Source organism: Plodia interpunctella, chromosome 14 (assembly GCF_027563975.2).
Source record: "Plodia interpunctella isolate USDA-ARS_2022_Savannah chromosome 14, ilPloInte3.2, whole genome shotgun sequence".
Lineage (NCBI taxonomy): Eukaryota > Metazoa > Arthropoda > Insecta > Lepidoptera > Pyralidae > Plodia > Plodia interpunctella.
The window spans coordinates 2,193,218-2,315,113 of NC_071307.1; the positions used below are offsets into that span (position 1 = coordinate 2,193,218).

General features: G+C 34.3%; 6 protein-coding genes and 1 non-coding gene across 7 annotated transcripts; 3 read left to right on the forward strand and 4 right to left on the reverse strand.

The window, feature by feature from the left end:
- The first annotated feature begins 9,337 nt into the window (after positions 1–9,337).
- On the forward strand, positions 9,338–28,876 carry net. Its single transcript, XM_053754809.1, has 2 exons — positions 9,338–9,610; positions 26,414–28,876. The coding sequence occupies exons 1-2, from the start codon at positions 9,562–9,564 to the stop codon at positions 27,151–27,153; spliced, it is 789 nt and encodes a 262-aa protein (XP_053610784.1). The 5' UTR covers positions 9,338–9,561; the 3' UTR covers positions 27,154–28,876.
- Positions 21,491–24,214, reverse strand: LOC128675406 (uncharacterized). Its single transcript, XM_053754808.2, has 2 exons — positions 24,003–24,214; positions 21,491–23,731 (listed from the first exon to the last, which is right to left on the reverse strand). Exon 2 carries the CDS (start codon positions 23,722–23,724, stop codon positions 21,817–21,819), a length of 1,908 nt encoding a protein of 635 aa, XP_053610783.1. The 5' UTR covers positions 23,725–23,731; positions 24,003–24,214; the 3' UTR covers positions 21,491–21,816.
- A 1,728-nt stretch (positions 28,877–30,604) lies between the features above and the next one.
- LOC128675410 (uncharacterized protein) lies at positions 30,605–31,342 on the reverse strand. The gene is made up of 2 exons (XM_053754811.1): positions 31,017–31,342; positions 30,605–30,805 (listed from the first exon to the last, which is right to left on the reverse strand). Exons 1-2 carry the CDS (start codon positions 31,340–31,342, stop codon positions 30,670–30,672), a joined length of 462 nt encoding a protein of 153 aa, XP_053610786.1. The 3' UTR covers positions 30,605–30,669.
- On the reverse strand, positions 31,116–34,182 carry Tfb5 (Transcription factor B5). The gene is made up of 2 exons (XM_053754813.2): positions 34,040–34,182; positions 31,116–31,537 (listed from the first exon to the last, which is right to left on the reverse strand). The coding sequence occupies exons 1-2, from the start codon at positions 34,072–34,074 to the stop codon at positions 31,351–31,353; spliced, it is 222 nt and encodes a 73-aa protein (XP_053610788.1). The 5' UTR covers positions 34,075–34,182; the 3' UTR covers positions 31,116–31,350.
- Positions 31,508–33,436, forward strand: LOC128675409 (meiotic nuclear division protein 1 homolog). Its single transcript, XM_053754810.1, has 5 exons — positions 31,508–31,634; positions 31,893–32,029; positions 32,256–32,361; positions 32,722–32,868; positions 33,299–33,436. Exons 1-5 carry the CDS (start codon positions 31,545–31,547, stop codon positions 33,434–33,436), a joined length of 618 nt encoding a protein of 205 aa, XP_053610785.1. The 5' UTR covers positions 31,508–31,544.
- Positions 34,183–34,969: 787 nt separating the features above from the next.
- On the reverse strand, positions 34,970–120,616 carry LOC128675514 (neuropeptide CCHamide-1 receptor-like). The gene is made up of 9 exons (XM_053754972.1): positions 120,357–120,616; positions 74,857–75,050; positions 65,564–65,790; positions 46,863–46,993; positions 45,167–45,355; positions 44,624–44,727; positions 44,090–44,227; positions 37,843–37,959; positions 34,970–36,784 (listed from the first exon to the last, which is right to left on the reverse strand). The coding sequence occupies exons 2-9, from the start codon at positions 75,039–75,041 to the stop codon at positions 36,724–36,726; spliced, it is 1,152 nt and encodes a 383-aa protein (XP_053610947.1). The 5' UTR covers positions 75,042–75,050; positions 120,357–120,616; the 3' UTR covers positions 34,970–36,723.
- LOC128675691 (U5 spliceosomal RNA) lies at positions 37,365–37,480 on the forward strand. The gene has a single exon (XR_008405325.1). It is a non-coding gene; the product is annotated as a U5 spliceosomal RNA (small nuclear RNA).
- Positions 120,617–121,896: the final 1,280 nt, after the last annotated feature.

The window sequence follows — 121,896 nt, forward strand, 5'->3', positions numbered from 1 at the left end:
ACACATATAACCTAGGAGGCAGCTGATAGGCATCAATAGAATTCTCAATGAGGGTTGAAGTCAAGCAGGCGTCTAGTTGTCACAGCGTAATCTAAAAAAAAAATTAGGTTATTTTTTATGTTGACCCCGTACTTCGCGAAATTATTATTATTAACTTGAGTAAATAAACAAAGAAAGAGAAAGACCGGCAAACTGGCAAATTAATGGACAGAAGACCATTTAAATACAAGTTGAATATGAGCATCACCATGGCGATTAACATCCAACCATTATAAATAATGAATGAGATTCATACACAGCCATACGTCTCAAGCATCAGGTGCAACTTGGAAACATTACTTGAGGAGAGGAAATAAATAGACAAAGTCCAGGCTATCAACGTGTTTGTGTTTCACTCTTAATTACAAATAATTACTGGAATCCTGTTAATCAGAGAATAACCGATGCTTAGTGTCTCACGCAGTAGCACGTCTCGATTTGAGATTGAGAATACCAAAATTATCAAAATTAGCCAGCAGACGGTTATATAACTGGGTATCTGTTGAAGTATACTGCTGATCTATGCTAAAGGACGTCTCATACTAGTCTATTTACGGCTAACAAATGACACAGACGATATAATTACTGTACGAAGACATTCCTCAGGCGCCGGCTAAATAAAGCAGTATAGCTTTAGGTTTATGACATTAGTCTACTAGTCTTGGTCTAGAAGTTAAGATCTTAGTAAAGATTGGTATCAGAGGACCAAGTTAAGTTGACGCAGACTTAGTCTAATGATCTGGTAAAGGATAGCGTTGTGGCGCCGGCGTCAAACCCTTGTCAAACTGCATCTGATTCATTGTTACCTCGGAAACAATTGCAATACAGGGAACACTTGCTAATTCTTGCTATAAAGTCAGGTATTGAACGGGGACGAAGATTTTTTCAATGCCACAGGTTGCGTCGTTCGACGGTCGTTTAATTAAGAGAAAAACTAAGTACAAGTTCTAGAAAATCCTGTCAATTATTGCCTACAAGATTTTGATTCAAATTTATTTTATTAACTCTCTTGTGTGGAGAAGGAAATACACAATTATCATTAATCTTTGTGTAGTATGTTAATTCCTAATCATTTTGTTCTATCTCTTGCTATTATACACCCTTTTTATGCATATATACATCCTCCATGTCTTTTGTGTTCATTTTGTATTCCTAAAATATAATATATCCATTTTTGTTACATGTTGTCTATACTTCCTAACATCCTTTTAAATCCCCCCTTTTGAATGCTACTGCTCCCCTGCTCCACTTTAATATTTCTACCTGGATATCAGAAACATTACCCACCATCATGTCCTATAATATGCAGGAGCAAGGGCATAAGCTTTTAATAATAAGTAGCGGGCGGCTGATCGAACCCCTTTTGCTCCAATATCAACAAGGGTAGTTTTGAAATTATTACCTGAGATAACAATGACATTTTTAATTGATATCAGATCCACCTGAGAGCAATTTGGACGATAAAGCAGTTCCAATCGGATGGGAATCACACCTTTCATGTAAAAAGTTAAATGCACCGACCTTCGCACGGCTAGAATAATGGCCGCCGTAGAGTTGGTGAGATGGAGAGGCGGCTTATACTGTCTAAATAATTCTAAATATAAATCTATTGTCAAAATTTTTTCAATAATTCTTAAAAAGTTATTTTAGAAACGACTTAAAAATCAAAGAGGTTTTTTAAAATATTTCACCATTTGCTGTCGTTGAATGAACAGGATATGATGTTATCCAGGACTGTTATCCTAGATGTGTCTAATGATATATATAAACGTGAGAATTACTATCAAGTCGTGTTTTTTAGCTGACAAGTATCTTAGTAGCCATTCACAGAATAGATAAATCTAGTTCGATTGTTATAAGTATATATACTAACGAAACTTGGCACCCACGAATTTTAGCACAAACCTTTTATTTAATGTGAACCTATCTGATATTTCAACGTTCGATTTTCGCCATTTTTTATTGAAAAGATAAAATATGTAAAAATACGTTCCTGTCTAAACATTGTCAAGTCTACATTGCACAAGCCCAGAGGGATTGGCTCGCAGGTGTGTGGACAAAAAACGAAAGGATTCGCCGCAGGTGCCGGATCAGGTGGACGATTTGGGTTACAGGTTCGAACCCGGCCAGTATCTACCGTGACGGATTCTTTGAAAAATAATTGTAATCCTATTATTCACTTTTTTAGTTACGAAATTAGGTCAAGTGCAATGATTTTTTGTTTTTTGCAATGAGTACGAGTATATGTACTTTAAAATTATGATTATAACCTACATCAAAATTTATGAATTCGTATATTTTTTGCAGTGTACAAAAAAAAAAGCTTTTTTTATATTATTAGTATTGTGTGCATGAATAAATAGAACAAAGAATCCAAAAGAATAAGTAAAAGGCTTGGAAGGATTTTTTGGAAGAATGTTGGTTATATAACCAACATATAAAAAGATTTTATAGTTCCTTGAATTCAGCATTTTAATTTTATGAAATGTATTTAATGAAAAGTATCACTTGAGGCTGGTTTCGTAAAAAAAATTAATTCATTAAATATATAACTTGCTCTGTGAATAATCAAAATTAATCCACTGCTGTCAATCACACCCAGCACCACAAATTTGGCGAGCCTGTCCATCCAAAGCGGAAAATAAATTAAAAAAAATCGGTCAAGCATGAGTCGGACACGCGCACGAAGGGTTCCAGGGCACGAAGGGAAGGGGGTATGGAACCCTTCTACTATCGGCAAAAAATCATATTGTATTGACTAAATTCATTCAAAAATTTCAACTATCCATGAGAAGTACAGTCTGGTTACAGACGTAGAAATAGACGGACGGACAGCGGAGTCTTAATAATACGGTCCCGTTTTACCGTTCGGGCACGTAACCCTAAAAGTGATAAAATAAAAAAGAACCTAAAAGTGAAAAAAAAAGAGATGCCGGCGTCGCCGGCGCAGTCACAAGTGTAGGGTCGGACAGGTAGCTTCGTCCGAGAACAATGCACAATCAGACACACCAATCTTATTATATGTAGTTCATATACAGCTGACTAAACTCACATTTGACATGTTTTGAACAGTGAACCAGCTAAGTTGTTAAAATAATCTTTTGTTTACTTATTTCTTGTGTTATACCTGTATAAATATAGTTCATATTGTAGTACAAGTAGATATAATACAATACACTTTATTACCCTAATAAATAAAAGCAAGAAAGAAGGCTTACGTTTAATATTGAACATATTATAATACTTAACATCACTCATATCCACGAAAAAGAGTTTGTGACATAGATTGACAAAGGAATGTCTCAGCTTCTGCTATTCCCAATAACGTCATATCGTTGTACGCAGAATAAGTACATTTATTATTATATTATTAAGATAATAAAATAACTAAGTCTAACCTTCGAATAGTAGTTTAATTAATTCTGTGAGTATTAACTGTCTTAGCTAGTAATAAAAGTGAATGCGTTGAAAACACTGTAAATGAAAATTAAAAAGTAAATAAAATTGCAAATGAAATTTACGCAAAATGCAAAAAATGCGACGCTCCGTTAATTGCCAGAATCGTGCCCATTACAGCCACTGATACGCCTCCATACGTAGCACACACATCTGGGAGCAATGAAGCATATACAGCACTCTAAAATGTCCTAAGTCGCTAACTGAAACAAGCAAATATAGAAATTAAAGCTCAAGAAATAAAGTATAATTTCATTCAGCATAGTCGCGAATACCCAAGTCGGCGAACACCTGTTTCAACCACAGCATTTATTCCAAAATCAAATCGATCAAATTTAGATTTTAAATCAAACGCAACAAAGTCAATTTTCAATTGATAACATAAACTGCAGCATTCCTGATTCTTAGGGATGTTCGCATAAATTATCGACGTTTCTACTCTCTTCTAAACAGCCGGGATAAGTGCGTCTCTGTCTCAACACTTGTTTTTATTTTTTGTTTCAGTTGGTCGAGTGCTTCGTAAAACAAGCGCCTGTCTTTTTGCAAATCGTATTTGTTATTACAACTATTTTAATAATATATTATAACTAACATGTAGGTTCTATTACAACGCTTACATGTGGCATATCTCCAGCTCAGGTTTAAAACCTAAAAGTTAGCCAGACAGGACGGGTAACGGGAAACAACATTTTAATAAAGCAGAAGCAAATAGGTACCTATCGAAAGTACAAAAGTAGTAGAAAGTAGAAATTTTAAGAATAAAATATATTTTGACGTTAAATAATAGACAAATAATAGACAGTTGAACTGAATGTTAACGAAACATGTTTATAGTCTTTAAATAGTTACCTCACTGAAAAATATGTTTTCCAAAATATATTTTGAACTAACATACAATTACATATAATTAATCGAATATAGCACATCTTTTAGATACAATATGCTATATGGTACGGGTTTAACTGTTGCTGTAAATGTGTTTAAAATATGCTAGATTTCGTGAAAATTTGTACTCTCCTTTGTACGTTAACAGAAATCTAGATGATGATGAATTATGATGGCGCTAACTTGATTTTTAGTATCAATTTTGACTTTGGTTTATGATGGGTATCCTAAAACTTTCATAATTTCAGTACTATAACCAGTACATTTATTTAATACTCAATGGTTTAATAAAATATTAACTAGTAGCTCATCATTAAAAAGAACATAGATTTTAATCGTAGTTATAAGATGAGATTATTTAAAGTAATTTATTTTAAACGATTCTACCTTCCCTCAATAAATCACGACTGTACATATGTGAGAAACTTTTCAATCTTTCGACTACCATGAATATTAAGCAGTTACAAGTAAGAGCAATTTGCTTAGAAATGAGTTACTGGTAGTTCATTTGCTGAGTCAAATACCAGTTGATCGACGCCAGGTCACGGGGCTAGTTCATAATACACGAGGTGTCGGCGACCAGTCGGCGCCATGGCGGTAAACGCGGCGCCTTCTGTCCTGCCAACTACCTCACTAAAACACACAAAAGTAATCTTTACCACAAGCTTTAATAGAGCTCGCAATCCTCTAAATATTACGCCATCAGCTGAGATTCCCATCCTCAATCAGAAATCAACTTTAACGTCGATACTTTAAAGTTAATTTTTATTATAAATCTCAGAATGTATTGAATTCATTCGTCGATTTTGAATTCCGAGCGCCAAGTAAAGGAAAGCGTTTTTTTAAGGAAGCAAGCTTATGTCTTAATGTTATTAATATGGCTTATGTAACGGTGATACAATTGACGCCTGGACTATTCTAGCGTTTCGGTAAAACAAGCACTTTTGATTAATCTCTGAACTGGAATGAGGACAGACTAATTTTCAGATTGTCACTTGTACAAATATCATATGAATGCACTTTGGCTAAAGAGAACGCGGTTATATTTGGAGCCACTTGCTCGCCAGGTGGCCGTACTGACGTTGTAATACCGTTGACTCGTAACATCCGATGTATAAATGGCACAAAGCGATCAAGTGTGAAAATCATACTAATCGTAGTAGCGTTGTCCCCATATCCAATGTCTTCGAAGACTTGTTTCGCTTTCTTAAATATCATGTGTTTAATACAAATTTTGAGTTTTTTCTTAAATACAATTTTTGAGTTCACCTTTTTTGATCTTTCACTTTATTTGATCCTTAGAAATACAAGTTTTTGGCTCAAAATAAACAAGTTTTTGGGGTTCTGACAACAGAACTTCATTCAACATCACACGTGCAGGCCACGCCAGTTCATCAAACAGCAAAAACGCGTTAACCAAAACGCGACAAGATTCACGCCATACCCTGGCCTGGCAAGGTGTCAAAAGCTTTACCTGACCGCCTTGCACCCACGCAGGCTATCCACCACCGAATGTTGACCGTCTTACCGTCATTCTGTTTGTTGAGGGAATTATCCTTTCACACCTTAATTCCGGCCCGCTACTCAAATTATTGTTTAAACACCACACGCTCACGTTTCGGAATTGACAAGTCGACTTCGAAAAAGAAAAAATGAGGCATTCTTGGGCTCATTAAAACGATAACGCCAATCAACGTTAAGAGATACCTGACATGCGCCAAACAGATCTCGATGCAGTAATTACTTGATATAATATTGTGACCCTTGTTTGAGTACATAAAAATTATGGCAAAACCAGTATAAACTGCTGGAGGCAAAAGTCGGTTGTTTTGCGGCTCGTTCCCAGAAATGGAGGAAATGTATTCGCAAGAAGCGACGAAACAGGATTTTGTATCGACATCGCCAAATCTGGACGCGTTAAATGATAAAGAGGACGCCGCGCCCTGTCGCTATCCCTCCATCGAGGGAGATAAAAATACATGAATATTTGGGAATTTTCGAAAGCATGTTTTTATGAACACTCGTACTGGTTCAGGTGAGTTGAGATATAAAAATATTAATAACCTTACATAAAAGGTACGATGTTTGATTAATTATAATCAAGCCATAATAACATTTTAGATAAAAGTAATTATACTTTTATCTAAAATGTTATTATGGCAGAGACTAATTCTGAAGAAAAATTGCTCTAGAAGTGATATTCGATTACGTGGGGACGTCGACAATCTCGGGCGATATTCCATGTTCTAACACCTACTGCATCATGATGATAAAGCGATAGTTTATCTGTCGATGACTTGCCTGATGTCTTCATGTAGAAAAATGCTGATAGATAACTATCTGTTTCTGTTTAACATGAGGCTATCCTTAGCTAAAACGCCAGCGCTGTGTTGTACTTTTTAATTATGACATTCTTATACATAGGCTGCTATTTATGTATCCGGAATAACAAAATTAAACAAACATATATTATTACATATGGTTTTATTGTTTCTCGAAGTATTCTCCGCTATGATCTATGCACTTCTGCATACGATGAAACCAATTTTCAAAGCACTTTTTCCATTCTGATTGAGGTATGTCCAAAACGTGTGTTTTGAACGCATCAACGGCCTCTTCGCGGCTCGAAAAACGTTGACCACGTAATTTATTTTTAATGTTTGGAAATAAATAAAAATCATTGGGTGCCAGGTCGGGGCTGTACGGCGGATGACCCGTCAATTCAATCTTTTGACCCTCCAAAAAATTATTTGTTTCAGCCGACTTGTGGCAGCTAGCATTGTCGTGATGAAGTATGATTCTGCGTTGTGGGTTGTTCTTTCGTATTTTTTCAAAGACTTCTGGCAAACAAATGGTGGTGTACCATTCAGAATTAACAGTCCTACTATTCTCTAGTGGCACTGTAGCTACATGTCCGTTGATACCAAAAAAACAAGCGACCATTTGCTTTAAAGTGCTTCTCGCACGAACAACTTTTGTTGGATTCGGTTCATCTTGAAAGACCCACACCGTTGACTGCTGTTTAGTTTCAGGATCATAAGCATAGATCCAGGTTTCGTCACCTGTGTAGATATTATAAACAGCTTTTGACGTGCCACGGTTGTATTTTTTTATCATTTTCTTACACCAGTCGACACGAGCCTGTTTTTGATCTACGCTCAAGTTGTGCGGAATCCAACGCGAACAAATTTTTTTAACAATTAAATGTTCGTGTAATATCGCGTGTATACTCGTCATACTAATGCCCAGAGACGCCTCTATCTCGCGGTATGTAACATGACGATCTTGCATTACTAATTGTCGCACAGCATCAATATTTTGTTGTACCACTACCGATTTAGGACGACCCTCCTTAATTTCATCCGTGAGCATAGACCGTCCACGTTGAAATTCCTTAAACCAATAATACACAGTGGTTTTCGATGGTGCTTCATCTCCAAAAGTTAAAATCAGTTGTTCGATGCACTGTTTTTGAGTTAATCCACGCCGAAAATCATAATAAATCATCGCGCGAAAATGTTCACGAGTTAAATCCATGGCAATGAAGACAAGCTATTTTCAAAATTGGCGCCAATTGAAAAAAACAAATGACAGGGACATGAAAAATATTTATTCTCTAGCCGAAGAGTTCTATTTTCAAATGTTGTAATTACTTTTTAAATATTCTAGAATTATTGGCCAGTTCCGGATACATAAATAGCAGCCCTCGTATTATGTCATATAAGTAACTGCAGTGTTGTGTCTAAAATTAGTGATTTGTACAATATTACTTGTTCTTATATTGTCTTATTGTTATTACTAATCATCCTCCCTACTCATCAACATCATTCGATTATTTTATTAATGTATATCGGAAGATTTATTGTTTTAAAACGTTATATATAAACAATGGTTGAACTGTTGTCATCTGTAAGTAAAGAAGTAAAATATTCATTATCAATTGTTAAGGAATATTCTAGATCTTAATCTTCTTCCCAATCTACAAACAGTATAAATAATACACAAATTATAACGTGTTTTCTAAAATACCCCCATATCGATAAATATTAAAAATTAAGTTGGTACAATGCTAATCGCTGAGAGTGGTTGAAGTGGTGGTGAATAAAGCTATCGTCCATTTCATTGATTAATGTGATCTACGCAGCAACTAGAAGTAAGTAGTGTGTGACCCGACGAAACCTGAATGCTCTACCATTGATGTCACCTATTCATTAAAAGCACAATCAAGCACGATGCGTACGCGACTGCACGAGATGCGTGAGTCACACATCCACATGTGCATTTGGAAATAGCAAGTTGAACAAATGTCCAGATACAACGCGGCCACGATGCCGCGCCGCGAGAATGCGACCGGCTGCCGCTAGTGATGGGAAACATCGATATTTTATTATAAAGGACTTCTGATATACCAGAATAATAAGAGTGTAATTTACCAGATTAAGGGTCTGTTTCACCGTCTGCTAATGATTCTGTATGTAACAAATCGAATAGATCGCGTTAAAAATTATGCTTTACAAATGTTGGATAAGGGTGCAGGCTAATCACATTTTATCAGCGTCTAGTGGAAAGATTCATTCCGATCATTTAAAACTGGATTTTCCATTATCAGATTGATTTAAAAAGCAAGCCACGAAATATCAAATAAAGTCTATTTCTAAAAACGAGATTAGATCTAGTCCAATAACTAGATTTAACAAAAATCAACAAACCTGCATGTATTAAAAAAACAATAACAAACCAAAATCAAAGATATGGCTAAGCTGGAGACCGAACGTACAATTTGTACATAACGGTATGCCAGGGCCATAAGCAAAAAATTTTTGCCAACCTAAAAGGGACAAACAATTAACTTACGATAAAATTCCAATCATATCATATCAGGCGCATCTCTAAGGGCGAGACCATGCTGGCGCCGGGCTTTTTACCCCGTCTTCTAGCCGAGCCAAGTTTGCGATGCGTTTTGTTCCGTGGTTCCGATCGTCAGTCGCATGCAACCAAACGCAGAGAGCGCGCGTCGAGGGATGTGCGTGCCCAACACAACTATTCCGATACGCGTTCGAAATTTCAAAATTGTTATGTGTTTTTTTTTAAATTAAAGTGTCTTACGTGCCAGTTGCCTTGGATAGTGCGTTAATTTTTAAGGATTTTTATAAATTTGGATCTGAAGGATATTCATCTGAGATGTCATCTTTCATTTCCACTTCCGCGGAGAGCCAGCCCGAAGTCAAAGGTTGGTACTTCCGGTTTAACTTTTATTGCTTTTTTAAAATAACGGATTTATTTAATGCTAGGTCCCTGTTCTGGTCATTGTCGTTGATTTATATTCTTTTATAACTTTATTTTGTTGATTCTACAATTATTAGTTTTTGTTCACTAACATACCTATACACATAAATGGCAAATCAAGTATACTTTTATATCGACAACAGATTTTTGAACTTGAAATTAATTTCGATGAAGCTGTCAATATTTCATAATTTTCATCCGATTTAAAAATGTAGAGTATGTGACAATAAAAAATTAACTGGTGTCAAGAGACGTGAGAGGCCTTATCAATATTAATTCGATTAATTCGGAGGGTAAACCGTTTACCTTCAACAGATAAAGTATAATCATAAAATTACTAATTTTACATAATCCACCTCTATAATACCTACTAATCTAAATTTTTACCAAGAATTTTATTTAGACTGTTGGTTCCCCTAAAGATTTATTTGAGTACAAAATAATGTTGTTGAAGAGGATATCGCAAAAAATAAAAACAATGTTTGTTTATCCGTTCCTTACAACAATGCTTGTGCAATGTTTGTGATTTATCGACATTTGTCTTATGTTATCATTCCTGAAATGTAATTTACATTTGTGTCGTAATAAATAATAATATTATGCAATGTTTATACTGAAATCGAAAGTAAGACTCAGTGTACTCATTCGAATAACTATAAGATTTCTATAACACCTAGGATTTTTTCCATCAGAGGATCAATCAACATATTCAAGTAGGTAGATACATCTACAGAACTATTTCAAATCGTACATAATGTTTTGATTGTTTAACATTTTTATCTATAGAATGAAAAAAAGATAAACAAAATGTGAAACTGATTTTTTTCTACTTATATAATTTACTTTGAAGCCAAAAAGTAAATTGCAAACATGTCTCAAAAAATTAGTTTTAATACGTCACGTTTGTTCTTTAAATGAAAATCTTTCAGATATTTTTAATACATTTAATTTTCTTATTTCTATAGGTGGTATAGGGTTCTTGTTTGTTTGTAATATCGACATAAGTACAAAGAACATATGTAAAAAGTACATATACGAGAGCGTAATACTCTAGTCATGATAAACTTTTTTAAATGTAATCAAATTAGAATTAGGGCCTCTTTCAACGTTTGCTGATAAAATATCGGATAATCTATATGTAACATATTGTGTTTTAAAACTCTTGGATAGGACTAATAGGCCAGACACAATCACAACCGGTAGATTCTTCTAATCTGTCAGATTAACAAGTCTAGTATCCAAGTTGCATTCTAATGATTTAATATCTATCACTATGTTACCTCCCACGTCTGAACATACTTAAACAACTGTGACAGCTCTATCTATCTATTCCCTAAAGGGCGTAAACCCATCAATAATTAAAACAAAATCCAAGCGCTAAAAACAAAAGGGGTAGTTGAAAAACGGACAAAACACTGCACATGTTCGGGGGTCGCACCCTAGTAGACAAGTGGATATTATAACAAATTTCCCATTCGTACAATTCAAAGGAATATAGTTCTTATTTCGTTCGTTATAGAAGCTAACGACCACATACGGTCAGCGACAAGATTTGTTTGTTTGTTCACATGTGCACCGCGACAGATTCTGATGGTTGCCGCATGCGTAGGTTCTTTATAGATGTCGATTTTAATTTGAAATTCGAAGGAATTATATTCCATGGTTTTCTCCATATTTTTTTATCGACATTTTTTTCGATATTTAGTCTACAAAGCGACACTAAGTATTTCTTTTTTTGTGTTTTAGATCAAGCTGTTTATTGCACTTATTTTAAGAATGTATTGATTAAATGAGTAAAACGTAAAAGTAAATGAGTAAAAATACAGCACAAAATTAGTGACGAAAATATTTACATTGAAATGTTGTAAACAAGTACCTAGTTCGATTATTATAATATTTGACACAATTGTATATCGAAGCTGGGACTTGGTACCGAAGCTAGCAAATATCTTATGCCCAGAAATAAAAAATAATACAGCTTTTGATTTATGTAGAACATAGGTACATCGAATACACACATCATACATAAAATAGGACAATTTAAGATGACATAATATCTACCCACAACACCAAACTGCACAGACTAGAGAAGGATAATTTAATTTAACAAAACTGATTAAAAATAAATTAAATTATTTTAAGAATGTATTGATTAAATGTCATTCAGATTTAGACTTTTTCAAAGTAACATACTTACTTTTGTATATTACTTCCATTATGTGTCAGAAAAACATAAGAAATGTTTTTAATGATGTAAGATACAATAAATAAAATTCAACACAATGGCCTCCGGAAGCAAAATTACAACATAAGATTTTTTATTAAAACTGCATGTTAAACAAATAAAAAAAAAAACAATAGTCCGATGATAAAATGAGTCGTTTTGCCACATGTCAAACCCGTGACGTCAGAACCCGTTTGGGGACCAGATGTGGGGACCAGATGTGATCTGTGGTATCTTTACGCGTTTGTTTGACATCTGTATCTGTACAGATTATAGCAGACTACTGTTGAAGAGGTCTAATTTGATGAGAAGTTGAAAAATATTTAGCAGGTTTAAACATCGTACTTATTCGCCTTTACAGGTTAATATTTCATTTCAGTCGCAACTGCCATTTCTATTTTATTACTCTATGTTAACTCTTTGATCAATTAACCTACCTACTTATAAAAGCTACAGACGTGAAAACTACTTCTTTCTAAAAAACTATTTGTTTTGTTTAGTGCGGGTTATAAATTTCGCTTACGTTTTTTTTTTTTTCATTCGGTTGGGTGCTCAATGTTTTAATATTCATTTGGATATAATACACACACTTTATAGTTTATTATTAACATTACACTGCTAATCTTCACAATAGCCAAATATCTTCATATTTGGCTAAATAATTTGCCAAAACCATGTTCAAAAAATAGTCATATAATGCCAATATTATATTATATGAGTCTGTTCACGGATACAAAAATACCTGCTTATTCGGTGGCAACAAAAAATGTGTTTACGACAGATTCTAAATAATGGTGGGGTTTTCCAGTGCGCAGGCGCGCCCGACGAAGAGATAATGTAAGGCTTAGACAAAAACAGCTCGTCCTGTCGCATCGGTTAAAAAATGAACCGGATTCTATCTTGACATTTTATGTTAAGGTTTATTAGAAAATTAATCAAAAAAATATTCATGTAATCGAACCTAAATGGTTGAAAAGACTGAAAATCTGGAACTTACTTCCATAATTTTAAAAATTAGACATGACATGCTTGATGAAATTTGAAGTAGTCAATACCATGGTATATATGCACCGGTGCACAGTTATTTTAATTTATATTCCAATAAAGGTATATTTTGTATCCTAAATACTATAAAAGAAATTCGTGCATTAAATACCTCAAATAGTGTAAACAAATACATTCTAAATGGTATGTTAAAATTTTCGACTATACTTAATTTAATTTTATCTAGACACATTAAGTATTTAAGAGAGCAGACTTGAAATGTCTATTTGGTGCAAGGCACGTGAAAGGTAGCACGTGGAAAATCCTATTTCAAAATAGTCGTAAAACACAATAACGTGTTGTTGTGAAAAAAACATTAGTCACATGTATTCGGTTTTGGAGGAAATTATTAACAGTAAGAACACTTAACGGATCAATCTGTTTAACACAAAATGTTGATTATAGAAATCTAATCAATATAAAAATATCGATACTACTTCAGGATATGAATCACTACATCACTATAAATTATATGTTTTGAGACTTTTGGCTGTCTGTTTCATGTTCTCATGTTCTCTGGACATATTCGGGACTAAAGTGCTAAAAAGCCCAGGGTCAGCGTCAAATATAAATAGGAGTTACGCAGCTCCAAATATTTCTAAAAGTTATTCAAAAACTGATCAGAGCTGGCTCAAACAATATTCCACAATGTGTACTCAACTGCCAACCTAATATTAAAAAAGTTTTTTTTTAATTTGCATTTGTAATGAAAACAATAAGCATATCTGTTTTGATTATATTTTCCCATAGATATGGGCTTGACCTCCTGTTAATAAAGACGAAGTCGCGGGCGGGCGTTAGTTTTCATATAAAACAAAAGCCCATTATACTACATATTCGATTTGTCCAATTTGCACCAGATGTCAGTTCTATTGAATGGCGTTATATTGTCATGAGTGACATACGGCTCACAGATGTGGAGTTGTGGACACCAATCGCCAACGTGACGCGACGCGATGCATTATTGAACTAATGACACCATGTGTATTGTAAAATGCTCATATAAAATGCCCCCGCGAAGATGTTCGTATACATGTAACATCGAACGTTTTCAAAAGTAATTTCGAGTTGACTATTTAATACCGTCTCTCTTATATGGAGCCTATATAGAGCCCATATAGAAGGTAAATTTACGGATGCTATGTGGCACAGTTTATTTTATTTCTGAATAAATGATTTGAATTTGATTTATAAGACTAACTGTACATACCATGGAAACATATTTGTACATGTATGTATCTAGAAAATTTATAATATGAAAAACAAATCATCGAAATTACGAAAATGTATTTGTATTCCTATTAAAACTCGTAAAATGTCTTTTGTCTTTAATTATTTAAACATTATAAATCATTTTGTCTATTTATTTACATCTAAAACTCAGAATAGCAGCGATTCTCAGTGGAAGGAAAAGGTTAAACTTTCCTTCGAAGGGTTAATTTTTGCATAAATATTAATATTAAAGGGATGGCGTAGGGAAGCCAAAAATTCGTCGAAAGACACAAAGGGAGGAAGCGATCGGGTGGGCTGACAAAAAAGCATCCGTGCGTCTTGACGTGGACTTCGGATACAAAAAAAATGTACAACAAAAAAGTCGACTACAGAAAACATATAAGTAGCAAAAGCAGGAAAAATGGCATTGATTTTACTCTGGTATAGACTCTCACACACCCACGTCACTGAAATAGTGACGTCACACCATATAAGTTTCATGTTATGGTTTTCACGTGATGGCCAAGTTGATCTATTTATTTAAAACGTAAAAGATTTTTCATATCGATTATGATAATAACTTAGACAGAAGGTTCCTTAAGTAGGGACTAAATAAATTAACCGACTTGGTATTACATGGATCTTTTACGGTAACGGATCTTTTTACGGTAGAAAAACTGAGCTGCGAGACTTTGTTTTTTTACAGCATGTTTTTGATGGCATATTATTTTACCAATATTATTATACCTATATTATATAACCATATTATTATTGAAATTGAAAGAATTTTTCGTTATTACTCCACCTTCTTTTATGCTAACAATATTTTTCCTAGACCGCAAAGCCTGTGCTAAGTACACTCGTGAAACGCGCGAAACATGCGCAAGCGCAAATAAAGTGCAACAAGCAATAACATCGCATAGATTTCCGCAGGAAATTACGTTTTTATCGGGTGTGTTAGTTTGGTAAACCATTTTCGCAATTGTTTTATGACATAGTACACTGTACTACGGCTAATAGATTCAACATTGCTGTAGTTTTAATGGCCTTCACATTTTTGGCGAAATATGTAATTTTAGATATTTTTAAGCCATGTCAACAGTTTGATGAGAAGATGTAATTATTACACTTAAGATTTTTAGCATGTATTTAGAATATAATAGTAATGAATATACTAATTACGACAACGACTCTTTAAGTCTTAGATAACATAAATTTATCATCGAAAATAAAAAAAATATATCAAGGAAAATGTTCTTTGACCGTTTAAATTCCAGATTAAAATGTTCCCGAATCAGTTTCAGTATTGCATTATATTACATACCTCATTTAAAAAGTTGTTGTCTTCGATAAGTATACGTTTCTCATAAGTACATTTACTTATAGATTAAGCATAACTTGAAAAATAAAAAACTCGATGTTATGGCGATGTTTATGATTGTTTGGCATTCGTCCGCAGTCATCCACATTCCTACAGCCACATTTGCATAAATTCGCTAACAAACTACTGAATTCGATATCACTTCAAGATAAATTACTCGATTCGCCGGCGCCACTATGTTTACCTGTTTGTTGACTATATCCGGAAGGCATTACTGGTACTCATTTGAGTAAAAATACAGTACAAAATTAAAGACGAAAATATTTACATTGAAATGTTGTAAACAAGTACCTAGTTCGATTATTATAATATTTGACACAATTGTATATCGAAGCTGGGACTTGGTACCGAAGCTAGCAAATATCTTATGCCCAGAGATAAAAAATAATACAGCTTTTGATTTATGTAGAACATAGGTACATCGAATACACACAGTGAATACATCGGACATAAAATAGGACAATTTAAGATGACATAATATCTACCCACAACATTAAACTGCACAGACTAGAGAAGGATAATTTAATTTAACAAAACTTTTTAAAAATAAATTAAATATGGAATCGAAAAAAAAAATATTTAATTTAAAGCCAGTATCAGCCAGTAGCTGTATGGCTGAATGCAATGCAAGATGAACTTTTTAACGTGATTTATCAAGCGACGATTTGGCGCCAACGCGAGGTCGCCTCTGCGGCCAATGGCGCCGGCCGATCGGATTCTGGTGGGTTGTTTGATTCGCCATTTTTGAAGGAATTTCTACTAAATATAGTAAAACCGGTTGCATACTAAATTGCCGCCAAAATGTCATGGTTCCGTGTCCGATTATATCTGATAGGTACTAGAAGTAATTATTACTAGCGTGAAATATTTTTTTAACAAGTTCTATTTAGTCTGTTAACTGAATTTTCAAAGATGTCAGAACTTACAAAAATATTCTACAGATTATTATTTTAGGTACCTACTAAAATACTAACTAACATTTGATTGAATGGAGCCAAAAGTGCTTTTCACCCTTACTGAATATTGGGTAGTTAGATACAAGAAATACCTATTATTATGCAAACATGAACTGTATGAATATCAGCATTAAACCGACAGACGCTGTCAATATACGACAGTAGGTCTATATTAAAGTTTTATTCTATTTCCATTCGTTTGTTCTGGGGCATAAAGAGGATAAGTACAGTTGTGCACGTAAAAAACAGAATTTTAACATCTGTGACAAAACAAAACAATTTATTTAAAAAAAAAACGAAAAAAGAAAATGTTGTCAAATCATTAGAATTTGAAGAAGATTTATGTGCATTTCAAATTTAAATAAGCTCCTTTTGGCTCCTTTGATAAATGACCACATCTGTATTTCTTGAAAGACTGTACGAATGAGCGTCCCCCACTGTATAATAAAGATCATTTCGGTCTGAAATCCATTCTATGTCTAGACTTTATTCAAATACAGGCCATTGGAGATGCGTAACTAATGGCATGTGACAATGTGTCAACCAAGTGCAATTTTTCTCGTTTAGCCAGGTGGTTAAATCCATTATACATCGGAAAATATACATAACGAATGCGAACATGGATGCTTCCCAGTGGCCAGTCGCTAAGTGTGGCTCCTGAATCGCTAATGCTTCTAGATGTCAGTCGGTAACTATTTTTGTCTTTAGTACTTACTAGCGGGGCGTCATTTATGTATATGTATATAATAAACCTTCGGTAATAAATTTGTCTAGATGACAGTGACAACTGCATCAAAATCCGTTGAGAAAGCTTAGAAGCAGATGCGAAAGGCGATTTTGTTTTTATACTATGTAGTGATGATTTCACATACATACTTGTATAACCTACATACTTATTAAATTTATTTATTTTTAAATTTCTAAACCTATTATTGGCACATGAATAATATTATCTGCATGTACATATGTTTTAATTTAAGCTGTTGGTTTTGTAACAATAAATAAAATAAAAATATTTTAGTTTTCGGAAAAGTTTCCCAAGGGAAACTCACTGTAGCGAAGCCGCGCTCAAAAGCTATGTATTAAAGACCAGTAGTTTCAGTTCAGCACGTGAGCGGCCAGGTGTAGGACTGTTGAGTCTACCGTGAACGAAACAATCATTGTTATGACTCCTGGAGACAGAGTTCACTTGTTTGATCAGTTGGCAGTGTTGTGTTAACACCCTGCTCTATATTGATCTTTGTTAACAGACGGTGCGTTGTCTATGAGGTAATTGGACTGGATTTTCATGGTGTAGTGTGAAATTGAAATTGGTATGTGTTTCGGTGAGTATTTGTACGAGTTATTAAATTGTATTCGGGATTGAGACACCCATTTATGCACTTTTTCTTCTTGCTCTTCGATTTCTAAATCTCTTAACCGTAGAACTACCTGGAGTATATCTTTCATTTACTGAGGTGATAGGGCGCCCCGTGTTAACTAAAATTGATCCTAAAGAATAAAAACAAAAGTAGTTTTTGAGTGATATAGAAACCTTTTTATATCAAGTTATAATAAGAATAAAAGTCAGGTTTATATTAAGACAAAACATTAATTTTGGCATACTTGAACATGTAGTTCCAAATGCAGTTTATTTATTAAAAAAAAAATCATTGAATAAAACCATAATCATAATTCGTTTATCCATAATCTGCGTGTGTACTAATCTAGTGAGGTCGGTACAATTGAGAAATAGTAATCATATTAAAAAAATATAGTACCTATATATAACAAATTGATCAAGAAGTACATAATTCTCAGAATATAAGTTGAACAGTTGGTGAAGTGTAAATAAGTTAGTAGCGGCGACGACGGCGTGGCGCCCGCCTCGACGGAGCCAGCTCCTGGCCTCAGCCAGGATTGTACGACTTTCATAAGCGTACAGCAATGACGTCATTGCAGGAGCCAGTGTTTGGAAACTGATAACAATTCCAGTCAAAAAACTTTTCAATTTCATCTTAAAAACTTTCGGTCATTTTTAAATTTCGAACACAATTCTTATTGTTAAGTTGTAGTTTATTTCAGAGTAAGAAAGAATTATTTACTAGTTAATTATTTACCACGTACCTATTATAATTTAAATCAGTCCGAATTTGTTAAAAATTTTTTAAGCAAATTTCCAGAGAAGAAACAGGATTTGTGTCTACATAAAGACAAAACTAAAAAAATAGTCTCATATGTATGTTTTCTTTTTACTTGAGCAAATGTCAGCTACAAATCTGACACTAATAAATGCGACAGTTTAGAAAAGTAATAGGTCAGCGGATAGTGTTCCGACTCGTAGGCGCGAGACCTCAAAGTATGGCCATTACAGATATGACATTTCCTGCAATACGTATTCTTACATGCGGTTAGCTAAAGATGACAATAAAGGGCGTAAAATTGTAAAAATTTTGATTTCGGTAAATGTCATGCATTGAAATTAGTACGTGATGGTAGGTCTGAATACTGTATGAAATAGCACTACTTTTCTCACACTATACAGTTATATAAGTAACACAATAACATTGAATTTCTATGAATATTGAAATTAGGGTTTTTAACAAATTATGTAATGAGAACTAGTGACTATTCTATTATAGGCACTCGATTTTAGTACTACTGGAAGTATTATACAATCTGTTGTGTGTTGTCTTTGGTCAATAGTTTGACATATCCGGACAGTTGTCAAATTCCAATGACTGATAATAGATACGAATATACGTAAACCTTCCTCAGGAATCACACTATGTATTCCAGAAAACCGCATGAAAATCCGTGTAAGTAATAGTTTCTGAGTTTATAGCGAACGGACAGTCAGACAGACGCGGCAGAGTACTTTGTTATATAATATGTTAGGATAAGGATATTGAAATATCAGAGGCCCTTACGTACTGTAATTATTTTGTAGGAGCAGGCAGGTCGGCGCCGCAGTAATGTTTGTTCGGAGAAAGTCGTAACAAAATCACGACTTCTCATACATTAAGCTTAAGAGACCGTGCGAATATGTAACCGCCAACACCACTATACTACCGATCATTTTTTATTCTACAACTGACCGCTCATCATTTTCTCATTTCTGTGTTGTCACGTAAGTGAAATTCCCATAATTACTGACCCTCAATCAAAGGTAAATCACTTGGATTTGAGCTGTACTGGATTTTCTGAACTGTCATATGACTCAATACTATGAGCAAAACAAAGTGACATAACTTTTCAAAAACAAAAAAAAAAAACATACTCGTCCGTGGAAATTCTATTTGTAAAGTTTAAAAACTGCGATATTAAAGAGCATTGAGTTATAAAAAAAAACACATTTAAATTTCGAATCTGGCCAGAATGAGCTCAAGAATCAGATGTAACAAACAAAAGTAGCATTAAAAAATACGATCCATTTAAAAAGGGCGTCTTTTTGTGGAGGATGCATTCGGTTTCTGTGAAACTTGGCGCCAGATTTGTATCTTCTTGGCCCAGAGTGCTTTATCTGGTGGTAGGATCGACACATTAACGATGAGAGGTCGCGGCGCCCTTTAGGCAAAAGATTACTAAGACTGGACTTTTTACAAAATGTCCATTTGTAACTAATAAGGTCTGAAATGGGAAATTTGGAAATGTCCTCTTTTTAATCCTTTTGGAGTCTTTGTTTTAACGCGTCAACGTGAAACGCCGTAATGAGCAACTTCGTCTTTTGAATGTCGATTGCATTGTGGCTTGTGATATATTATTCTTGTTGGAGTTTCTATAACGCAATCATTAATCAAACGATTCAATCGACACGTCTAGTTAATACCATACTCTATCTCAATGGTTTTCAAAGTTTTTAACACACAACTATTAGAAAAGATACCCGTATATTTTCACTTATTAAGTATTAATAAATGTTTATGCACAAATATTCTTCATTTTATACATATAAATATTTATTTTATATGAATTTATTTGTGTATAAACAGTTTATTGTTACTATATATAATATTTAGATGAAGTACTTTCTTATAAAGGTTGTGTGTCATTTTTAAACTTTAAGCTTAGTTTGTTTTTCGTTCTGTCAATGTCAAGGCAAAAAATGTAGTTCTCCAAAAATCTGTTTTCTTCACTTTGCTTTAACTTTTTTATGAACAAAGGGTTAAAGAATTAGATATAATGTTTTGTAATCCCTTTCGAATACCACATTAGAGCAATTAAAACTTCAATCTATCTTCGTGGGTGGAGCCGTCTAAACGGCCTGATAGTTATGTACGTATAAAAACACCTGCGGTGTGAGAACCTTGCTCGCAAACCCGCTGGATAGCCATACCACACCATACAAACTCCATTTTACTACTAAGACAATTCTACTATAACCTTATGGAAAAACCATAAAGCTCAAAATCGATTGTAACTGACGAAAACAAATGCCTTTTAGAAGGAACGCCTTCGCGGCGCCGCTGCTATTCGATTATGAGCCATAAACTAATTCCGGTAGCAAAGCCATTACCAAACGTACTATTATCTATATTGGACACTAGTATTGCTTTGCTTGTTTTTGGATGGAAATGTTTGGTGTTCTTATGTTGGCATTATGTTAGCACGAGCAATACGAGCATCTTCGATAAACAAAATATCCCCTAGCCATGGTGCACACAATGCTTTTTTAAATATCAGTAAACGAGTAAGCGGCTCACCTGATGGTAAGTGGCCACCGCCGCCCAGGAACAATAGCAATAGCAGGGAGGGAATAACATGAGCGTTGCCGGCCTTTCAAGAAGTCGAATACTTTTTTCTTTAATTTCCTAATGTCGTATCGGATGCTATAAAAATTTTGTCAATGTGAGTGTCAAAATAAGCTGTTTTCATCAAACGCTAGTTCTACACTCTGGCGTGCTAAAATGGCAGGAATAATCCTTAAAAAGTAGCATACGGCTACTTTTTAAATTATTATTATGTTTAACTTAATAAGTGTAAGTATATAAGGTAAGGTCACCAAATAAGGCCTACCTTATTTTTTTTATTTCTTAACTAGCAGGTTTATAATAAAAACGCACTGGTTATTTGAAAAACTTATATTTATTGATTAAACTTTGTAATAAATGAAACAAAATTGCTTTAAAAACGAAAATCACACTTTTGTGAATATAAATATCTAAAAAGTCACTTTGGCCTTATTGGGAACCCTGTGTCTTAATAAAGCCTTATTAAAAACAAGTGAGCATTCAACTTCTTAATTAGTACAAAATATTATCAATACTTGTATTAAATCTAATGAGATCCTATTAATTACTTTTGGTCATTTTAGATCAGACTTAACGAGTTTCTCATCATGTAAAAGTACTTAATTAATCAGCCTTTTTCAACTTTTTTTTTAAACAATCTCCAGAACAGTAAAATATTTTATCAGTTGATGTGAGTCCAACACACAGCTCATGATACCAAACGCCACAAGTAAGACATTGTCGCATATCATCAACTCGATCTTCTTTACAAGCTGGACAGTACCAAGAAGATTTCTTATCGTGACGTTTTGGTTTTGATCCCGTAAGCTTATCTGCTGTCAAAGAAGCGGTCCTCGTTGCAGCGACTGCAGGTTGTGCAGATGTACGGCCAGTGACTGACGTTGATTTTGGTGTCTTTGTGTCAATCATTATCATTGAAGAAGTGCCCGGAACAGCTTCTGCTCTTGACGATGGTACAGTAGTCTGTGGTGTGGAATTCGTAGCTTTGTCACCAAACAAATCTTTTGTTACCTCTTGAGCCCTGTAATTCAGAGACTTCTTGCGTGGAGCAGTCGCTTTAACTTTAAACTTAGGAGTTGGTAAAAATTCATGAATCTCACACGTGGTGGATTGATTGTCTATCTTATGTGGAGTTTCAGCATTCAGGTTGTTTTTAAAGAGCAAGGACAGTGGCAAATTCTCAGTATCTGTGCCTGAGCCATCTGAATCTTCCACATTTGCAGTTGAAATCTCTTGTTCTCCCGTTTGTCTTGCTTCATCGGATAAGACAGCCATATTCTCACTGTTTGTAGGTATTGGAAGTTCTGACAACGCAGAGGGCGCAAACGCCTCTTCAGGTACAGCATCTGGGTTATATGGATACAACCCTGTAGCGCGAAACCCATTCGAGATATTGGTAATAGTCATACATTTCGGCCATACTTGTGAGAGAATGACATTGAAGCTTGTCTTGTTAACGGTTCGTTCCGGATGCTGACTGACGTATTTAATCAACTCTTGGTCCCAATGGTGCTCAAAAGAACGATAAACGGATTTATCCATGGGCTGTAATTCGTGAGTGGTATTTGACGGAAGACAATATAAAGTGATGCCACATTTCTCAGCTTCCTCGACAATAGTAAAGTCCAAGTGGCATTTTGCACCATCAAATATAAGGAGACATGGCCCTGATGTTCTGTATTTATTCAAATGATTAATAAACTCTATGAATGTTTCTGTTGTCATACTTCCTTTTGGCGTCATCTTCACCAGAGACCCTGGTGGTAAATTATCTTGGTATTCTGGCTTTAGTCGCTTGCCTTTAAATAGTATCATTGGCGGAATAGCCGATCCTATAGCATTTCCGCAGCCTACCACAGTCACACTTTCAGCATGCTCATTCGCTATTTGATGAACTCTCTTTCTCCCTTTGGCTGTCAGAACTTCCTGCTGATGGTGCAAAGATATGCGACAATTTTTCTCATCAATGTTGTAAATGCTTTCAGGTTTATGTTCCATTCCAAGTTTAACCAGCACGCTTTTGTATTTGGAAAAGTGATCTCTAACAATATCTTTATTCAGTTTTTGAGCACGAGCTGGATTCATCATCTGTGCTTTACGACGTGCTAATTCAGGGTGTCGTTTGAGGAATAATCTCAACCATTTTTTCCCCGCTGCATTTTTGGCATCATTGAAAGTGTTTGGAATTTTCTTAATTTTACAGAATGAGAAAGCCTGTACGCGCAACATTTTTGAAGTCATCGGTACTCCAACATCAGCCAAACGAATTATTCTTCTGACAAGTCCAGCTTCTTGTTCTGTAGTCAATATAGCCGACCGACCTAGTTTTCGTGTAGTCGAACCACTCTTTAGATGGTTGCGTAGGGTTCTTCTTGGGATGTTGTATCTAGCTGCAGCAGCATATGTAGATAATATACCCCTTTCTACCATTTTTACAGCGTTTTCCATCTGTTGCGAGGTCCACTGAGCCCTTTTTTTCTTTGTGGTAGTAGCTGGTGATTCGTTTTCCATGATGTTACTGAAAACAAGGGTTTACTATTGTACTGTGATACTTTTCTAATTGACATAAAACAGTTTCCTAATAAGGCCTGTACCTGTACCGTAATAAGGCCTATACATTTTTTTTATAGGCTTTATTAGGGCATAACATATGGTATAATAAAAAAATAATTATACGGAATACACCCATATTACAACTTTTTGACTTATGTGAGGAGATGGCTTAACTTATAATTAACCTATAGACAAAACACAGCACACCGTGTACGATTAAAAATAGAAATACTTACTGTTTACTCTTCCAGAATTTTATAAAAACAAGCGTGCGCTCCGCGTCGTGGTTGTTTTCGACTGCAGGTTCCAACACGCTCGCGGCACGGCCCCTTGCTGTGCTTGTATGCGTTAGTTAATGTACATGCACACTTCTACAAACGTTTGGCGGTCATTTGAAATCGAAAAGCGGGAAATTTAAAAACTAGGCCTTTTTTGGACATAGGCTTTATTTGGGTCACCCACCTTACCTAATCTAGAATATCTGTCTGAAGGTGTTAGGTTATTGGTTATGGCCATTAAAATATTAACGTTATTTCTCTAATTTATGACCCAGTTCCGCTTGCTTCATTAATTTTAGTATTTCCGGAACTTTTTGTAAATCTTCTAATTATAAAATTGATATCGTGTTAATTAATTATGTGTAATGTAATTTTAAATAACGTATTTAATACTTATTAGAAAAATATGGAGTACCTGGGTTTCAGTCACTCTTCAGAATTCTATTTAGTTAATAAACTACAAACGAATAATAGAAACTATAGAAAAAGTAAATAATGTCACTTGGTCTGATATTTCATAGTTAAATAAAATAAAAATTGCGCTTTCGATGTGTTGCTTACCATCTCAAATCTACATAGAAGCGATACATAAAAGTTTTGTATTGTCTTTTGTAACCAAAGTAGACGTAGGGAAACTGCAATAAAAAAAAATCTATTTGTTTTTATGATGATTACTATTATTTATTTCCTTTTACCAAAAGTTCATAGAATAACACATAATAAAATTTAGTTGACGAATTACGTACGCTAAAAAACACCAGCTTCACACAAAATGGTTTTTCTGCTTTTATTTTGTGTGAAAAAAAAGGCCTCGGAGAAGACCGTAGTACAGGCCGCCAAGTACATAGTTCCTTCAATGTTAGATTTGATACTCGAAACGTCTCGAAATTCCAATATTCATTTATACTTATATTATTTGTATCAAAGAGTTTAAGTTAAAAAAAGCAAGAATGCGGTCCACAGGCCGCTGGGTAAAGTAATGTGATTAAATAATAATCACAACTCTGACCATATGGACGCAAACCTGTTTTGTACAACATACGCATACCGGCGGTTTGTAAGCCACACCAGGCGACACATCCGCTGAGATATATCTCGGGATAAGTCAGAAGGTTTAGTATTTGACAATTTTCAAATAATAATATAAAATTACAGCTATTTGTATAGAATTTAGTGAGGATGCTATCGGGTTTTGACCTGGCCAAACCTTAATTTTTTCATTTTTAATTAATTTCCTCTTACAATTTGCAATCTATACATACGGTTACGATTCCATAATACTTACAACATACAGGCTTTGTAGTAGTTTAGTTAGTATACTATTAGGTGTTTATTTAGATAGATCATTGTAATTGTATTCAATAAAAAATCCTTCATTTCCACTACTACGTTACACTATTTAGTGAAAAAGTTTATGCAGCTTCGATTTATTATTTTTACTTAGGTACCTAATACCAAAGAGAACATTACTTAATACCTGACGTGCTTAACATAATCATAAACAGTGAAGTCTCAAGAACAATAGGTACCTGGTGTGTAGTGCACTCGTGACGTCACGCGCAGGCGCCGGCGCCAGAGACGCCGACCAACCTTGTCCTCGGCTGTAAACCTGATCAATTTCTAAATTCAAATAAATATTTAAATTGTTTGTTCCAAATTCGAGTTAGATTGGTAGGTTTAAGGCAAAACCCAAATTAATAAATATTATTACTTATTTTTTCTTTTGATTTGGAATGAATTCGATATTTTAACGATCTTATAAATATAATGCGGATTACATCTTTTATCTTACCATTATAACATTTAGTATTTTTAAAATCTCAGTTGTGAATTTCCGAAATACACAGAATTTTCAGTTAATAAATTTGATACGCTGCCTGTACATTATAGTTTATGGTCTACTTCAATTTCAAAATAACTAGATTCGCGCACCATCTGTGTCCAACAGCGTGGGCTAGACATACGCCCGGTCTTGGCAAACGATCCGGCATAAATGGTCTTTTTCAAAATACCCAGTCTAGGTCCATTCGGTTTCAATAGGGCTGAAACTGGTCGCTTTGAAACTTGAAATCGCCTTATTCCTTTTGTAAACGCATAATATCATATCCAAGTCATGTCTGAGCCTAGACCATAACAAGCCGGCTTCGTTTGTGCCTCTGTCTGTTACCTTTTTGTCGTCTTATGGCTTCCGTGTGCCCATATTGAGTCACGAATTAACTGCATCTCACTAGGATGTCGGTGTTATATCACTGCTACAAATAGAAGGTTCATTAAAGTATAACGGAGAGATTTTTTACACTATAATATTAACGCGTTCGTAGTTGAACAGTTTGCACAAAAACTAAATTAGAACTTTCTTTTTTTTACAGATCGTATTCTAGAGAGAGATGCAGGCTTCGTGTCCGGTGGAGAGGATGACGACTCCTGTTCGGGTCCAGCGCATTCCGATGACTCGGGAGTGCGTTTGGACTCCCGGGCCGAGAGCGACCGGCCCAAGCGAGACCGGACCCCGGCCAGACTGCAGCCGCCCAAGAAGAGGATACGACTTTGCTCTAGAGAAGACCTCGCCAGCCCCGAGAGCGATGCCCCCGTCAGCCCTTTCAGACCGTGGTCCTTCACAGAGGAACCACAAAGAGAACCCCTCTCCTTAGTCAAGAAAACCAGTGAAACTACCCTTTTAAGACAAAGGAGAAGACCATTAGAACCACCACCACCTATCCCACCTCCGCTAGTGCTTGAATCCAGACCGGGACCACCCAGAGTACCTCCCCACCCTGCAGTAGTCGAACCTTACACCGAGAAACCTAAACCTAGAGAACAAAGGAACTACAAAAACATGACAAGAGAAAGGAGGATCGAAGCAAACGCAAGAGAAAGGACTAGGGTTCACACGATAAGCGCGGCCTTCGACACCCTTCGAAGATCAGTTCCTGCATATAGTCATAATCAGAAACTATCCAAATTATCGGTTTTACGGATAGCGTGTGCGTACATTGCTGCGTTATCAGCGGCGATAGACCCAGAGGCTGATTTGTCGACGGCGGTGGAATCAGTGACGCAGACGATACACACGGAAGGGAAGCTTCGAAAGAAGAAGGACGATCCTTGAAGGAGTGCCAATGGAAGGCGTCCACTCGTTGTGTTGTGACTCCGAGAATCGGAAGAGAATCTTCAAATGCAGAGTCTGCTATGACAGCACTTATCAAGATTAGACGGACAACGAAGCAAAAGTTCGAATGCTTTAAACCAAATCTTTATCATCATTAAAATATTGTGATGAAATCAAAAGCGACTAGAAATAATTTATTTGAATATTTCTAAGTAATAGCGGTGCTTTTAATGCATTTGTTTTTTTTAATCCGTTTGTCTGTCATAATAGGCCTAACCGTAGTCAAAGCCGTCCTACGAAGCCTGAACGTCATTTGTGGTAGTACAAAAACGACAATAATATGGATGTAACTGAATATTGTATTTAATTAGAATTATAAATTGATTTGAGGCATGACATGACTGATTTTGTGAGTCGTTACAAAAATGTTCCTGATGTAATATAGTTTTTGGATCTCGCAATTATATTAAAAGACATTTATGATTTTAATTATGTTAGGGATAGTAGTATCAAACTTCAATCATTAAAAAAAAACAATAGTAATGTGAACATTCGGTTTAAAAGATTGGTATCAAAATTGAAACCCTAGGTTATTAAGGGTTAATTTCGCATGACATTTAAAATTTACATCTTTGACAAAACAGTGACGTATATGATTTTTAATTAAATTCATTTTGTTTTGCACATACTTAAGTATAATTTCAGTGACTTAATATCACTATTGATTTCAAGTTTGCAGAACTTAACAAATGTTAATTAACAGCGAAAATGCTATGATGCTACTTCCCTCTACATTGATGTGGCCTGTATTAAAATTGATCTGAGGAGGCTGCCATGAAACATAAAACACGTAGCACGTAATTGCGTCCAGACGTTCTCTCTTTTTACGCGTACATGATATGGGAAAAAAGCAGCACGTAACGTCAGCAACGCGTATGTGTTCGTATGTTTCGTTGTAGGCCATTCTATATTAGGTTTCACGACACTAAGAATAAGACACAAATAATGTTAACCATTCCTTCAATCCAGTATTAAGGAGACATCATTCGACGACGAATCTAAAATATTTTGGCTTTAATGATAAGTATATTTATTGCAATCGAGTCAGTAATTTTAAGTGAACTGTATGAAATATAATGTAATAATGCATTTTATGTAAATATTTAGAATTTAAGGACTGTGTGTAAATAAAATTTTTATTTCTGTTATTATAAGTCGAAACCCTGTATAAATACAGAAAAAATGTATTTTAGATCATCAGTTTTTTCAAAAGAATTCCCATGACAAGTCGAAGCTCTGCGTCAAAGACAACAAGAAACGCCATATTTTTCATGCAACAAGCCTGTAATTTCTAGACACACATTTAATTTAAATGTGAATAAGCAGCCTTAGCATTGTGATAAAAATAAATGTAAATAAACATATTAACAAGGAGACATTGTTGAAGTAAGCGTTGATTGTACCAGTCAACTTTGACGTTAACTTAACCTGCGCGCCACAGTCGTTTAGACAAAAAGGGGCTTTACGTTTTCCTACGCAGGTTGCAACCGAACTTAAAACTTAAACAATAATGTTTTAATCTTGTTATATCTTGTGTCTTCAATAGTCTGTGAAAATCAAAAATGTTACGCTAAGAAGTCAACGACTTTCTGTAAAAAGGAATACTGTTTAAAAAAATATAATAAAATATTGAAAGAATAAATGATGAAAAGTACATAAATTATTTCTTTAGTTTAATTTTATCACCAAAGTACCTAGTTACAATTATTGATACCTATATGATAACAATGATCAGAAAGAAAAAAGTAACTGACAGAGATCTACCTACATACATACCAGCTTACTTTAGGCTAAAGTATATGTTATCTTTTGTATATATTTTCGCTTGAAGTGTGCTTTAACTTTTTTATGAATATTGGGGATAGTACATAAGTACACGTAGGACGGCAATCATATTTTAAGCAGACTTGCACAAGTAAGTACCTATTTACACAAAACACACGAAAAAAATATCTTAGTAATAATCATCGAATTCATATGCATTTTTCACAACTCTTGCAATAATCGACAATCTAAAATAATCAATTAAAATAATGTCCGAAGCCATTTCCATTTAAGGCGACTTAATAACAGTGGTTTTAACCTTTTCAATATTACCAATTGCGATCCCAATTTAGAGACAGGCCCCATTCCGTTGTTTTCTATAGGTTTCGACCATTGACGAGCGGTGACGTACGTCGAAACACTACCTATACAATTTCTACGTTTCTCCGTCGACGCAACAGAGGATGACGGCAGTGCGCATAGATTGTAAGTATTAAATACACAATTAGATTTATTCCACGTCTTATTTTCTTCACGAGGTTGACAGAATCTTAGGAAGAGGTAGTTAAATATTTAATCCGAGATCTAGGATCAAATTATAAAGTTAGTCTTGCGTTTGCTACTGTTTCATATTAAATTAGACCTACTGGACAGATTTTTATAAGTTTTTTTGGGATTACGGTAGTTACAATAATAAGTACTTAGGGCATTTTTTGTCCCCGAAATCTAAACAGGAGTGAAGTCCCAAAGTTAAGAGTAATAAATTCTCTTTTTTTCTTCGAAGGTTATTTAACAATAGCCAGAATTGTTCCCGGATGGCGGATGCAGGAAGTGGTTTTGACATCTGTTTTGGCTACAATGGGGTCGTTATCACCCCAGCTGCTACAGATAACATAGCACGTGCCTCTATGTCAATACTCCACCACTATGACTGCCCTTTAGCCCCTGGATGTAAGGGGGATTTTTATTAACTGATAGCGGTTGGCTTCTGAACTTTCCTTTGTGCAAACGGTTTAAAGATGTTTGCTAGGTCAGAAATAATTTGAGCATATAAATTGAGGTGTTATGTTATATAAAATGTAATAACGGACGCTCATTTGGTTTCATCATATAGTTTTGTATTTTTATTGATATAGTTTATCAACAGTAGATAATCATAGGTAATATTCGATAATGTATCAAGAATTTGGTATCTAGTAGGTATGATACTCAAAAATATCTGTTATAATAAATTCCCTTCGTTTTTGATGCCAGCTCCACAGTCCACACTGTAACCGAACTCAGACACATGCCGAATGCGTGAACATTACGTAGTTAGTATGAGTGCTTTTATTTACAGTAATGTATACCAAATCCGCTAAAGTTTGGCAAACGACGTTTGTTCTTACATTATTATTTGTTCGACAACAGAGTGTGGAGCCGGCATGAGATGGTTTAATATATATATCACGTCATCTAGTGACATATGAATGCACTAGAGTAAAATGGACCAAAGTATGACGGCCTCTAGTGTCAAGTGGAGGTACTAAACAGCGCCATCTACCATCAAGTAGTAAACATACATTTCCAGTTCATATGTTCATCGCTCTAAATGGCGGGAAGTGTTTGAAAGTGCAAATCAAACATATTATTTTGCTGGATTTGACTTTATTCGAAGTTTTCAAGTAAGTAAATTATTAAACTGAATTAAATTCATGCAGTCCATTTTAAACACCGTGTATCCAAATGAGTACCTAGACATCTAACGCTACAATATCTCGCTCCACAAGGTATGCATGTATAATTCGAGGGAAATCCACAAACAGCACAAAAATGTCGATCGGGAAATCTGAAACACAGAGAAAATATGAATATACATGCACATAGACTGGTTAAATACATAAACTCAAGTTAACTGTCAAGATTTAATTGAAAATTTTATGAAGTATCATTTGTTTAACTATATACCAAATCTTACACACTTTTACATCCTTATGTCCATAAACCACAATAAATAAATAAAAGCGAATTACAAACAAATAACACTAAAGCTGAATTACCTTGATGGTGGTGCCTGAGCTGACAAATAATTCGGAGGATCAGGTCTAAAACTGGCATCCTCCTCTACAAGTTGCGCAAATGTTTTCCTAAATCTCATCTTGTAATACTCTGCACTCTTCGCCTTCTTCTTCCTCGTTGGTTTTTCATTAGAATCTGCAAACTTGGGGACTTTTTTTGACATGACAAGATCTGCATGTGGGTCATCATGGAAGTTGTCTTGTTCCAAGGCTTCAACAGCCTTTCTGGCGCGTCTTTTTCTTGCTGCATCATCAAGGACCCTTCTCTTCTCCGCTTCTTTCACCCTTCCAGACTCCCTTGCTGACATTTTTGTGATTACAATCCTTTATCATGAACTGGAATACTTAATTGGTCCATTAAATCATCCACTCTTGCTTGTAAGGTTTCTACTATATCTGCTTGTATGAATAGATGTGTATCATCCAGGTCTTGCAGGATAAATTTTCTGCCGAGGGCATTCGTCTCGTCCAGGTGGAGAAGGAACTGTTTCATCGCCGGATCACTGGAAAATGTCCAAGAAACGAGGGCTTAGTGCTGATGAGAAGAAAACCAGGATGCTCGAGATTTTTCATCAGAGCAAGGATTTCTTTCAATTAAAGGTACAGCTAAACTTTCTTGTTAGTGATTTTATATATTATGTATTTATATTTAAAGTTGAGATATAGTTCTTGGAGAAATAGAATAACAAATATGTTGAATTGTATATTATGTATTTATATTTAAAGTTGAGATATAGTTCTTGCAGAAATATAATAACAAATCTATTTTCAACAGAAAGTCATCATAATATTTAAATAATATAACTAGTAAAGTAAATAATATGGGATTACTTGTTTGTTTAATAAAATTATAAACAGGAATTAGAGAAGATAGCACCTAAAGAAAAAGGTATAACAATGCAATCAGTGAAAGAGGTAGTACAGAGCCTAGTGGATGACCATCTGGTTGATTCTGAGAAAATTGGAACTTCAATATATTTTTGGTCATTTCCAAGGTAAGCTGTTTTACTATAAGTACATGTAATTGTTTCATAAATAAATATATTTGGTTTAGTCTGTTAGAATAATATTGTCAACTTCTAGAAATAATTGAATACTTTTGAATTAGAATTGAATTAGTCCTTCAGTCAAATTAGTGGTAAAAATACATAAAATGCTATCTACTACTATAGCACAGGCTTAAAAAATAATGAGTAAGTTTGTATTTTATTCTGGTTACAGCAAAGCTATAACCGCCAAGAAACGAAAACTGAATGAACTACAGAATGAGCTGGACGATTGCAATAAGAAGCTGAAAAGGACTGAAGATGCTATTGCTACTGAATCTGTATGTGAAATAACTATATAAGTAGTATAAAACAAAGTCGCTTCCAGCTGTCTGTACCTATGTATGCTTAGATTTTTAAAATTACGCAACAGATTTTGATGCAGGGTTTTTTATTAGGTTGAAGTTCAAGATGAAGTTTTAGGTGTATAATTTATTATTATGATTTTACCCAAACTGTGAAAGTTTAGGGTGTATGGTTAGTTACAATTAACACATTTGAAGACGAAAGAGGGCATATATCTAAAATCGATTCTTTATTATTATATTTTTGATTATGGAATAATCTCTTCTGTTAAAGTCACCAACAACGTGACTATACCATCAAATTGTTAGTTTATCATTAATGTATCCTATTTAAAGGTCGGGCGTGAGAACAATGCAGACAGGGCTGCCACTTTAGCTGAGCTGGATGAGGTTGTGAAACAAGAGGAAAGTCTCAAGAAAGAGCTCCAAAAGTACAGGGATTGTGACCCCGAGTACATCTCTCAGTTGAAGATTGATACAGAGGTATTTTGGCTTGACTTTACTGATTACTAGCTGTGCTTTGAGGCTTCATTCCTGTTGGAATTTTGGTATAAAAGTATGTTATGGCCTAGAAGGCCCTAGTCAAGACAGCCACAGCTACTGGTGGTTGCAACCTTCAGATATGATGTACTACTTTCACTAGAACCCATCCCATAGTTTTTGTGTTATAAAGTAAAAAATACTTTTACAATATTTTAATTAAGGTACTTAAATATAATTCATTTTAACATATGACTGGTAAGTCATATGTTAAAATATATTAGTATGGATAAAATCTTATTTCAAAATTGTTGGTATAAATATTACAACAAGTTTAGCTACCCCATGATTGTTCAAGACTAAGCCCAAGTGAATAAGTTGTTTGTTTGTGCTATTACAAATAAATAGGAATTTATAATGTTAACTTTTTCAGAACCTGAAAATGGCAATAAACAGGTGGACCGAGAATATTTACATCCTAAAATCCTATATCAAGAATAATTTTCAAATGGACAATAATGTGATTGACCAAAGCTTTGGAATACCTCAGGATTTGGATTACATTGAATAATACCAAAGCTCCATAATAAATGAAATTGGAGAATTCTAAACTTCTTTGTGTTAGTCTGTTTTTACTATTTATTTGGGTATGTTAATTGACAACGTCACAGCTTATAGAATTTCTAACCTATTATAATTCTTAGTAATAATCACAGTCTTTCTCAACCTCATCAAGGCTAAATCATCGTTTGGCTAAACAATGGAGCCATAAAATTAAAAAGTGAAGTGAAGTGAATGTCGCAGCTTAAATTATATTCATAGTCGTATTCTTTATGGCTGAGAGCCGTGGTCGTTACGTCAAAAACACACAACAACTTTCTTGGCATTAGTAATGGAGTGGTTTGCCATTGCCTTCTCCATTTCATAGAGAAGTGTGTTTCAACCAGTGTGTAGGTTTCCTCACGATGTTTTCCTTCACCGTGCAAAGAAAGTGGTGGTCGATGAAAACTACTAGGTATAACGAGTCAGATTGGTATACAATACACCGACTGGTGGCACGAGTAGGATTCGAACCTGGGGCCTTTTAATCCACCATCTATATTTTAAATTATAAAGTAAGTTAAATAAAATTGCACCATGCTTGCATTGTTGGAGGTAAATTAAAGTTGTTTACCATTCGACGAGCACTCCTTTCATAACATTCACCATGTTGCATTATTGTACTGTACGATGTTGTCTTGATAATTCGATACTCAGAATGTACGTTTGATGCTACTTAATCTTAGAACGTAGAATAAAACTGGAATCCGTAATATATAATTGCGTTGCAAACAAAGCGAGCGTATATTACTTCGTGCTATACTACATTCGAAACGAAGGAAATCAATCATTCATTCAATCAATGACATGTAACACGTCTTGCTTGTCTAAGTATGACATTGACAACTCTCTGAAAACTGAACAGCAAAACAATGTTGCCAGCTAATATATTTTGATGTGTTACCACACTAATGTTAGATGGCAGTAAAAAATATATGCTCTAGATAAAAAATACCTATTCATTCAGTTCTTAATTCTGTGGATTCCATTTAAAAAAATATAAAAGAAAACTGAACCATCGTAAAAACTAAAATTATAATACAACAACAATTAATTAAAAAGTCATCAGAAGATATATATTCTCTATATGTATAAGTATATATGTTTATTTCTAATTTTATAAGGGCTTTCGAAAACTCATCAAAATAAAAATTTGCCATCTACCCTATTCTTATCGTATCGTATAGTGTGTACAGTTGAAGGGTGTGTTCGTTTACACCATTTTTTTTTCATTATATATAGAATGTTTTTTCATTATATATATAAAGTACTCTGTGGTTTACACTTCACACTTTGAAGACCGAACCTGCTTTACAAAAACGGAAGAAAATTCTTCTATACCTTCCAGATACCTATTCGAGTATATTACACATACCTGGATATACTAGGGTAACTAATACATATTTAGTTACTCTGAGTAGGATACTTTTCCAAAATTCCTATCGCGTCGCGCAGGCAATGTGAAATAATAAAAGGTCATTTAATTCGAATTCATTTACTCGAAGTCACATTACATTACATACCTATGTAATTTATTTATTTTCTTTAATTAGGCTTAGATTACATAAAGCAGTATAGAAATTAGGCTTAGAAAGGATAGGATAATTACTTACGATAGACATTTTGATTAACTTTTCCCAAATACTAAATAAGATACTACTTAAATTTACAAAAATAAATACATATGTATTTTATTTCCATTAGTATAACGTGAAAATAATATTATTTTAATCACATTCAATATAATTTAAATTAAAATATCAGTAGTGAGGAACAGATTTAATTATCTTAAATTAATTTAGGTATTTAATTGTAATTGATTCTGTATTTATTCACATCTTAAAGAGATTGCTCCCGTCTATACTTATGTAGACAATTTTTTTACTGAATTGTAAGTTATTCAATTTTAACTCGTTTTTCTACCAAATATTAGTCGCTAAAATCTTTTATTATTATTTACAAAACATAATAACATCACCACAATGTTTCATATAAGTTTTCAATATTTACAATAACCAATTTTATAACAATAGAGTACTTGTTACGCTTATATCATTAGTTTGGTACAATATTTTAATTGTAATTTCTTGTGTTTATTTACAATAATATTAATCAATTAATTCCTAAAAAAGTTAAAGAATAAAAGTATGTTTGGTCTCGTTCTGTCAATGTATATTGTAAAGTGCGACAGTGACAAAACATACTTTAGCTTAAATTATACTTTAACATTTTTATAAATATCAGGGTAGATCTAACGTAGATCTAGTTTTAAAATCTGACATTCCACGTGCAAAGGTTATTTTGTATGCGTTTTTATTTTCCATCTGAATAGTTTAGTGAGTGAGTAGCAGTTTATAGAAATATGCGTACAAAATGTAAGTACCTAACTAAAAATTGTGGAACGTCAAATATTTTCTAATTTCATCATCAACCATTAATTGTACCCATTGCAGGAGCACTGGCACTGGCCTAGTATTAATACACTTAAATTTTTAATAATTATTAACTTAATAAGTATATTCCAAATGAACGATAAACCAAACAAAAGCGATCCCATTCCGATATAATAATGTTCAACAAATGGCTGTCATTAATATGGCTATTGTATGTAGGGTGAAACAATAATCAAAGTGAAAGTGACAGCCCTGCAACTTAGCATGCAACAGTAGCTGCATTGAAGTTATCAAAGTTCAGTTATGTACGATTAAGTTAAAATTGAAAAAAATAGGCAATTTGCAATTAATTTGACCAATAATTCACAAGAAAATAAATAACTCTTCCAATCAATTAGACCTACCTACTTACTATAAAGCTATGTCCACAATTCCACAACGAGCCATCTTATTATTTCTATCAGTTTTAACAGATAGTTGACTCTGTATGGATATACCTACATAGCATAAAAGGGAAAGGTCTGAATAATCCATAGTGTCACATTAAAATATTCATAAAAAACGAGGCTGTAAACTTTTGAATTTGAGAAATTAGGAATCGTTCATTATTGACACGTCTAATAAAAAGTTCACAACCAGTTTAACTACAATGGAACGCACTCGTATTATCCGGCGGTAGGAAGAAACTCTCAGTGCTGCTAACGTCCTTATCCAGGTTAGTTTCCTTAATATTATTGACGCCATTTTCTCGCTCACAACATTTCGGGAACGGCGCCATGTGATTAGTTTTGTAGAGGGCGCCCTTGCTGTAGTTTTCTTTAGAGCGCTCGAGGTTATTGTTGGCCATGTGGCCGGAGCCCCTTCCTCAGAGCTTCGAAGACCCGTTGTTTAGAAGTCTGATGCTGCTGTCGCGGCCGACGCTTGTTCTGTAAAGATATCGACTAATTGTAAACTAAAAATTGAACAGTGCATTATTATGTTTTCAAGAAAATCAATTTGACAAATTAGTCTTTAATTTAGGCTACTTGACTGGTTATAAAAAAACTGGGCATAATTAGGTTATCTAATAAATGAATACAATAATTAAATGTCTGTTTAATTGGTCAGTTTTATTAATTAAGTACGGGATTTAGAATATTATCGTTCTCATTAGAATTAATTATATTATATATTAGATTGTATCTGATTTGACTAGTTGGGGATATAAAGCTAAACAATGTGTTCCAATTAGGCCCTCACGTTCATTGAATGGCCAATCATACCTAAACAACATATACGTGGAGTATGTTCAAATGATTTGTCCAAGTTAAATGTTATTTTTATCTCTTTCGCATGTAAAATATAAGATGGTATGTGAAATAGCGTTCTAATAATAGGTCTAAAAGTGCAGTGAAATTGTTGCCATGTTATATCACTAGATGGCGCTGTTGTGTTTACTTAAATGCTGTATCGCGCTATAGAGATTTTTATGCGATGAGTGGGGTCAAATGAACGTCATATCCACGCTATCTCTGGTTTCCCTTCAACACGCATAAATCTTTCGCCTTTTACTAAAGATTTCCGTGGAGGGGAACACTCAAATGAGTCTTAATTATTTTTGACGGCTTTGCTTCGGCAAAGCCACGTAAATTCTTGAGAATTGAATAAGCAGTTATTTTATCATTCAAAAAGCATAAAATGTTGAATCCATGTTTTTAACGTGTCCTGTCGTGTCATATGAAATGCAGAAGTCAATTGAATGACAAACCTTATTACTGCCTAAAGAGTAATATTGTTTATTACATCACTATATAGTAGAAAACAGTCGCTTCCTGCTGTCGGTCTAACCCGATGTATGTATAAATCTTTAAAACTACGCAACAGATTTTGATGCGGATTTTTTAAATAGATAGAGCGATTCAAAAGTGTATAGGAAATAATTTATCCGGAACGGGCCATGATCCTCACTTCCTCGACTTGAATACGACTATAACAAGATGCTTACGTTCTAGGCACCATGCTAATGTTAGTTTTTCTGCAGCTGGAATTAAGTCGCCGCGATGTGGATATGGACAGAGATCCTCTGTTGGCATGAGTAGATCCGCCTCGGCATAGCAGGTACCTGAAACGAAATCATGAGGGTACATATACCACAGAATATATAAGAACATTACATGGAATGTCTCATCTGCTTCAATGTAATGTTATTATCTATAACATAGACCACAGATATGAGAACATCAATGTAATGTTCTCATTTCGAAGCTTTATTTGTTGTTTAATTTTCATTTACCTTCATACCTAGATTAATTAATTAATATAATAATATAGTAATGAGATATAATTGTATGTAAATATGTACGTTTTCCCTGAAATATTAATTTACCCTTACTATTTGTGGGATAATCTAAGATTAATGAAAATAAATTGGACAGTCTGTATCCGCGTAATAAAAATAAAAATAAATTACACGTGGATCTTCTGCGGTAGATTTCATGAAGTACTTTATTTTTTTCCGGATAGAATGAGTAAAAAAAGCCGCAGTAACCTGAATAAATAAACTCGTAAATAGTATAATGTTTGAAACCGCAGAACGTTTTTGAAATAAAATAAATATGTTTGCTAAAATTAGACTGTGACACTACCTCCTTAGGTATGGTGGTACCATGGATAAAAAAAAGTACCTACTTCGTATATGAAATTAACAAATTAGTATTGTTTTATCGTCCGGAAATATAATTCAAAATGTTGTAAATTGTAACCTCTGTTGTGAGTATAAATACTCTTTTCTTATTCTCTTAAGAAAAAAATAAATAATAAAGAAAAAAATTTTGTCTGAGCTACAAGACGTTATCAGCACGAACGTAAAGGAAATTTATAAATATTTATTTTCAATTACGTGACATTATAAATAGAAGAAGAATGTCACGTGAAAGTGGAGATGCTATGAGCACAGCGAAGTCTACTTCGTTTCTGCCATCCCTTTGTTTGAAAAACAAAGATGGGTATCCCATCTGGAAGTTCAAAATGAGAAACTATTTAATGCATGAGGATTTGTGGGTGACAATAGATGGATATCCGACGGGTGACCAGACCCCTGCCTCAGCGAAAGCAAGAAATGATTCAAAAGCTTTAGCAAAGATTTGCTTAACAGTAGACGGTGCAGCTGTCACTCACGTCAGATGTGCGAAAACTGCTGCCGAAGCGTGGAATTCCTTGCAGAAAGCTTATGAAGATAAGGGAATGGGACGAAGATTAGCTCTAGAACGGAAACTGTACAGATTAAATCTATCAGACTTTAGTAATTTGGAACTGTACATTAATGCAGTAATGTCAACTGCTCAGGATCTGGCGGATATTGATAAAGTCATAGAGGACACGTCGATAGCAGCTATTCTTTTAGGGGGTCTCACGCCAAAATACGAACCCCTCATTATGGCTCTCGAAAATAGTAATGTCGAAGTTACAACTGACTTAGTGAAGACAAAACTGTTGAATGAAATGTCAAAGGATGCAGCTACCTCTGTAGACTCCGTATTTCATGCCAAGAAGGTGAAGCCTAAGTCTAAGAAAAAGGAAGTTATATGTTACGACTGCAAAGTACCTGGACATAAACGGCCAGACTGTCCGATGAGAAATAAGAAGATAAAAAGCAATGCGGTGAATATTAGTGACACCACATTTACAGCCCTCAACTCTACTTCTAATTACTCAATTACGGACAAATGGTATGTAGATTCAGGATGTTCTAGACATATGACCTCTAGACGTAACTGGTTTACAAATTTAAAGATCTTGGATAATTGTAGTGTTACTGTCGCAAATGGAGAACAGATCAAATGCTGTGGCATTGGAGATATTTCCATAAAAACACCTGGAAACATGGTCAATCGGATCAGTGATGTTGCTTTTGTACCAGACTTAAAAGCAAATTTACTTTCTGTGAAAAAGGCTATTGATAAAGGTTTTACTTGTGTTTTTGATAATAATGGATGTACTTTTTATAAATCTAAAACTTTTCGTTTTACAGGTGATTCTGTTATTCATGCGTCGCCCTGTGGTGGACTATACGTTTTAGATGGCATGGTAAATGTTCCCAAAAATTTGGCAGACAATAATTTAACACAAGATGTACACTCTGACTGTCAGAATACGAGTAGTTTTAAACTCTGGCACAAGAGGTTAGGACACTTGTGTCGCATAGGCATGAACCAACTGAAGAATCACGAGGTAGGCGTAAAGTTTACATTAGTAGATAAAAATAGTTGCATCGCTTGCGTGGAAGGAAAACAGGCTAGAAAACCTTTCAAGAAAGTAGCTAAGAATAGAGCTACTTCTCCTCTGGACTTGGTACATATGGACCTTTTAGGTCCTGTGTCTACCACCTCTTTTCAAGGAAATAGGTATATGTTAACAATAGTAGATGATTATACTAGAAAGGTATTTGTGTTTTTCACTTCTTCCAAGACTGAGGTTAAAAATAAGTTTATGTTATTTCAAACCTTTGCTGAAAATCAATTAGATAAGAAAATTAAAGCTGTTAGGACGGACGGTGGTAAGGAGTTCGTGAATAAGGAGTTTGTTGATTACCTTGCTTCGAAAGGTATACAAATTCAAACATCGGCTCCATATAGCCCTCAAGAACTTGGCGTAGCTGAACGAACACATCGCTCAATAACTGAAAAGGCGAGGACGTTGTTAGCTGAGAGCTCACTACCTAAAGTATACTGGGAAGATGCTTTCCAAGTGGCCGTTTACTTGAAAAATAGGTCCCCTCATCGAGCCTTAGGTGGACAAATTCCCTATGACAAATGGTGTGGTCATAAAAGTGATTTAACTCATCTAAGAGTATTTGGATGTAGAGCACTTGTCCACATTCCACCGTGTCAAAGGAAGAAACTAGACGTAAAGGCAAAGGAAGCTATATTTGTTGGTTATTCTGAAAATCCCAATACTTATATCTTTAGGGATCCAGCTAACCCACGAAAAGTGATTACGTCCAGAGATGCAAATTTTTTCGAAGATTGCTTTACAGGGTTGAAGCAGAGGCAAGCTGACACTGTGCTGGAACCTACCGAATCCATATTACTTTTTGAGGAAAAGGAAGCTGAGCGTGAAGACTGCCAATTCTTTGATTGTGTCGAAAGTACCGAACCTACGGCTGGCCCATCTTCAGGAATAAATCTAGAAAGCGCTGAAGAGTCAGAAACTTTGAAAGAGCAGCAGAGACTTTCTAGTGCTAATGAAGAGTCAGCAACATTGGAGCAAGAAGAGTTAATCTCTGAGCAGCGGTACCCGTCACGAAATAGGAAACCACCTGATTTCTTATCCTACAATGTATCATCGGTTGATACTAATGAACCTGTGACATATTATGAAGCTACTCAATCGGATGACGCCAATAAATGGCATCATGCAATGGCTGATGAGTATGAATCTTTAATTAAACTTCACACGTGGGATTTAGTCGATAGGCCTAATCAAAGGGTAATACCATGTAAATGGGTTTATAAGATCAAGAAGGATTCTCATGGAAATATCACAAAGTACAAAGCTAGACTGGTCGTTAAAGGTTTTCATCAAGTAAAAGGTGTAAACTATGACGAAACGTTTGCGCCAGTAATTCGTCATTCTTCTCTCCGCACCTTATTTGCATTAGCTGCGGAAATGGGATTGAGGATGAAGCATTTAGACGTGGATACAGCATTCCTAAACGGAGATCTCGAAGAGGAGGTTTTTATGGAACAACCTCTTGGTTTCTTAGAAGAAGGTAAAGAAAACAAGGTTTGTTTGTTGAGAAAATCTCTTTACGGCCTTAAACAGGCACCACGAGCATGGAACAAAAAGTTAAACGACACACTTGTAAAAATTGGTTTTATAGGAACTCCTTCAGAACCATGCGTGTTCAAAAAACTTTTTGGACAAGAAGTCGTCATTCTTGGTATATTTGTTGATGATATTATAGTTTTTTATGATTCAGAATTGACATTTGACATTGTCAAGAAAGATCTATCAAGATATTTTTCACTAAAAGATCTCGGATTTTTAAAATATTACTTAGGATTAGAAGTTAAATATGAGTCCGAGGGTATAAAAATTAATCAAAGCCATTACATATCATCCCTTCTTGAAAAATTTAATATGAGCCAGTGTAAAGCAGTAGATACTCCATTAGTAAAGAAGGACATGAAACAGAGAACTGACGATAATATTGGTGAGTCTTATCCATATCAAAATCTAATAGGTTGCCTTATGTTTTTGATGGTCAACTCACGACCTGACATAGCGTATGCTACAAGTTATTTAAGTCAGTTCAATACATGTTATACTAAAGAACACTGGATTGCTGCAAAGAGGGTCCTACAGTACCTGAAGGGTACTATAAATCATTCTTTGATCTATAGAAAAACTGGAAAGCCATTAAAAGGATTCTGTGATGCTGACTGGGCGAACTGTCCAATCGACAGAAAATCTTATACTGGGTACATTTTTCAGTTAAGTGGAAGTCCTGTATCCTGGGAGTCGAAGAAGCAACCTACAGTTGCCCTTTCATCGACCGAAGCAGAATACATGGCACTAACGTCAGCTACAAAGGAAGCATGTTATTTACGCCGTTTTATATATGAAATAACAGGTAAATATTCTTCAGTTGTCCTCAGTTCTGACAGTCAGAGTGCCATGAATTTAGTTAAGAACCCCGTACACCACAACAGGACGAAACATATAGACACTAAATTTCATTTTATTAGAGAAAAGGTGTCTAATAATATTGTAAATTTAAACTACATCAAAAGTAGTGAATTGGCTGCAGATGTCCTTACAAAGCCCTTAGGGCCTATTGCACACAAACGGTGCATAGTCTGGTTAGGACTTGGAAGTTAATTATTATTATTTATTTTTTGTATACAACTTCGATTAAGTGAGGGTGTTGTAAATTGTAACCTCTGTTGTGAGTATAAATACTCTTTTCTTATTCTCTTAAGAAAAAAATAAATAATAAAGAAAAAAATTTTGTCTGAGCTACAAGACAAAATACAGAAAATTTCTCGCAGGATTATGTAGCTATATATCAAAATTGTAAATCGAAGCATTTTTATACATTTTAATATGGATAAGGAAGTCGCACCACGTGGCCAGAGTGATGATATGAGTAAGACGAATAAAAATGTTTGATTTTTCTGTGGTCTGTGGTATTCATGGCTGTATGGGCTTCTCCCTTTGCCTTTCCATATGGATAAACTAAACTAAAATAGGTTTGTGGCATTGTTATGATACGTGGCAGATACCTATATGACAGACAGAAGAGACAAGTTACAAGAGAACTGAAAGTTCACATTTAAATAAAAACACATTATTCATGGGCCCGCGTCCTTAGTCCTTCCACAGTTTTATTTTAGTTAGATGTGGTCCAGGGTCACCCCGCATGAAATAGTGATCCTGATGCCCTAAAGTCTAGCCAAACAACGATTCCATTAAAGTTTTCCACTTCACTCGCTGTATTTGTTGTCCTGACCACTAGCCAATTGTTACATTCATTCTACCCACTTAATGAATGTGCGTCACTCCATGGATTTAATAAGTACTTCGTAGTACCTACTAATTCCATGGCATCATTTTTCTTATCAAATAATAGTTGAAAGAAAGAAATAAAAATTTTATTTGCATAAAGACATTTGCATATTACATATAGTTGGGGGAGAATTTTAGAGTAGATTCGAAATCACTCTTTCTCTTTCTCATCAGACCGTTTTCTCGGTCTAGCCTTATTACAAATCAGTATTACCTATTTTTAAACTTAGACCTACTTTTTAATGACCCATGTAGCTTCTTGTAGAGGCTGGCTGATACAATACAAAGACAGGGTTGACGCAGTATGAACATCAGAAGCTTTGCTACAGCAATTAGATCCTTAATAATGCTACTTCACATTTTTGATTAGCATTACCTACCTATTAAGCGTTTTCTGAAGATATCGCTGGTACAAGACAAGAAATTGATTGATTTATTCCTATAATATACATTAGGGTTGACAATCCAAAATTTACTTCAGGAATTTGATCTTTATTACTAAAAAATTAATTCACATTTTTGTTTAACATTACCTATCGTTTTCTGAAGATATCGCTGGGACAAGACAAGGCATTGATTGATTTGTTCCTATATTATACATTAGGGTTGACAAACCAAGATTTACTTCAGGAATTAGATCTTTATTAATAAAGAAATTAATCCACATTTTTGTTTAACATTACCTATTGAAGTGCTTCCTAAAGATACCGCTGGTACAATACAGGGCGATAGGGTTGACGCAGCTGTTGAGGAAGGACAAACAGAAGCCCACAATGCGGAGTCCGTGCCACCACCCATTATAGTCTTCTTCCGCTGTGGGACTGAAAAAAATTTAAAAGCTTGCTTTTAGAGTACTTCGCACCAGGGTGACATTCTCAACCGTCTCCCGTAGGAATTTTAGGATAAAAAGTAATCATTAACTTATATTTACACGTTATTCCAAAATACCCACGCGACCTGAGCTCCAACTAGACGTTTAATAAGGAAGTGAGCAATGAGGACATACTTATTAATGACTAGATGTTGCTCGGGGATTCGCTCCTGTGGGCATTTTGAAATAAAATATAGCCTATAGCAATCTTGCATAATGTACCTTTCTAATGGTGAAAGAATTTTTGGAATCGGTTCGGTAGTTTCGAAGATTAACCCGCCTCAAACATTAAAAACTCATAAACACGTACATCTTTACAATATCAGTATAGATGAAAAATACTAACCAGTAGTAGAACCACATCATGAAGACGTGTGAGGGCAGGAAGCACGCAGCGAACACGAGCACGAACGCTAGTACTGTCAGCGCCACTTTCCTTCTGGCCCTCATCTGGATTTAAAAAATTAGGATACGGTTCATAAAATTAAACAAATTGTAAAAAGATTCGAATCCTACTCGTGCCACTAGATGGCGGTTGATAGCTGTAGATAAATGTCAGATGACTTACCAAAATTTAACATAGGCTACCAGTCATTAACAGTAAGACACTCGATAAGAAAGAAGTGCGTATATTATGGCATTTTTTAACAAGAACTTCATTATAGCTTTGTAGGTACATATTCACTTTATCTAATAAATACAATATATTTCCAGGGAGGGGCTACTTATAGAACAGGTTCCTACAGGAATCTATTTCAGGAACTAGTCTCCTTACAAGGGTGAATAGTCATCATTTATTTGTCTAGTTGTTAAAAATCTACCTATAAGACCACTCTTGTAATGAGAAAATAAACGTTTATTTTATTTTCTATTGTTTTCTAGAAGATACCTGTCGTTGGGTCCCCTGCATTTCCCCTGGCATGTTTTGCGTGCTGAGCACCAGATGGCGCGCCATCAAGACATAGAATAGCGCGATCACAGCCAGCGGAAGTGAGTAGTATACCAGGAACCTTATCAGAACCATCGTGGGCGGGTACTTCTCCCCCCAGTCCACTGGGTAAGGGTAGCAGACTAGAAACTGTAACAAAAAAGTATACAACATTAGACAAAGTAAAAACTTGATAAAAGTTCGCTTTGGTTACACAGTGAAACAATTTTATTTAGGGCTTAGTGCGGGTTTGCATTTCACTTCTCATTATCGAATCGATTCGAAGTGATTGGTTAATCACATGGCAGTGTGATTGTCGTTGCGTCAAAATGGTGCAATGTTATTGGTTCGCAGGGTTTCACTTCGAATGGTGGGATATAAAGACCAAAACCCGTACTTAGCCTTCAGGTTTTGTTCGTTCTGTCGTTGGCATTAAAACGGAGAGTAATTGGCAAAGTTTTACTGAGAGTGTGCATTTTCATACACACAACAACTACTTTCGTCGTAAATTGGATTGCAACGGTGTATGCAAACTCGCATACGATGTTGACGTTTATTTGAAGACTAACAAAAGTACCAGAACCGTTAGCAAACATCCTACAAAATATAATTTTCATATTACCTACATATTGTAACGTATGAAATTGCAGCTGTCCTTCGCCCGGAAAAATATGGTAAAAAAATCAAAATTGGTTTATAGTCAAGCCCCATTGCTCAGTTGCGCTCCGTAATTTTGACGTCCGTGGACACACAACGGAGAATAACACTGAAATTGAATGAAGTTTCCACGTATACATACCTGGAAACTTCATACAATCTCTGTGTTGTTGGTGTTGTCGTCAACACACATCAGTGTCAAAATAGAAAATAACGCAGTTACGTGCTGCGCCGCTGCATCGGAGCAAGACTGAGCAATATGGTTATGGCTCTTAGTTGTAAAAGGTGTTTTAATATTGCAGCAACAGAAATCTGTGAAAATTTCAACTGTCTATCACGGTTCACCAGAAAAAACCTGGTGACAGACGGACAGACAAACGGATAGTGGAGTTTTTAGTAATAAGGTTCTGTTTTGTTTGCTAAAATCATATGGAACACTAAAATCAACGCGAGGAAATCTGCACAGCGTTCAAGCTGACTGTTTAGTACACCAGTGTGGAATAGGTATTACAGAAGACTAGCTGCGCTGCGGCGCTTTGCTCCCTTAACAATTTTAGGATAAAAAGTGCCCTATGTGTTATGCCAGGTATATACTACCCGTGCGCCGCTGTCCCTATCCTCTGCGGCCGAAATAAGACGGAGAGCCGCTGCCTCCGGTCTGCTTCCAGACTGAAAGGCATGCGGCTCACCTGGTTGGTGCCGCATGGCAACGCCGGGGGTCGTCGTGGTAGAATGTACGCGATCCCATGGCGCCCTCACTAACGGCATGTGCGGAAACGCCGCAGGGGGGTTTAGTGGGTAGTCCGGGCACTCGGCCCGGGAGTCCCACACTCAGTGCGTAAATGCATTCCCCCCTGCGTAAACAAAAAAAAATAAAAAAAAAGGTATATACCACCCGTGTACCAAAAGAGTAACAACATACACACATTCATCCTCACAAACTCTAGCATTTATAAATAGGATAGAATATTTATAGGATTATTTTATCTAACAAACATACCTGCGTGGTAGGGTTGACGACAAAGGTCCGCACGTATGAGCCCATGTAAGCAGGCGTGGCCAGTATACCGGCCAGTATCCAGATGCCGATAGCTGTCGCCACAGTGAGTCGGGTGGCGCGCTTGCTGCCTCCTGAAAAATAAAATTCTTATCATCTAAACTTCAAGATACATACAGGATAACATCGTGAGGACACTGTGCGCTGGTTGACAGTTTAGTGTGTCTAGATTTACTCGCCACTAGATGCGGTAGGTAGTCGTAGAAGTCATGTTGTAAAATCTGACGAAACAGAAGAGCCTTTGAGAAGAATTCTCAATTTATAGATCTTACTCCAGCTCCACACTGTCGCCGAAATCAGACACATGCCGACCTGAATGCGTGAACATTGCGTAGTTAGTATGAGTGGTTTTATTTACCGCAATGAAAAATCAACAATGCGTATACTGAATCCACCAAAGTTTGACGAACTGTTTGGCGATAGTGTGGTTGGCATTATGTATTTTACATTTAAATGGCGGCAGAAGCATCTGGCACATTGTACTATGTCTTGTTTTTACTTCCAGATGCAAGTCGTATCAAAGTTACATGTCGATATCTAGTATCGACTTCGTATCGACTTTTAAATAATCGTGGCTGTGTAACCAATTGCTTCACCTATTTTCTTGTACTTTCGGTAAACTAATCGAATAAGTAGCTCGCAGTATCAACTAATCGATTTATTGTGTTTGTAATAGATTAATGGATGTTTGAACTTTGAGTATTTGAGTGTTTGGGTATTGGGGCTAGTAAAGACTTATGTTTGATTTGCAGTGGAGTACGCAAATCAAACCAGTCGGTAGATGTTTGTGTTATTAATTTCATCCGACCTATATATAGTTACAATTCGATTATTTTGGTTAAAATGTCCTTTTTGGCATCTTGTAACTCTATTTTAAAGCAGTTATCTTCAACCGATTGTGCTGAAATTTTGTACGCAAGTTTCAAATTGAAATTCAAAATTCTTTATTCAGTTTAGGATGATGATGAAGTGATGTATACTTATTGACGTTAAAAAAATTACTTAAACTAAGTCTACTGCCGCAGGTGAAGAAGAAGCGGCGCAACAAACTTCACCGCAGCCATTTCTCCAAGGACATTAACAACTATAAGTCTTATGTTTAGTTTAGATAACAATGCATTATTATCATAAGCATGACAAGATGGAGCACCCAGTATTTCCGACAATAGTAAAAGCTTGTGCTAAATATCAGTTTTGTAAAAAATTCTAGCTATTTGTGGAGTTTACTAATAATATAATCCACTTAAAGTGGGATAAGGGTATGCGGATAATGAGATACGAGATATAATCCGCCATATTGATTTTATAATAACGTCATGTATCGTATTTTATGTAACGAATCTAATGATACTCACACATCATTATCTGATATGACATTTAAGGAAAATAGTGGAATAAAACTCATAAACAAACATGAAACCTGAAAATATAAAGCTCCTTTTTTGGGCAGTTGTGTATAAAGTTGTGAAAAACTAGTGATATAACTTATACACTGCCAAAACACTTACAAGAAGGTAAATATAATAAATTTGACGCTAAAAAGATCATACGCGTAAGATTTCCGAAGAAAATAAAGGCACTCTTTGAAATATATCAGATTACACATTTTCAGTGAAGCCCGGAGAAGTCCGGAAATTTCTAATACTCTTTTGATATTAGCCGAAAATTAGTTCGGAATGATGTCGCTCTTATCGAAGGAAAATGTGATTCCGTGCAGTTTCTTTATTATGAGTGTTTACACGACTGCTGAAAGGAGGGTTATTGGTTCTTGTATCTTCAAAATAAAGGAAACGAAAAAGAAAAAGGCATGTTATTATTTTTTTAGTTTTTGTCTACGTTTCAGGTAGATTGTTTCTTGGAATATTTAAATATCACAGCTAGCTAAACCCTTTATAAACACAACACTTGTCGGGGCAAAACTACGGACCGCAAAAGAAGATAAAATTGTGATGGCATGCGAAAGAGGGGATATGACAACCAAGGTTGAAAAAATTCGTGCTATTTGGAGAAGGCGTAAGAACGCGGTCTCTTTCTAGCTGAAGAAACAAATGGAAACGCGTTCAGATAAGAGAAAAATGTACGAACAGTAGATCTATGATAGGATAACATTAAATTACTACCCCATTACTATCGGGATCCTCAAAGATCAAGCGTTAACTTTATCGTGTTTATCAGAATGTAGTCAACACGTGATTCAAGTCATTGCATTTTAACCTTTACTACCACAGCATAAGATCCATATAATAAACGAGTATCAATAGGAGGCTTTCAAAGCAAAGCTACAATTAACTGTTTATCTGTGAAGTGTGAGCGTGTCTCACGTATCCTTCTAAACTTTGAACCTTAATTAGGTTTGATGCCGTCATTTAGACAAAATGGCTATACTTTGCGTTTTTCAAAAAGGTTTCCGCATGCACTAGGTTTCCTTTTTGCTCTTGAGCACTCCACATTCAGTACAGATACAGACTTTTTATACTACATATAGTATAAAAAAGTCGCTTCCCGCTGTCTGTCCGGTCCTATGCTTGCTTAGGATTTTACTAAGGATTTTGATGCGGGTTTTTTGAATAGATAAAGTTATTCAAGAGCAAGGTTTTGGTGTTTAATTTACACTTATTTATATTCTTATTTAAATTATTTACTCAAGCGAAGCCGGGATGGATTGCTAGTTTACAATTACAATAAGGAACAATTACAATAAGGAAGAGGCGAAGCGGTGGTAGCGTAATGGTTAAGAGATGCCTTTGGATCGAAAGGTCCCAGGTTCGAATCCAACTCGTGCCACATTAGTTTATATACCAATCTCAATATAAATTGTGTAGGTATGTTGGTTATTTTATTCGCACTTTGCCAGTTTATTTTCATTTCAAATCACCAGTTCAATCATCCACCATCAGACAGATTTCGTTATTGCAACGTAAAACACTCAAGCACAATAAATATTTATCTTTTGTAGAGTGAAATTCTCGGATTTACGTTCCGAATTCATTGATTGTACGTATTGTAACTTGAGTGAACTCAATATATTCTTCGCATTTTTTCACGTGTTTGAAGCCATTTTATTGAATGAATAATCTTTGTTGTATAGTACACCTTTTAATCAAAAAGGACTGATGGAAATCGGCGGGAAATCCACATTAGGTATGGGGGAATTGATTATATTACGAAGTAGTATTTTATAAAAATCATATCTCTTATATCTATTATATTTCTCTTCGCTACATGCTTTTGTTGTCGTCAGAGCGAGATCTTATTGCATTCAATGCGTGACAAAAAAATCATGTACGTGCAGTAAATCGTTGCGGAGTTTCCTCGGTGGTAGTCGATTTTGGTTGCACGGCCATAAACTATTATAAGCATTGTCATGGAAACTGATGCGTAAGCACCTACTCTCTCTTTTAACTCATTCAAACTTGCCGGAAAATTGCGTTGGTTTTTAAAAAGCTACCCTGTATTGTATAGTGAACAAAGGAATTATCTTTGGCCGCACTTCATAATAGTAAATAAAAATGAACTGAAAAAATGAACTGAACCAATAAAATGAAAATACCAAGTAATAAAAATGTTTTATACATTTTAAACTGTATCGCCGCATTAAACTATACGACTATTATTTAGAAATGTGTCAAAACATCAAATATTGTTTTTGTTCTCTTAGGGTGGGTTGCACAAGTCACTTTGAATTTTAACCTGCGCCTTACCAGCGTTTAGAGAACACGGGGTACTTTGCGTTCCTGCGCAGGTTAAAGTTAACGTCGAAGGTTAAGGTTAGAGTTTACTGACGCAACCCACTCTTAACAATTCTCTGTCGCTTCAAAGTTTTAGTGATGTTTTTGTTATTTATTCTATTTTAAACATAAATTATAAGCTCCGTTGAACTAGACATTTTCACAAAGCTTTTGATTTTTAGCGATCTTTTTTATACAGATGGTTTTAGTCTTGTTTTTTGTCATAAAGACCGCGTAAAATTGCAGAAGACGAGTGTTTTGTGGAAATGACATAAATCGAGTATTTTATAAAAGCATTTAAGTGTAATGGTAGGGTCGCACTTATCACGAATCTTATCGCTATAAGCTGTGCGACGCGCGTGGGTTTACGACCGGGCGTAAACTGGGGGTAAACGATCTGCCCGGCGTAAAACTATCTCTGTGCTTAGTGGCTAATTGCGAATTGTTGCGTATCCTTTTGATTTCACAGCAAGCAAACAAGATTTCATGGGAGCGCGGCAAAACATAACGACAAATTATGAATGAATGAAATTCCAACCAAAGTAATGAAAATCATATCTCTGCTTGAGAGAAAACCATATCTCTCTCTGATTTCATCACTATTGATCCGAACACACATCCGATCTTAACCACAAAGTTGTTAAATCAACAGCTTGCACCGAACTGCAGATAACTGTGCATAACAATAAATAATGTTATGACTTGGCAATTGGCCGAATTATATGTGCAGTCAACAGCATTAACCTACCAAAATTCATTGTAAACTCGCCGTTATTACCGCGCCATAAAGGTTCATGCAGGGTAACTTAATGTGCTGTTGACTGTACACGAAGATAATCGAAATGGATTGGCAATCTCTGACTACTATTAATCAGCTTCATTGAATTAACTTTGTGAGATGATCCATACTTATATTGTAAATGTGAATGTGTTTGTTTATTTATCCTATTTTCAAGTCAAAACGGAGCATTGGGTTCAGGTAATTTTTGGTGTAGAGATTTTTGCAGAGCTAAAAAATTAAATACGATACGTTTTGCGGGCAACATGTTGGTCGAAATAATTTAGCTTTTAAACAAAGGTACAGGAATTTCTACAATACCGAATATAAAAATTTGATAGAATTTAACTTGTCCTCTTTAATATCGTCGCAAAAAAATTACACTTACCTAACTTAAGCATTATATTTAAGTTATTTTTGGATGTATACATATAATTTTTATGTAATTCTGAAATTCCACGAATAGAAAATTAGGATGCTGAAATTTTGCGCAACTTTTATCAAGCCATAATCCGATATCTAAGGATTTCTATATTAGCAGCAGAGATCTAGGATAAATATAGGTACATAATATTTAATAAGAACTATACCGTAAGTGCCTACAATACTACGTATAGCAAATATACTTTTCTTGATGTCTGAATTTCGTTTATTTTTTCAAGAAAGTCGTGCAAAATGTTGTATTTGCTGGTTGAATGGGAAATTCGGTAACGTTGAGACTACTGTGTGAATATAAGAGTGAGCGATTGTGTAAAGGTAACACGTAACTTCAGTATTTACTAAGATGAAAAGGTATCTATCAATCTAGTATTTTCTAAGTATTTACGTTTACAAATGTTAACAATAGATAAATAATGTTCATCTTACAGCAAAAAATGTTTATATATTATAAAGTTAAACAGGGAAAAAATAACAGTTATTCGATAAAATTATTGTGATTGTGGAAAACTAATACCGGTGCTAGGAGTACAGTATAATGAACATGTGTTACGGGTCACCAGCAGGTCTACCATCAACTTATACGGAACAATATTCAAATGCAGTATAGTTTAATTATGGAACTTGAATCGCATTGGTATTAAAAATCAACTTGATGGTATGAATTTGCGATGCAGGTCAGTTTAGGCCCTGTACTGGATCGCATTAAGAGATGATAACAAGCTCTCAGGACCCACCGTTCTCATCAATATTAACACAAGTAAATCGTTAAAAAAGGCATAGAACATACCATTCGTTTAAAATTCTCAGGTTAATTATTTAAGCTGACTTCACGACGTGTAACAGGAAACTCATGGCCGGATAAGAGAGACAGAGGGAGATAGTTAGATTATGAAACATAACCATAGAGTAAAGATTACGAGGTGAGCTGAGACATTATGAACGCGGTATGCGGATGCTTACAATTAATTAAAATTTGATGGAGCTTAACAGAACTCGAGAAAGGTTTAATGAACTCATTGGTAAAATAATACATTGTGGTGTTTGGGATCATATGATCTTCGCTTTATAAAATGCCAGATATAATTAATATACACTGTCGGAAATTTTAATTTTTTATCATTTACAACTATTATTAGTATTATTTATTGCAACCCATAAAATTCTTTGAAAATAGGTTCGACCACGACATAAAGTTCCATGCAAGGTGACTTGATACGGGTAGAATATGATCTAGAATACAAAATAGACTTTTATCTGGAATTCGTCACAGGCAAGCATAGGATTGGCGACCAGCTTTTGCATTTTGAACTTGCAAATATTTAACCACATCGCCCCGAACTTTTGGAACGTAAAATTCGGATATATTCCTCAAGACCTACTTTCTACCTTTCATTCTAAATCACAGACGGTTCGCGGTTAAATCTTATTGTCTCTTGCAAGATTTTCGGCAAGTTATCAGTTTTTCGTTTTACATTATCCTATGTTTACTTTGACTCAGATTTCATGTCTAATTAATAATGTATACAACTATACATATAATGTAATCTATATATAATATATATATATATAACTCTTGCATTACTGAGTGACTGACTGACAGACAACTCACAGCCGAAACTACTGGGCGTAGGAAGCTGAAATTTGGTGTGTAGGTTCCTAGGACAGTATAGGGGATCAAGAAGGAATTTCCTGAAATTTCCACGTGAAACGGAGTTTTACTCACATACGAAGTTGTGGGCAAAACCTAGTAATATAATAAAACTCTGTACATGTAGGAGATATTAAAAAGTATTAATTATCAAAAGTGTTTATGGGACTAATAGAAGCCAATGTTTGTTCACACATCACTCAAAAACTACTAGATAGAAATTGATGCGAATTTTACAGTTATATAGCAAAAGGGATAACTTAAAATCTGGTATAGGTTTCATGGTGATACGTTGCTCAGAACTCGAAATATTGACAAAAATAATTTATGAGCGGACGCACACAATGACTAACTAGTATTGTTTTGATTGTTACAATAATAAAATTATTATTGTTTTTGTTTTTTATCGTTTGCATAATCTACTTTCAAATTGGGATCGACCAAACTGCCGCGTGTCAGCCAAAATAATTATTTGTTTTTCTCACGAAGAAAACAAAGAATAACTGGCAAAGTACATATACGCATACAATAGAAAGGTTCCGTATTTATTTTATTACATAAGTAAGAACTTAACTAAGAACACATGAGTGCCATAAGAAAATCTCCTCGTACTACATCCATGGAAAATTATGAAGTACCTACTTGGTCCTATTCTGAGGCGTGTAATTGTAGCGGCGTGTTAATGAGTATTTTAATGTAATTTTCTTTTTCACAAGATTCATAGGGAATGTGGAGATATTTTTCAGTAAAGGTTCGACAACATTTTACATCAGAACCCTAAAAAGTAAAGGGCGCGAGTGACTTCAGCTGCGATGCACCGCTTCCAAAGAAAATAAATGCGCTGAATAAAGTTGATCCAACAACATACTACAACTTTATTGCTGTATAAACGGTTTATAGCAGCTATATCCTATTTAAATTGGGCTGACCTCCATAAAACCTATAGTTTGATTTTATTCACATATAAAATATAACCTTAGCGTATATCACGTTAGGTTTTCACCGCGGTTTTGCTCGAACATAGATTTCGAATTGTACATATCCATCGTATTCTATTTATTTGTATTTAAATCTGTATGAGTTTATTTCACAAACTTGAGAATTACGAAGATTTTACTTTATGCTCTAGATGCTTAAAATCTAATCTTACACGGCTTAAATCCAATTATAATTTCGGGGGGAGTGGTGCAGGAATGGCCCCTTTAAAAACAACTATTTTGTGTCCCTACGAACATAGTTTCTGAGTACTACTAACACAATGAACTTGAAATAAAAATTATTCATTCATTCATAATGTCAAATTTTAGGAGCTTGTGAAGTGAAAAAATATTTTTTTTATTAAAAGAGGAGAATGTGTCAATTAGTTACTTAATTATATTGAAACAAAGGGATTCCAAACAGCGCGGTCATTTATATTTGTCATAGATTTGGGCCAAACAGTATTGCTAAATCTAAATTTGAAATGGGTCGTATCTGAAAATCGCATAGTTGCAGTTCGGTAGGGTTGAACATATTTATTTTTGAATAATTTAGTTTTGCCTCAAAATACCAAATCCATTCAATACAGTTTTGGGTGAATTCGTTTAAAAGCTAAGGATATTAGAATGCACGCAGTTATGTTATTTACATACAGAGATAGGCCTGAATATAATGTGTTTACTGTCAAATATACCATCTTAACAATTTCATATATTCGCTTCCATTACGATAAGTGCACTACTTATTGCTCAGTCGCGCTTTAAGTCCGTCGTTTTGACGTCCGTCGACAGACTACGTAGAAACTGTATGGAGTTTCGACGTACGTCAACGCACGTCAGTGTCATAACCTGTGGAAAATAACGGAGCACAACAGAACTATAACGTGCTACGTCGACGCGATGGGATATGGCTCCAAGTGGTATTCAATTCAGTTAAAAGTGACAGTGAATTCTCCGTTTACCCCGTATGGGATCAAAACGTAATAATCTACCAATATTTTTTCTTATTATTCTACTTTCTAAATATATTAGGACAAATCACACAGATTGAGCTAGCCCCAAAGTAAGTTCGAGTCTTGTGTTACGGGATACTAACTCAGCGATACTATATTTTATACCAAATACATATATAGATAAACAACCAAGACCCGGGTCAATCAGAAAAATATCATTTTCCATCATGACCCGACCGGGGATCGTACCCGGGACCTCTCGGTTCAGAGGCAAGCACTTTACCATTGCGGTCGTCGGTTTATCATTTCCAGATTAAAACTAAGCGACGTTACAAAGCAAACGAAAAAAAATTGGATTCATTTCGCTTATTATTTCTCTAAATCCGTCGTGTATTTCTCAAAAAAATTACATATTTTATGCTTACCTCATATGCTTTATGCTCTCAAGTAATGATATTATTTTAAAACGTTGAACGTAAAAAGGCTGAATGTAAAGCGAGTTAGAGAAGTTATTTGGTGAGTGGTGATCTTAAAAAAACCGTAAATATTTTTCTTTTTTAACCCCTGACGACAGAAGGAGGGGATTTATAAGATTAACATGTCCGTGGCATCGTAGCAGCCACACGGCTGGACCGATTTATGTGTTTGTTATAAAATATGGTATCGTTGAGTTAGTATCCGATAACACAAGTCTCGAACTTACTTAGGGGCTAGCTCAATCTATGTGATTTGTTTAAGATTTGTTCTTATAGTCTTGGCAACAATTAAAGGTTATTTACATTAGAAATTAATAATTACCTTACTAATTGTAAGTATGCCCACCCACAAATGCTGCCCTATATATATCTATACCTACTGAACTAAACATATAGGAAGTTGTCTGTTTAGTTCGAAACAGACAATGAATTGTTATTTCAACGCCAATAAAATCTCAAAATAATCTCAAACTGAACCAGATGTCCGGCGTTCGCACGTGTAAACAGAAACTGTATCGATAAGTATCGAGTTCTTTCGATCAAGAAAATAGAATAAAAATGTCGATTTGATAAACATCACATCTACAAGTTTGCTTTCTTTGGCGCCGAATCAAATTCGCGCCGCCGCGTCATCTTTTGATCTCCAGACAACGTGCTGCCCTCTACAATGTTCTATTTTTGAAATTGCTTTTTGATTATTCAATGATTCAACGCCATGTTTCGAAAAATCTCAAAACGTGTAAGATTAATAATTTGAAAGAAGTTCATACTACATAAAATTTAATTCTGAATCGGTGTGTTTTATATACAACTAGCTGCGCCCCGGGGTTTCGCTAATGTGATAATTCCGGGATAAAATTACACTATGTGTTATTCCAGCATATATTCTACCCGTGTATCAAATTTCATAACAATCCGTCAAGTAGATTTTGCGTGAAAGAGTAACAAACATACATACTTACACACTGCTCTCCAATTCATAATATTAGTAGCAGGTATATATTGACTACTGCTAGACAAATGATTAAAGTGGCCTTATTTATTACTACCTTTTGCCTGCGGCTTCGCCCGCGTAATTTCCCATGGGAGCAGTTATTTTTCCGGGATGTAAGGTATTATGTTCTTCTCCGTACTTTAAACTATATGTATGCAAGATTTCAAAAATAATGATTGAGTAGATAGAGCGTGAGGTAACAAACAAACTTACTTTCGCATTTATAATATTAGTTAGTTATAGTAAGGATTGCAGAATATCAACGAAGAAAGGTTTAGATTAAAATACATTCAAATTATATAATTATATACTCCTGTTGACGAGAAATTGCAAGGCATAATTTATTAAAATATACGCATGCTCGTCTCCGAAACGACTCTTTAAAATTATTTACATCACAATAAACTCACTTTGTGATTTATGGAGCCGTTGGGATTCCAGAGATCGGCCATTTTGGCTTTTAGCGTCTTTAGCGTGCATTGGATGTGATTATCTTTTGAGTTTTATAGTAAGCTTTTGCCGGCGACTATGTCCGCGTAAATTTCGTACAGTTATTTTTCCGGTATGAAACGTACTTATCTCTTTCTCCATACTTTAAACTATGTATGCAAAGTATTGAAGACTAGATGTTGCCCGGGGCTTCGCTCCTATGGGAATTTTGAGATAAAATATAGCCTTGGTGAAAGAATTTTTGAAATCGGTTCGGTATAGTTTCGGAGATTACCCGCCTCAAACATACAAACTCACAAACGCTTACCTCTTTATAAATAGTATAGATTGGTCGAGTAGATAGATCGTGAAGGGATAACAAACAAACTTAAATACTTTCGCATTTTTAATATTAGTTCAGAAACTTAGGATTAGGGTTCGGCCATACATAATTTATTAATAAATATATATATGATACATATACTAAGGGACATATAGCCTTGGCAGCTTATATAAAGGCAACTATTATGCCTCAGTAGTATAGTTGAAAGGCGGGAAAACTTTTTATCACAATATTATGCCGCAGAAAAACAAAAAGAGAAGAAACTTTCGAGACATAAATCCTGCTTAAATCAATTTCCTTTCGCAGGCTGTGGCATCGCAAAGATCAAACAACATTTGTTTTGTAAGAAAATTTTGTTTTCCTTGAGAATAACTTAGGTTTCAGATATCTTAGCTGGAAATTTTTGAAAAAAAGACATTATTTACAATTGTCCAAATAATTTTATGTCACGAATTTATTCTTAGTATACCTATATCCGGAAATAAGAATACATATTTCGAATTAACTTAGTTTTCCTTGAAGAAATGTAAATTAATTAACTTAAATTAATTAACGTGAATTCAACAAATTGGTATACAATATTATTATTCATCCAACATCTATATGATCTATGAAAAAATGTATATCTAAAATTAAATTGAAGGTAAATAATTTTACCTTGAATTTAATTTTAATTTTAGAATTTTAGATTTAATTTTAGAAATTACATGAGGCCGATGATAACATTACAAGGCCGTAAAAGTACTTTTAGGTTATACTTTTAGGCTAATTTCACAAATAATGACTTCCATTCAAGCAGTAGGTGTTGCATATGCCTTATTTTATGATTTTGAGCGTCGTGAAAGTCTGTTTTTATGAAAAAATATATATATTATTGTGCCTACATTCATATATGTCATTGAGTGTGTGAGAATGTTTGTCACTCAATCATTTTTGATGTTTTGAAGTTTTTTTGTCATTTTCTGTTTGGTCTTAAGGTTTTTCTGGCAAAGAATGCCTTAACTATATATGTTAACAACACTTAGCACGAACCTTTTTTATTTAATGTTGCTGACGACCTTGCAGTTGCCGTGGTCGCAGCCAGATTGTTGAAATGTCAGCAAAATTAAAAGGTTCGTGCTAAGTCCCATTAATATAATATATGTAGATATGTGTTCAAAGCGCGAAAGTTTAGAAAAAACTCCACATATTCATATCATTCAAAATTATGCAATAAATAGTAAATAAACAAAGGCATTGAAAACACGGGTAGAATATAATCTGAAATAGCACATAAGATACTTTTATTTTTATTCCCTAAAAGTCAATAATAATCGGCAAATAGGACAAGTCCTTGGGGTCATAATAAAGTCTAATCAGATCCGTACCACCCCTGAGACACGTAACATAACTAAGTTTAACTTACAACATGTAAACTAGATAGAACCTCTTAAATTGACAACTGGATAGATATATAGACGCTTTGTTTTACTGGTTTGATGCCTCTTTGAAGACTATCACTATGATAGAATCATCTTTTCAAGTGTATATACCTGCCACTAGATGGCGGTAAATAGTCGTAAAAGTCATGTCAAATGCCTTGAATAAAATAAGACACCAGTGTTAGCAATAACACACTTGATATTATGATCTTTTCAAGATACAAGAAAAAAAATATTTGGCGATATTTGGACTTGCCAAAACACACGGGGCGTTTTGTTAATCGTATCTTTTCATGACTTCGTCGTCATGAAATGAACATTCTCATATAGTTTGAGCTCTAATAAATCAACGGTATATAAATTTGGCTTGAAAAGTAGCAATGAGTTCATTTAATATATTCTATCATACTTAAAATTGCATATTTTTTACAATTTTCATACCTTGCTTGGCGAAAAAAAAAGGGGTGATAAAAAGAATGTAAGGGTACATTCTTTTTTATTATACAAAGTAGGCAAATAGACATGCGGTACATCTGACGGTTAAGTGGTCACCGCGCCCTCAATACCAGACGTGCGTCGCCAACTTTGTGGCCTATAGCGGGTCTTTTGTTATGTACTTATATATTTTTACAAAAAATTCTTAACATAGATGGGGTGGGAACAGGCGAAAACGGAATCCAGGATAACTTTGTTGTCAGTCTGTTCGACCGTCAGCAACCTTTTTCTTAAGAACGCGCAGAGGTATCTAAGTCTCACCATATATCTACCTTAAAGCAGCCTATGTCGTAATATATACTAAATAACAGGTATTAAACGAAATAAAAAAGGTATGTGCGCGTTTAAAACTTGTTGTTTAGTATATAATTATGCAATGTGAAATTTTAAAAGTAGTTAACTCCTGAAGGTTTCGCCTATATCTGTGCGAAATTTTGATCAAAATTGGCCCAGTAGTTTTTGAGCTTATTCATTACAAACAAAAATACAAATTATTCCTTAAAATATCTATGACGCACTAAAATTTTAAATAAGAAAATACACTTAGTTAAGTACATTATATTAATAAAAAGATTTTTTAAATGCAATTATTTAAAAAAAAGTTTTGATGCTATAAATAATAAACTAATTATATTCTCGAAGTCAATTGAAATGTGGAACACAAAGTTGGGGCAAGTCACGAGGCACAGACAGCATAGAATTCGCTCAATAGCAGAGTGCAATATCCGAGCTACACTACAGAACCACGTGGGCCAAGTAATAAGATTTATTTCTTTTTTTGAAGTGAAAACATCTTTAGCGGCGTTGTGTGCACTTTTTATGATGGTAAAAATATGTTAAACTCGCGTCAGGACTCTTGACTTGACGATCGAAAATTCATAAATGCACAACGTAAATATTCAAGTTTTCACTTTTGCCGGCACTCCTGGAGTGTAAGCCGTTTTTTTTTTTAAATAGTGTTGACATACCTTGTACTATACACCCACAGTGAATCAGATCTCAAGAAAAAATACTAAACGCATTTGTAAAAAATTGTTACATCCTCTGATGGGAAACCGTATACCTATGCGGTTATGTATGTCGCAGTATTTATATCTAGGTACTAATATTATTAATGCAAATGTCTGTCTGTCTGTTGCGCTATCACGGACACGGAGCGTAAACATCTGTAGATTCATATATTTTTTGTTTATCCTATAGCATAGCCACCTAAGTCAATTTTAGATCGATTGCTTTAATTCGTACCATAAAAAAATGGAGATATAAATAATATCTGTCTACCTAAACTTAAATAAGTTTGTATTTTACCTTATCGTTGTATGAAGATCGAGATTTACATAAAAGGATAAAACAATAGCACAATTCAGTCTGCGTTGTGATCCCGGATTTAGATGTTGCCGAATTGCTATTATCCGAAAATTGATATATTTTCTTATTCTTATTGTATTGTATTATATTATATTATATTGTATTGAGTTGCACCAGTTCTTTGACGTTGAATTTAAACTGCGCGCCAACTACGTTTAGACCTATGTATTGTGTTTAGGTTTCGACAAAATGGCCTACTTTCTGCGCAGTTTGAATATAACGTCAATGTATGTAAATATAAAATGCACAAATAGGAAAAGAAGATAATAATGTTTAGTATAACTACATGATTAGGTAACTTGAAAAAAAAATAGAAGCTAGAAAAATCGCTGTAATCTTAATGCTTGATGAGGTGACTGGATGATAAAAGGGAGTCGACTACGTGTTACCCCTCGACCTTGTTCGCGCGGGCCTCGGGCGAAAGCCGTGCCCCATCCGAAAATTGATATATTTTCTTATTCTTATTGTATTGTATTATATTATATTATATTGTATTGAGTTGCACCAGTTCTTTGACGTTGAATTTAAACTGCGCGCCAACTACGTTTAGACCTATGTATTGTGTTTAGGTTTCGACAAAATGGCCTACTTTCTGCGCAGTTTGAATATAACGTCAATGTATGTAAATATAAAATGCACAAATAGGAAAAGAAGATAATAATGTTTAGTATAACTACATGATTAGGTAACTTGAAAAAAAAATAGAAGCTAGAAAAATCGCTGTAATCTTAATGCTTGATGAGGTGACTGGATGATAAAAGGGAGTCGACTACGTGTTACCCCTCGACCTTGTTCGCGCGGGCCTCGGGCGAAAGCCGTGCCCCATCCCCATTCATTACGACGACCATTTCATAGCTCAATCTGTGTGATTTGTCCTAATATATTTATTTATTTATTACGATGCCGCAGCACGTAGTGTCTCCGTTCTTCACTTCACTACTTCATGGTAGCCGCCTAGGTCCATATCGGATTAGTAAGCAATACGATTATTTAACTTAGATTTGTATTTAATTTATTTACTTCCATACAAAACAGAAATGTTATGAAATTCAGGTAAAAATCATAAATAACTATATAGATGTAGAAATGAAAATTATTAGACATTTTTGATAAATTAGGGTTAAATTGTCATCATGTCAGATACATATAAATTACGAGCATAACCGCTGCCTCTCACGACTTGGCGGTCTGATTGGAGGCACACCACACACTGTTCCTGTGTCACGTAGCCAATAGGCCGCAAGCGTTCACAGAGCAAATTAGAACAATACTGACTTTATTTTCTTGGAATATTCTGACCGTACATATATGAATGTTGGAAAATATAAAAAACATGGTATTTTAGGTGTTCCTCACTACTATTGTGAAGTGTTGATAACAGGTGGCAGTTATAAAATTACAGCTGAATCGTTAACATTTTAATATTTTTTTAATCTAACCCCGAGTTTCGCGGCTTCATAACCCCAACGCAACCAGGAACATGCAGATATGAGAGATCATAATGAAATCAATACGAGTAAATAAATAATTCTTACCGCTCCTTTTTTATAGCATTGGTGGGAAAAATAATATATTGTGTTTATTATTGGTGAACGGGTCTCCGCTGGCGCGCGCCATATGCACTCTCAATTTGATCGCGGACAGGATAGACATCTTCCAGTGTACTTTGTGTTTTACAGAGGTTGCAGTTAGGGTAATAAGTTATAGTGCAAATAATTGGATTATATTTAATATTGCTTTTTCTGTTGCATTGGGTTTAAACCTGTAAAAATAGAATAATTTTGGATAATAAATAAATAAATAAAAGTTTACAACATTTGCACTCTCCTCTCGTATGCAAAATGTAAATACGAAAAGATTTCTAAAGACTCGAACCACGAACGCAAAATTTTAACAATCACCTTTTATTTTTATTTCAATTAAGTTTCCCCATTTTCAATGCGTATATTTATTTAATATAACAATTGTGATGATATTGTATTGGTAAATTATGAAAATGACATGCGAATTTCAATTCATTAAAAGGTATGGAGTTAGAACCGATATCATTCATGCGAATAATTTGCACGTCTATTTCAAAAGACCCTTTGAGTTATCACAAAATCTTATGAATCAAGTATCTACCTAATTGTATATCTAATGATTTACGTTTGAGAGCACTGCATTACAAAATGTACCTTTTATTAGGCTCAAAGGCAATTTCTTGTTTACCTCATGAACAGGGTTGACGACAAATTTTTATTTTGATGACTTCGAATGACCACAAATTATAAGAAACACCCGTGAAAAAATTACTGTGAAAATGATAATACTTTCAAAGATATGACAATAATAAAATCGCATATTTCTGTACTTGTCCAAACGCTCCATACTAAATGATACTCTCTTTTTTTATGATGGTTGAGTTACTTTCAAATCAACTTTAAATGTTCGCATAACAATGAAGTATGTCATACATATTTTTTTTACAATTTTCTGACCTTGTCATCATGCATTGTGTGACAATATTAACGAAATTTTCAAAAAATAGTTATCGATTATAATGAAGCTTGAAAGTTTCAAATCCTCGTGCCATATGAGTTTTTATAAGTAATAGTCCCGGTTCCTACCGGGGTTAGTAGTTTCCTAACTAGGCAACTTGTACTGACAGGTTGCTGTATTCATTATTGTATACTTCTGCCACTAGATGGCGGTATTCTTAAAGTCATGTGAGATTCCTTCAGGCGATTTTAATAATATTTGACACTAGTGTGCATAAACACAGTCAACAATGAAGAATGGCATTTACACGATTTTTATTTCTTTTTATTTATTACAAACATGTCTACAATGTATATTATTACGAGAGAACATTTATTAATATGCTTAATTACCTCCTCCAGACGAGTAAACTTCTAGCGACTTAACTCTAACTAGTGTCATAAGTACCTATAAGTATCATATGAAGCACTTTAGTACCGTTGCAATATTCCGTCACCTATTATAAAGAGTTAATACCTATACCCAGCAAAGTTCACTACCACAGATACAGAAAACTACATAGAAATGGCATGTAGTAAAATCTTTCAATATCGGGAAGCATATATCTTGCCTATCTGTAATCAAATCTTACAAGTCAAATTTCACCTAGGTACTTGTCTGACAGAGTTGAAAACTCATTTCGATTACATATACCTATGTATCTATTTTGTGTAATTTTTCTTTGTGACTTATCTAAGTAAACGTGTAATACATAAGTGAATATAAAAAAATATGCTTCAACTTTCGCGCGAATCATTCGCTTGTTGCTAAAAACGTAATATTCGCAAACATTTCAGACAGAGGGCCACTTTCCTCTCTATGTAATGCGATAAATAATTGCCACTTTACCCTTCCAACGTATTTACCGGCAAAGGTTAAGGCGTCTCTTATGGGTGTGCTTGTTAAGCGACAAACGCGGTACGACGCGATGTGTCAAAAATGGGTGTCTATCTATAAGTATAAAAATCGGGGAGTACGACACGCGATGTGTCAAAAATAGGTTTTAAAGTACCTATATCAATTTAAGCCTCAAAATAGTGTAATATAACACACCTGCTGTATTATGGCGTAATGATTTTTAAGCATACCGTTTTTACGCATAACTGTTTGAAGTATAACTAACCTGACGTGAAAGTTAATTATGTCACATTTACCCATATGCCAAAAATCAATTATGCCTTTGACCTAACAATGCCAAAACCGGTAAGTCAAAGAACAACTATAGTACAAAATAAATTATGCAAAATATAGGGTCTATACGCGTTCAGCATTTTGTCGTTGCTCTAGGATCGGGTTAAATAAAGGTGAAAATAGACGAAAATGCTGTTATAATTTAATTTTCTTCCCGTGGAAAACGTCTTCACTGCCAGTGTCGTCTTAAATTGGCTTTGTCAATCGTTTATTTTGTTCAAATCCTATTTATTTACAGACCATTACCCCGACTGGTTCTGTACCCTTAGTTACCAATTCCGTATCAGCAATATAAAATGACCATAGCTGTTCATATGTATTATAAGGCTAAAGGTCCAAGGGTTGCCTAGAACAATAATGGTTATACGATACATACGGAAATGTAAGCCAAATATATATGACCAAATTAAATGGAGTTGGGACTTTTACAACTGTGTCCAAAGTCACGTACTCATTGTTGTTGTATTTCATATCGTAACTACGAGTACGTTTGATATGGTTATAGGCGTGAAATAGATTTTCAGATAAAATAAATCTAATCACCCTAAGTAATCAATAAGTAATGTTGACAATTTTAAGCCTTTCAATTTTTTAAAATGTAGTAAAATACTTATGTAATGAAGTCTGATTATAAACTTGCTTATGGCCGCGGCTTCGCCCGCGTGAATTTCCCATGGGAACAGTTAATTTTTCAGGATGAAAGTATGCTATATCCTTCTCCATACTTTAAACTACGTGTATACAAAATTTCAAGAAGATTTGTTGAGTAGATAGAGCGTGAAGAGGTAACAAACAAACTTACTTAGGATTAGGATTATGTTCCCTTACCGGCTTATGCTCTCGCAAAAATAACGACACGCAATGGATACTAAATTCACTGACCTGTAGCATGCAACTTCCTAAGAGGATCCACAATAGCAAAATATCTGTCAGCTGATAGAGCAGTCAGTGTGAACACCGACACACCTATGCTGACATCCTTGGCAGCTTCAGACAGTCGGCACACTGTGGCTCCCCACGGCCAGGATTCGATGGTGTACACGATGGAGGTGAACGGCACGCAGGTGATGATGACCAGCAGGTCGGCCAGGGCCAGCGATAGGATGTATCTGAAAGGGATAACGGTGTGAAATGTCTTTGCAATATTCACACGAGGTTTATTCACAAATGTTTCGTAGACAATTTTTCTTTTCATCCAAAATTTGTCGTTAATTTCGTGTGTAATATATTTCTTTTTTACAAAAAAAAAAAAAACATTTTTGACACAAGCTTTTATTATATCATAATGTCATTAATTTTCTTCTTTGTTAATTTTTTGATATTTTATGTTTGTCAGATAAATAGATCTTAAAATCGTGACAAAAATCATGTCCGGGCAGTACGACTATGTAGCTGAGGAGTTCCTGTCATTGCAAGCCGATCCTGGTCCACCATCAGGTCGAGATTATAACAATGAAACTGTAAACAATTTATAATTCATATGCCTAAACAATAAATTAATGTCCAACAAACTTTACTTGCTTTGAGCATAAAATAAATTTTGGAGTGTTATCAATTCAGTGTTGTAAAGAAAATTGTGAAACGCGGAACTGAACATTCCTATAATCCTTTCTTAAAGGCGGAGTGAGAAGCAACCGTGAAAAATATACGAACAATGTCATTGTTTAAGAATGTTATTACTCACTCTTATATTTGCTTGGGAGAGAATTTAACAAGAAGGATTTTTTAAGCTCTTCTCTCTTATTCTTGCATGTTTATTTTTTTTCTAAAAAAGCATAACAAAATAATCTTTTGCAGATTTAGTTGTAATTGTACATGAAGCGGTGGTGGTTATGAACCAAAAGGTCTCAGGTTCGAATCTTGCTCATGCCATGTCGACCACAACCTGTTTCCGGTTGTCGGGTTTTATCGTGGGTTATAATAAATAGGCACTAGGCAGCAGGTAGCAAAGTAAGTTTATTATAAAACTTAAGGTAAGACCCTTATTGGGTCTGTTCTTATTATTTTATTTAATGTTTATAAATTTATCACGGCCACCCTCTTGCCTCGCTAGCTTGATCGTAATGTTTTCGCGTCAAAGTGTTCGAGCGAATTTAGAATTTTAAAATTTATGACAATAGATCCAAATGTGCCAGCGCAGGCGAAATACATCGAAAGTGATTCCAAACAAAGCGTAGCTGCGTTACACGGTGAAGGAAATCTGCACTCTGATCGACAATTAATAACCTAGTGTCTGAAATAGAGAAGGCAATGGCAAACCACTCCATTAATATAGCCAAGAAATTTGTTATGTGTGCTTGAGTCCACTTCATGATCAAGACCCTCAGCCATGACTGAAGGAGGATGAAGCCGCAAGGCCCGAAGCCAAAAAAATAACCTTTTTCAGATTCTGTTGTAATTGTACACCAGGTCTATCTGTCGTTGTCTATCGGCTGCCAAGGCTAAAGTCCCATATCTAGGGCTATATCCCTAATCTAGGGCGGGAACACACGCCGAGCTTCATGGCTAGTTCTCCATTTGAAAGTTAAAATCTGCATATGCACGTAAAAACTGCATGTGAAAAACTAAAAACTTTTTCTTCGCTTGATCCTCCCTTTGATATCATATTTGCTTTTTCTCTACCAAATAAATAAATGAAAGCCGAAAGGTATGGTATTTTTCTATAACAATGACCTCCCATATCCCTACGTAAGTAAAGTCCCTTGTCACAGTTTTGAGAATATGCTATATGTTATTATATAATCAACCTCCACGAAACGAAATTTCGAAGGGATCCTGTCCAAATATGGCGGTCTCGTGGGACGACAAATAGAGGGTCAAAGTTGAAAGAAGCCCTTCTTAGGTACACACGTCAATAATAGTCGTACCTTAGCATCAGTACCTTCAGGCTCATTCATTATCCTGTCTGTCTATCCCTTATCTTTCCTTACTTTATCGACCTCAGTGAAGTTTTGTGCTGGACTTAAGACATGTATAATTTGTTTCTGTTAGGTACACACATTATGTTAAATTTTCTTTTCTTTTGTGTTAAGTATGTGGTAAGTTTGATATTCAAACACTTACGTATATTAAAGATTTATCAAAAATCTAGTCTCATTGAATTTTACAAAACCATCGAATGAACCATTGTATCTGTTGAACCTTATCAAAATCAAAATAAGTAAATAAATATTACAAGTATAATAAACATTTGATTTCATACCCTAAATGCACACCATAAAAAATATTTAACTTTTATTGATAAATTACGTGATATTTGTTGTCAAACACAGAGGTGTTAGAATAATCCTAATAGAAATTAGGAATGCGGTTTGTTTTTGACATTTAGAACATTGATTCAACTTGTGATAAAATGGCCTATAGTAACCATCGTCAGAGCTTATAATTTCTACCACAACAACATGCGAATAGTTTTATCATATTATATTTAATCCTTACCGTACTTAAGCAATTTAACGTTAAAATTATATTGATTTTCAATAATCCATGTACTTAAGTAATCTGTCGCTTATCGTTCGATCATTTTAAGCCCGAGAGCAAAGCGATTAGCGAAATTTTTTACCCCCGACTCAAAAAGAGGGGTGTGTGTGTGTACGGCACGTACAGTAGCTCATCAACGGGTGAAATGATTTGGATGCGGTTTATTTATTTGATAGCTAATTTTTATACGGTGGTTCTTAGATATGTTTAATCAAAATTGGTTCAGCCGTTCAAAACTTGTAGCGAAATGAATATTGAAAGTCGGTAGTTTTTAATTTGTCTAACAAATAAACTTGTTGAGGTACTCGTTGATTTTACACTACCTGAAACTGAAAAGGCGTGTAATATTTTCAGGGATTGTTTTTTCATTACTCCGTTATTTTAATATTTTAGTTGTGTATTTAACAAAAAGATTAAGAAAACCTTGTGTTTAAAAAAATATGTTGCGTGGTTCCAAGAATGTGCTTTTTTGTTCCAAAGAAGATTTCAAGCTCAGTCAAAAAATAACATTCATGAACATATTTCCATAAACTTCAAAGAAAGAAAAATTGTAATTCTTTTAAAATGGAAATTGTTTATTTTTTCTAATTAGGTATACGTATGTTTCAGTCCAGGCATTTACCTTAAAAATCTAGGTAAGTTTTGTGAACTCTACTCACTAAAGTGTGGTGACCATTAAACTATCACAACGGTTTCCAATAAGATTCCCTAATAGCGTTTCGAATTGAACCAATGTTAAATAACTATAATGGCATTTTGTAAGATAGACTAGCTGTGCTTCGTGGCTCCGCTTTCATGTGAATTCCGAATTAAATCAAAATGAAATAATAATAATAGGTACATGAAATCTGTCACAAAACTTTTGTCAAATATTCCTCCAATGAATAGTAAAATTTTTTCAAATTATTTTTTAATCTTTTTGGAACTTACTGCTATAAAATATTTTTTTTTAGCTCTATCGAAGGTTTATTATAAAAATCGAATGGCTTGAAAATGTGAGCTATAATTTATCACTAACAGCTGGGGCACTACTTTTAAAAGGAATATATTTGTGTATCCGCGCGTGTTTTCTCTTAAATTTCTTTGTTCCAGCGTTTCATATTAATTTCATTCTGTCGCAATTATCACGCCATAGGGGTCCTTTCGAAGTAACTGAACATGTTACTATGATGTCTGTGCAATAATGTATGTATGACTATTGTATTGACTGTACATTAAGTAAGTCTTACTCATTGTTTCATAGTCACAGCGATCTTGGTTTTCTCTAAGAGCGTGAGCTATGATGCATATCATATCATTTAGGTAGGTCATCTATCTAAGGTTAACGACTACAAGGACCATGCATCAAACCACTGCTCTCTCTTTCATTGGAGCGTATTCCTTCTCTCTTAGCGGCTGAGTCATAAAATCAAATAATATGAACAAAATGTTTCCTTTATTGCAAAAAACTGAATCGGTGGTGGCCCAGTAGATAAGACCATGCGCCTGTGATCAAAAGGTTCGATTTCTACTCGTGCCCCATGAGTTTGTTTATCAATCTCCCTCATATATAGTAGTTTTCATTGGCCATTTGCGTACTTACATCACGAAGAAACACACACAGGTTGACAGTTTAAGTTCACTAGTGTATATGAGACTATTTGACACGTTTACGACGGCAGGTTGTCGTAAAAGTAATGGCAGATGCCTTTAACCGGCTGCTTGAATAAAATCTGACACTAGTCCAGTGTAAGCATCACAAATGGTCTGTGGTTAGCATTAACAAACTGAATTATACGCATACTTTTAATGATACATTTAAGCAATTTGAGGATGATGTTGCTGATTGAACAAGTGTTCACTTGTTTAATTATGATTAATTTAATCTTCTGGACTATTGTTTTTTGTCCTAAATTAAAAAAAAATAGTGCAAAGACACAAAACAGTGACATTTCTTCGCTTAAAAAAATATAACACGAATTATTCAGCATTTTTAAAAATTCATTGGTCCTGTACCAATCAAGTCAATGGGACGAGAAATCGAATTTACATCGGTTTACTGATCCAAATACGAATCATCGCTTTAATATCCAGCTGATTTATGTGAATTGTATGTTTAAACAAGTCTGCAAATATATGGCGGGTTGTTTACACTTATTTCCAAATGTATTCTTGTCGACTTATCATTTTATTATGTTTGTTCACGGCCGTGTAATTGGATTGCCTGTTTTATTAGATCTTGGATATTAAGATCTATCCGTAAAGCCATTGGTTGGAACTAGCTATACTAAGAACTATTTGATATAAATTACATTTGTTGCTGTTTCTTTTGTCTGCGGCCCGCCGTCACCTTCTGGCACGGTGAAAGGTATTAGAATGACTTACCCCGTTACTAATATAAACTTTAATGCATACTTTAAACTAATATATGTTTTTACTATTTCACTTTATAATAATATATTTGTCATTGACAGAAAGAGACAATACATTAATAATTAAAAGTATGTTTTAACTTTTTTATGAATAACAGCGTTATACCTATGTTTTTAGTTACCTAGAATACATAAGAAAGAGAGGTCGGGCCACAGACGATAGAGATATCGGTACATATTACCTTGCATCAAAAATCTCCAGTATTAGTTATGTCTTAATGGAACCTCACAATTATCTGTCTACCCTTAATATCTTATATACGTGAATGAATCCTGAATACATAAAGCTACTTTTTTGTACTTATCTTAAAAAAAAAAACTGGTTACACTCCGGGAGTGCCGGCAGAAGTGAAAACTTGAATGACGCGAGTTTAACATTTTTTACCCATCACTAAAAGTGCACAACGCCGCTAAAGAAGTTTTCACTTCAAACACTGCAGTTGGAATTTCTCTTGCGTTATTACTTCTCTTACGTTATAATTTCAAATTCTGTGATTTCTGCCCACCGAATTAGCTTCATTAACTTCACACAGCTGAAATTGCATTCGTTAGAGATGAACGTTGAGAGTTCTCAGTTAAAATTAATTGCAGTTGCGAACCGTCCGCACGGGACACAGTTGTCCCGAATTAATTGTATCGTTTTGTATAATTGGTCTTGTGAGTTTAACTGCGGACGTTGTAGCTTTGAGACAGGACAGTAATTGTTGGTCTCAAAATCATAAGATTTTTAGCAATTTATAAAATTTTGTAGCTTTGTACAACAAACATATTAAAATCCTTATTCTTACATATTTTAAAAAGAAGTCACTCTGTCGGGTCTGCGTCGGTCTGTATGAAAGCAATGAACTTAAAAAAAACTGCACGGATTTTTGAACGGTTTTCACTAATAGTGTTCCCTGAGGAAGGTGTAGTCGGGACGGGCCGCTTGTATATAAATGTGTTTGCTTATCTTGTTATTGCGAGATTCGACGGAAATAGTAATGTAGGACAGCGGTGTCGATATCCATGCTTATCTAACAAAACCCTCAATTTAACCCTCATAATATAAGATGAAAGGTATCCAAACATCCGATCCCTGATTAGCCTTTTTAGTTTTATTAATATGGTATAGTATGGTATATATATAAATATAGTTCTAGGTACCCGAATGAACGGAGAACGAACGAATATGAAAGAAATTTAGATAAAAATCCATATATAATCGGGCTCAATATGACTAGTTGATATACGAATATGTTTGCAAGACTTCACGTGAAACTAATTTGATAATTCCACAGATGAATAGTTGTGGCGAATACGATTGTGTACTGAGTCGAGATTATCGAATTAGGTTTGAGCTCCTTTATAATACAAAGTAACACATCACATAATATATTTGCCAAAGGATCGAAAGATAGATGTACAATGTATAATTTTAACAAAGAAAATGGAACAGCTACGAAATAATTCCTTTTATAGTTTGTATTTCGCGAAAAATAAAATACTATCTAAAAACTCCTGATGTTGCAGGCATCCATAGGCCGCAGTGACCACTTCCCACCATGTGGGCCGTAAGCTTGTTTACTTGCTCAATAATGTAAAAAATAGTACCAGTGTCAGCCTGGGAGCTCTAACTTAATAGGAAACTACAAAACGAAAATGTTTTCAGTACCAATAAACTTAAATGAACCCATTGTATATCGCGTGCTTACGTATTCACATGTCTAAACTCGTAAAACTGACTTTGTAAGCATATTCAAGTTTTTTTTTTATGCCAGATAATGACATAAACTTTTCTTTCCATTTTACCGCAACTCTCTAATGCTATCAGCCTACCACGAAACGTACAAAAATGTAGCACGTTATTAACGACCATACGCTGTCTCTTTTTCCCATATCGTGTACCCATTGTGTAAAAAAAGAAAGAACGTTTCGACGGAATTACGTGCTTAGGTATTTTATGTTTCGTGGTAGCCCCCAGATTTACTTGTGTTTGTAGAACGTCTGCGTTACATCTCACGATATTCCGAGTTACATACTCTATATTAAAAATTCTGAATGTGTTTAAGTAACATTGGTAAATAAATAAATAAAAAAAACAACACTCTATACTATATATTGTTTCGATTATATTGAAATAACATGGAATTATACATTATTAAACCTTAAATGTCTTCTATTGTATAAAATTTTACATTTTCTTGCGCATTCATTTATCTTGTCAAATCACTATAGTAACAATAGTTCTATTGTATTATGTCTGTATCATTTGTAATACCTTTATCTTAGGTCTTTCATAAGTCTGATGTCTACCTAATTTAATATTCGCTTATCGTGTAATGTGAAAGCGAACGTTTAACTCGACTGTGGACGAAATAGAGACGAGACCCGGTGGTGTATGAAATTTTGTGCATAGACAATTAGTTTTTCATAGACGCCGTGCATCCATATGGGTGGTAAAGTTTACCATATGACGTTAAGTCCCCCATTTGTACATACTTTATTGTAATTTGTACACTAAAGTTTTACTACTTACTTAGCAAAAACATAGAGATAACTAACATTTATCATTAATTAAAATTACTGCATGCTATCGCCTTTATCGACTTATTTAAATTGGCACAAAATAAGGAAAACCTATGTTAAAAATACGTATGGCAATTCACCTGGGTAAAAAATAAAATGTATGAATGTATTTATATAATCAAACAAGATAAATTAATGTCACTTTAATAAAATAAAACTAATTACAGTTTTATTAATTCCGAGATTTACTATTTTTCATACAACTTATTCATTTCAGACAATAAAGTAAATATAAGAAATACTTTCTGATTCCAAAATCTGTTGTGACGTCACGCACTTATATATAAGCTCCATATATATATTTTTTGTTATTGACATGACAAAAAATAATATCCGATTTGACTAGTTAAAGAATAGCCAATTTAAAATTAAAATTCGATCGAAATTTCTAACTGAACTGATAAAGAGTCTAGTTTAAGGACTACTAGTAATAGGATTTAGTGTGACGATATTAAGCATTTTGGACACTTCTAATTGTCTTCTTAATTCTATTTCTGTGGTTTTCGAGCCATTGTCGTGAACTCGCTGGCAAACTACCAAGTTCTCAACAACGTTTTACGGCGTGGTATCGCGTGATTCTATATACGACACTGCATTGTAAAGCAATTTTTAATAAGATACTTAGCTCCAAGATTCCCTGTTTTGTCAAGAGTATTGAAAATAAGTCGCAATAGGTATTGAATATATAGTATTGAAAATCTGTGAAAATTGTTTATTTATAGACCACAAAGAAGACATATTAATAAATTAAAACAAAACAATTCATAAATCAAAATAAAATATAAATAAATTACATTTAAAAATTACAATTATTAATTATAGTCAATCTATGTACTTATATAGTGACGGGAATTATTTATAATGACATTTGCGTATATTTTTACGATTTTGACATAATTTGATTATATTAAAATCTTGGAATTAGTAGATACTCCGTACTACTAAATCCATGACTAAAATACTTTATCCTTTATTGACAGGGCAATTCATTTATTTCTTATCTAGGAATAATCAACAATAATCAGATGCTATTATGAGCAATTTGAGATACATAATGTATCTGACTTTTATAATATGTCTTGTATATAGATCACTTCTAATCTTCGGAATTAAACGCTCATACAAAAGCGTTTAATTCCGAAGATTGGAAGTGATCTATGTAATAATAAAAGTAATAATAATTAATATTTATTTTGGAGTCAGTTTTTATTACTAGACTTTACTCTTACAAAAACAAAAACAAACACAGAGCTATAAACGAACTGGAGCAAGACTTGCCAATTCAGTTTAAAGCTGTATCCCAGTTGTGTATTTGTTAAATCCGAGAAGACTGCCAAGCATCTTAGCAAGGATTATCATGAAACTGATTGCTTGCATTTAGCATTTCATACGAATAGGGAAAATAGGTTATCGTCAAGTAGGTATTTATTGATTTTTTTTTGGAGTTAATAAACGATGACATTGAAAGAAATAAACATATTTAAAAATTCTACATACCTTTTAAATTTCATCAAAATCGGACCAAAGGTTCGCAAGTTATTGCGTTACAAACGTACATACATACAAAACATGTATTTTTGCCCCAAGTAAAATGGTAGACCTCGCTCGCTGGCTCAATTATTTGGTGACGGACACACTGGTAAACCCCGTATTATTGACGCTTTGACTTTGACTATAAATAAAACAAAGCGAGTAATGTATTTCCCGCTCCATACTTACGTATTAGGAACATTTCTCATAGCCTTATGTCTGACGAAGACCGCCACCAGGGTCCCGTTCCCGACGACGCCGATTACGAAGATGAGCGCGAATATGATCGGCACGATGTACGTCTCAGGACGCTGGTAGTACGGCTGGTAGGACTCCGAGCCATTCCCTGGGTAAGTCTCGTTGAACTCATCCATTTTTCATCGCTGCAAATAGAAGATGTTGTTGTAGAAAAAGAAGTATCGTCAAGTTTCTACGTATAGACGTTGGGCTCAATGTTTACTTACTACACTTCTATTTCCAAAGACAAAGACAAAGATTATTTATTTGCAAACATGAGTTTACATTTTTTTACAATGTGGTGTTAAAAGAAAAACTTAATCGTGTAGGATTATTGACTGTAGATTATTGTTTTACCGTCCACGGTTATGCAAATTTAAATGGAGAGCGTGCTATCATCCCACAAAACAAAACCAATAAATAAAAGTAATTGAATTAACTAATTTTTTATCTAAATCTATCATTAAAAAAATTGTTCAAATTATTATGACATTTATCAATCAGCAAGGACCTGAGGTGCTTTTTAAATAAATTTAAATTCTGATATTTAATTTGTTGTGGAATTTTGGTATAAATTTTAGGTGCCATACATACAATACTTTTCTAATGCTCTTGATGTATATTTATTCCGTATAGTAAGACATAATGTAAATAGTGTTATTTCTATGAGAATATGTCATGCTTTCTTAATATATTGCGATTTTTTCTCATCTGAGTGTGTTATAGGTAAAATTTGACGTAGGTTAAAAAGTTAGACCTTTCTCTATATCTATGATATACGTTCAATCAGCTGCATATCAAGTTACTGTACACGAACCTCTGTTACAATAGGTTTTTCTGTTAACAATGGAAAATGATCTTTTTCTGATCGGCCCGGGTCTTGGATGTTTATCTATTTATGTATTTGTTGTAAAATATAGTATCGTGGAGTTAGTATTCCATAACACAAGTCTCGAACTTACTATGGGGCTAGCTCAATCTGTGTGATTTGTCCTTATATATTTTATTTATTTATTTATTTAATCATCATAATTATGATCATTATACAAAATTCCTAAATTGTTAAATTGTATACTATGATGAGATATCGACATTCGTACAGAAGTAAATACACACAAAAGCTACATAATGAACATTACTAAAGCATTAACCCCTTCTCATTCATCACATATAACAGAAAGAAATGGAAAAGTTAATCTAAGCCATCTACCACACGGCACTAATTACGGGTCAAACGACAATGTCGACGAAGTCCATAGAAAGGAAATATTATACAAATTAGAAGTGTCATCTGCTTTTGTTTTTCTTTTAAAATAAACTAGCGGCCCGGCTTCGCTCGGTTCCAAACATAATTATACACCTAAACTATTAGGGTTGAGTTTTTCCATTTGGCCACGGAACCCAAAAAAAAAACATATTGGATCCCTGTACTTTATAATTTTTTAATGCATACGTTCTAAAAAGTTTGATATCAACTAAGATTAGGTATGTCATTTTAGTCTTAAGACACAATATATATCCTATGACCGGGGAACGCATGTAATACCACTTCTATATTATTCACATTCTTTCCGTGATGTAATCTGACCGAATGACTAACGAAGTCTGACAACTGAAGAATGAATGATTACGACAATATTTTTGCAGGATTTCTTTTTCAGTCTATTAACACCTCATCAATAACTGGATTTCAGCAATCAGCTGTTGTGGAGTTGTTTTGTTGTTTGTTGAAATCGTGCAGTCAGCGCGTTGCAATTTTCATCGATGAAAATAACTACTTCTAATAAAATGTTTTCTACTATTTTACCAGAATGTGTGATGCGGGGAGTCAGATTTTGTTTCCTTTAGAATTTCAGGGTTTTAGATAGCCAATATTAGAGACAATGTTTATCCATTGCGGGGAATTAAGTGCCGCAAACCTCATTTAGCTGGATAATGGTTTTATTTAGATTTAGAAATAGTTACAGGTTGCTAGCTTTTCGCCTTTAAAAAGAATTCCCAGTTTTTAGACCTTCTCCTTTCTTGACTTTTACAATCTGCGCGAGATAAAATGCAGCTTGTATACTTTTATGTTCACGAAAGATCTTTCTAGCTGGAAAAGTTTAAGAGATAAACGTATTCAAACAAACTCTTCAGATTTGATGCAATTCCTGACTTGAAATGAAAAAAATCTTTACAAAGAAATCACAGCTTAAAAAATAAACCTTATTTTTTAAGCCAAGAATGAGAGAGAGAGTGAGAGAATCGAGAAACTAACTCGAGTTTCAATGGTCTAGATCTATATAAATCGATTCATTATTCTTTTGTTCATATAGCATAAAGGCAAACGAGCATGCGTTTTGCCAAATCGTAAGCAAATACAGCTGCCCCTGGACATCAGCAACCTGATACGGATCTCCGATGCGTGGCTGACTTTTTATGAAAGCGATAGATGTTTTGCTTGAATGCTTTCCTTTATTGTAAGTTAGGTTAGTCCATATGATTTTTTCTATACTTTTCTTATTTCACTCGTCTGTAAAGGCCCAAGGGATATCACAAGATCGTAACGCTACAAATGATAAGTGTAAAGAAGTGTTAAAAACCCTTGAAATGTTGTAGTAAAATTTTATTACCACCATTTGGTACTTTGGTGAGCTTCGATATAATGTAATGATGATAAAATCACACTGTACTTAGCTATCAGTCAATTAGGCGATTATTTTCGCAGTTGTGTGTTGAATTTAGCTCCATTTACTGAAACACTTTCACGTCTTTATTGTGTTTTATTTTTTAAGCTGACCACGTGCTTCGTGGCGTTACAGCCTAGAATGAGAGAGAGAGAATCAAGAGTCATGAGACTTTAAGACTACTTTTAGATGAATATAATGAATACATCGTTGTCAAATATTTACTTATCCGGATCGGGCTCTAAATCAGCGCCAAAATACAAATAAAAATGTCTTTATATAATCTGCAGAGAGCAACTGTTCTTATCAGACAAAAAGATTTATAATTTCTAAATAGAATTACAGAGAATAGGCAGATTCAGTTGAGATTTGAGAAGCTTTCAAACAATCTAAATAATTAAGATGGCGTTAATTATTCAATGCGGTTTATACAAAGTATTTTCATCTTTAACTTAAATCTTAATATACTTGTTAAATACTATTAAGAACTTTCTTAATAATCGCTTACTTTTCACCCTAATTTACAACAAAATGTAGGTATCGAGTACAACTCGATAAGTAACGATTTAGTTGTAAATTAGTCAAATTGCTGCCCAAATTTTAATGATATTTGGTTATCGATTTGTCATTAAAGTCCGGGTAACATATGGTTATGAAGTTTCCACTGTACAAAGTTGTTAAACTTAACTAGGTGTGATTTACCAAGTATATAGTATATAGTAACTAAATATAATTCTTATAATGGATTGTCGAAAATTACAATTTTATATAACAGCCGGCTATCTCGACTTCGCTTGGGTTAATCAAAATAAATTATACACCAAAAAATTGTTCTTGAATCACTCTATCTGTTAAATGCATGATAATGTTGCGTAGTTTTAAAGATCTAAACACACACAGCGGGAAGTGACTTTGTTTTGTACTATGTAGTGATTATTATTCCATTGTTATTCGTCAAAAACAAGTGATTGATGAACTTTAAAAACTTCTATTTATGTGGGTATGCGCTTTATCCTTTTTTATTTTGCGTTTGAACCAGAATATTTTTTTAGCTCTCAATCTTACCTCGTACATCATTACCTTATAAGATACCTGTCACAGGAAGAAAGATGTGGTCTTGGTCCACGCAAATTCAAAGAAATCTTTTCACTCTTGCCTTACATTCATCTTGAGTATATTCACGTAAACAGATAACAAATTGATATCCATTGACCACGTGTGTTTCTGAAGAAGGTCTACCCACGTGATCTTTAGAATCCATCGCTGAAATGACGCCATCGAGTGATAAAACCGAAAAATGTGTTTCATAGACTCTGTCATAATCTTCTTCTGGGATCAGATCACCTAAAGACATCTGACTTCAATTTTACGACTACCTACTGTGTCTAGTACCAAATAAATACACACTAGTGAACTTAATCTGTCAACCGTTGTGGAGGTTATATATATATATATATATTTTTATATACAAACTCATGTGACATGAGTAGGATTCGAACCTGGGACTATTCATCCATAAGCGGACAGTTTTTACCACTAGACCACCACCGCTTCCGTAAATATCGTAAATATAATACTGTATATTGGAATTGTATGTAAAGTGAGACCCAACTTGAGTCGCTTCCGATCCTTCTTTAAAGAGCCCAAAAAACTTTTTCCATTCGATGACTTGAAAGCTGCTGTGCATAAACAGTCACCCATCGTCCTAGCTTAGCTACTAATGCCAAAAGGCAGCGCGACACGAGGCGCCATGGGATAACATCTAATGTATAATATGTCCATATTGTTCTGGACTTGGGTGAAACATTAAAACATTAGATAAATAACTTGCGGTCCGTCCCGGCTTCTCCCACATTTAAAACGTAAAAGACCGACATTTTTTTCGGTGAGAAGTTTGTTGCCCCGTTTCTTCTATTAGTTTTGAGAAGTGATGTCCTGATGTCCTCAGTTGAATAAGGAATTTTGCCGATACATGTCGTAATATTTTAGTTGCTTGTTTGGCACACGTACATCGTACCAGCGGGGAGTTGCATTGCTATCGCCGACATATTTGGTACATATCTAGCGTCACCTTGCATCATTCGGTGCTTCGTCGCTCACTCAGAACTGATATTCAGACGCTTTGTGTGGACTCTCTTTAACATCAGAATGGTATTGTATGAAAATACATTCCATTTTGAAATTTATTCCTTTCGGTATAGCTTTCAAAATCGCTTCGAGATTCTGTGTTATTCCCAAGTCAATATTGTATGTATTTTCTTTCATTTATTATAGTCGAAACGAAATCTAAATCAATAAGAAAATATTCATTATCACCTTCACATAAATGTATTCTACATACTTATAGGATAATATAAACATCTAAATATTATTATGTTTCTCATTTTATTCGATAAAATTCAAGTATTCATTGCATATAAAATCCGGTCCGGTGGTGACAGCAGCGCATCAAGTAAATTTATAGATTATCTTTATTATGTCTGTTCGCAATAAATTCCATAACGCACGGATTTTCATGCGTGTTTTCATCAATATTTAAATGTAGGTATAATCTATTATGTTTTTAGTCGAGCGAAGCCGAAAAGAGGCGCTATTTATTCTATATTATTAAAAAGATATCGCGTATAAAACTATTCTGGTCTGATGGTAATCGTAAATTATTGGTCTATTCAATAAAAAATATAAATAAAATAGATGTTTGTCGGGAAAATGTTTCTCTCCAGATCGCAAACATGTCCGTCCGTGTGTAAAATCTTGTCAACCCGTTCTTGCTTCGCTAGATTCGAAAAATGCCATGACAAAGATACTGACAAATACTTTACTATACTTACAAACCTATGTGAACAACGAGTGTTATATTGTACTAGTTGCGCCCCGGGGGAATTTTGGGATAAATAGTACCCCGTGTGTTATTCTAGGATGTATTTTACCCATATACCAAATTTCATAACAATCCGTCTAAATAGTAAATTTTGCGTGAAAGAGTAAAAAATATACACACATACATCCTCACAAACTTTGGCATTTATAATATTAGAAGGATATGATAGGATAAATTGTACACGTATTCGGTTGTTGTGTATTAGGTTGCTTCAGTGTTGACTAATGTAAAACGAAGTTTACGAGAACATCGTGTTATTGCTAACACGATGTCAGATTTTATTCAAGCCGCCTGGAGGCATCTGACAGGATATTTACGACTATCTATACCCATTTGGTGGGAATCATAGTGCATACACATTTGAGTATTAAATGGTCTAAGACTTACATTTGTTAATTGACGTCTTTGGAGAAAATGCTGCGGTGAAGTTTGTTGCACCGCTTCTTCTTCACCTGCGCTTTGGGAGTCGTCAGTATACTTAGATTAAGTATTTTTTGACGTCAATAAGTTATATATATCATACAAAAATTGAATTTGAATTTGAATCTACCAGCATGCAGGTATCTAAGTTTTTTATAAATTCCTAGATTTCATACGAAAATAAGAATTGCTTCTCAATTTCTACTCTATTATGGAAAAAATTACTTATCAGTAATCCAATTTTAGTGACGTTCCTTTAAATATATTCAGTTCAAATTTAATACGAGTACAGCCCGCGGGTACGCAAACTTTACTCATATGTAGAAAACGGCCAAATCATAACAGATATTCAATGTAAGTTAGCGAATGTACAAAAGGATAACGGAAATACTCATATTTAGAGAGTAAATCTAAATATTTTTATTAACATTTCGATGCGTATCTGTCTTTTACTTCATAAGGTATTCCGAAATAAAAAATGGATGCTTACGTTAACCATGTTTGCGCGGACGTTTTGAAATCGAATGATTGAAATGAAATGCCCTGCTATTGTGTCACAATCCTACCTAATATTATAAATGCGAAAATTTGAATGGACGTATGTGTGTATGTAGGTTTATTACTCTTTCGCATAAATATAATATATAATAAATATTTAATAGATGGATTGTTATGAAATTTAGTACACGGGTAGAATATAACCTGGAATAACACATAGGGTACTTTTTATCCCGAAATTTCTACGAGAGCGAAGCCCCAGGGAACAGCTAGTTTTTAATAAAATTCAAAATTATCATATGAGCAATTTTTCTTTTTTTGCTCAACCATACTATATTCCTACGTTTTCTTTTCCGTATACGTTTCCTTTTCTTTTTCGGCATTTACCTTCATTAGCTGACGAATTGGCACTCATATCCATCTTGACAACATCAAGGTCTTTTTGGTTTTGCCATTCTTAACATATGTCTTGTAATTTGTTACATTAACAAGAAGACAATTTTCGTCGTTGACACAAGCCTGCCTCTTACAACTAAATATAAATATAATATTTAAGTATTTTAGTACGTTGACAAATAGGTTCCACTTCTGTGCCCACTTCATTTAGTATCTTCTGCGAATCAAGCTCATCTCAAATTCAAATGATACCGTTTTAATAAAGGCGCGTACGTCATTTCTGAGGCCGAAATGAAAAACGGTCATTTGACATTTGTATTATTGTATATTTAAATTACACGTATATATATGTCGCCGAGGCAGAAACGGTGGTGGTGTAATTGTTAAGATGCCCGCCTCTGGATCGAAAGGTCCCAGGTTCGAATCCTACTCGTGCCACATGAGTTTGTAGAACCTATCTGACTCATGTATAGTAGATTTCATAGATCACTACTTGCTTCCGGTGAACGAAAACATCGCAAGGAAACCTGCACACTGGTTGATATTAACTTGTGTGTGAAATGCAGAAAGCAATAGTAAAATAGAGGAGGATGAAATAAAGGAGTTAAAAATCAATTTGATAAAAAAGTCTATTAACTTAATAAAAAAACCTGAATCAACTTACAAAATAATCACTTATATATTATAAATATTTAATTTCGGACCGCTGTTTCTCGATTGGGTGGGTATTCTAAAAATGTCTCTATTCTTGGACTGGCACTTAGTATTGCGGGAAAAGTGCATGTCATCTGCACTCGTAGCAGTAGCTACGGCGTAGAGGGTTACGATCGCGGTGGCTCTACGACGACGGTGGCCCCGAACCGTTCGCCAAAATTTGGTGTAATCAACATACATTTATGTTTTTTTACTTGCGGTAAATAAAAGCTTTCATACAAACTATACAATAATTGTGTATTAATATCGGCATTGGTCTGAGTTTTGCGGTAGTGTGTGTGTAGACGGCATAAAACATAGAGAAATAGGATGATATTTTTGAATGTTTTATTGAGCACTAACTGCGCCCTGGCGGTTCGCTACCGTAAAAATTACGGGATAAAAAGTACTCTATGTATTTTTTCAGATTATATTCTGCCCGTGTATAAATTTTTTATACAATATGTTCTGTATATTTTGCGTGAAAGAGTTTATTATATAAAATTAAAACACAAATGAAATACCTACATCCTCATAAACTTTCGCATTTATAATGTTAGTAGGTTATAAATTTATGTTTTTGCAAATAAATATATTCCCTTTACACACATAACAAAAGCAATTTAACATAGACACAGATCATTTCTCACCAGGCGCCGCCGCGCGTCGTCGTTGTAATTGTAATGCCTTACGCGTGGCATCCCTTACAGACGCCATTTGTATTCAGCGACAAACGGGAATTACGCCCAATCGGGACCGGGGCGAAATAGTATAGAAATAGAATGAGTAGTGATTATTGAAATTTATACGAGCTATAGTCGGTAGATAAATTTCAGCCACGTTGATGTAAAACACTCATTTCTGCACGCTGAAACGCATTTCTGTTTAAATATTGCCCTGTTATGTAATCATCAGTTTTAGAAGTCAGTCATATAACATAGACTAAAACAATAAACAGATATTTTACCAAATTTAAACGTATTTAAATTAATCTCGCTCATTTTTGCTTTGACATTATTCTCCATGAATTAAATATGGCGCGTATTTGTTCTTTTCTTAATTTAATTTTTTTTTACAATTCTTTTTTTAAGCGGCCAGGCATTAGTCTGACTTTATAGACATTGAATTTGACAATTACCTATAACATGATATGACAACTACCTACTACTAACATACTACAATTTTTATGCAATCTTCACAATGTCAAGGTGAAAATAATTTCGTTTAATCTAGACTCATTTTGCAAGCAGCTAAGATGGCTTCTGAGGAAGGGTATTTACCATATAGCTGAAATACATAGTTTAGATAATTCTCTGACTGTCAGGAACACCGAATGTTGTTGATATGGCAGAATAATCCTATCATTTCCAGCTACGACTTAACTGGGTTGTAGTGTATTAAGATATTCATAGAATTTATCCAAAGTCACAAAATAATACCGGAGTCTAAGGTAAGTTTAGCTCCTTGGCGTGTTTTTGTTTGTGCAGTGTCTATATTATAATATTAAGTAATATAGTTTCAAATATTTATGAAAAAATTATAGTTGCTTATGCACTACCATAGTTTTTTGGTTCCCTATTTTTATGCATACAATTTTATGTCATAATTTAACATAGCATATTTTTACTTATCATAATAATAGTTATGCACAATATTAATTTGGCATAATGTTTTAGGCATACTTTTTTTATGCATACATACCATAAGCATAACAATTTTTAAGCATAATATTCTAAAGCATATTGGCGGCTTATAGGGTATAGCCCAAGGTCACCCCGTTGCACCCTACCAAAACTTAATATACTGCTACATTACAGCTTTATGCAAATCAAAATTATGGTAAAATACATTAGCCTAAACAATTTTGCTTATTGAAAAGGTATATAAAAATGTAAAAATATTATTATGTCAAAAAAATATATGCCTGACTCGTCATGCTAAATTAAATTAGGATAAAAAAATTATGCGAAAAAATGAGATCCCTAGTATTTTGCCAAAAAACTGACTTCCAGAAACGTGACTTTCTTGAAAAAAATTATAACATTTAATTATTTGGTCTTATTTGGTTCTTGTTGGATCTCAGTAGAGTCGGCCTTTCGCGCTTTTTAAAATTTGTATAATGCACATTTGTTCATTAAACTCATATACTGAAAATCTTAAATCTTTAAACGAGATATTTGTTTCTACCACGCCTAAACATGATATAACAAATATTGTTGTAAATATATATATATATATTTTTAAAATTTATTTTATGCAATTTGCAATATAGGATACATTGTGTAATTTGTATGTAAGCTCAAACTATCCATGTTCGGCGAATTGTTTGCCAATAGTCTATCGTCGGCCTTTGTCTGGGAGTAAATCATGAAAATTGGATCATAAAGCGATTTCAATTTCTGTGAAGTGACACTTCAATAAAATACATTACGTTCGCCTAGTCAGATCAAGGACATGCGCTTATATAATAATATATCCAATTTTACCTCGGGGAAATTCACGGTTGTGCTATTATTGTATGTTCCTCATACTTAACATGTGTATAGCGTAGCATTCCCTAATGCGTTAGGGTTAAGCCTGTAATGATACGTGAAAAATGATGGTAAATAAATAAAATATCACTATTGCAATACGTATATTTGCCCCTAGATGGCGTTGATCGAAGAGTCGTATCGTAGTCGTCTTGAAAATTACAGAACTTTAGTAAATGATACACTCGATAAGAAAGATAATGACTTAAGTCTCTATAATTTCTCTCACAAATTATTTCATTTAATTTGTTTGGAAGATTGTTGGCAAAATAGAGAACGTAGCAATAAATAGGAACTAAAAGCCATTTACAAATCTCCACTAGTAGACATCTCAGCGTCTTCTCGGTCGCTTCTCAGCCGTTAAGTCTCAGGACCCATGGTCGCTTATAGGTGTCTACAATTCCTATTTATTCCAATTCTGACGCTGTTTTTCGGCACGAGTATAGGTTTTGTCCTTTCGGAGGCCAAGATCCACTTCGAGGCGACTGAGCTATGGGAGTAAGCAAGTATGAGTATAGTTTATGCCTCATGAAAATTATTGCACATTAAACACGCATAACATGTTTATCACCCTCATTTGGGCTGTGGTTCAAAGATAAAAACATGTTTTGTTTTCATATTCCCTTAAATTTTGTGGACGTGGCATACATTTATGAACATTTTCGTATAAAAACATTATTCTTGAAACGATTTTGTATTATGTAATATATTTAAAGTCGCAAGAATTACCACGTAAATCTTGATTATGTAATTACATATAGTTACGGGTTATAATTATGATAAAACCAAATAATATAGATGTTAATTGATTAAATTAAGCCGAGATGGTACAGTAAATAAGACAATCTGCGATCGAAAGGTTTCAGGTTCGAATCCTACTCGTTTTACTAAGTTGTACTAGTTGTGGTTCCCAGCTACGCTCACGGCAGAAAGAATTCTCTATTTGAAGTCTAAGAAGTCTCTATTTTTCTACAAGTGTTCACCTCATTACACCATTTGAGGGGTTATAATTTTGTAAATAATGTCACGACAGACAAACATACTTTCGCATTTATATTATAAATAGTATGACTGATATTTTAGGTCCGATTTATGCTCGAAACATAAGTAGGTCCTTGGTTCTTCATAGTCGTATTCCTCATGGCTGAGGGTCGTGGTCATTACGTGGAATGAAACACACACAACAACTTTCTTGGCATTATTAATGGATTGGTTTGCCATTGCCTTCTCCATTTCACACACAAGTTAATAATAATCAACCAGTGTGTAGGTTTCCTCACGATGTTTTTCCTTCACCGATCTTTGGTTAGTCTACTATAAAACAACTCTCTCATGTCTGAGTTTTCTCCTGTTCCTTCTCCTGTTCCTACCTATGTAATTTTAAGATCAAGTACGCCCATCACCTTCTTGTGTAAGTTCTCTAAGAATAATAGGTTTAACTTTCACATTGAAAATTGCAATATTGTAACTCCTTAGCCACCGAATTTTTACATTATAATTTCTACTTATATTTTAAATTTTTATTTATAATAATATTTTTTATTTCACTTATACAGGCTTAACTGAATATCAGCGCTGTGGATCATGCCGCAGCGTATAGCTGAGCTGGTTACCTTTTCGGCTTTGATTTTCTAATTTTCCATTATTAATTTCCTATAAAATTCGGTACATTTTAGCATAAATATATACATAACGTATGTAAACATAATATGTAAATGTGTTTTTGTTAAGCCTAATAAAGTTTTTCTTTCTTTCTTTCTTTTAGTGTAAAAGAATGGATTGTAAACAACGATCGAACGACTCGTTTCCCGGGTTTTTATGCTCCGGGCATTAACTTGGAATGTTATCTGTAGGATCAGGAGTCTTTTAATAAATAGCCGCCGTCTTTTTTACATATGGTTCGAAGAAATAAAATGGAGATAGGTACAATCGATTTCGTATGTTGCAAACTACGAGGCGGACATGTAATGTACATATACATATAATGTAGTAAATAACTATTACAAAGATATTGTATGATATTTTTTAATCTATGTATCATCATCCTTTAGTTGATGAAAGGTGCGCTTCGAAGGTGTGCTAATAGTGTGAATACCAACACGACCGTAATTGCACGCAAGTGCACGTAAGTACAAGTGAACAGCATTAAGCGGTTGGCATCTCGCCACAAAGTGAACTTCAATTCGTTTGTGGTTAGGGTGCCGACCGGGCGAGGACTTCTGGCCGCTGGGAGTAGTGTTCCGGAGGTTCCGAGGACGACTGCCTGCTGACCCAGCGTGCGACACGATATTTTATTTATATGTATGTTAGTCTGTAAGGTATTTATAATATGGGTCACTGGCATTTGTATTAGGTTTTTAATACTGTACTTATGAAATGAAATGATTTATTTATTATTATATTATTATTATTAATAGGCGTGGTATAGGGACGAGTTTGCAATGAATTTGGGTAGGTTGATCTGCTGTTGATTGTACAAGTCAAATCGTGAATGGATGCTACCAAGGGGAACTGGTTAGCTTGTTTCTCATACCTATATATTTCGTTTGGTTAATCGTGTTTGATATCTATATTTTTTACACGACCATAATCATAAAAATGTTTTGTATACTTTTGACTACGTACTTTGTTATACAATTAGAAAAAACAATAATGATTGAAGCCCTCTGATAAGTCAGGAACCATGAGTTCTCCTCAGCTGCACTTTGTAGCATTTTGAGAAAAAATAAAAAGAATAAAAAAAAATACAAGAAAGAAAGAGCCTCTGAAGTTATGCTTTGATTTTGCTCATAATTATTATTGTTATATGCACGCATTTTATAAAAGCATCATAAAATTAATGGACTCTCAGCTGCCATAAAATAAGCTCGCCACACAAGCCTCTCAATTAACTGAAAACTTTCATCAAACATTACAGATAGAATGAAAGGTTCATTTTCAACGGGGCCCAATAAATAACTTGGCCCAAAAACTATACACAGACCTATTTTCAACGGGGCCCAATAAATAACTTGGCCCAAAAACTATACACAGACCTTTCATAAGAATATATATATATGTAACTTATCGAAACAAGCATTAAAATAAAGTATTCTAATGAAAAAAAAACTTGTTAGTCACGGGAAGAAGTGTTAGAAAAATGTCTATCGCGATTGCCAACTTTCATGTCAAATGTGGTAGTTCTGGAAAGACAATTAAGGTTAAGTCACATTTAATGCGCATATTCAGATGGCGGAGACAGAAGATCGACAGAAATACGTTCGGTTTTTAGCCTATAGCTTGAAACGATGTCTCAATTTAAATTTAATAAAAAAATATATAATAATATATCTATATGGCATGTGGGTGGGTCCATCCAAGAATAGGACTACTCCATATCCTAACCTGTGGAGATGTGTGTGAAAGGACACATAGCCTTGGCAGCAGATAGGCAACAATAGCATTCCTAGGGAGGATTGATCTCAGGCAGCAGGTCGGTCACAAAACCACAATAGAACGATGATAAAGAGAAACATAATATAGTAGTATCTCAAAATTGAAGTAAGTTAAAATATCATTGAAGTTAAAAAGAAGTACCGCAGCAATGTTGGTAAACATTAGTGGGCCACGTTGTAAATAGTTCCAGATAAAACGCGGCAACAATTAAAAGCTTGGTTATCACGGTAAAAGCAAATTGAATCATAGAGCACCTTATTGAAACTTGTATTGACGTTAGATAAAATTAAATTGCATTATGTTTTCCTAGCTTTGGATTTAGAATTTTTTATATTATTTAGCGGTAAAATATAATATATATTGACATGAAATTGTCCCTTGTCAAAGGTTCGTGAATATGCGAAATTATATAGAAGAGCGGAAAAACTGCACTGTCTATGGTGTAGTAACATTATTATATACTATATATATATATATATATATATATATATTATATACTATTTATATACTATTATTATATACTATTTATATACTATTATTATATACTATTTATATACTATTATTATATACTATTTATATTATATATTATATACTATATATTATTATTAACAAATAACGAATACATAGGTATAAACATATGTACTCGTTATTTGTTAACATATTGCAATGGGGATTTTGTTGTCTTACGGAAACTGCCATTTTAGACTCCATTGAATAAATGGATTTCGGAAAATAATGTTCTTGGTTCCGGTAAAATTTTGTCCAAAGTCAGTGGCGCTTTATAAAGTAGATGGTGCATAATGTTTTTGATGGTAAAATAATAATGAACATATATTTATTATGTATATACGAGTACATATGATCCAAAATACTATTTTATTTAATATTAAGGCTGATTTCAATTGATTTCATCTCAGTCTAAACGTTGTTAGTTTGCCAAGAACCGTTATTATATTGTTATTTCACAACCTCACATATCATAGTTTAATGAGTTTATAAATATTTGTTATTCGTTTGGGATTAAAAAGGAATTTGTTTATTTTAGAGATATCATCGGAATTAGGTTAAGGGAATTTGAAAGCATGTTTGTATCTAGTTTATTTATCTCATTCAAACGTAATACAGAAATAATATTTAAAATTTGATTATTTCAACATAAAGATACCTATATCCTGTTATTTGAATGAAGACACCTTGTGTACCTTTGTGTACTTAGGTTTCCACTGAAATGTTTTTTCCAGAATTTACACCTACTTAATTATAAATCTCTCTCAACTGAGCTTACCTACTTTTTTATCTCCACTTTGCACGGTTGTCGACATCCCTAGCTGTCAGGCCATTGGCAAGCATATCATCCTTCAAGACAAATGGTAAAACGTAAATATGTTAAACAATTACAAATATTGGCCCTGTTAATGAAAACCAGAACGTTCTGTAAGTGGTCTAACGATTACACAACAGATACGGAATGTCCAATACGCGCGACCGTTGTTTCGATATAATATAAGTGCTTAGATATTTATAAATACATAATATTATATTTTGTGATTAAAACTTCGTCAATATTAACCGTTGTTATTATAAAAACAAGCCTACCAAAATAAACGAAACTTGTTATGTTTTGATTAGTGATTTTTTTTTCTCCAGCCGGCTAATATTATCAAAAAAATATCCCTATAATACCTATCAATCGAATTCTCACTCTTACGCTCTCTGTCATACTATCGGCGTTAGTCACCAGCGCACATGTTTTTTTAAATACCTATTTCATACTTACTCTGGACGTAAAAAGCGTAAGTACTCGTTCGTATAAGTGTACAAATGTCCATTCTTCAGCGCTTTTATAACGCGAGGTTTATTATCAAATTAAATAGCTGAGTATTGGAAGGTAGGTTGAATGTCAAATGTCACTGAAGTCACTAAAGTTTTAAGCATCATTTAGCACCATCGTCATAGCATTTAAACTCTTGTGCGAACGAGTCCTTCCTTTGTACATGTAAGAATGATCCTCCTTCGTCTGTTTCACCCTTTTGAACCCAATTATCATTCTTAGCACATCACGTAACTGGACTCCAGTAGACGCGAAGTTATTAAAAAAGTTACTGGCAGATTGCTCGTTATAATTGTGACCTCTGGGTTACTGTCACAGGCGTTATTAAGAGAAAATGTAGGTGAGTATACAAAAGAGGGTCTAAAACATTGTTGAACTTGAGTAGGAATTTGTAGGAACGAAGTTATATTTTTTTACATTTTTTCCACTCGTGTGGGTTCGGCGCAGTATAAAAACTACTTCCATTTAGCTTTGTCAGTTGCCCTCCCTTCTCCCTTCTTTTACGAAATCCATTCAAATCTTATTGGTTTTCCTTCTTTGTCAGGAGACAAAGATGACCTTTAATATACATTTTCAGTGTTCTTTTAGTATGGTTTAGTAGCGGTTCTTACAGTCTCAAAATATGACCGTATATATTTATAAGAACTAATTAAAAAGTACATTATGCAAATTATCTTTAGTTGCAACCACATAGTCTTTTCTTTTTGCCTCAAAGCATGACTGTTAAATAATGCTCGTAGAATTAAATCTGCCTTTTGTACTTTTAAATATTGTATTTTGTCCAATAGAGTTAACACGACCTCGGTGGCGCAGTGGTAAAGTGCTTGCCACTGAACCGAGAGGTCCCGGGTTCGATCCCCGGTCGGGTCATGATGGAAAATGATCTTTATCTGATTGACCCGGGTCTTGAATGTTTATCTATATATGTATTTCTTGAGTTAGTATCCCATGACACAAGTCTCGAATTTACTTTGGGGCTAGCTCAATCTGTATGATTTGTCCTAATATATTTATTTATTCATAAATAAGTATATTCCAATGTATTCGCGATGGAACAATATAAAAAAAGTGTTGACATTGTACAATATTGTGGATAACTCCACTTCATTATTCGTTCTCATAAATCAAAGTCCAATGCGAAGGAATAAAATGTTTACGGCTAAGTAATTATGCTTGTTATATTACCCCTCAATCGGCTCAATAAAGTGGGGATGGGCCGTTACTTCCATGAGATATTTGCAATGTTAAAATCCCTGTATTATGAGCCATATAAGTTAGGTATACGATGACATAACCACAAATATGTGTGTACACTTGATCAATAACACTTTTGTAGCTATAGATAAGTAAACATATAGTGAAACGAATGAGATATTAATGAATTATATTTAGTAAGATGAAAAGACTGGAGAGGGAAACGAATTCGAACTGACTCGAACTGTCTCTGCTTACTGCGAATCTACTCCTTAGTAAGATGCGAATTCTAAAGCCACTCTAAGCCCTCGAGAGATGTTCCTTATCATATCAGCACACAGCGGCGTACCTATATCTTACGTGACGTTGGTGGGTATAACAGGATTTTGCACAAGTACAAACACTAGAATATTATCTGTTCAGCCACATATTTAAGCATAATTAGACGTTCATACGGCAAACATGTTGATCTCCAAAAATTGACATAATTTGCAAGTAGGTATTGTAAGTATCAGTCGTGTCAGATGCCTTTGAATAAAATCTGATATCAGTGTCAGCATTATTACCTTGCAACGTATAGTTGCAGTCGTCAACTCGTCGTTGTACTATTCTGACAGTTTCTAGTACTAAAACAAGGATTATTCGATTGAAAGTGACAGTCAATTGTCTTGTCAACTCTGCAATTGTATAGAGACCAATAAAAACGGCTCATGAATGTATTGTATTCTGGTTGAGACACAGGACTCTGGTTTTATTGGGACTTCCTGTGTCGCCATCTTTATCTCAGAAATAAAGAGTTATATAACGCCGAATCATCTACGCTATACCGGCTGCACACTATCGCCGAACCCAGACCAATGCCGGCGCGAGTTAATGAACATTGTGAAGTTTGTATGAGAGCATTTATTTATCGCAATGAAAAACGCAATGTATACCGAATCCGCCAAAGTTTGGCAAACTGTTTGGCGATAGTTTGCAGCTGACATTATGCGTGTTAAAACTAAATGGACGCGTAAACATATCGTCTGGTATCTATATTGTTCCTAGTTTAGAATCGCATTTACATCATTTATAGTTTACAACAATTGAACAACGGGTTCACTTGTTTTTATTATCTCTAAGTTTAAAAACACGTATCAAATCCGTTGCATAGTTTTCAAGATCTGATCATATCTACATAGGGACAGACAGCGGGAAACTACTTTGTTTTATATTATGTAGTGATAAATGCTCTCCTATCCTGCTGAGTTTTCCAATAACAAGAGGCATAAATATTAGCGACGACACAGACCAGTCCCTAGGGACTTAATTATACCCCGATTCTCGTCCAACCGCTTGTCTATTCAGAATTTCACAAACTTTTTCCATAGAATAATCTAGCTTCTTTTTGCGGAAACTTAAAAAAAATAGACAGAATCGAACTCGTATCGAGATTTATTTAGTAATATTGATATTAACTTGGAACTATAGTCGACATCAAATACTTATAGATCAACGAAAAGAAAAAACATCCCAACCCGAAGGATTGGGATATGTCATTATTTTTTATTAAAATCTCTCAAGCAATTTTTGCGTGGGGAAAGGTTACACGCATGCGCATTATGGCGTGCACACATTAATAAAAAACCAAATCTGTAACTACTACAACTATACATTTATTCATTCATTGATTAATCCTGACATTTTACCGCGTGTTACAGGCGTAATGCATTTAAAAACAAGTTGTGTATGTGGCTGTGTAACGGCTGTAATAGAAGAATTTATACGCCGAAGATTATGACCGACGTTCCAGGATTACACAGAAAATATCCTATCCGCTTTAAAATTTTAACAGTGCAATAAAATTAGCCATATCTAAGAGTCGTAGACGGATATGTCGAGCGTTAAGATTGGCCTAGTCGTGAGTAATATGGATTTCCATTTCTACTGTTATGTGTTGAATGGCATACATTTTAATTATTATTTTTAACAATATTCATCAATAGGAATTGCACTATGTCATTGATCCGGAGAGTAGGTGATGAAATATTATGTGTAAGAAAATATATATTGTAAATAAGACTTTATATAAGTGTATTATTATCTATAAACTAAAAAAAATACACACAGAAACAAAATGTCTTGCATAATAATTCTTCGCGTCACGGAAAGAAAAAAAATTTTTCAAATCAAAAACCATAGAGAATGCATAATAAATGGAAATGTAAATTGTGTGAAAAGAAAACTGAATCTCTAATCGAATTCCAATAATTATGTTTGGATATCTTTTGAATATTTAACTTGTAAATGTGGATCGTGCGAAAATCGACATTACAATTTCGGTTTTATCCTTGACGGGATAAACAGAACCACCGGTTGTAAATGGCCTCAATAAATTTTAACGTATTTTTCTTCTGGACATTTCTTTCACGCAGCATTGATATTTTTGTTGACTGTTGATGTATTTTTGTCCAAATTCTAACTTCGTGTCTTATAAGTGCCAAGGTATTCGTTTATTTTAATGTACATACATTAAAACTTTTTCAAAACTTGTCTACACAACTAATATTTTTGAAACTTCGCGTCTATATAACTAGTTGTGAGTACGAACACAGAAGTATATATATAGAGTAAGTAAATTCAGGCGGGTAAAGCTATGTAATTATCTAAGTCCTATAGAAATGAAGTAGGGATGTAGGGTTGCCAGTGTAAAAGGCATTTAATATTTGTATTGTTCGCTTGTAACGGCTGCAGAAGCAGATGACTTATGACTTACAAATTTAATATAGTGATTAAATCCTTGGCACACATGTACACTACTACCGCAAACATATATATTAGTGAACAAGATAAGTACTTAATTATAGTGAAACGGAATATATTATTATAATTATAGCAGCCCGTCCCGGCTTCGCTCGGGTAATCCCGTAATAACTTTAACCCGTAATACACATAAAATCTCCTGAATCATTCTATCGCTTAGGTCCTTTATGTCCTTTTCCCAAAATGTCATATATTCTATCTATAAAAAAATGCATCAAAACCTTTTTCGTTTAAAGATTTCAGATTTAACAGACAGAGGGAAGTATGTAGTGATAGCGATTGATAGTGATAACGCTTACTTTTGCAACATTGCAAGAATACGGTTAAGAATTGAATCAAAACACCAAGTCTAATTGTATAATATATATTTTTATTCACGAATTCCAGTACAATGATACAAATCAATCAATGCATATAATAAAATAGAAGAATGGCCAAATTTGTACATTGGATATTTTTTTAAAATTCTTCATGGAATATACTTAGTTACTGATACAGATGACGAAAATATAGTTTTGGAAATTTTTGTCTGTCTGTCTGTCTGTCTGTCTGAACGCGCATCACTCGAAATCTACTGGACCGATTCCCTTGAAATGTAGGTACCTTATATACATTTCATCCCGGTAAATGGTCAGGTTCCCGTAGGATAATTGAAAAACTAATTATGAATAACAAATTCCTCAGAATCCCGGGTTGACATCTTATAGACATTTCATCCCGGAAAATGAGGAGGATCCTGTAGGAAAATTAGATACATTTCATCCCGGTAAATGGTTAGGTTCCCGTAGGATAATTGAAAAACATCATGGAAAATGGGACGGCACGCGTTGCAGAAAGCAGGAGTGGGAGTCGGAGCGGGAAATGGGAAGGAGACACGTAGTGGGAAACAGGACGGGACACATTGCAAAAAACATGATGGCAAATATGTAGGAAACGGTACGGGATATCTACATTACATAGCAGGAAGCGGGATTGGACAAGTTTGCGGGACGAGACACGCAGCGGGAAACAGAAAATTTAACTAAAGATGAGAAAAAATGCGAATTTGAATCAATGTTTTACAGAGTCTTACAGAGCACGCGATAAAAAAAATACTGAAATTTTGCTACGATTTTCACGCGGGCGAAGCCGCGGGCAAAAGATAGTACAAAATAAACAGATACACAAACATAAATACATACTAGACCCGCCCCTGAAAATGGGAAAATAAAATACAGCTGCGCATGGCACATAAAATCATTACAAAACGTAATTATATTGATAGTAATGACAGTTAGGTCGTTCGGATGGGCTCGTAATATGCCCAGTCGCATAATGAAATTTTAGGCGGTTTAGTCCCGTTGTTACCCACCATTTGTCCAGTAAAAAATAGGGGGACGTCTGGAAAAACCATAAATTAACAATTAAAAAAAAAATGGAAGAGCTTTTATTTGAAATAAGCAGATTCTTTGTACTTATTTTTCTATTTACTATTTGTCTTTCTTATAGCTCTGTAATAAACTGTTAAATAAATACATAGGAAAATTATCGACTGTCACAGTTGTAAATAATTTCTTTTTAACGTTTAAAATTTGTTACTGATTTCATAATATATTGTATAGAGTTTATTATCTACCAAATTCAAATTCAAAATTCTTTATTCAATTTAGGATGATATACATCACTTATTGACGTCAAAAAATCACTTAAACTAAGTCTACTGCCGGCTTCCAAAGCGCAGGTGAAGAAGAAGCGGCGCAACAAACTTCACCGCAGCCTTTTCTATTTGTTATACCGATATATTTGTTAAATATAGACAAAATAGTCATACACAAAACAGACAATTATATCTGTTTCGCCTTCACTGCAGGATAGTGAAACCTTTTAATAGTAGGTATCTTTAAACCATATGCAACTTTTTCCCCATATCCCCCAATGTGGAACAGTGAATAGTTACACAAGGAATATACCCATTAGGCGAGTCTAATATAATTTTTTAGGTCAAAATGCATATTTGTCCTGGTAAAGCTGGTTGAAGCTTTGCAATGACATATTTGACGAAAACTTTATATAGAATTTACATTTATGTTTTCATCGCCATTTGCCATCGAGCAAATTTTTCTTATCTTTTGATATTTGAAATTTTTGGAATTCCTATCGTCGAGGTTTATGCAAAAACAATCTTTTTAGAAGGTATTTGTATGGTCCAGAATTGAAAAATTGTGATTGAGTCTCGAAGTCTCTAAGCTGGTGTGGAGAGATACCATAGAATCCAAACTAAATAATCGCATGTGATATCTTACTCCATATCTCGGTTTCTTTCTCAAACGCAAATCATCTGAGCCCAAGGTCCTCTTTCCTATTTTTCTTTTCCATTTAGCATGATTATCATCTAGACAGTAAGAAACTTTGTAATAGAAATAAAAGTTCTAAATTTCTTTGTCAATTTCCAATTGAGCACCTACCGCTCAAACAGAAATAATCGCAATACAAAGAGGTATCTTTGATCAAAATACAAATTCATTTTTTAAAACGAACTCAATTGTTTCCTTTTTAGCTGGATTCGTTTTTAAATCCGTTTGTGTAATACTTATTTTAATCACTTCAGTTGTATTTCAAACTGGTAAATTCGTAATTGCAACCGAACCGTTTAACGCATTTAGCTTACCATCACAATCAAATCAATGGATTTGAAAAAAGGAATGCAAAAAATATTTTCAGATTATTTTATCAATCAAGCTGGTCGAAAATAAATGCGGACAGAAAAAGATAAACCATTGTGACAACTGTTACTTGGCTATCTACTTGATCATGATCTGTCTATATAAATAAATATATTAGGACAAATCACACAGTTTGAGCTAGCCCTAAAGTAAGTTCGAGACTTATGTTATGGGATACTAACTCAACGATACTATATTTTATAAACTACCAAGACCCGGGCCAATCAGAAAAAGATCATTTTCCATCATGACCCGACCGGGGATCGAACCCGGGACCTCTCAGTTCAGAGCAAGCACTTTACCACTGCGCCACCGAGGTCGTAAATTTTATGTATAGGTAATTCTGTGACGGTAACTTTTCCACAAAACAGTAGTACACAAGTCAGTGAAAGATATAAATATTACTTGTCTGCAGTTAAACAATCCAAGAAAATATACTCAAACGATATTTAAGTATGTCACTATAATCGAATGGATGGATTTTGTTGCGATGTTGATGTGGATTTTGTGGTTTAGTGATTAAAGAGTAAGGTTTGTATGTTAAAAAGGCTAAGTCCCATTTTACTATATTATATATAAATGCTTCAAAATGAAAATGTTTATTTGGTAGTCCCATGGAAGTTTTGGGAAAACGCTAGTTTAGTTTGATCGGTAGTTTAATGATATGTAGCAAAAGACCACTAGAGTATAAAATATCTTTTTCCACTATTCAATTAGCATTCTTGCGATAAACGTCAATACACTATGTAACCTTTTAAATATAATCGCTAAGATTTAACAAAAACCATAGACGTATGACTGTATGGATTTAAAACTTAGTTAAAAAAAGGCGTCGCTTTTGAATTTAAAAAGGCGTTTTTGAATTAAAAAAATCTCCTAATCCAGTTGTTGGGTCAAAAATTCGTGTCAATTTTGAAACACTTTTTTTGTATAAAATGGTTTATTACATAACACTTATATTTCCATTTTTGGAGGTTTGTTTTCTTACATTGAAGTTGTCTACATAACAAATTTCCAGTATAAAATGGTAATAATAAATCTATAACAAAAAGCCTTGTTCTAATGATAAAACAAACGAGTTGCAACCGGCTCTTAGTGTAAATAGGGCTTTATTTTTATCAAAATTCGGTGCTAATCATAGACTAAATAAAACCGGTTACATGCGAATCAAAATAGTTGTATTCAGAAAAACTTTATTTATTGGCTAATTATAGATATCGCCACCGGTTTTGTTCCTGGAAGTTTGGTAAGCCTATGAAATTTTTCACGATTTAGAATAAGAGATATCGTTAAAAGATAAGGAGAGATAATTTTAAAGGTGAAAAATTAAACGTGAAGTCAACGTTGTATTGATAAATCAACTTTTCATCGTTAGTTTCAGGTTTATCATCAATCAATATATTTAAAACTTCCCCGTAACTGACTAACAGATACACCTCATATTACTGAGCTAAGATAGCTGATATTTGGTAAGGAATAAGGGAGCGTCATCATTGCTCAGTTGTGCTCCGTTGCGACGACGCAGTGTATGTTTTAGCTCCGTCGTGTTCCGTTATTTTCTATAAGGCTTTACACTGACATGTGTTGATGTACGTCAAAACTTCATAAAATTTCAACGTTCTTCTGCGTTGATACATCGACGGATGTCAACATGACAACGAACGTCGCAGCGCAACTGAGCAATGAGAACACGCTCTATAAGAATACTACTTGAAATTATCACGAGAACGGGTGTGAACGGTTACGATATTTTTACGTGTACATGTTACGAGTCTGGATATAATAAAAACAATTTCATAACAATAGGATCGCAATCCGATCGGGGCGCGCGCGAACTAAAATGTTAATTAAATATATATTTTTACGTGAGCGAAATCAAGTTAAATCTTCTGATGACAACGCTGGATTTATTGCATTGGTTCATCAACTGAAATTCGTTTATTACAATAAAGATTCATAAAAAATTCGCTCACCCAGCTCAGATGGAAAATGACTCAATTTTACCATCGAGCAAATACACGCATGGTAATCAAATTTTCATGAAGAAAGATTGAGAGAGCATATTTTAAAAATGTATATATGATTTATTAACGAGACAAAAACGTATTTTTTATATTTAAGATGTTTTATTATGTTATTTCTCACTTATCCTAAGTGTTAAAGAAATTTCACCAATGTTTGCTGATTTTATCCTACATGGTAGGTATTACAAAAACACAGTCTGTTAAGTCTGCCTGTCTCTTCCTATGTAGCTTAAATCTTTAAAACTATGCAACGGATTTTGATGCGGTATTTTTAAAAGATAGGATAGTGATTCAAGAGGAAGATCTACATGTAGGTATATAATATGCATAATACTTAGTATGTATAAAAACACGATAAAAAGACTATCTACTTATATCTTGTTGCAACCGGCGGTGGCGTTGCTTTAAAAATCGGAGTTATTTTGTAATCTATCTACCTAATATCTATTGAATGATAAGTGTTTAACTAAATGTAAAATCAGTCAGTCAAAAGGTAAAAATAATTATAGTCGAAAAAATAAAATAAAATTACAGCAATTCATTTTGAACGAATTGTTAGAAATCAAAATATGTCGCTGATATGGAAGCTTTTAATTCATAGGTTTGACAAGTAAATTAAAACCCGAAAATTTAATTAATCACGAGTGTCTGTTTTTTGTTTTATTTGAAGTCCTCATATAAATATTAATTTAAATGTATAATAAGTTCTTAATAAGTGAAGCAATTTCTGTGAGAAAAAGAAACATAACCACAATTACTTTTCAAAATGTTCACAATTCCCTTTCCGCCTCAAGTTTGCCTGATGACTCCCTAGGGCCATCAGGATTTTCTTAATCCAATAAAAAAGGTCACTAATTCTTTTGTCAACACGTAATTTTAGGTTTTTAAAGATATTGACAAAGGAACCTACGTAGCTAATGTGAATTATGTCGAAAGATAATAAGAAAGGAAATATGTTAGGAATTCGTCATAAAATAACATCCGAGTAAAAATGGAGGGTAAGCAATGATAAACGTATGCAGATCAAAGGAAAATTCCCTGCATCTAAGGGCTTGACAAAGTGAGCCTAAGGTTTTTTATGCTGATTATCTTGTGGAGATCATTTTCGTTGCGACATTAGTTACAGACATATGCAAAAATATAAAAACATACTTTTCTTTTACTTTTTTTTCGTGGCGCGAGTTATTTCTTTGCCATAGTGCGAGATTTTTTTATAATATTAAAGTTAGGTGCACTAGTTTACTTTAATGTTAACCATAACCTCCGCACTACCGTCGTTTCGACAAAATGGCGTACTTTGCGTTTTTCTGCGTTAGCCAAAGTTATCGTCAAAGTTGATTGGTGCAACCCACTCTTATTATAGTATGGATATAAAAGTATGGATTACAATAGTTGGTTTAATTTATTTATATCGATTTGAAGCTTAATGGTGCTAGCCGTGTTTTCGGAATTACCTTTACGGCCATAAATCAATTTAACCATTCGTTTGGCCGTTAAATTTAGGGTCTTGGATGCCATCTCCGAAAACGTAATTGGCCACAAATTAAATTTGCATGTAATAATCCGACTGATTTATATCTTCAAAGGGATTCATTGTTTCTATTTTCTGTTTATTTCTCAATTCATTTTGTTTCGAGTTTCACTGAGCGAACTTTAAATGGATGTATTAATTCGTCATTAAGATTCTAGTCCAATTGCGGCATTTTATGTAAATAACTGGACACTGATGATTTCATTGACAATTTTTTTTCCCAGATAGACATGGTAGTAGTAGAAATAAATAAATATTGAGAATGAAAAAATAATACAAATCACACATGAATCCCAAAGTAAGTTCGAGACTTGTGTTATGTTATACTTACGTACTAACTCAACGATACCACGACTCAGGCGTGACCCAGGACAACCTGAAAAGGATCAGTTTCCATCTTGACCTAACTAGGGATCGAATCCCGAACCTCCAGTGTAACAGTCCACGGAAGACATCAACTCGAATATGTGAACCTTAAAATCCAGGTTCACACATTTTTATACGTAATATACTAGGATGTATTTTGGAGAAAAGCATTCCTAGGCTACAGGAATAGTGGCTGTACTAAAATATTTTGTTCGGCATACTTCAAAGGAAAAGAGACGAGGAAACATAAATTTCATTTTAAACAATATAACCAGAGATGGGTTTACGCCCAATATTTGCCCAACTACTTCCCAAAGAAACAGTCTGGTTTGCACCAGACTCTTTGGGAAGAAACTGGGCAAAATCTGGGCGTAAACCAATCTAAGAATATAACCAAGTTTTCGAGTAGCAAGTATGTAGGTACTTATCAATAGAATGATTGTTTCTTGCTTTTGTGCTTTACTTCTTTGAACATATTGGTCCTTACCTGGAGTTTGTTGATCAACCTAAAGGTATATTATCCGGTAATTTTGTTATGTTCTAATTCTGGAGAAGAAAAATATCACGAAGGGAGCTGCACACTGCCCTGTGCTCTATTGGGACTATCTTTCTGCAATTTATTCCTGTGCCTGTTAGACACTACAATAAATTGCTAGAACTAATTGGATAGGTATTGTTGTTGTTTTTGATGATGTAAGTCGTAGTCACTACAATTGCCTTAAATGGGTTTAAATAAAATCTTTTTCTCAATTTCTACTTATTCTTAATGTTTGTACGAACATAGTATACGACATGAAAAAGTGTCTGTGAATTTTGGGTAAAATTCTTAAACTTGTCGTCTGTCTTTAGAAATATCATTTGTTGTCTGACGCCATTTACATATTCAGAGAATATCTCGAGCATGTTTATGCCAACACTTCAACCATTACCCACTCATACCACTCTACCTAATAACACTAGTAAACGAAACTACATAAAGTTATACATAAGAATACATATATTTGGTACTGTTATCTCAATACGTCATCTAATATTTATTACAGATTGCCTTGCACTGACCCACGGAATTGCATAGTGCACTTTGCTATTTGTAATGTGGGTATAAACTTTTATGGCTCAATTCTTGTAAAGCAAGTACAGTCAGACGCAAATAAGGTTTCACCACACAGATATAAAGTGGCTGGATTTAGATCTATTTTCTAGATATCTACAATCGGGCTTGCCTATTTGCATTTTCCATTATTGTGGAATAGATTGAATTTCACGCTTTTATATATTTATGGGTGAAAGATACGTATTTGAAACTGTTGCCAAAATCCTTTACATTGTTGTTTACGATTTGAAACCAGTTGTGGGATTCCGATCGGAACTATTGAAATTACGGGTATCATAATAATTATAAGGTGTAAAAGGTACTTATGGTACAGGCGATTGTTAGATAGAATGCCATGGGGCAGAGAGTGTCAGCGGGAAGACTACTAATGAGATAAAAAGACGTCATCAAGAAGGATCTGAATCTCTTAACTGCAAATTTGGATATCCTACTATTCTTTTCCACAATTTCACACACTTTTCTTTGAATTAGTGTAGTCAAGAAGTGCTGTAACTATGTGTAAAAAAACTTTTTTAGCATCGTTCTTGCATCTACAAAACAACCCCTGTTCACCCCACAAACGAAACAATAAAAATGTCAGCTACTTTACGAGACTTCGGAAAATTTAGTATAGTTTAATTGAGTTGAAAATGCAGCCACAACTCACAATAAGGTCCTGAGTTGTGACGTCATAACTTTCCCTTTATTGCTCGAGGGCTACATGAATTGCAGGGTTAAGGAAGTATATTATGCAGGTTTATTTAAATTTAGATTAATATGTTATATGATAATCTTGGATATAATAGTGAAGCTTGTGAACTGAAAAGTTAGAATCTTACACGCGCCGCATGAGTTTGTATATAAATCTGACTGATTTAAATAACTCAAAATCTATCCCAAATCTGATTATATATTTAACTAATATCGAAAGTTTCACAATATTCTACAGCGGCATTGAAAAATCATTATCAATAATATTGTTTCACAATGACTCTGAAAATCACACTCAATCCACATTTATTTTCTTAAAATGCTCGGAAACGGATTTGGTGAAAAATTTATTATTTTTTCTCTCTTATTTTGTTCTCTCTTACTTCCGTTCAATTAAATAAATTACAGATGAATAGGATACGTGCCAGAGCAATGATCCCTTTAACAGTCCTGCTTACTAAAAGCGTTTTAGATTCGCTTGTACTTATATTTAATCTTTGGTTACTTTCTTTTGTCTAAGTTTTTATACTACATACAAATGTGTTACCAGTTTGGACACGTGATGAGGAGAGAAGAGGATCACTTACTGAGGAAAGCTTTAAGTAGGAAGGTACGTGGATATAGAGGACGAGGAAGGCCTAGGAAGAGATGGATGGATTGTGTCAGGGAGGATGTGAGGGTGCTGGGGGTGGATCCAAATATAGCAAAAGATCTGGAGAGAAATCTGGAGGGAACAGACATTTTGCGCTGACCCCAGATGATGGGACAAGGTAAGGCAAATTATAACCAGTTGAAAATCAACGTTAACGGCATCCTAGTCATAGCATATTATAGCTGAGTTACATCCATTTTGACACAATTTCATGAGTTTAAGTAAAATGTATAAAAATGCGTAATTTCTGTACAATAAATCTTTCCTACTTGCCCGTTTTACTTATATATGTATCTCCATCATAACGCGAAGCAACATCTATGCTTTTATGTTTTGCGCTATTAGCTTATACACTAAATGCCTCCTTATTACGTCTCAATTTACATATTAAGGTTTTATTTTAATCCCTCTTGGTCGTAAACGGCAAAATTAAATTAGCTTTCTCCAATTACGGGATAATTCAAAAATACTTGATAAAAATTGTCCTTAAAATGATACATTTTAGTCGTGGTGTGAAGTAATAGCTATATTTATTAATATTAAATGTTATTTTTGGGTAAATGTATTTATGTTGGAAGGATTAATTAGTTTTAGACTGTTTAAAGTGAATAAAAATAATATTGAATATTTTCAAAGAAAAGAGCCCAAGAGTTCTTTCGGAGTTCTTAGCAGTGGTCGTTTTAAATACCAGTAGTTTGTATCGGATGGGAAAAAGTGTCTGTGAAGGTTTAATTTCGGAATAAATGTTCTGATTTTGACAAAATCAATAAAAAAGGAATTTCAAAGAACCTAACAGTAGTATATCCTCTTTGGAACTCAAATTATCACAAACGAGTATATCCTGTAGGCATATGGTTAAATGTTGTAGATATATTGTTATTTTCAATAATACCCGGAGATTTCTTTAACGGCTCATGACATGTTGTAGGATCTCAGTTGTTGTACAACACAAAGAATATTATTAAAATTTGATACAGTATTTTATAAATGTCAAAGACATTGTCGTGTGACAAGTGAGGAGGATCAAGAATCCCCCAGCGAAATTCTTGTCTGTAAAATCAATTTCATAAATAAATGAAATGAATGAATTTAAACATAAAATCTTTGGTTTTGGTATGTTTAAGTTGCTGCACACACATCAGCAATTCTATTTTGTGCTAGTTTAGTGTGTAGGTACTAATTTTTTTTTATTTCTTTTTTTATGTTACCTGTGTGTTTGTGGCTTTTAAATAAAAGTGATTCTATTCTAAGTTGTAATATTTATGAAGTAAAATTGTTGAAATAAGAGCTAAGAGACCGCTTCATATCACATTCACATATCTATTCAATTTCGAGTTATCTTCGGGATGAATGATCGGGGGAATCGGGATTAATTGTCAGACTACCTATTGGCAAGCAAAATATTCTTGACAACATCGACTTCTTGCGTTTGTCCTTTCTGTCAGGAGCAGGCGGAAGTGGCATAGCCAGACATTTGTTCCCAACATAATCATTTGACATTTAACCACGACAAAAATTGCTTTTTCAAAGAGGGTTAACGTCAGTCGTAAAATCACAGCCAGATCTTCAAAATTGTCTGAAGCATGGGATACCTGTAAATTATGTATTTTGTATGGAATTCATGCTTCAGTAACTAAACTAAACTAAAGTAAAGGAAGATAAGTTTTTCTTCTTATACGAGTTAAAGTACCTAATACTTTCGACTAAAGTATTCTTTGTCTCGTTCTGTCAATTTAAAATATTGTAAAATTCGATATAGTGACGAAACATACTTTATGCTTTAACTTTTATTCATATAAATAAAAAAAGAGAGGGGTTCCACAAAATATTCACACACGAAATAATACGCGTATTATTAGGAAACAGATTTTGCTCAAATTATACTTTTGCCCTAACTACTAGAAGTATTATAATACTAACCCGTGCCCGCGGCTTCGCCTGCGTGTATTTATCTGCGAAAGCGGAACAGACATATTTCATACAAACTTTCACCCCCATTATAGTCATTTGTGGGTTGATTTTTGAAAAAAAAAACAGTATCCTATGTTTGAACGGGGGTCTTTAACTACATGCATATCAAATTTAAACTAAATTGGTCCAGCGGTTTAGCCGTGAAAGCGGAACAGACAGACAGATAGACAGACAGACTTAGTATGGATGCGTGTGTGCTTTATTGGTACCAAATGCGGCGACAAATGGATGCCACAGAAATGTACATTAATTCGTATTATTGGTCCATTGTGCGTTCTCGTTATGCCCGAAGGCTGGACACAAAGCTGGCTAGATCAGATTGATTTTGGTCCAAGAGCATGATCGAACTACAGATTTAACTGTAATTCAAAGAGGATTTACTACGAAAGCGGAATAGAATAATTCAGGCTAGTCGTATACAATATTCTACAGTTTATTAGTGTAACTGTAGATTAGTTGCTATGTACCTATTGACATTTGTACACATTGTAATTATATATTATCTACCTGTTTCCCGCAGGTCCGCCTAAGGAAAAATGTAATGTGCGTGTGGTCTGAGGGCCCACTTCTTGAAATTCTATGAAATTGTGCTTGGAATTTATTGAACATACCAAAATAATTGTGAAAGTTGGAATTAGATTTTTTTTTTTGAGTTGAAGTTTGTAAAAAAGGAGCTTTCGTTTGAAGTTTGCTATTTCATTATATATTGCATGCCAAATTCATTAAAATTAGTTCAGCTATTTAACGTTTTGACGTGATAGACCATTTGTGATTAGTATGGATTCTAAGCGAAATATTTAGCTTGATTGTTTGTATGAGTGCACCAGTCTGATTTAAAAATTAATTTTTGAATAACTTAGATTTCAAAGAAAAATCCGCGGGCAGCTAATATACGAAAAGGTACATGGGAAAATTGATACTCTTTGATTCGTTAAACCCATTAATGAGTATGTTTCTAATAGCTAAAAAATAAAACATAAAATGCTGAAGAGCTATTTATCATCAATCTCGGCTTCCGTCCTAGTTTACACTCGAGCTGTTTTCTGATAAATATTTTCTGTAACGCTGATGTCTGGCATCCCAGTGAGGAGGTAACGAACGCGTCAGCGACGCAAATTCAAAAAGGTAATCGATATGAAACAAGATGGGAAAAGTGGGCTCCCTTACTCCATGGAAGGAAGCAACCAGGAAAACAAAAAAGGAATGATCTCTCATGAAGGAGACATAAAAATAAATTGGAAAAAGAATAAATAATACGAAGGAACAAAATGTATTCCATAAAAAGTAACAATAACATACTGAGCATAATAATAATTAATCAAGTTACCCTACATGGAACTCTATGTGGTGAGAATAGGGTTTAATTTGCAATTAATTCCAGTAACTTATTTCTAGTATATAAAAGTGTACAATCAAATCTTGAAAACGCGTTTTTCATATAAATTTCTTGGTTTTTGAAATTAATGTGTGTGGGAGTGCCCTTCTGTAATTCAAGTAAGTTTATGCTGCAAACTAAACAGCGTTAGAGCGAGAGTTCTGAATGGATTGCTCTGTGATATACCTATAGTTATTGACTAGACTGAATCATGTTCGATCAGTGAATGTCACTCGTGAGGAAGGCTTTATGCTCTCCAGTAATTGAATTTTCAACCCCCGACGCAAAAAGAAGGGTGTTATAAGTTTGACCCGTAAGTGTGTCTGTCTGTCTGTGTACGTGGCACCGTAGCTCATCAACAGAACCGATGTCTTTTTATTCGGACGCGATCAGATGCGATTTCATTTTATTTAAGAGCTAATTTTTATGCGGTGGTTCTTGGATATGTTTGATCAAAATCGGTTTAGCCGTTCAAAACTTGTAGCGAAATTGTTGTTAATTCCCATTTTGTCATCGTATATCTTTATTCGGATAAGACAAGTTCGTAAAAAATGTCTGTACAAAATCCCATAATAGAAAAATGGGGTCGAAAGAAAAAAACTAATAAATTTGCGGTTCAAGAGGCAAATATCTTCGCCTACTTAACAAAACAAGGCTTTAACTTAGAATAACAAACTCGAAACAATTTGAAGAACGTTTGCCTTCAACAATGATATGATATTAATTTTCTTTTGGAAAAAATCCAATCTTACATATTGTTTGTTGGTCTTCGCAAATAAACGATGGTATTTAAATTTCTCATCGCGCAAAAGCACATTATGTCAAATTGAAATTTAGTCTAACCGAAATAAACATATGTAAAAGGAAAGTTGGATTCATTCAGTAATGACTAGTAATGTCCGTCCCGGTTTCACGCGGATAAAGTATAGACCTAAACCTTCCTCAAGAATCAACCTATCTATTGGTGAAAGCCGCATAAAATCCGTCCTTAAATTATGTGTTTTCGCGAATAAAATCAATTTGGTTAAATGCCGAATTGCAGCTATAGCTATAGGTTTCTGAGCTAGACTAGACCGTGCAGCCGGTTCTAGTTGTCAGTCCTCTGCCGCGTCTATATGTTCGCGATAAACTCAAAAACTACTGCACGGATTTTCATGTGGTTTTCACCAAGAGATAATGTGTTTCTTGAGGAAGGTTTAGGTGTATAATTCATTATGTTTTTACACGAGCGAAGCCGGGACGGGGCGATAGTAGAATCATAAATAACGGACTGTACGTATAGATATAACTAGATGCAGAGGAGACATGCTTGGCAAAAAAAAAATCGCCCGAAAATTTTAACATAAGCTCATTTCATTCAAAATGACTAAATTCGTTTTAATGAAATATTTTAGGGCCGAAATTTCATTAAATTCCTTTTTTATGTGACCATAAACGCAGTAAACAACACTTTTGAAACGAAGCCGTGTGAGATACTTATTTAAAAAGGCGAGTATTTGCGGTGTCTGAAAATAAACCAATTATCTTATTTTTTTTTCTTCTTTCTTTCTATTAATAAGTAAAAGTTATATGGCATCAATCACAATAGTTTAAAACCGTTTTTTTACATAGACAACAATTTCCATTTTCTATTACACAACAAATATAGCATATTCAGTTAGTCATTTCAATTTATTGGACTGTTATTCTGTTGTTTTCTAAAACTACCTACTTGATTTTATTTTTTTCAATAAATTGGTACCTTACGACATTACGACCCGTTTCCACCGATACTTACGCATGGAAGGTGCTTGCATATAATATATATTAAAGTGATCGTTGCCAGCCATCGGCATGCTAGCTACTTGTCCGTTTTTGACCACGTCCGACTACTTTTCAAAACCGTAAAAATTCTTTGTTTACACCTATAAAAGGAACAAAATATAAGTAAAGTTCGCTAAAATTGTTCACAAAACAATCTCGTATGTTCCCAACATCCAGATAAGTCTTAAAAAAGGTACTTTCGCAGCAAATTGGCCATAAAGTTTAATTATGCTGCGTAGGAGAGCTTTTAGTGAAAGTTATGTGGGAAATCAAAAACTACTCGAGAAGTCGAAACATGTTTTATTGTATACCTACTTCTCTTGCTCTATGAATGGGAAATTGGCCCAAGTTTAGAATGGGAATATTTTCTTCGAAGAATTTATTTATCCCTTCTCAGATACAGTGTTTCATTTATTCATATTTGCATACCTATATTCGATAAAACATGTAGGTTTAATTAATATTAACATCAATTTGTATATTTGTACTCATGTTTTTGACAAATATTTTCTTTCTTTCTTTATGTTAAAGTTTCAGAGCCCGAGGGTCCGCATATCCACTTAGCAAGTTCTTTAGCACCGTTACTTGCCATTACCTATAATAGCAGCATTGGCTTGCATGATTCTAATGAGTAACTCAGGTCTATTTTAGTTCCCTCTCTAGTCTGTGGTTTATATCCCTTAGGTTTTGACAAAAAAATATATTTTGTTTTTGTTTCGACGCAACGTTCGCCCTAACAACAACATCAACAGAAAATCTAAATTTCGCATTCAAAAATATGAACGCGGGTTCCACAAACATTTATTTGACTTGAAAACAAAAACAAAGTAAAAAAAAAATAGGAAAATACAGAATTTAAACAAAGTACACTCAGCCAACGAAAACAACAACCCGAGTGAAATTGATGTTTTACAAATTGACGGGGAAATGATTTTACGATATTGTCCTACCGCTCCGACCTCACTATTTGTTAATTAAAAACTTCTACATTATTTTTGTAGTCAAATATATACTATATTTATCGGGTGAGTGGAGTATTTTTCGTATCTGTTGCCAACCGAACTTGGCGGATTCGGCATACATTGATGGTTTTTCATAACATGAAAAAAAAAACTAATTTATAGTAGTATGTACGCGAATGCGTGAACAGTGTGTAGACACTGTTCACTGTTGTTTGAGTGCGGAGATAGTTTGTAAAGATGAAGATATCAGCTTCAAAATTGAGTTGCAACATTCCTCAAGATCATTGTTCTCCTGTCCTGGCCATCCTTATCCAGTTATTGCCAGCAAACTCAGCAAACGTAATAATGCAAGTTAATTACAATTTTGTATACAATACCCCTTCGTTCTACCATCCATTCCGTGGAGCAATGAATTTAAAATTAAGTAACTTTTTCTACAAACTGAGCTACTGAGTTTCTACATGTGAATATTTGATTGGAAATAAAAAAAAAGCATAATTTACCCACCGAACATAACAAGTACCTACCAAAAGGGTTTAAAGTGCCTGGGGGCATAAATCCAAAACAACGTCGAATCGCGAATCGAGTTACACATGAAATGACGCATCGGGCGGAACATACAATGATCCGATTATTCGATGAATCTCCGGTTATTTTTGATGCTGTTAGTGATTTAGATGAATGTCTACCACGTGATGGATAAAGACGTGATACTGACTTTAAAGATCAAAGCATACATAGGAACAGACAGCGGGAAGCGACTTTGTTTTATACTACGTAGTGATGACACAATATTACATTCGCTGTACTATTCTACTACTAATATACTATGTATAAATTATTCCAAAATTAGGCCGTTATTTTTAAGTCCGAGGCACAAAAAATATCAATGTAGAGTGTGCTCTAGTACCAAATTGACTTTTGGCAACACAAACAGGTCAAGAGCTATCTTGTTTTGAGACCTCGGCTGCAGCTTGATTACCGGACCAGTAAAAGCATTATACTAGTAAAATCTCATGTTTAAAGATGGAAACACTGAGAACACTTAGGTTAAAGTCAACATCAAACTGGACTGGTGCAACTCACTCATAGTGAACCAATGTATACGTTTGGTAGTAAAAACATTGCGTAGTTTGTATGAGTACTTTCACTTATTGCAATGAAAAATCAGCAGTGTATACCGAATTCGCCAACGTTTAGCGATCTATTCGCGGTTTATGGAGCCGGCGTCTAGAACTAAAAATACATAAAACTAACAATTACATTGTGCCATAAAGTAACAAAAAGGCTACAGCTCAGCTATATGTTACCCTTCTGGGTAACATCTGATTTTCAGCTGACACCTTTGAGGTAGCACGTCTGAGAACTGAGGTAGAAATGAATGTAACAGATTCTTAACTTAGGCTAATAATAGATAGACATATATGCATTAAATGTAATTAATTACAGAAAATAAAATAATAGAAAATAAAATAAACATCAAATCTATCGGATACACTTGATACGAAAGTATTGTCGGAGAACCGTTTCAGACTCGAATTCAAATTCAAATTCAAATCATTTATTCAGAAATTAAACCTTCACAGGCACTTTTTCTCGTCAATTTTTATATTTATAGTTATTTCTCACAAGCTACAAACTACTGGCATTTCGGAACGACCACTGCTGAGAAGAAATGCCGAAAGAAACTCATTTGAACAGTGTTGGTCCCTATCATGCCAGATTGGCTTACCATTATTGTTTCTTACAATGTTTTTTTTTTCTAATAATATATAAAAGTACTTAATGTACATAGTCAAAAGGTATATCAAAACAGGTTATGAGTGATTGATATATATATATATATATATATATATATATATATATATATATATATATATATATATATATATATATATATCGACTAACATACGCCTATCTTACTTATTATCACAGACATAAGGACATTACATTGTTATTTTTCTGTGAATTTAGTATAGATACGAGTATGTACTTACAGATCAATATCGAACTTAAGAAAATCGTATTATGAAATCCAATTACATAGTACACAAAAAAGGTCTTACAAAATTCAGGTACTTACCGTTAATGGTAAAGTTTCGCGTTCGAAAATCTGGTTTTATTTTATGATCATTAATAACGAAGTTTTTCCAAACTTTTTGAAACTTCAATACACACCTTGATAATTTATCATAATAATAAAAGATTAGAAAAAAATCTTAATTATTTAAGTAACATGTGGTGACATCTACCACGCCACATGCACAACGGCGCAGATGTAAAAAGCTGACCAAACGCAACGAATAACAAGCCACACAAGTGATCCAGGACACTACGGACAGATGGCACGACGGTCGACTCACTATGGATAGCTAACAAGCCTAGACCGCGCAGACAGTGCGTTTTCGATTGGAAGCATAAATACAACCTCCAACATGACACCGTCGGAGCCGTGTCGGTTCCCCAGACGCAAAATCTAGCCTGACGGGATGATCTTCCCTTTGTGACGGTCGAGCATAATCACCTAGCTCCCACTACAAACGAGAACAATGAGTTAAAGTAGCGTATATTACTACATATAGAATAACTTATTACTATACATATCAAATTTCGTAATTAAGATCTTAACAATAAGACATATAGATATAATTTCGAAAACAGAAAATACAACATAAATTAAAGAGTGGGGTTTTTTAAACCTGTTAACGTCAAAGTTGACTGGTGAAACTCACTCTAAAAGTTTATCACAATCATTAATTTGACAGATGATAATGCTGTTTTACTTTTCTACTTTTGCAAAATTGACGTGCATATGCCATTCTCCAAATTGCTCGTAAAACTCGTACAATGATATATTTGCATGTGTAGTCAGCATTAACAGTTGTTGACATGCATATAAGCAATGCAAAACTTTAATGTTGCCTTACATTATGCACGCACCCTAATAATCTAAGGCTCAAAGAGTGTCCGATGGATAGAAGTCACTTATGATATCATACGTATCACTACAAAGTCGCTTCCCGCTGTCTGTCCCTATGTATGTTTAGATCTTTAAAACTACGCTACAGATTTTGATGCGTGTCTTTTAAATATATAGAGTGATTCTAGAGGAAGGTTTAGGATTACAATTTATTATGGTTTTATCCTAGCGAAGTCGGTACGGACCGCTAGTCCCAATCCCAACTAATATTATAAATGCGAAAGTAAGTTTGTTTGTTACCTCTTCACGCATTATCTACTGGAACGATTGTTATAAAACGTACACGGGTAGAAAATAACCTGGAATAACACAAAGGCTACATTTTATCCCGAAATTCCCACGGGAACGAAGCCGCGGGGCGCAGCTAGTCTATAATAAAAATGAGCAAATGAAACGGCCTAAGAGATTTCCCTCCATAAAGTACCTATTTTTTCGACCTAACCTCATACTAATATACAGTCACATTTGGTACAATAGATTACATGTCCACTCACACTCTATATACAACATAATTATCTATGCTCTACATCTGTGAAAACCGCATCCAATTTCATCCTGTAAATTTTGCGCGATGCGCGACCAAACGTACAGATAGACAGGTAAAAATTCTAAATAAAATTGTTTTGGCTTCTATTAGTCCCATATAAATCCCCCTTTATTATTTTTCATTTCTATCACCTATGTACAGACATGGTCTCCTTACAGTTTTATTATATGTAAAGATGTTTATACTACTGTAACATGTCTAGGGACATCTAAAACTATCCTTAATTTGTGTACATAGGTTTACCGTACCTGAAACTAACTGAAAACTATTTTCCGTTACCCGTATTTTCACTTTAAATTTCTACTTTTGCACCGTACCTATTTGAACTTTAACCAGCGTTTCATAAAGTTTTTACATTGATTGTTTGTATCTACTTGTAGCACAGGCCAGATATTGGTTTTTATATGCTTTTATTTAAATTGCACTGTATGTAAGTGTGTGTGTTCGGATGGAATCTTGGAACTCGATTTTGAAGAAGATATCTTCAATCGATTAAGCTGAAATGTTGTACACACGTTTAATTTACTCGTAGATGACAATAATTGAGATAAGTAGGTGGCAAGTAAACCCAGGAATGTCTCCCGTCATGATTTTTTGTAACTCATTGAATGCAATGAGATCACGCTGACAGCAATAAAAGCTTGTGTCGAAAATATATTTTTTGTGAAAACACTTACTTTTCAATTGAGTGTCTCGTACGCCATGCGCACAGGCAAAGTTTGTGTGTATGTAACGCAACGCGCTAGTGTGCGTGAGTTAAAATATACATCTTTCAACTGAAATCCGACAGAGCCTGAGCGGAAAGGCGAAGGAAGGAAAGGAATCGTTTCGAGTGGAAGGCGAAGAGTGTCCTTTATGTACAAAGTACTCTTTATATACGTTGCTTGTATATAAAAAGTTTATACGTCACGATACTCTGCAAGGATTTCAATACGACGATAGTGACGGCGGCGGCGAACTAGCTTGATTTTATTAATTTACAAACAAAAATTAACATTATGATATTGATACAACATAGGTACATTATCTTTCATCTCCGTTTACGTTACAGTGCGTTTGTGGCTGTTACACTGCGAAGATTCGGCAGTAATTTTACAGCCTTGCCTGTCAACCCTCCTTGGGAATGTTGCCCTTAGTCACTTCGTGCGACAATCACGGGAGGATATGGAGTCATTCTATTCTAAATGTAATGTATGAATACCTATTTAATACTGACATTACTCAAATAAGTAATTCAATAAATTACAATTCTCGGCACATAAGTTGAACCAAAATGGCGGCCGACAGCGCAGATTTAATTAGAGATGAAAGTATTAGATGATTTTTAGTGGTTATTATTTATGAAAAAGTAAACGAGTATTTGAATTTCGTGGGCCACCACGAAAAATCCCATATACTAATAACACTTTTATCTCTAATTAAACTGCGCTGACGGTCGCAATTTTGGTTCAACTTAAGTATGTGCCGAGCAATGTATGTATTTTTTAAAATTGTCTACGCGCGTTTCAGTTTCCTTAACAAAAACTGTTTAAAATTTCATTTCGGCATCAGATTACCAGTAAATACAACTCATATTAAATAGCATTTTTAATTATCATACCTTTTACCGCAATAACATTATATGTATGTAACCGTGGTGCGACAAAATATATTAACTTTTTCTGCGAATATAATATTATAAAATATTAACTTTTCTGCGAATATAATATTATAAAATATTTACTACATTTTCATCCGTTTATTCTTTTTATAGTTGTCCATTACATATATGATGATTACATTGTGTCAATTAAACCGAAAACGGTAGCCAAAATCTGTATCGTTTTCTATAATTATACAGGGTACAGGTTTCTATAATTATAATCCCTGTGACCACATTGTATAATAAGTTCAGAAAACTATAAGGGTGAGATGCACTGTACAGTTTGACGTTGATTTTACTCGGCGCGCCGCTGCTGTTTATACAAAATGGCGTTTATTTTTGTTAAAGTTAACGTTGTAACCCACCCTATACTTTCTAATAAAAAATCCTTTATTTAGCATAATTTGTAAAGGTATCTTCAAAATTTCAAGGGATTTTGTACATTGAACCCGGGTTTCGTGGCTTCACAGCTCGATCGAAATTCGGAACATGCAGAGATGCATGAAGAACCGACAGAAATATCGCTTTATCGCTATTTTGGATCACTATCAATCAACACGAGGAAAACATGCCGATAAAGTTAACACATACTTTTACGATAATCGAATCCACAACAATACTTGGGCGTTTCTCAAAAAGATTTATTATTAAGGTCTGTATAGACGAGGAAATTGTGTGTGTCCAAAGTGGCCCAAAAACACCTCGTTTTTTCTTACGAGTCCTTATATGAAAACAATCTTCTCTGCCGCGTCTGTATATTCACGATAAACTCAAAAACAGTATTTTCATGCGGTTTTCACCAATAGATAGTGTGATTCCTGAGGAAGGTTTAGGTGTAAGTATAATTTATTGTGTATTTACCCGAGCGAAGTCGGAACGGGCCGCTAGTTGATCCTATAAATGCGAAAGTGTGTGAGGACGTGTGTATGTTTGTTACTCTTTCACGTAAATTCTACTGGACGGATTGTAATAAAATTTGGTACACGGGCATTCCTCCAGTCCATTTTATGTCCTGTAAAGATTTACTAATATATATGGGCGCACGCAATTCAAATGATATTCAGATTACGTTTTGTTATATATTATAACGCTTTTCTTTGTATAGTGCCGCTTCTCATCGAAGATTGGCAACCATATTGGCTATCTTAAATTTAGAATCTAATATTCGGATTTCGGATTAATTATTTAATCTAATGCACGAAAGAGCGTTCGGGTTTATGTTTGTCTTGCGTACCTTATATCCTTGCTAAAAAGAAACATAAACTTTACAATTACTTATGCACAAGTAAAATGACAGTAATAAAGTATTGAAGCGACAAAAATTTCGAGTTAATTCAACCACAGATTTTGTGGACGAAAATCTCTCTGTGCTAGGCTTTATCGATTTATTATAAAGGACCTCGGCAAACTTATTCGATTTTATAAGGATTCCTTACGTTCCCAATCAAATAAATTAAACCATAAATTATGTTCTGCAAATCCCTCGAGAAACCTTCGGTTATCTTGTGTCGTAATTTCTAATTAATAGACAATTTTGAAACTTATTTGACTTCGTGTTTTATGAAGTTAGCTTTGAACATTTTGTTTGTTGTTTATTAGTTGAATTATGGACAAAGATTTTCTGAAAAGTTTGGTTATTCATATATCAAAAAAAGAATGATATATCCCGGGTGAATCTTAGATCACGCAGTCTGATTTTCTATTGTAATGTGATTTGAAATAAAAAATATTGTACGAGCTATATTTGTACATTTTCAATCTGTACATATAACAAAACTGGAAGTGGGTTATGACTATTATTAAAACGAATTTTTTGTCTTCTTTTTAAAATCTTTTTAATTTTTTTTTGATAATATAATATAAGACTAATTTAATTATATAAGATTTAAATGTTAGAAAAATGCTAATGTAAAATGATTATTACAAAACATTAGTCTCTTACGAGAAACCAGAAGGGTTTTCCATTATGTCTATTTATATTCTTTTAATTATTCCTTTGCTTGACATGGGTTGGCTTACATCGAAAAATGTCTTGTCGTGAGCCAAACCTCGGATAATAAAATACATTTATATTAAAAGGATCTTAAGTAATTTCTTATTTTTTTGGCTTGGATAAGTACTGACATAAGGTTACTAACACCAAAAAGATTCAAGGAGAGTAACTAAAATAGTTAATACAAAGTAAGAATCGACACAGTTGAAAATTTTATTCGTCGTTTTCCCGTGCGCGGGGCCTTTTCCAATCTATGGTTTTCATCGATCGAAGATGTCAAAATGACACAAATAACGCGGTGGTACTTGCGAAAAAATGGCGTCAATCGCGAAATTGCTCACTTCGCAAAAAATCTGGGCATATTCTTTTCAATAGACTGTAGACAACAATGTTTAAGGTTTAAGATACATGAATTACTATTCGTTTTGGGTAGATATTTTGGAGACTTTCCGAATCCTTTTGACCCGGCGCTATAGGCAGAAAATTTAATATTAGGTTAGGATCATTAGTTAGGGTCACAGGAAACTGATTTGCTAATGTCAGAGTTCGTGTTGTGATCCGAACTGGAGTCCGATTGTGTCCTAAAATGCCCTGAATTTTATATGTACGGAAGAAATATAGGGCAAAATTCGCCATTTATCATTATATATTACATTCCGGACAAAAAGTAAGCAAAAATACTGGAACTGTTAAATAAATTATGTAAGTAAACGGCGCCCGTCCTGAGATTTATAGTTTCGTTGGTCATTACAAGAAAAGTCTGTAGGTAGTAGATAAACATTAGGGATTACATTTACACGTCTTATAGTCCCTCCGGTGTTAACAGAAAGAATAAAACAAAACATTATTCCAAAACATTTCACCGGGAAATATATTTTTCCAAATTGTTATGGAAAAATATATTTTCCTGTTTCCCCAACAATTAATAATCGGAATAACAAAGGCACACATGTTTACAGTTGCTGCCTAAAGTTTATGCTTGAGGGAAAGTCGGTGCCAAGCTAATAAATAACAATAAAATATATTCGGACAAATCACACATAATTCAATCTGAGTTAGCCCCGAAGTAAATTCACAACTATTGTTTTATGGCATACTAACTTAATGATACTAATATTGTATAACTTATACATATACTAGCTTGTGCCCGCGGCTTCGCCCGCCCGATTTCCCACGTGAGAAGTAATTTTTCAGGGACGAAATGAAGGAAGGTACCCTATGTCCTTCTTCATATATCACACAACACTTATGCATGCAAAATTGCAAGAAGATTGGTTGAATAGATACAGCGTGAAGAGGTAACAAACAAACTTATTTTCGCATTTTACTTAAGATTAGGATAGATAAACATCCAAGACCCCTGGAGTAGATCGCTCAAGTTACCCAACTCTCGAGTAATTCGATTCCGAACACGATAGACCTAATTGATTCGTGAAATTAAGTATATTTCAGTACTTTTTAAATTTAGAACTAGTTATAAGTACAAACAAAATAGCGCCTTAAAATGTATGAAACAAGGAAAGCCTTGTTCGTAAGCCTTTTATAACACAATAACCCATCTTAGTTTATTTCACAATTATATTTATATTTCACCAATTATAAGTAACTATTTTTAGTTTTCAGTTTTCAGATTTTCGTTTTTGATTTTATTTTTTGGGGACGGTAAAATGGTCAAGCTTTTATCGACATTCATTAGTCCCTTCATCGGTTTCATTTACGTTCACGAAGACCGAAATCCACGAAAATGATACTTTAACATTTAGAGAAATCGCCTGTGAATTTCCTGTCTAAGGTCAATCCTTTTTGGGAAAGCCGTTGTTACCAATTTGCTGTCAAGACTTATCCCTTTTTCGCCTCGTACGATAACTAAGGGAAGATTTGACCGGGGCACTGCCTAGCTCAATCTCTTAATATCCAAGTTTTATCAGCACTCGATCACAATCATTATTTTTCCATATATCTATTGATATATATTTTATGTGTACTTTGTTATAGTACTGGAAAAAAAATATAGGTATAAAAAATGGTAAGCTCTACAGGCATGATACAACACTATTTGAATGGTTTCTCTTTCTATAATTGCATTGCAGCATTGGTCAGCAGTCAGTTTTGGCGAGACGTCCCGATTTTTGACTCCAGTATATGTCCCGCACGGGACAGCTGCTCTGTCCCGCTTTTCTGGGCTTACAATCAGAAGCAACAAAATCACGACATCGGAAACCTTTTGCACAAAGTTTAATGCGACGTATTTAGAATTTTCAGCAAAAGTTTAGCCACTGTATTTATGAAAAATATTGTAAAAACTATATATTTATTTGCATTTTTTTCTATCATGTCCCGCTTTTGGCGGAATACTCCCGCTTTTTTACTCATATGGTTTCAAATCTCGCTTTGCTAAAACAAAAAAGCAACGCTCTCAGCAGTGATCGTTCCGAAAGGCTAGTAAATGCACAAACAGTTTTAGTAAATATTATTTAATCTCTCAAAAAGTTCTCTATCAATATAAAACATAGTCACTTGCCGCTGTCTGTCCATATATATACTTAGATCTTTAAAACTACGCAACGGATTTTGATGAGGATTTTTTAAATAGATACTTGATTCCAGAGGAAGGTTTTGGTGTACAATTTTTAGCGAAGCAGCGACGATCTAGTTTAGAATATGACACGAAATAATTCCTGTGAAGATTTATTTCTCAATGTTGAAATTTCAGAGACATAGGCCAATTGTTATTAGGTATTTACACGGAATAATAAACTTTACACTGGTTATTATAACGCCGAGTTGTTGTTTTGTTTATTAGAATTACTTTATTAGTTTACTGCCGAATGGTTTTATGTGCGCCATAAATATATAACGCTCTAATGACCTAATTTGATTAATGTTGTAAATTATTCAATATACTTTAGTAATACGCTTATAGAGTATTTAATGTTTTCAATTTTAACCACATTAAACGAAATATATACAGACACTAGCGACCCGCACCGGCTTTGCACGGGTGCAATGTTATGCATGTCACTTAAATATAAATTCCTCTGGAATCACTCTATCTATAAAAAAAAACCCGCAACAAAATCTGTTGCATACTTTTAAAGATCTAAGCAAACATAGGGACAGACAGCGGGAAGCGACTTTGTTTTATAAGTACTAAGTATTGATGAAAACTGTCGAGTACTTAGTGGCCAAGTACGAGTCGGTCTCGCCGATGAAGGGTTCCATAGATCAAAGTTAATGATAAGGGGTCCTAATCCCTAATTCTCTAAAAAGGGTTGCCAATAATTTTCGTCGTCGTAAAAAAATATTTGTTTCATTAATTCAAATATGAAATATACATTATTTGGTTGTAAATAATTTTTAGAAAGTATGTACGTAAATTACTTTATTGTGCGTTTAATTAAAGTTCGTACAAATTTGTTTGCAAAGTCGGCTTATGTAAATATAAAATTTGTTCATATAAATATTCTTGATAAACACTCTCACAACAAAAGTGGCAGGAGTTTACAAATTAATTACAAATTTCTGCCTAAATAAGGAGTACTTATGAAAGATTGAACATTTTCCAACTTTCAAAATCAACTCGTACACAATGTGCCAAGTTTCAAAATAAGCGGGACATATTTTCGAACACATAGGTATATTTTCCGTCCTTTTCTACTAAAACCATTTTCATAATTTACTTAGTACATTTATTTATCTAATATAAAAAATGACCATTGTAATATTTATTTAATTTACATTGAAATGACTTACCTTAGAAACTTAGGAACTTATTGAACAACTTTAGCACTTTAAAAATAAATCACGATCACAAAAGAAACTTTTTTTTTAAACATTTGTACAACACTAAATTATTATATCCATAATTGCACGATATTACTGGCAACTAAACTGCTTTTGTTCGAAAGATACGCGATTCCAAATTTGAATTTCGAAGTTGCGAGCGGCCGGCGCGCGATTCGGCCGTCACGCGTGGAAAATGTCTCGCGACTGTAGAAGCTACGGGCTACGAACAGTTCGAAGGTGACTACGAATCGTAGCTAACTAGTATTGTGTTTGTAGCATAGTGTGGCAATCAGCGAGAAATCTATGTTTAGATTTTCATAGTACCTATAAATTAGCTTTCAATTTGAGATAATGATTCAATGTGAATGAAGGAAACGTTTGTTTATAAATATGCAGTTCAAAGAAGTAAAGTAAAGTTAGGGTGAGTTGCACCAGTCAACTTTAACGGGCTTTAACCTGTTTTCTGCGTGGGTAAATGTTAACGGTGCAACCCATTCTTATTATTAAATACACAGCTAATTTGGAATAGTCGCCCATTTTTTTGGCCATCAGCCAATTTTTCAAGGGAGTGAAATTGATACCTGTCAGTAGTAATTTATGGTGAATGGCGAAAATATATAGCCCTTTCATATAAATGCTGATGCGACGATATTTATATTCTTTCATAGATCTCTTTTTATCATAATAGATTTCTTTGGAATGTGTATGAGGTACATATCCTATTCTAACTATCATCCGATTACTAAATACGAAAGTAAGTTTGCTTATTTGTTTGTTACCCCTTCACGCTCTATCTACTCTATCAATCTTCTTGAAATTTTTCATATATGTAGTTTGAAGCAAGGAGTTGGAGCAAGGACTGTTCCCGTGGGAAATTCACGCGTGTGAATCCGCGCGCGAAAGCTAGTCCCCCATGAATCTAGGAGTGAAGTTCTTGTCTTTAGGTAACTACGAGTATTACAATCATCCCTATACTGTTACACTAACCGAACTCAGCCCTTTGCGATTTTATTACTTTGCTCGGTTCAAATTGGGCAATTTACTGGTGGGTGAGCAAAAGTTATATCAGATATCTTTAGGGGAATTTTAGAAAGTCTGACAACAATAATAGTACTAGACACATGAAAAGAAGAAGTGCAGATATTTCTGATTCATCTTCGGTTGTATACGGAGTTGTGACACAGCGACGCCTGGAAGATTTAGCTGTGATATAATAAGCGGCTGTCTGCCTGACTGTCTGTCCCTGGGAATGCTATTGTCGTCGCTTACCTGATTAGACTATGTGTCAATGTCACTTCGTACGACATCTACGGGGGATATGGAGTGGTTCTATTTCAAGGCCACGCACCAGAAGGCGGAACCCCACGCCGAAAAGTTGTTCTAGAATATACCTAGTTCTAGAATAATGTTCTAGAATATAAATAATGTACTGGGTAATGCCGTCAGCGAAGCTACGGGAAATGGCTTGTCAAAGTATAAAGCAACACGGACCACCACTCGACTCTTT

Bases quoted from the DNA above. Each gene is read 5' to 3' on its own strand.
- LOC128675514 (XM_053754972.1), bottom strand. From the start codon at position 75,041: ATGGATGAGTTCAACGAGACTTACCCAGGGAATGGCTCGGAGTCCTAC. The intron at 65,791-74,856 runs GTAAGTATGGAG...TATCCCTTTCAG, and splicing joins ATGAGAAATGTTCCTAATAC to ATACATCCTATCGCTGGCCC. The intron at 44,728-45,166 runs GTATCTTCTAGA...TTTTAAATCCAG, and splicing joins TGCAGGGGACCCAACGACAG to ATGAGGGCCAGAAGGAAAGT.
- net (XM_053754809.1), top strand. From the start codon at position 9,562: ATGTCATCTTTCATTTCCACTTCCGCGGAGAGCCAGCCCGAAGTCAAA. The intron at 9,611-26,413 runs GTTGGTACTTCC...TTTTTTTTACAG, and splicing joins GAGCCAGCCCGAAGTCAAAG to ATCGTATTCTAGAGAGAGAT.
- LOC128675409 (XM_053754810.1), top strand. From the start codon at position 31,545: ATGTCCAAGAAACGAGGGCTTAGTGCTGATGAGAAGAAAACCAGGATG. The intron at 32,362-32,721 runs GTATGTGAAATA...TCCTATTTAAAG, and splicing joins ATGCTATTGCTACTGAATCT to GTCGGGCGTGAGAACAATGC. The intron at 32,869-33,298 runs GTATTTTGGCTT...TAACTTTTTCAG, and splicing joins AGTTGAAGATTGATACAGAG to AACCTGAAAATGGCAATAAA.
- LOC128675406 (XM_053754808.2), bottom strand. From the start codon at position 23,724: ATGGAAAACGAATCACCAGCTACTACCACAAAGAAAAAAAGGGCTCAG.
- LOC128675410 (XM_053754811.1), bottom strand. From the start codon at position 31,342: ATGTCAGCAAGGGAGTCTGGAAGGGTGAAAGAAGCGGAGAAGAGAAGG. The intron at 30,806-31,016 runs GTAATTCAGCTT...TCTGTGTTTCAG, and splicing joins GCTCAGGCACCACCATCAAG to ATTTCCCGATCGACATTTTT.
- Tfb5 (XM_053754813.2), bottom strand. From the start codon at position 34,074: ATGGTGAATGTTATGAAAGGAGTGCTCGTCGAATG. The intron at 31,538-34,039 runs GTAAACAACTTT...GACATTTTCCAG, and splicing joins AAAGGAGTGCTCGTCGAATG to TGATCCGGCGATGAAACAGT.